Consider the following 144179-nt stretch of genomic DNA (forward strand, 5'->3'; position numbering starts at 1 on the left):
CGTGCAAAGGAAGTAGAGACAGTCACACGAGTACCAGGAAATACACTCCCACGTGCAAAGGAAGTAGAGACAGTCACACGAGTACCAGGAAATACACTCCCCCGTGCAAAGGAAGTAGAGACAGTCACACGAGTACCAGGAAATACACTCCCCCGTGCAAAGGAAGTAGAGACAGTCACACGAGTACCAGGAAATACACTCCCACGTGCAAAGGAAGTAGAGACAGTCACACAAGTACCAGGAAATACACTCCCCCGTGCAAAGGAAGTAGAGACAGTCACACGAGTACCAGGAAATACACTCCCCTGTGCAAAGGAAGTAGAGACAGTCACACGAGTACCAAGAAAAACACTCCCCCGTGCAAAGGAAGTAGAGACAGTCACACGAGTACCAGGAAATACACTCCCCCGTGCAAAGGAAGTAGAGACAGTCACACGAGTACCAGGAAATACACTCCCCGTGCAAAGGAAGTAGAGACAGTCACACGAGTACCAGGAAATACACTCCCCTGTGCAAAGAAGTAGAGACAGTCACACGAGTACCAGGAAATACACTCCCCGTGCAAAGGAAGTAGAGACAGTCACACGAGTACCAGGAAATACACTCCCCTGTGCAAAGGAAGTAGAGACAGTCACAGAGTACCAGAAATACACTCCCCTGCAAAGGAAGTAGAGACAGTCACACGAGTACCAGGAAATACACTCCCCCGTGCAAAGAAGTAGAGACAGTCACAAGAGTACCAGAAATACACTCCCCCGTGCAAAGGAAGTAGAGACAGTCACAGAGTACCAGGAAATACACTCCCGTGCAAAGTCAAGTACAGAAATCACCCCCGGCAATAAAGTGAACATCACATCCCGTGCAAAGAATCCTGAAAGTAGAGACAGAAATACCACAAATACACCCGTGCAAGGAAGTAGAGACAGTCACACAGAGTACAGGAATACACTCCCCGTCAAAGAGTAAGGAAGTCAAGAGACAGAACATACCAGTCATCCCCGTGCAAAGAAGTAGAGAAGTCACACAGACAAAATACACTCCCCGTGCAAAGAAGTAGAGACAGTCACAGAGTACCAGGAAATACACTCCCCCTGCAAAGGAAGTAGAGACAGTCACGAGTACCAGGAAATACACTCCCCCGTGCAAAGGAAGTAGAGACTACAACAGATACTCGGAAATAATCGGCGCAAACGAAGTACCAGGAAATAGTCCCCGCAAAGAATAGAGAAATACATCCAGGAAAAATGTAAGAAAAGCACAAAGTACCAGGAAATACACTCCCCCGTGCAAAGAAGTAAGACAGTCACACGAGTCCCAGGAAATACACTCCCCTGCTGAAAAGAGAGACAGTCACACGAGTACCAGGAAATACACTCCCCGTGCAAAGAATTAGAGACAGTCACACAAGTATCAGGAAATACACTCCCCCGTGCAAAGGAAGTAGAGACAGTAACATGAGTACTAGGAAATACACTCCACCGTGCAAAGGAATTAGAGACAGTCACACAAGTACCAGGAAATACACTCCCCCGTGCAAAGGAAGTAGAGACAGTCACACAAGTACCAGGAAATACACTCCCCCGTGCAAAGGAAGTAGAGACAGTCACACGAGTACCAGGAAATACACTCCCCCGTGCAAAGGAAGTAGAGACAGTCACACGAGTACCAGGAAATACACTCCCCGTGCAAAGGAAATAGAGACAGTCACACGAGTACCAGGAAATACACTCCCCCGTGCAAAGGAAGTAGAGACAGTCACACGAGTACCTGGAAATACACTCCCCCGTGCAAAGGAAGTAGAGACAGTCACACGAGTACCAGGAAATACACTCCCCGTGCAAAGGAAGTAGAGACAGTCACACGAGTACCAGGATATACACTCCCCCATGCAAAGGAAGTAGAGACAGTCACACGAGTACCATGAAATACACTCCCCCGTGCAAAGAAAGTAGAGACAGTCACACGAGTACCAGGAAATACACTCCCCGTGCAAAGGAAGTAGAGACAGTCACACGAGTACCAGGATATACACTCCCCTGTGCAAAGGAATTAGAGACAGTCACACAAGTATCAGGAAATACACTCCCCCGTGCAAAGGAAGTAGAGACAGTAACATGAGTACTAGGAAATACACTCCACCGTGCAAAGGAATTAGAGACAGTCACACAAGTACCAGGAAATACACTCCCCCGTGCAAAGGAAGTAGAGACAGTCACACAAGTACCAGGAAATACACTCCCCCGTGCAAAGGAAGTAGAGACAGTCACACAAGTACCAGGAAATATACTCCTCCATGCAAAGGAAGTAGAGACAGTCATACGAGGGGAGTGTATTTCCTGGTACTCGTGTGACTGTCTCTACTTCCTTTGCACGGGGGGAGTGTATTTCCTGGTAGTCATGGGACTGTCTCTACTTCCTTTTCACGGGGGAGTGTATTTTCTGGTAGTCATGGGACTGTCTCTACTTCCTTTGCACGGGGGAGTGTATTTTCTGGTACTTTTGTGACTGTCTCTACTTCCTTTGCACGGGGAGTGTATTTCCTGGTACTCGTTTGACTGTCTCTACTTTCTTTGCACAGGGGATTACTTTACGGCAGAAGTTTTAAAGAGGGGTTTGCTGCTGCACGCCATCACACAGTCCATGACCCGCTCAGAGTAGCTCATACGCCCGAACCAGAATCTCCAGCTTGTTCCACGTGATGCTCGTCCCTGGGAGACAAACCACATTAACAGATCATTAAATGGAAAGCCAGCACTCTCGAATAGAAAGTTCATATGCCAGGGTGCAGTATCCATAATTTTATCCACAAGAAATCCAAGAAGTTCCACACTCACAGGTCTTACTTAAATAAAAATGTTTTTATTGCAGAGCTTACAGCCTAATGTTTCGGCCTCATTCCGAGGTGCATTAATCACAAACATGGATGCATTATTTACATACACTGGCAGGACATTGTGATGACGATGCTTGCTGGTAATTAAGATAATCAGGTAATTATATATTACAAAAGAACCCCCCTGCATATATTTAAATCACTTGTATGTTATCACGGCCCTTTCTGTGATTCATTTAACCCCAGCCTCCCCGATAAGAAACAACTCACATAGTTACCCATATCCACTTTTTCTTTTTAAAAACTACTTATGTATCATTTTCTAAAGTGAATGTGGGGCATAATAGGGGCACCTTTTGGCGTTGGTGATGCAGATAACACGGCCTCTGTTTGCCACCAGATTTGGGTTTCCCATCAGAGTAGTCCTGGACTCGTGCTGACAATCCGTGGTCTCCACTAGACCATGCAGAATACTGCAGCACTCCGGATCTGCGCGGGGATTGGGGGGTCCGATCACACCTAAAGCCAACATTAACTACAGTGGGAATATGAACCCAATATGACTTGCATTCCCTGGCACAAAACTGGCACTTGCTGGGCAAGATCTGCCCCAGAGAAGTAACACTACTTGTCTCAGTAGCACAGAATTCTGTATAAAATCACTCACTTCCTGCACATTCTGGTCTTCCTGATTCCAAGAATTCAATGAGCGAGACCCAGAGTCACTGACCTGTGGGAGAAACAAATCCATTACCATCAGATCTAATGAACACTGACCCTACTAGGGGCAACTAAGGACATAATTGGCCATCTGTGCAGGTGGGGGAGGGTGGGATACACAGTCCCAGTACAGTAGGTACAGTAGGTATGTGGGTAGGTAGTTTGTGTGCAGGTGGGGGAGGGGAGGGATACACAGTCCCAGTACAGTAGGTACAGTAGGTATGTGGGTAGGTAGTTTGTTTGCAGGTGGGAGAGGGGGGGATACACAGTCCCAGTACAGTAGGTACAGTAGGTATGTGGGTAGGTAGTTTCTGTGCAGGTGGGAGAGGGGAGGGATACACAGTCCCAGTACAGTAGGTACAGTAGGTATGTGGGCAGGTGGGAGAGGGGAGGGATACACAGTCCCAGTACAGTAGGTATGTGGGTAGGTAGTTTGTGTACAGGTGGGGGAGGGGAGGGATACACAGTCCCAGTACAGTAGGTACAGTAGGTATGTGGGTAGGTAGTTTTGTGTGCAGGTGGGGAGGGGAGGATACACAGTCCCAGTACAGTAGGTACAGTAGGTATGTGGGTAGGTAGTTTGTGTGCAGGTGGGAGAGGGGAGGGATACACAGTCCCAGTACAGTAGGTACAGTAGGTATGTGGGTAGGTAGTTTGTGTGCAGGTGGGGGAGGGAGGGATACACAGTCCCAGTACAGTAGGTACAGTAGGTATTGGGTAGGTAGTTTGTGTGCAGGTGGGAGAGGGGAGGGATACACAGTCCCAGTACAGTAGGTACAGTAGGTATGTGGGTAGGTAGTTTGTGTGCAGGTGGGAGAGGGGAGGGATACACAGTCCCAGTACAGTAGGTACAGTAGGTATGTGGGTAGGTAGTTTGTGTGCAGGTGGGGGAGGGGAGGGATACACAGTCCCAGTACAGTAGGTACAGTAGGTATGTGGGTAGGAAGTTTGTGTGCAGGTGGGAGAGGGGAGGGATACACAGTCCCAGTACAGTAGGTACAGTAGGTATGTGGGTAGGTAGTTTGTGTGCAAGTGGGGAAGGGAGGGATACACAGTCCCAGTACAGTAGGTACAGTAGGTATGTGGGTAGGTAGTTTATGTGCAGGTGGGAGAGGGATGGATACACAGTCCCAGTACAGTAAGGTATTTGGGCAGGTAGTTTGTGTGCAGGTGGGAGAGGGGAGGGATACACAGTCCCAGTACAGTAGTACAGTAGGTATGTGGTAGGTCGTTTGTGTGCAGGTGGGGAGGGGAGGGATACACAGTCCCAGTACAGTAGGTACAGTAGGTGTATGGGGTAGGTAGTTTGTGTGCAGGTGGGAGAGGGGAGGATACACAGTCCCAGTACAGTAGGTACAGTAGGTATGTGGGTAGGTAGTTTGTGTGGCAGGTGGGGAGGGGAGGGATACACAGTCCCAGTACAGTAGGTACAGTAGGTATGTGGGTAGGTAGTTTGTGTGCAGGTGGGAGAGGGGAGGGATACACAGTCCCAGTACAGTAGGTACAGTAGGTATGTGGGTAGGTCGTTTCTGGGAGAGGATGTAGAAACACATCGTTTATGTCTATTGGTTAAAGGAGAAATAAAGCAACGTACCAGTTTTCTGAAGGGAAATATATTGTACATGATCCTAGAATATTCCAATGAAGCTTCTATCGCACACGTATACAGGGATTTGGATATTGGGGCCAGAGGGATGATCCTGAGTGCGGTTCTTAGTGAACATATCAAACTCCACGTGCTGCCGACCGACTCTGACATATAGGGGCAGTGATCCACCACAAACACCGTCTTGTGCGACTCAGAGAAAGTCGTCATCTTGTCTAAAGGGCGAGATTTCCTTATTGATACAGTGACACCCCCCACGAGACTGTCTCAGTCTGGTCTCACACAATTCATTACACATTATTAAAGGGTAACTAAATAGATCTTTGTTAGCTCCCACAACTGACTTTACAGACAATCTAAGGTCCCTATCAGATACGGATCAGCCCCTGCCCCAGTGAGCTTGCAATCTAAGGTCCCTATCACACACTAGTTGTAGGTTGGACTTGCAGGGTACGGAGCACATTTCATTTCCATCGTACCTGCCCTTTTCTCACCTGGGCACAGAAGTGCCTCTCACAGTCGAGAGGCAAGAGAGACACAGAGAGAGAGATATAGATACAGAGAGAGTAAAAGAGAGAGAGGGACAGAGAGATATAGATACAGAGAGAGTGAAAGAGAGAGATATAGATACAGAGAGAGTGAAAGAGAGAGAGAGATATAGAGAGATATAGATAGAGAGAGAGTGACACAGAGAGAGAGACACAGAGAGATATAGATACAGAGAGAGTGACACAGAGAGATATAGATACAGAGAGAGTGAAAGAGAGAGAGACACACAGAGAGATATAGATACAGAGAGAGTGACAGAGAGAGAGAGATAGATACAGAGAGAGTGAAAGAGAGAGAGAGACACACAGAGAGATATAGATACAGAGAGAGTGACACAGAGAGAGACACACAGAGAGATATAGATACAGAGAGAGTGACACAGAGAGAGACAGAGAGAGAGAGAGAGAGAGAGAGAGAGAGAGAGAGAGAGAGAGAGAGAGAGAGAAAGAGAGAGAGAGAGAGAGAGAGAGAGAGATAGATAGATACAGAGAGAGTGAAAGAGAGAGAGAGAGAGAGAGAGAGAGAGAGAGAGAGAGAGAGAGAGAGAGAGAGAGAGAGAGATAGATAGATAGATAGATAGATAGATAGATAGATAGATAGATAGATAGATAGATACAGAGAGAGTGAAAGAGAGAGAGACCCACAGAGAGATATAGATACAGAGAGAGTGACACAGAGAGAGAGAGAGAGAGAGATACAGAGAGAGTGAAAGAGAGAGAGACAGACACAGAGAGATATAGATACAGAGAGAGTGACAGAGAGAGAGAGAGATAGATAGATATAGAGAGAGTGAAAGAGAGAGACACACAGAGAGAGAGAGAGAGAGATAGATACAGAGAGAGTGAAAGAGAGAGAGACACAGAGAGAGAGAGAGAGAGAGATAGATACAGAGAGAGTGAGAGAGAGACACACAGAGAGATATAGATACAGAGAGAGTGACACAGAGAGAGAGAGATAGATAGATACAGAGAGAGTGAAAGAGAGAGAGACAGACACAGAGAGATATAGATACAGAGAGAGTGAAAGAGAGAGAGACACAGAGAGAGAGAGAGAGAGATAGAGATAGATACAGAGAGAGTGAAAGAGAGAGATATATATGAGTTGTGTCAGAGTCAGACAAGCAGTAGGACAGCTCCCTCCTTCACCTCTGAGGCCAATTCAGACTCTGCACCTCCTGAGATTCCATTTCTTACATTGGGTCCCAGTCCTGTCACCCCAGATCTAATGAGCCCAGAGATTTTTGTACAGACCAGGCACTTCCTCTGTTCCCCCAAAGCCCAAACCCCAACTTCAACTGCCCTGGGACATCCCCTCCCCCACTTCCCTCACACCCACCACCACATCTGCCCCTGAAATCCCTTCTGAAACTCCCTTACACTTCCCTCTGAGCCCCATTCCTTCCCCTGCTCCCCATTGTCAGTGCCACAGGGAGTTCCTGCTGAACTCACTTCCTGTCAGAGGTCCAGCAGCTCCTCTCTCCCCCATGAACTGTACATTTCGCCCTTTCATGCTGTTTGGTCTCTGTCGCTTTCTGTATTTCCCCCCTCGGGGCGGACTCTGAGCGGCGCAAGACACACTGATTGGCTAATTTCATAGATTAGCAGGAAGAGCCGGTGAGCGAATTTCCGCGTTATTTCCGCTGTATACTGAGCCGGAACTCTGGCCTGGGAACGTCTATGGAGTGTTGTTCTTCCAGTCGGAATTTTACTCCGGGAGACTCTCTGAAGCGGAAATGACGCGCGCTTGACAGTCTCACCTGCGGCTGCTCCAGATGAGTGACACTTCCCTGACAGGACTGAGGAGACAAACGGAACCGGAAGAGCTGGTGGGACCTGGAACTTTATTTTGCTTCTGGAGAGAGGGAGGGTGAGTCTGAGCAAAAAATCCAAACGTACAGTCACTCACTCACTCCTTCACTCACTCAGACACACTCCCTCACCGGCGCCTTCACTCACTGGCACACTCATTAGTCCTAACTAAGTCACTCACTCACTGACAGACTGACTCCCTCACTCATACATTTACTTACTGGCACCTTCACTCACTCACTGACACACACACACTCCCACACACACTCACTGACAGACTGTCTCTCTCACTCACTAACTGGCTCCCTCCCTCCTTCACTCACTCACTCACAAGCACCTTCACTCACTGGCTCACTGACTCACTGACAGACTGTCTCTCTCACTCACTAACTGGCTCCCTCCTTCACTCACTGACAGACTGTCTCCCTCACTCATACATTTACTTACTGGCACCTTCACTCACTCACTCACTGACACACACACTCCCACACACACTCACTGACAGACTGTCTCCCTCACTCACTAACTGGCTCCCTCCTTCACTCACTCACAGGCACCTTCACTCACTGGCTCACTCACTCACTGTCCACAAAAATAGAAACAAATGGCACACTCACTTCAATGCTTCTGCATCAATTCAAACTGTTAACATTTTTATTTCGGTGAGATCCCATCTCACTCACTCACTGACAGACTGTCTCCCTCACTCACTAACTAGCTCCCTCCTTCACTCACTGACAGACTGACTCCCTCACTCATACATTTACTTACTGGCACCTTCACTCACTCACTGACACACACACTCCCACACACACTCACTGACAGACTGTCTCCCTCACTCACTAACTGGCTCCCTCCTTCACTCACTCACTCACTCACTCACAGGCAACTTCACTCACTGGCTCACTCACTCACTAACAGACTGGCACCTTCACTCATACACTCACTCACTGACACACACACACTCCCACATACACTCACTGACAGACTGTCTCCCTTACTCACTAACTAGCTCCCTCCTTCACTCACTCACTCATACACTCACTCCCTCACAAGTGCCTTCAGTCACTGGCTCACTCACCCACTCACTAACAGACTGACACCTTCACTCATACACTCACTCATTCACTGAGCCCCCACTCCCTCTATCACTGGCACTCTGGCACACCCACTCACTGGCTCCCTCCTTCACTCATTCACTCACTCACTCATACACGCTCCCTCCCCGGCGCCTTCACTCACTAGCACACTCACTCACTGACAGACTGGCTCCCTCACTCATTCACTCACTTGTTCCATCCCTCACTGGCACCCTTCCTCATTATAAGCCCCCTCATCACTCATCCAGTTACTGACAGACTCGCACCCTCACTGACTGGCACCTTCATGTACTCTCTCTTATATACACGGTACTGTACACTCACTAACAGGCCCTTAGAGTGAATGTAGCGCATCAGTTTGGCAGTTGTAGTTTATTTATATAATTCTACTGTACATACAGCCTTGTGCTGGAGGGCCGCTGTTAGTCTCAGCTGGAGGGCTCAGGCTTTGTAATGCTGGGCACCAGTGGAGCTGCTCTGTCTTTCTGCTGTTGTGGGGGTCCTGCTGCTCCCACATGGGGAACCATGTAGGCTGTTTTGGGATTAGACAATATCAGTTTCCGGTGCTTATTTGTTTCCCCAGAAGCATGAGCTGCACCATAGAGAAAGTTCTGGCTGATGCCAAAGAATTAGTGGAGCGGCTGCGGGAACACGACGGTGCGGCGGAATCTCTTATCGAGCAGACGACCACCCTGAATAAACGAGTGGAAGCCATGAAACAGGTATTACTAGCCACATTATCTACTGATGCCCACAGCACTGTCCCTTCAAACTACAACTCTCTGCATCTCCTGGGCTGTCCGGGAGTTGTCAGCAGAGGGGTCGATGCTCAGAACAGAGGCAGCAGTTCTAACGTAAGCCATAGAGTGTGGTTGTGACCCGTCATGTTACTGCATTTACAGTACCAAGAGGAGGTGCAGGAGCTGAATGAAATAGCCAGGCACCGGCCACGCTCTACTCTGGTCCTTGGGATTCAGCAAGAGAACCGGCAAATTCGGCAACTTCAGCAGGAAAACAAAGGTTGGATTATGTGATCTCCTCCTTCTCACTATTTCTGACTATAGGGAGCTGCAGTACAACACATGGGGGCCTAGGTCTCCCTCCATTCCGAAATCTCTCACCCTGCAGTTTGGCAGCTTAGATGTGGGGGGCAGGGCTGATATTTCGAGTGTCACTGATACGCGTGTCCTATTTTGTCACAGAATTACATGGTTCCCTTAAAGAGCACCAGTCTGCCCTGGAACTGATCATGACCAAATACAGGGAGCAAATGTTTCGCCTGCTCATGGCCAGCAAAAAGGATGATCCTGGGATTATTATGAAGCTGAAAGAGCAACACTCCAAGGTAAGTCTCTCTCTCTTTGTGTAGGGGAAATGTATGGGGTAGGGCAGGTAACTCCCAGGCTTGAGTCTGTGAAGCTGGAGTCTGTGAAGCTGGAGTCTGTGAAGCTGGAGTGAGTGTATAAGGCTAGAGTGTCTGTGAGGCTAGAGTGTCTGTGAGGCTAGAGTGTCTGTGAGGCTAGAGTGTCTGTGAGGCTAGAGTGTCTGTGAGGCTAGAGTGTCTGTGAGGCTAGAGTGTCTGTGAGGCTAGAGTGTCTGTGAGGCTAGAGTGTCTGTGAGGCTAGAGTGTCTGTGAGGCTAGAGTGTCTGTGAGGCTAGAGAGTCTGTGAGGCTAGAGAGTCTTGCAATTATAGGGCTGCCCCTTATGTAAGGGATTATGTCATAATTACTAAATTTCAACCAATAACCTGCTGAGGCAGAATTTATACTCACAAATTGCTTCTCTTGTCCCCCAATGTTCCTCATGAAGGAGTTAGAGGCTCACATAGAGAAAATCAGTGAAATGACAGCAGTGATGAGACGGGCCATTGAAATGGATGAGCAGCAGGATAACCAAGAACATGATCGGATCATTAAACTGGAGGTGGGTGCCTGCAACTGTCTTGGGGAATGCTGGGAAAGGGTGCTACATTAAATGGGTGCAGTTAAAGTGGGTTTTCACCTTCCAAACACTTTTTCAGTTGATTTGTTTGCAGATAGTTCTCCAGAAATAAAGACTTTTTTTTTTCAATTGCTTAGAATTTTTTATTTTTTAACCGTTTTTCCAAAATGTCATTTTAAAGTTAAATGTTCCTGTCTCAGTCTGACAGCTCAGAAATGCAGGGGCAAACTTTGAACTGTTACAATTTACTACATTTAGTTGCTACAATTAGTTGATACATTTAGTTGCTACAATTAATTGATACAATCAGTTGCTACATTTCTGTGGAATATTAGCAACTATTGTATCAATTCTAACAGCTGGATGTAATGAAACTCAGGGATTCTGCTCAACAGGGACAAAGATAAGAAATTTATGGTCTAAATGTATCAATTTAGAACAGTTTAGAGGGTCGGCGACCCCCTCCCAGAGCAGCTTTGTAAAGATGAAAAATTAGACGTACACTTCAATATTAGAAAAACGGGCACACATAGGAAATATAAAGTAATAGGGAAAAGTCTTTATTTCTGGTGAAGTGTCTGAAACCAACTGAACTGGAAGAAGTGTTGGAAGGTGAACAACCCCTTTAAAGGAACAGTAACACCAAAAAATTAAAGTGTTTTAAAGTAATGAATATATCATGTAGTGTTGCCCCACACTGGTAAAACTGGTGTGTTTGCTTTAGAAACACTACTATTGTTCCTATAAACAAGCTGCTGAATAGCAAAGGCGGAAATTAAAAAAGGATATATGGCACAGGTTAAATAGTGGATAACCGATAACATTATGTTCTACAGAGCTTATCTGCTGCGTAACTTGAGCCTTTTCTCCTTTAAATAGCTGCCCCCATGGCTACACAGCAGCTTGTTTATATAAACTATAGTAGTACTTATCTGTGATCAACTGTGTGTCCTGTGCTTGAATGGCTGTCCCCATGGCTACACAGCAGCTTGTTTACATAAACTATAGTAGTACTTATCTGTTATCTACTGTGTATCCTGTGCTTGAATGGCTGCCCCCATGGCTACACAGCAGCTTGTTTATATAAACTATAGTAGTACTTATCTGTTATCTACTGTGTATCCTGTGCTTGAATGGCTGCCCCCATGGCTACACAGCAGCTTGTTTATATAAACTATAGTAGTACTTATCTGTTAACTACTGTGTATCCTGTGCTTGAATGGCTGTCCCCATGGCTACACAGCAGCTTGTTTATATAAACTATAGTAGTACTTATCTGTTATCTACTGTGTATCCTGTGCTTGAATGGCTGCCCTCATGGCTACCCAGCAGCTTGTTTATATAAACTATAGTAGTACTTATCTGTTATCTACTGTGTATCCTGTGCTTGAATGGCTGACCCCATGGCTACACAGCAGCTTGTTTATATAAACTATAGTAGTTTATTTTTATTACTTTAAAACAATTTCATTTTTTGATGTTACTGGTCCTTTAATATAGGGAAGGGATAAGGCAGTAGAAGTGAGGTGTATGATAGAAGAGCTGGGGCTAAGGTAGGAAGGGGAGGGCTGGCTTGCAAACGAGGGAAGGGCAAGTGAAAAAAAAAACGCTCCTTTTTGGGCTATGGAAGGACAGGTGATGCTTTTTGGCTGAGATGATATTTTATTTCCCCACAGCAAGAAAACAAGCGCCTGAGGGAAATCCTACAGATCACCAAACTATCTTTCCTTAATCTCCATAAAGATGATGCGCCCGAAAACCCCTCCCACTCTGCGCCGGTCCCCAACACCGACCTGAGTTTAAGGAAAAGCTGAAGAAATGTTCAGATTGTACATTGCTAAACTCCTGTACAGACGGGAAGAGCCGGTGCCGTTTAATCACCGCCGGGTGTTTGGGAAGGCAGCACCTGCATTGTAAATAGCGCCTACGTTTTATGTGCGTCTGTGCCTGATTCATATCAGAGAGATATGGGCCTGCGGAGTCTCATTGTAACGCTCACAAGGTGAGACAGATTATTTTTTTTAACTCAGACTATACTGACTGGGCCATGCTGGGCTGAGGGGAACATTTTATTAAAAACTTGAAGTGCTATTTTATAGAAGATATAATATATATATATATATATATACATAGACGTGATGTGGATATTTTGTATCACATGTACGAAAAGGTAAATCATGACATTCCAACAATCCTTATATTACTGTGCCAGGGGGTTCTGTGTCTGCATTTACCTCTGCCTAAACCAACAATAAAATATTCACGGCTTCTTCTACATGTTGTGCTCAAATGATTCTCATTATTCTCCTGCCCGTTACACATTCCATCTCGCTGACTTTTCCAATCTTATGAGCAGACTTTCAACCCCAGTCTGCTGAGCGGCAAATAACCGGGGGGGGGGGGCTCCATCTGAACTGACCTTTTGCTCTGAATTATCACACTGCTGATTTTGCCTTGTGAAATATCTCTGCTACTTAAGGAGCTGTTCCTGCTGAATTGTGCTTAGTACAGGGAATACCTATGTGCCATAGTTTTATGGGATCTCTATGTACAGACTATGAGCAAACTTAGGGGGCTGTTCCTGCTGAATTGTGCTTAGTACAGGGAATACCTATGCTGCCATAGTTTTATGGGATCTCTCTGTACAGACTATGAACAAACTTAGGGGACTGTTCCTGCTGAATTGTGCTTAGTACAGGGAATACCTATGTGCCATAGTTTTATGGGATCTCTCTGTACAGACTATGAGCAAACTTAGGGGCTGTTCCTGCTGAATTGTGCTTAGTACAGGGAATACCTATGTACCATAGTTTTATGGGATCTCTCTGTACAGACTATGAGCAAACTTAGGGACTGTTCCTGCTGAATTGTGCTTAGTACAGGGAATACCTATGCTGCCATAGTTTTATGGGATCTCTCTGTACAGACTATGAGTAAATTTAGGGGGCTGTTGCTGCTGAATTGTGCTTAGTACAGGGAATACCTATGTACCATAGTTTTATGGGATCTCTCTGTACAGACTATGAGCAAACCTAGGGGACTGTTCCTGCTGAATTGTGCTTAGTACAGGGAATACCTATGTACCATAGTTTTATGGGATCTCTCTGTACAGACTATGAGCAAACTTAGGGGGCTGTTCCTGCTGAATTGTGCTTAGTACAGGGAATACCTATGTACCATAGTTTTATGGGATCTCTCTGTACAGACTATGAGCAAACTTAGGGGCTGTTCCTGCTGAATTGTGCTTAGTACAGGGAATACCTATGTACCATAGTTTTATGGGGTCTCACTGTACAGACTATGAGCAAACTTAGGGACTGTTCCTGCTGAATTGTGCTTAGTACAGGGAATACTATAAGCAAGGCTGTTCCTGCCATATTCTGTGTAGATAAACAGTCCCATGTTCTATGCAACACATCACAAGACACAAGAAAGTGATTCTCATCGGACACAGAAATGTCATGGACTTTTAATGGTTAAAGGCAAACCAAAAAAAAAAGTGAAATTGTCTGGAGGAAGAAACCAAGTAAACTCTATACAATACAGAAGTTTCACAGTAGAGAAGCCCCGGCTGCGCTCTCTCATAACAAGGCACTGGCTTGATGTCCCTTGTGGGGTTAAATAATGGGTCTGGTGCAGTGAGTGGCAGTTATAGGGTTAATGTGAGAGGCCAGCTTGGATTCTGGGATTTGAAGTCCCTCCGCTTTCCAAAAATATCTGCCCCACACACACACTAGGGAAAGCAGAGGGATATGAACCTGTCCCCATCATCTGGTTGCATTGTTGTTGCATTGGTGCAAATGTGCAGTTTTGTTAGTAAATGCACCCAAACCGTGGGAACCGGCTGTGATCTCTAGCCCCGCCCCCTCAGTACAGATCCGGGTTATTGGTGCTCAGGAGGACGGGGTAGGCGGTCCCTATATAACGGCCGTGGCGATTGACGACGATCTGCAGTTCGTATTCTTCCAGCCGAACGACTTCTCGGCTCATCTTCTCCTGAGACGCGAGGAAGACGATGGTGTAAAGGGCGAATTCGAATTCCGGGCTGACGCCAATGAAGCTGCTGCCGACGGGTTTCACCATCTCCTTCCAACTGAACTGCAGGTTCAACACCTGATCATCTTCATCCGGCTGCGGGGAAAATAGAGAGGAAAACCCGATTTTATATTATATATATACTGCAATGAGTCTCGTGAGTGTATATATAGAATTCCTGCCATAAAGCAAGGCAGTGCTGCTGAAAAAGCAGTAAACAGAGTATGAAGAAATACATCCCCAGGGAACGCAACTGTTACAAGGGTCGAATTTCGAATTCATGCGAGTTTTATTAAAATCGTTGACTTTTAGTATGTTATAAAGTTGCTAATTCTAAGCAACTTTTCAATTGGTCTTCATTATTTATACTTTTTAAAATAATTGTTTGCTTCTTCTGATTCTTTACAGCTTTTAAATGGGGGGTCACTGACCCCATCTAAAAAGAAATGCTCTGTAAGGCATTTGGGGGCATATTTATCAAGGGTCGAATTTGAAAAACTTCCGAAATTCGAATTCAAAAAGACCCAACCGAAATGAAGTTGAAGTTTTTTTTTTTTTGGCCGAATAGGTCTGTATTCGGCCCAATTCGATTTGTAAGAATCGAAGTAATAGTGCATTCAATCGAATTCGAATCAAAGTTTTTCCCCCCAAAAAACTTTGATTTTTCAAAGTCCACCAATAGACTCTGAATAGGTTCTAGGAGGTCCGTCATAGGCTAAAACAGCAATTTTTAGATGGTGAATGGTCGGAGTCGAATTTTTAAAGAGACAGTACACAATAAATTTAGATATTAGAATTTTTTTCAAATTCAAATCGAATTTGGACTATTCCCTAGTCGAGGTACACAAAAAATAGCTTGAAATTCGAATTTTTTTAATTCGAAAATTCACCTCGACCTTTGATAAATCTTCCCCTTATAGTTATTGCTACTTTTTATTCCTCACCTTTCTATTCAGGCCTCTCCTATTCATATTCCAGTCTCTTATACAAATCAGTGCATGGTTGCTAGGGGAATTTGGACCGTAGCAACCAGATTACTGAAATTGCAAACTGGAGAGCTGCTGAATAAAAAGCTAAATAAGTCAAAAACCACAAATAATAAAAAATGAAGACCAATTGCAAATTGTCTCAGAATATCCCTTTCTTCATCATACCAACAGTTAATTTAAAGGTTTACAACCCCTTTAAATTCGATTGAATTCAAAATTCGATTGGGGGATAATTTAAAAAAAAATATCACATTTGAATTGAATCGAATTTAATTGAATTTGATTCAAATTATACAAAACTCGAATATCAGGAAGGCTACAAACATCACCAAATCATCTCCCATTGACTTCTACAGTAATTTGGCAGCAAATAGTTAAATTCTTAAAGGGCCAGAGTATGAAATCAAGAAAATAGAATTAGAATTTAAAAAAAAAAAAAAAACTCGAATCGCGTTTGGATAAGTCCCTAGTCGAATTTAACCATAAAATAAAAAATGTAATTTTCAATTCAACCCTTAATAAATCTGTAGTGTCTATAGAGAAGTGGGGATTTTGGGGGGCCACTTACCCGACTCTTGTTCTGCCGAGCCACGTATCCTTTATAGTCGATGTTCTTCCTCTTCTCCTGAAGGTAAAACTGGACCCAGTTGTGAAGCCCCATCATCTCCTGCCCTCGCTTCGATTCTCCCACAAACACGTGCTCAAAGCCGCACGAATCGGGTCTGGAAGGCAACGAACGGGTCACAGAACCGGCCAGAACTTTATATCCAGCTGTGATTTTCAGCAATTTCATGGGAAGAGTGATACTCAACAATCCTCTGACAACTCAACTGAGCTGAGAGTTGTAGTTTTGTACAAGTATTGCCAGTTCTTGTCCTAGATTGCCTGGCTATGACTGTGCTACTGACTATGCCGCAGATTTGGGCCCGGGCCCCCGAAAAAGACACTGTCCAGCCTGTGGCTTCAGCTGTGGTAGAGTTACAACTCCCAGCAACCTACATAGTGAGTGCAGTAATCAGATGAATGGGGGTACCTACTTATTCAATGGGGTTCGGGAGTACAGCCGGAACCATATGAAATGGGGGTACCTACTTATTCAATGGGGTTCGGGAGTACAGCTGGAACCAAATGAATGGAGGTACCTACTTATCCAATGGGGCAGGAACCAAATGAATGGGGGTACCTACTTATCCAATGGAGCTGGAACCAAATGAATGGGGGTACCTACTTATCCAATGGGGCTGGAACCAAATGAATGGGGGTACCTACTTATCCAATGGGGCTGGAACCAAATGAATGGGGGTACCTACTTATCCAATGGGGCTGGAACCAAATGAATGGGGGTACCTACTTATCCAATGGGGCTGGAACCAAATTAATGGGGGTACCTACTTATTCAATGGGGTTCGGGAATACAGCTGGAACCAAATGAAATGGGGGTACCTACTTATTCAATGGGGTTCGGGAGTACAGCCGGAACCATATGAAATGGGGGTACCTACTAATTCAATGGGGCTGGAACCAAATGAATGGGGGTACCTACTTATTCAATGGGGTTCGGGAGTACAACCATAACCAAATGAAATGGGGGTACCTATTTATTCAATGGGGTTCGGGAGTACAGCTGTAACCAAATGAAATGGGGGTACCTACTTATTCAATGGGGCTGGAACCAAATGAATGGGGGTACCTACTTATTCAATGGGGTTCGGGAGTACAGCTGGAACCAAATGAAATGGGGGTACCTACTTATTCAATGGGGCTGGAACCAAATGAATGGGGGTACCTACTTATTCAATGGGGTTCGGGAGTACAGCTGGAACCAAATGAAATGGGGGTACCTACTTATTCAATGGGGTTCGGAAGTACAGCTGGAACCAAATGAATAATGGGGGTACCTACTTATTCAATGGGGCTGGAACCAAATGAATGGGGGTACCTACTTATTCAATGGGGTTCGGGAGTACAGCCATAACCAAATGAATGGGGTACCTACTTATCCAATGGGGCTGGAACCAAATGAATGGGGGTACCTACTTATTCAATGGGGTTCGGGAGTACAGCTGGAACCAAATGAATGGGGGTACCTACTTATTCAATGGGGTTCGGGAGTACAGCTGGAACCAAATGAAATGGGGGTACCTACTTATTCAATGGGGTTCGGGAGTACAGCCGTAACCAAATGAAATGGGGGTACCTACTTATTCAATGGGGCTGGAACCAAATGAAATGGGGGTACCTACTTATTCAATGGGGTTCGGGAGTACAGCCATAACCAAATGAATGGGGGTACCTACTTATCCAATGGGGCTGGAACCAAATGAATGGGGGTACCTACTTATTCAATGGGGCTGGAACCAAATGAATGGGGGTACCTACTTATTCAATTGGGTTCGGGAGTACAGCCATAACCAAATGAATGGGGGTACCTACTTATCCAATGGGGCTGGAACCAAATGAATGGGGGTACCTACTTATTCAATGGGGCTGGAACCAAATGAATGGGGGTACCTACTTATTCAATGGGGTTCGGGAGTACAGCCGTAACCAAATGAAATGGGGGTACCTACTTATTCAATGGGGTTCGGGAGTACAGCCGTAACCAAATGAAATGGGGGTACCTACTTATTCAATGGGGTTCGGGAGTACAGCTGGAACCAAATGAAATGGGGGTACCTACTTATTCAATGGGGTTCGGGAGTACAGCCGTAACCAAATGAAATGGGGGTACCTACTTATTCAATGGGGCTGGAACCAAATGAAATGGGGGTACCTACTTATTCAATGGGGTTCGGGAGTACAGCCGTAACCAAATGAAATGGGGGTACCTACTTATTCAATGGGGCTGGAACCAAATGAAATGGGGGTACCTACTTATTCAATGGGGTTCGGGAGTACAGCCATAACCAAATGAATGGGGTACCTACTTATCCAATGGGGCTGGAACCAAATGAATGGGGGTACCTACTTATTCAATTGGGTTCGGGAGTACAGCCATAACCAAATGAATGGGGGTACCTACTTATCCAATGGGGCTGGAACCAAATGAATGGGGGTACCTACTTATTCAATGGGGCTGGAACCAAATGAATGGGGGTACCTACTTATTCAATGGGGTTCGGGAGTACAGCCGTAACCAAATGAAATGGGGGTACCTACTTATTCAATGGGGTTCGGGAGTACAGCTGGAACCAAATGAAATGGGGGTACCTACTTATTCAATGGGGTTCGGGAGTACAGCCGTAACCAAATGAAATGGGGGTACCTACTTATTCAATGGGGCTGGAACCAAATGAAATGGGGGTACCTACTTATTCAATGGGGTTCGGGAACAGCCGTAACCAAATGAAATGGGGTACCTACTTATTCAATGGGGCTGGAACCAAATAAATGGGGTACCTACTTATTCAATGGGGTTCGGGAGTACACCATAACCAAATGAATGGTACCTACTTATCAATGGGCTGGAACCAAATACTACTTATTCAATGGGGTTCGGGAGTACAGCGAACCAAATGAATGGGGGTACCTACTTATTCAATGGGGTTCGGGAGTACAGCTGGAACCAAATGAAATGGGTACCTACTTATTCAATGGGGTTCGGGGAGTACAGCCGTAACCAAATGAAATGGGGGTACCTACTTTATTCAATGGGGCTGGAACCAAATGAAATGGGGGGTACCTACTTATTCAATGGGGTTCGGGAGTACAGCCGTAACCAAATGAAATGGGGGTACCTACTTATCAATGGGGCTGGAACCAAATGAAATGGGGTACCTACTTATCTATGGGGTTCGGAGTACAGCTGGAACCAAATGAAATGGGGTACCTACTTATTCAATGGGGCTGGAACAAATGAAATGGGGTACCTACTTTATTCAATGGGTTCGGAGTACAGCCGTAACCAAATGAAATGGGGTACCTACTTATTCAATGGGCTGAACCAAATAAAGGGGTACCTACTTATTCAATGGGTCGGGAGTACAGCCATAACCAAATGAATGGGGTACCTACTTATCCAATGGCTGGAACCAATGAATGGGGGTACCTACTTATCAATGGGTCGGGTACAGCTGGAACCAAATGAAATGGGGGTACCTACTTATTCAATGGGGTTCGGGGTACAGCCGTAACCAAATGAAATGGGGGTACCTATTATTCAATGGGGGCTGAACCAAATGAAATGGGGTACCTACTTATTCAATGGGGTCGGGAGTACAGCCGTTAACCAAATGAAAATGGGGGTACCTACTTATTCAATGGGGCTGAAACCAAATGAAATTTGGGGGTAACCTACTTATTCTATGGGTTCGGGAGTACAGCTGGAACCAAATGAATGGTGGTACCTACTTATTCCATGGGGCGTGGAACCAAATGAAATCGGGGTACCTACTTATTCAATGGGGTTCGGGAGTACAGCTGTAACCAAATGAAATGGGGTTACCTACTTATTTCAATGGGGCTGGAACCAAATGAAATGGGGGTACCTACTTATCAATGGGGTTCGGGAGTACAGCCATAACCAAATGGAATGGGGGTACCTACTTATCCAATGGGGCTGGAACCAAATGACATGGGGGTACCTACTTATTCAATGGGGTTCGGGAGTACAGCTGGAACCAATGAAATGGGGGTACCCTACTTATTTCAATGGGGTCGGGGAACCAAATGAAATCGGGGTACCTAGCTTCATTCCAATGGGGTTTCGGGTGGTACAGCCATAACCAAATGAAATGGGGTACCTACTTATTCAATGGGGTTCGGGAGTACAGCCGTAACCAAATGAAATGGGGGTACCTACTTATTCAATGGGGTTCGGGAGTACAGCCATAACCAAATAAATGGGGTACCTACTTATCCAATGGTGCTGGAACCAAATGAATGGGGGTACCTACTTATTCAATGGGGTTCGGGAGTACAGCTGGAACCAAATGAAATGGGGGTACCTACTTATTCAATGGGGTTCGGGAGTACAGCCAGAACCAAATGAAATGGGGGTACCTACTTATTCAATGGGGTTCGGGAGTACAGCCATAACCAAATAAATGGGGTACCTACTTATCCAATGGGGCTGGAACCAAATGAATGGGGGTATCTACTTATTCAATGGGGTTCGGGAGTACAGCCATAACCAAATGAATGGGGGTACCTACTTATCCAATGGGGCTGGAACCAAATGAATGGGGGTACCTACTTATTCAATGGGGCTGGAACCAAATGAATGGGGGTACCTACTTATTCAATGGGGTTCGGGAGTACAGCTGGAACCAAATGAAATGGGGGTACCTACTTATTCAATGGGGTTCGGGAGTATAGCTGGAACCAAATGAAATGGGGGTACCTACTTATTCAATGGGGTTCGGGAGTACAGCCGTAACCAAATAAAATGGGGGTACCTATTTATTCAATGGGGCTGGAACCAAATAAAATGGGGGTACCTACTTATTCAATGGGGTTCGGGAGTACAGCCATAACCAAATGAATGGGGTACCTACTTATCCAATGGGGCTGGAACCAAATGAATGGGGGTACCTACTTATTCAATGGGGTTCGGGACGACAGCCGTAACCAAATGAATGGGGGTACCTACTTATCCAATGGGGGGGCTGGAACCAAATGAATGGGGGTACCTACTTATTCAATGGGGCTGGAACCAAATGAATGGGGGTACCTACTTATTCAATGGGGTTTGGGAGTACAGCTGGAACCAAATGAAATGGGGGTACCTACTTATTCAATGGGGTTCGGGAGTACAGCCGTTACCAAATAAAATGGGGGTACCTATTTATTCAATGGGGCTGGAACCAAATAAAATGGGGGTACCTACTTATTCAATGGGGTTCGGGAGTACAGCCGTAACCAAATAAATAATGGGGGTACCTACTTATTCAATGGGGTTCGGGAGTACAGCCGTAACCAAATGAATAATGGGGGTACCTACCTGCTCCCTGGGGCCCGTGAGTACAGCTGGAACCAGATGTTGTACAGTTGGACCTTGAAGTCATTCCGGGTGGGTTTGGCTTGGTTCTTCCTCACCAGGTAGTCATGTGCCATCTGTGTGGGGGGGGGGGCACAGAGAGAGACACCGGGAGTGATTGGGGCTTTGCCCAAGGACTAATGGGGGGCTGTACCCCTATCCTCTCACCTTCATCACTTTGGTTTCCAGAATGGCGTCCAGGAAGTTGTTGTTTTCAGCGATTTCCTCCGGAGTCACAACCTCGGCCACCCCCGTGTCCATCTCATAATTGTCCAGCAGGGAAATGAAGGCTGCGGGGAGCGAGGAACATGATTGGTTACAGTGTGTATGGCACCCGCCCCCTGCACAACACTGGCACTGCCCATCAGTCAGGGGCAATAGGAGACCAATGGGCAGCTGTGAAGGGGAACTAAAACTAAGATTTACTTGCAAACGTCTTCCTGCTCTTCAGCTTCTCCTCATCGACGAACTGGAAGAGCGGGAACGAGGCGCTGTCCTTGGCCTGGTTGGAACCGGCGGGTACGTACCCTGCTTTACCCTAAATGGAATTATATTTATATATATTATATATAGAGAGACTAGAACTACTACTGAGGGACTTTACAGCACAGTTAATACAATACTGACCTACAGTCACCAATGATACTGACCAAGAAACCAGCAGAACTGGCCACTTACCTGCAAGGAGATCCGATAATCCTTCCCGGACTTCATCCGGTTCTGATCTGCGTCCCACAGCTCATTAAACAGCTTGGAGAGTTCATGGTTCAGCTGCCCCCTGAAATACAGAGACCCCCAGAGGCATCAAGGTTTGAAGGGGAAGAGAAATTCAAGGGGAACTTAACTACTAAAAATCAGTGTTTTGCATAAGCAACTTCCTAATAGCCATTCATTCCTCATTGTGTCTGTCCCTTTCTCTTCTCTGCACTGCTGCTTCTGACTCCTGATACAACTTCCCAATATCCATTCATTCCTCATTCTCACTGGGTTTATAGTTCTGTGTAACTGTCATTGTGTCTGTCCCTTTCTCTTCTCTGCACTGCTGCTTCTGACTCCTGATACAACTTCCCAATATCCATTCATTCCTCATTCTCACTGGGTTTATAGTTCTGTGTAACTGTCATTGTGTCTGTCCCTTTCTCTGCACTGCTGCTTCTGACTCCTGATACAACTTCCCAATATCCATTCATTCCTCATTCTCACTGGGTTTATAGTTCTGTGTAACTGTCATTGTGTCTGTCCCTTTCTCTTCTCTGCACTGCTGCCCCTGACTCCTGATACAACTTCCCAATATCCATTCATTCCTCATTCTCACTGGGTTTATAGTTCTGTGTAACTGTCATTGTGTCTGTCCCTTTCTCTGCACTGCTGCTTCTGACTCCTGATACAACTTCCCAATATCCATTCATTCCTCATTCTCACTGGGTTTATAGTTCTGTGTAACTGTCATTGTGTCTGTCCCTTTCTCTTCTCTGCACTGCTGCTTCTGACTCCTGATACAACTTCCCAATATCCATTCATTCCTCATTCTCACTGGGTTTATAGTTCTGTGTAACTGTCATTGTGTCTGTCCCTTTCTCTGCACTGCTGCTTCTGACTCCTGATACAACTTCCCAATATCCATTCATTCCTCATTCTCACTGGGTTTATAGTTCTGTGTAACTGTCATTGTGTCTGTCCCTTTCTCTTCTCTGCACTGCTGCTTCTGACTCCTGATACAACTTCCCAATATCCATTCATTCCTCATTCTCACTGGGTTTATAGTTCTGTGTAACTGTCATTGTGTCTGTCCCTTTCTCTTCTCTGCACTGCTGCTTCTGACTCCTGATACAACTTCCCAATATCCATTCATTCCTCATTCTCACTGGGTTTATAGTTCTGTGTAACTGTCATTGTGTCTGTCCCTTTCTCTGCACTGCTGCTTCTGACTCCTGATACAACTTCCCAATATCCATTCATTCCTCATTCTCACTGGGTTTATAGTTCTGTGTAACTGTCATTGTGTCTGTCCCTTTCTCTTCTCTGCACTGCTGCTTCTGACTCCTGATACAACTTCCCAATATCCATTCATTCCTCATTCTCACTGGGTTTATAGTTCTGTGTAACTGTCATTGTGTCTGTCCCTTTCTCTGCACTGCTGCTTCTGACTCCTGATACAACTTCCCAATATCCATTCATTCCTCATTCTCACTGGGTTTATAGTTCTGTGTAACTGTCATTGTGTCTGTCCCTTTCTCTTCTCTGCACTGCTGCTTCTGACTCCTGATACAACTTCCCAATATCCATTCATTCCTCATTCTCACTGGGTTTATAGTTCTGTGTAACTGTCATTGTGTCTGTCCCTTTCTCTGCACTGCTGCTTCTGACTCCTGATACAACTTCCCAATATCCATTCATTCCTCATTCTCACTGGGTTTATAGTTCTGTGTAACTGTCATTGTGTCTGTCCCTTTCTCTGCACTGCTGCCTCTGACTCCTGATACAACTTCCCAATATCCATTCATTCCTCATTCTCACTGGGTTTATAGTTCTGTGTAACTGTCATTGTGTCTGTCCCTTTCTCTTCTCTGCACTGCTGCCTCTGACTCCTGATACAACTTCCCAATATCCATTCATTCCTCATTCTCACTGGGTTTATAGTTCTGTGTAACTGTCATTGTGTCTGTCCCTTTCTCTTCTCTGCACTGCTGCTTCTGACTCCTGATACAACTTCCCAATATCCATTCATTCCTCATTCTCACTGGCTTTATAGTTCTGTGTAACTGTCATTGTGTCTGTCCCTTTCTCTTCTCTGCACTGCTGCTTCTGACTCCTGATACAACTTCCCAATATCCATTCATTCCTCATTCTCACTGGGTTTATAGTTCTGTGTAACTGTCATTGTGTCTGTCCCTTTCTCTGCACTGCTGCTTCTGACTCCTGATACAACTTCCCAATATCCATTCATTCCTCATTCTCACTGGGTTTATAGTTCTGTGTAACTGTCATTGTGTCTGTCCCTTTCTCTGCACTGCTGCTTCTGACTCCTGATACAACTTCCCAATATCCATTCATTCCTCATTCTCACTGGGTTTATAGTTCTGTGTAACTGTCATTGTGTCTGTCCCTTTCTCTGCACTGCTGCCTCTGACTCCTTATTAGACGGGTCCGTCAGTGCCGCAGCAGAACACAAATAGTCGACAGAGTCGGATCACGTGAGTAGACAGAACAAGGAGGGAACTGATAACAACAGTCTGTAACAAGTGAAAGCCACAAAGTGTCGCAGTCAGTGCCAGCAGTGCATTGGGCGTGGGGGGTAGAGACAAAAGCTTCACACAAACTGCTGTTTTCTCACCAGGCCGGATCTACTGTAAACACAGGTTCTGTCTGAGCCAGAATGTTCCGACCCGGTACAGACAAACCGGTTTGTTCTTCCTGCACCAGAACCTTCCCGTCTCCTACAGATTAGAGGCTGGGAGACCCCAATAATCACCCAGAGTCCCACCCAAGCAGCTGTTCTTCCACTTATTTCACCAGAGGAGGGAGATGTTTCATTGAAGTAGTATGGCAGCTCCCACAATGAATATCTACCAATGTCTATCCACCCCATTTGTTACTGAACAGAATAAAGGGGAACTCGGCTCATTATTCCAGACTTCTCATTTACAAGGAGCTCATTTATAAACACTGTGCAAATTTGCACCTGGGCAGTAACCCATAGCAACCAATCAGTAATTAGCTTTTTTCAGCCAGCTGCAGACTGAGCTCTGAAAGCAATCGCCTGATTGGTTGCCATGGGTTACTGCCCAGGTGCAAATTTGCCCAGTGTTTATAAATGAGCCCCAGTCCTTTATAGAATCCCGTTGTTTCAATCGGGACATAAAACAGTTAGTTGCAGATTTCTGTACAAATATATGAAAAGACGGGGTATTTGGAATGGCCGTATTTTCTAAAGAAGGGACCCCACAATTGGGCGGGGCACATGCAGTCGGTTAAATACCCCGGGGCCCAGATTTGCTAAATCAATTTTATGTATTTAGGGAAAACTTTTAATGACAGTTTAGTCCAAGCCACTGAATTAAGGGAAGGTCTAGGACATCAGTCATTGGATCCTGATCCCCCCCCCCGCACCCATTAAATAGTTGTCAAACCAGTTTTTAAAAGGCAAGAAAATAGCTCCGGGCTGAGAGTTGTATATGGGATAGAGAGTGTGGAATGTTCCTCCCACGGGGGGAGACGGGACCCTGATCATCTTACAATTAACCCCAATGGAAGGTGCCGCCTATTGAATATACAGGGGGTGCAACTGCCAGTTGGGCCAGAGTCTGAGCTGCACCAACTACACCTGATATGGAGGGGGGTCTGGAAAGCCAGAAATACAAGGGGGGCTCTAGGGCACCCTAATTGTAATGATAGTGAGTAAGACATGCCCCCGACACCCCAATCCAGAATGAAGAACCTGCAGGACCCCCACGTTGGCCCCAAGGTCCAACTGATTATTAACAGAATGATCATCACCTTGTGCCTCCTGCGCTGATCTCTTTCTGATCCCTGCAGCTCAATATACAACTAGAATACACAGGAGCATCCTGTACATTAGATCCTTATAAACGGCGACTAGTGATGTCATCAGTTATAAACGGTGACTGTTGAGGTCTTTCTGTCACATGACTCACTTGTAATAAATAATATTATAATAAATAAAGTTCCCCCAGTTGCAAAATATGAGGATATTAGAAGTCACCTTGGCTAATCCTTTTATATGGTCATGTAACTCCTCTGTGACTTATAATATCCTTATAATTTACAATAGGGGGTACTTTATTCACTATAAACTGCCAACTGCCACCCACTCCCTGACCCCTTCATTAAAGCGGAAATGCACCTGCACATAACAAGGTGGGACTCCTCCGTTCACTTATTCCAAATGGGATCCCGATAACCTTGTACCAAGCCAAAGAGGTCTCTTCCATCAATGGGGGGAAGTTCCCCTTTAAATTAACTGTTAGTATGATGTAGAGAGGGATATTCTGAGACAATTTGCAATTGGTTTTCATTTTTTATTATTTGTGGTTTTTGAGTTATTTAGCTTTTTATTCAGCAGCTCTGCAGTTTGCAATTTCAGACGTCTGGTTGCTAGGGTCCAAATTCCCCTAGCAACCACACATTGATTTGAATAAGAGACTGGAATATGAATAGGAGAGGCAATAAAATAAAATAGCAATATATTTGTAGCCTCACAGAGCATTTGTTTTTTTAGATGGGGTCAGTGACCCCCATTTGAAAGTCAGAAGAAAAAGTAAAATATATAAATAATGAAGACCAATTGCAATATTACTAAGAATTGGACATTAAATAACCTACTAAACGTTATGGCAAAGGTGAAGCAGCTGTAAATTCAGGTATGTCTCTCACTCACACTCACACTCACACCGATCACGTGCCCAGTCCCACCTGTTACTCGCCATGGCTCCTGCCCGTCACTCTCTGCTCCCAGTTCCCCAATCACCTGCTCTAATAGCGCTAGACAGCTAAATGTCCCACGTCACCGCGGAGCAGCCAATCAGAGCCAGCGGGAAGGGAGGAGTCCTGCCACACCCCCGCCTCTTAATTTGCGCTACTGAAACACTTCGTGCGCGTTTGTTTGTGTCTTACGCCGAGTCACAGCAGGAGGATTGGGAGGGGCCGGTGAGAACTGAACAGTGATTGGCAGCACAGGAATTGGGAGGGGTCGTCTGTCGGTTGCAGCTATAATGCGATTGGCCGAACTGGAGAAGGGGGCGGGCAGAAGATTTTAGATTACGCGGGATTGGTCCATGGGCGGGCATATAAAGAGTACGACGCCGCGATTGGGCGCGTTAGAAAAGAGGGAGGATCCTGTGGAAAGGGGGGTGGTGCGTCGATTTGACGGCAAGGGTGGGCGTGGCTGTGCTGTAGAGAGTCTGCTCGGAGACCTTCTGTGAGTTCCTGTCCGTCTGACTGACCTGTAATATGGGGGCCCAGCTAAGTACGGTAAGTAGCTCTCCACCCTAGCAACCCTCGGACCCGCCTCCTTATTGTACTTACTGCACCCCTCCCCCTGCCTGGCACTTGGAACTGACCCAACTCTCTCCTGAATACTGGGCCTGGCACCGACATATCCCTCACTTCCTGTCACTGGGCGGAACTGGCACGTACCATTCAACCATGAGGGGGGGTTCAGCTGCCCCAGAAACCCCACTGTCCCCCCCTATACTCCTCCTGCACCCCCAAACCTTGGGATAATGATCTGTATCTCACACATATATTGATATTGTACATCAGTCAGGAACCCCACTGTCCCTCTATACTCCTGCACCCCCAAACCTTGGTATAATGATCTGTATCTCTCACATATATTGATATTGTACATCAGTCAGGAACCCCACTGTCCCTCTATACTCCTGCACCCCCAAACCTTGGGATAATGATCTGTATCTCACACATATATTGATATTGTACATCAGTCAGGAACCCCACTGTCCCTCTATACTCCTGCACCCCCAAACCTTGGGATAATGATCTGTATCTCACACATATATTGATATTGTACATCAGTCAGGAACCCCACTGTCCCCTCTATACTCCTGCACCCCCAAACCTTGGGATAATGATCTGTATCTCACACATATATTGATATTGTACATCAGTCAGGAACCCCACTGTCCCTCTATACTCCTGCACCCCCAAACCTTGGGATAATGATCTGTATCTCACACATATATTGATATTGTACATCAGTCAGGAACCCCACTGTCCCTCTATACTCCTGCACCCCCAAACCTTGGGATAATGATCTGTATCTCACACATATATTGATATTGTACATCAGTCAGGAACCCCACTGAGCCAAAGATCACCGGTCACATGGGGGGGAACAAAGAACGGGGATCAAATGTCAAAGTGGGTTTGTTTAGGGTTAAAAATAAAAATAGTCCTTCATACTGATGCCCTTTTTCAGCCTGACCTTCCTTTCCTATAACTCTCCAGTTTGCCGCTTCCTATCTTGTCGCTAGACTTATTTCCCCTAGCAACCGGACAAACGGAATAGAATGATGCCGGATCAAATATTAACATTTAAAAATCTGATCCCAACTGCAGGTTGGGCATCGACAGAAGCGGAATATTAAAAAAAAATAAATAAATAAATAAATAAAAAAAAAGATACTAAAGGGTTAATTTAAAGGAAAACCCATATTTGTACAGTATTAAATAATCCAGTGATTGTGTAGGTAAGTGCTTTGTGTTTCTTTGCAGGTGTCCAGGATCCTCACCTCCCCGTTTTGGTTTATCTTCAGCATTTTCCAGAGATTCTTCGGGAAGCCGCGTCCTGCCATCACCTTAGAGAGCCCCGATATCAAATATGCGCTGAGGCTGATCGATAGAGAGGTAAGTGGCCGATCCCTTTCAGGAGCTTCCTGTCCGTACGAGCACAATCCAAACAAACCTACTCTGTATAAGGAGCTTCTTATCTGAAAGCCTAACAGAAGCTGCAGCTCGGAGAAGGGAGGGGTTTGTTTATACAGAGGCTTCTATTATTCCCACCCTGGAACAATGAAAAAATAAAAAATATTTTTTTCCCCCAACACTGCTGTAGTAAACATTACTACTAGTATTCAGGCAGAAATCCCACTATTATGGAGACCCTATAAAGAAACTGCACGCTGAGTACTGCTGATTGGCTAAAAGTACCGTTGCTCACTTCCTGATTAACTTCCCCTTTTATAGTGTGACATCTTGATTGTAGGTACATGGTTTTATCAGCAACACGGACTCTTTGCTTGTGGGAGGCTCCTCAAATATCAATTTTGTGGCAACATTTAGTCACATTCACATCACAAGGCAAATTTCATCAGCTGGAACAATGCCGAGATTTAATGCAGGAACTTTTATTGGAGGAAATATAGGGGAGTACAGCCAAGATTTCCCTCTGGGTTGTGCTAAATTAGAGGCATAGGTTAGTGATATTTCTTTCTGTTTAGGCTACTTAGGGGCTGTTCCTGCTGAATTGTGCTTAGTACAGGGAATACCTATGTACCATAGTTTTATGGGATCTCTCTGTACAGACTATGAGCAAACTTAGGACTGTTCCTGCTGAATTGTGCTTAGTACAGGGAATTCCTATGCTGCCATAGTTTTATGGGATCTCTCTGTACAGACTATGAGCAAACTTAGGGACTGTTCCTGCTGAATTGTGCTTAGTACAGGGAATACCTATGTACCATAGTTTTATGGGATCTCTCTGTACAGACTATGAGCAAACTTAGGGGCTGTTCCTGCTGAATTGTGCTTAGTACAGGGAATACCTATGCTGCCATAGTTTTATGGGATCTCTCTGTACAGACTATGAGCAAACTTAGGGACTGTTCCTGCTGAATTGTGCTTAGTACAGGGGAATACCTATGCTGCCATAGTTTTATGGGATCTCTCTGTACAGACTATGAGCAAACTTAGGGGACTGTTCCTGCTGAATTGTGCTTAGTACAGGGGAATACAATATAATATAAAATGAAACAGTCTCTTTACAGTGGAACTATTACTGTGAATAAAGTTCTTTCTCTGCGGGTTGGTTAGTTCTACACTGTCACTAATGCAGAACAGACAAACAGTCAGTTTCACAAGTGACTCCCTAGGGATCTCACACTCCCCTTACCCAGCATTCCTCTGGTATTTATAGCCCATTGCAAAGACCTAATTAAATATCTGCTTTAAAGCCATACTGCCATAAATTACTCAGTGGTTTAATTCTAACGTGAGCAATGGGAAAAGCCACGAGTAGCCTGATACTCTACATCCCCCATAGTGACCCACCTCTCCCCTGTCCCCACGTACTCGTTGTGTAGGAACCAGTAGTAGATCTCTGTATAACGTCTCTGCCCACTCTTGTATTTCAGGAGATCAGCCATGACACCAGGAGGTTCCGGTTTGCTCTCCCCTCCCCCGAGCATGTCCTCGGCCTCCCCATTGGTGAGTAAGAATTAACTGTGTTATTCCCTGGAGTCTTTTCTCGTCTATCAGAAGCCTCGCCAGGCTGCAGTGTTGTAATTGTAAACGTGAGTCTTTTATATAAAAATCCTTCTGATTTTAGTTCATATTGTCTCGTTTTATCTCCAGGGCAGCATATTTACCTCTCGGCGAGAGTGGACGGCAATCTGGTGGTCAGACCCTACACCCCAGTTTCCAGCGATGATAATAAAGGTTATGTTGACCTTGTTGTGAAGGTGAGGTTGGGCTTTCTAACTTCCCTGTAAGTAGAGGGATATCAGACTTGGTGCTGAGGATGCTGGGAGCTGTAGTTGAGGAGCCTATGGGTTGGCATCCCTGGATTAAGTGCCCATATTGGTGCTAATGCTGCACATATTACCCTTTTTGTTGCCATAGTTACAATTAATAACAGTCTGTGTTTTATGTATTATAGAGAGTATGTATTTGCTCAACTTACCCAGCAGCCTCTCTGTGACCTTCCCATGTTTCCCAGAGTTACAGATCACTTTCATATATGTGTTGCTTTCCCTTTCCATACTCTCTTCAGATCTACTTTAAAAACGTCCACCCCAAATTCCCAGAAGGTGGAAAAATGTCCCAGTATCTGGACTCCCTGAGGAAAGACGAAACCATTGATTTCCGAGGACCAAGCGGCCTTCTCGTGTACAGTGGCAAAGGTTTGTTCTACAGATAGCTAGAATCTCAGCTGCCATAAAGCAGGACAGGACTGCTGCTTACAATGGGGATCAGATAGGATCTGTGCAGCCACTGGGACAGAATGTTCTGTTATACAGATAGCTAGAATCTCAGCTGCCATAAAGCAGGACAGGACTGCTGCTTACAATGGGGATCAGATAGGATCTGTGCAGCCACTGGGACAGAATGTTCTGTTATACAGATAGCTAGAATCTCAGCTGCCATAAAGCAGGACAGGACTGCTGCTTACAATGGGGATCAGATAGGATCTGTGCAGCCACTGGGACAGAATGTTCTGTTATACAGATAGCTAGAATCTCAGCTGCCATAAAGCAGGACAGGACTGCTGCTTACAATGGGGATCAGATAGGATCTGTGCAGCCACTGGGACAGAATGTTCTGTTATACAGATAGCTAGAATCTCAGCTGCCATAAAGCAGGACAGGACTGCTGCTTACAATGGGGATCAGATAGGATCTGTGCAGCCACTGGGACAGAATGTTCTGTTATACAGATAGCTAGAATCTCAGCTGCCATAAAGCACGACAGGACTGCTGCTTACAATGGGGATCAGATAGGATCTGTGCAGCCACTGGGACAGAATGTTCTGTTATACAGATAGCTAGAATCTCAGCTGCCATAAAGCACGACAGGACTGCTGCTTACAATGGGGATCAGATAGGATCTGTGCAGCCACTGGGACAGAATGTTCTGTTATACAGATAGCTAGAATCTCAGCTGCCATAAAGCACGACAGGACTGCTGCTTACAATGGGGATCAGATAGGATCTGTGCAGCCACTGGGACAGAATGTTCTGTTATACAGATAGCTAGAATCTCAGCTGCCATAAAGCAGGACAGGACTGCTGCTTACAATGGGGATCAGATAGGATAACACTGGATGTGCAGTAAAACAGAGCTGGTTCTGTAGAGGCAATTAATGCCGCTGCCTGTACTGGTATTCACATCTGGTGCCAAGCTCAATACTGGGGGAGGAGTGAGTCACATGTTGGAGTTTTTGGCTCTAAATGAACTAGTCGTGAGTTGGATTCATAGTCCCAGATTAGCAGCACAAGGATGAGTGAGTCAGCGGTCAGACTCGCGGTGATGCTGTCTTGCTCCTACTCCTGTACTGTATAAAGCTGGGGGTGACACTTGTACCCCATGTATTTATTGAGTGTCTGTGGGTTCCAGGGACCTTCCAGATCCGCCCAGACAAGAAGTCCCCCCCGGTCCCCAAAAAAGCAAATCACCTGGGAATGATCGCTGGTGGGACAGGTGAGTGCAGAATATTAACCCTTTCCTCTCTCTGTATAATGTGCATCTCTGGTGCTCACTGTCTCCCCCTGCTGCTTCCCCCAGGGATCACCCCAATGCTGCAGCTCATTCGAGCCATCCTAAAGGACAAGGAGGATAAAACCATCTGCTACTTGCTCTTTGCCAACCAGGTGTGTTCCATTTATTTGGTCCGGGACTTATGGGATCCGGAAATATAAAACCATTCATGTGGGATCTATTTACCATAGAATACTTAGGGTGGGCCCTTGTTACCATTTAATCCAATTGAGTGTATAGGGATCTGGGAATCCAGTGCCTGAAACTTTATCCTGGATTTGTAAAAGGGGTTGTTCACCTTTAAATTAACTGTTAGAATGATGTAGAGAGGGATATTCTGAGACCACTTGCAATTAGTTTTCATTTTTTATTATTTGTGGTTTTTGAGTTATTTAGCTTTTTATTCAGCAGTTTGCAATTGCACTCTGGTTGCTAGGATCCAAATTCCCCTAGCAACCATGCATTGATTTGAACAAGAGACTGGAATATGAATAGGAGAGGTCTGAATAGAGAGAGGAGTAATAAAAAGTAACAATAACAATACATTTGTAGCCTTACAGAGCATTTGTTTTATAGATGGGGTCAGTGACCCCCATTTGAAAGCTGGAAAGAGTCAGAAGAAGAAGACAAATAATGAAAAACATTATACAGATAAATAAATAATGAAGACCAATTGAAAAGTTGCTTGAATTTGCCATTCTATAACATACTAAAAGTTTTAAGTTAAAAGTGAACCTCCCCTTTAAAGGGGTGGTTCACCTTTAAATTAACTGTTAGTATGATGTAGAGAGGGATATTCTGAGACCATTTGCAATTGGTTTTTATTTGTGGTTTTTGACTTATTTAGCTTTTTATCCAGCAGCTTAATTTCAGCCATCTGGTTGCTAGGATCCAAATTCCCCTAGCAACCATGCACTGATTTAAATAAGAGACTGGAATATGAATAGGAGAGGCCTGAATAGAAAGGTGAGGAATAAAAAGTAACAATACATTTGTAGCCTTACAGAGCATTTGTTTTATAGATGGGGTCAGTGACCCCCAATGGAAATCTGGAAAGTGTCAGCAGGACACTATAAAAAAAATATAAAAAATAAATACATAGACTTGACCATTGTAGAACATACTAAAATTTCAGTTAAAGGTGCAGCACCTCTTTAAGGGATCTGGGCATCAGATAACAGGGGGTTGTTTATGTTACTGTGATGTTATATCTGAATGTGACCAATAGGGGGAGCTGGAGGAGTAGGAAAGAAATGAAACTGTGGATAGAAGTCAGACCTTGGTTCTCCAATGTGAGGTGCCCATGAGGCTGCTGTTGCTAAACTACAATTCCCAGAATCCCCTCTGTGTATCTGTTAACAATGGTTCTGGTTTAATTTTACTCACATCCCATAATGCCCTCCTGCAGACGGAGAAAGACATCCTGCTCCGCTCAGAACTGGAGGAGATCCGCGCCAACCACCCGTCCCGCTTCAAACTGTGGTACACGCTAGACAGAGCCCCTGAAGGTAAGTCTTGGGCCCCGGGGCCCGTTTCACCTCGCTGGGTGGTTATTGTTGTGGTGTGTAATCTTGGGTTGTTCACCTTTAAATTAACTCTTAGTATGACGTAGAGAGGGATATTCTGAGACCATTTGCAATTGGTTTTCATTTTTTATTATTTCTGGTTTTTGACTTCTTTAACTTTTTTATTCAGCAGTTCTGGTTGCTAGGGTCCTAGTTACCTTAGCAACCTTGAGTAAGAGACTGGAATATGAATAGGAGAGGCCTGATGAGCAATAAAAAAGTAGCAATAACAATACATTTGTAGCCTTACAGATCTTTTTTTTTTTTTTTTTTTTTTACATGGGGTCAGTGACCCCCATTGGAAAGTGTCAGAAGAAGGGAAATAATTAAAATAATTATTAAAAAAAAAATACTAATAATGAAGACCAATTGAAAAGTTCTAGAACACACTAAAAGTTAATGTGAAGGTTCAGTCCAACACATCGGGGTGCCGGATTTAGAGTTTTGGGGGGCAACTGTTGATGTGAAATATTCCTTTGTGCCCCCCCTGCAGATTGGGACTACAGCCAGGGCTTTGTCAATGAAGACATGATCAGCTCCTTTATGCCTCCCCCCGGGGACGATGTCCTGATCCTGATGTGCGGCCCCCCTCCCATGGTCCAATATGCAATCAACCCCAGCCTGGACAAGCTGTCGTACCCCCAGGACAGGAGATTCGCCTACTAGAGGCCCGCCCCCTCCCGCAAGTCCCGCCCTTCGCTTTTATCGGCACTTCATAGGAAAGGGGCGACGGTGGAGCGGCCGGGAGTCTTTTTTTTTTTTTTTTTTTTTTTTGTTCAATGATTTGGTTTAACTTGCCCTTAGCTGGGATGGGAATTCGTCGTCACACAAAATAACTTCTACAGATGGAGCCAACCTTGTTGAGGCACCTTATACACCTGCCTATAAATATCCTATGGGGTGTGTGTGAAAGATGCATCAACAAGGTTACCTCCACCTGTAAGCCCCGCCCCCTGCAGCAGACAAGTGCTACGTTCCCTAATATAGAGTAATGTCAGCCTTTCTAACTGTCAGACGGACGTTACTCTTTTATAATCGTCATCGCGAGGAGCTGAGCACATGCAGCATCCTGATTGGCAGATCCTTCATCGTAGATCGCAATAGAATCGGCCAATGCATTTGTGACCACTAGGGGGTGCTCTTACACGAGAGGCATCTTTTCACTGAGCTGACATTTATTGCCTGAAACTGACAGTTGTGCTGCGATTATGGGAAGAGTTGTTTGGCTTGTACGACACTAAAGCTGCCAGGTAATGCTTGAGAGTTATTATTATTATTATTTTTATTATTATTAATAATAAGGCTTTCCCTAGCCATATAAAGGCTGTAAACTCTATCCCTGAAGTTGGTCAGACTCACTTTCTGTTTTAAGCTGCACTTATTGCTCATATTCCTTGTTGCTTCGAACTGCCTAGCGTCCGGGGGTACTGGCAGGGGTCCCCTTAACTTCTATTGTAGGGAAATACGTTTGTAAGTCACCGGGGAATACAGTCTGGGCTGCTGCTGCCCCTTTAAGGTCTAAGTGAGCCTGCCCAGCTTGGTAGATAGAACTCAATGCTATTTGTGTGTTTTGCAGTTTGCTTTAAAAACATGAATATTTTTGTTGAGATTTAAGGGTTTTTTTTGGCGGCTGTACCGTAACCCATGCCGTTGGCAAATGTAAAGCGCTAGCTCTGCTGCCGAGTTTGTATATAAGGCGAGTTGGTCACTTTAAGTGCAGAGATTTGTGTGTTAAAGAGACTCTTGTACTCTCTGTAGTGCAGTCATTGTATTGGTTGAACGCATGCTCCGCCCACAGGAGAAGACTGTACCTTGTGCACCCCCTAGTATTGATTGGGGAAGTAATGTGGGTCTGTCCATATGTATGAAAAGAAAACGTCAGAGAGGGGGCGGTGCAGGCAGGTCATGGATTCTGTATGATATATATGTCAGTTTAGCTACTCATAACCTGCTTATTTGTGTGTACAGCATGCCCCGCCCCTGAGGAGCTGACTTGCAGTCCCTGCCCCTGAGGGATCACCCAGTAATTCAGTTCATTGGTTTTTCCCCTAGAAATCCTGGAGAGGATCTTCTAAAGCCACTATTTCCAGCCAGTTACCCTAGGCCAGGGGTGAACATTTCTGCCCCCCAACAGTGTGTTTTAGGGAGATCCCTTTACTGGTAATTGGGGTACGGTCATTCAGACAGATGCACCTGTGCCCCAAAAATGAACCCACCAGTGATAGGAAGGAAGACCTCTATAACCCACACACCCTGCTTTTGGGGGTCCTGTGGCCCTAAGATTTGTTTTGGGGGGAGTCACCAACACTGAAGTATATTTGCACTAAATTTAAATGATTTAAGGACGGACTTTAAATTGAAACGTTGGATTGTAAGCTCCTCTGGGGCAGGGACTGAGGGGAAGGAGTAACACGTAGGTGCTGTGTGAGTGAAGGAGAATCAGTTTGGGTGCAATTAATAACAGGCGCCATCGTAGAAGAAGTTTAAACCTCCATTTGGGGCCACTGATTCTTTGTTAGGGCCCCCTGACACTTATCCGAATGTGGGTGCAAGAGACTCCCCCCCCCCGTCCGATGTATGTGCAACGTGTATTTGACCACGCCGGGCCCTAGGGAGAGTGAGTTCTGTATTTGCCTTCCGGGGGATGCCAAGTGCCTTTTGTATATCAGCCGAAATCTTATCTTGTATTGTGCTTGTGCCCTGCGCCCCACCCACCCGACACAGAGGGGCGTGTCATATTTACCAAAGAGTAACCTGAGTGTAACCATTACATATTAAATATGAATTTGCTTTTGGCTTTCTGGTCTCTATTTGGGGGGGAGATCTCTCACAACTGTCAGCGGTCTGTCTCTCTACAGGCAGCTTTGTGTCGGAGCCGGACATTAGATCCGATACATTGTCTAAGCAAAGGGGCCAACGTATAAGACTGTCAATCATATTCTGACTCCTGCATGTAGAAAGATTGCAGAGGGGGGTAGTTACCCTTTAATCCTAGCCTGGCATGATTTATTGGCCACACACATCTGACTGTCAGCTGGAACTGCCATCTAAACAGAGTTAATCCAAAATGGGCAAATTATCTGGGTCAGTGCAGCACATCTCACCTGTATAAACTTTATTTACACTTCTGATCAGCACTAAACATTCCACAACCCAGCGGGACTTGAACAAACACCTGTATTGCGGGTCACCGACCCATAACCACCTATGTATGTAAATACAGCAGGAAACCAAGGACATGTTCCTCAGGGCTGATGCTGGGTTTGGTACCAACTGCAGTCCTACGGTGGTACCTGCCTACAGTCTTTGGGAGGGGTTGGAGGTGGGCCCCAAGACTTGGGTGCAAGTCCAGTGAAATGGAAGAAACCATCTATAAATAAGAATATACCTTTATATGGTACTGATCCGACCCACCATAAGAAGTAACACAGATGCTCAGCTTTCTAGGAGACCCTACGTTACTCCTTGATCATGAGTCGGAACAGTTGCTTTAGGAAACAAACACGACATGATCCCTTGCCAAGTCTTTTGTACCCAGAAAGTAGAGCAGAGAAGGGGACGGCTATGGGGGACCAGTTCCAAGTCTTCCACTCACCTGTCCAATCACAATGGGCCGTATAATGTCATGAAATAAAGTGATCTCCCAGAGGGAGCTCAATGAAGAGGACTCCGTGGTACATATTATTGGTGGTTCCTCAGCTGATGGTCTGACCTTGCTGCTTGGGGGTGGGATGGGTTCCTCTCAGTTTGAAGTCCCATGATCCTAATGGAAAGCCCCAGTTCATAGAAAGTTGATGTAGACCTTCCCGATGCTGAGCTGCCCGTTCTTCCTCGTCATACAGGTGTCCAGCAGGTCCCGGGTCGGGAGGAACGTGTCTGTGCTCTGAATGAACTGGTAGAGTGCTTGCTCCCCTAAAGTTGAGTTTTTCTTAATGTCCCGTTTCACACTGTCCAGAAGGACCCCTCTGATATCCTTGGGCTTCCCCGGGAGTCCATACACCATGAATAACCCCAGACAGTCGGACCCCACCAGGCGGCAGAATTCCTCCAGCTTCTCAAACCTACTTTTGTCCTTGGAGGAACCAACGGGTGGTGGGATCTCCATGGTGGTGACATTGTTGGCCTTGCCTTGGACATTGGACTCCTTGATGTCCAGCTCCAATATCTGGAAGGCTTGCACAGCGATCTGAAGTTTCACCACCTTATCAGGACCGGACAGGGTCCAGATCCAGTCAATGCCGAACAAGGCGGACTGCTGCTTTGTCATTTTGTTGGTGGCGATTCTCTCCTCGACGCCCTTCTCCAAACAGAAGTTGAAGAAGTTCACCAGGAAGAGTTCGTTCAAGGTGTCGGTGCTGGGATGGAACGACCCGAACGGGTCTTCAAAACCGAGATATTCCTTTAGTTTTTGGGAGGCGTGAACGACCGCCTGGCTGAATATCTCACAGACAATGTCCGACTTGTCCAGCGGTTGGCCGCTCTTCTCCGGAACCGCAATGTTCTGGCCCATTTTCCCAGTGGTATCAATGGGGATGAGTCTCTTCAGTGCATAGAGAATCACAGGAGACGGAGTTCTTATAGAGAAGCTGAACAATGAGCTGTCCCTTGGCTCCGCTCCAGTCTGCCCAGTAGGTGTGTCTGCTCATAAACTGGAAGGGCGGCTTTCACTCTCTCGGCTAATGCAAATGTCCTGGTTTCTCACTCAAAAGTGCAACCATGTTGCTAGGGTCATGGTCCCTAGCAACCTTATTCTAAAGCTTTAGAACTATATAAAAAGACGTATAAAATAATAATGCAGGGCCAGTCCACCAGGATGAGAAGGTTAATTGGATCAGCCCTGCTACACAGGGTGTGTGTATATAATGCAACATGTGTTGCACTGTGCCCTTTAATCTCTACAATAAAATGGGTCTGTCCCACAAAATAAACAGCGGGGCGTTGTATCCTGCCCACAGCACTGAGACTGATTGAGCAGCCGGAGGAGAAGAGGGGGCTCAGTCCTGGGGATCGGGAGTCGCTTCCACTGCTGCACAACTACAGTTCCCAGAATCCTTAGCTAAGCAGCAGAGGGGTGGATACCTGGGGAATAAGTAGTGTATTGGTGAGTTAAAAAAAGTCCCGAAATGTCGTCATGATCTGGGAGTTAAAGCTTCCCCTCCCCTACTTATGTCTCTAGAACTCCAGAGTAAAGGGGAAGTACAATGTGGTCACACTGCTCACACTCACATTAGTGGATGTCACTGGGGGATTAAGGACTTTACTTGCAGTAGTAGGATTTAGTGCACCAATAGGTCTCACATAGGGCTTTATCCAAAGTATCTTACACCTCATTGTAACGTTTTGTATATAATTCACAAGAGCTATGAATATCCTTATAATCTCAGTATTTAGTGATGTCATTCCTGTCACATTACTCATTTATCCCTTATAATACATGAGTGATACTCAGAGTTCCCTGTATAACTCAGCCTGCAGCCTTGTGCCTTTATATGGTCACAGAACAACCCCTCAGTGACTTCTAATATCCTTATCATTTACAGTAGGGGGTACATTATCCCTTATAATACATGAGTGATACTCAGAGTTCCCTGTATAACTCAGCCTGCAGCCTTGTGCCTTTATATGGTCACAGAACAACCCCTCAGTGACTTCTAATATCCTTATCATTTACAGTAGGGGGTACATTATCCCTTATAATACATGAGTGATACTCAGAGTTCCCTGTATAACTCAGCCTGCAGCCTTGTGCCTTTATATGGTCACAGAACAACCCCTCAGTGACTTCTAATATCCTTATCATTTACAGTAGGGGGTACATTATCCCTTATAATACATGAGTGATACTCAGAGTTCCCTGTATAACTCAGCCTGCAGCCTTGTGTCTTTATATGGTCACAGAACAACCCCTCAGTGACTTCTAATATCCTTATCATTTACAGTAGGGGGTACATTATCCCTTATAATACATGAGTGATACTCAGAGTTCCCTGTATAACTCAGCCTGCAGCCTTGTGCCTTTATATGGTCACAGAACAACCCTCAGTGACTTCTAATATCCTTATCATTTACAGTAGGGGGTACATTATCCCTTATAATACATGAGTGATACTCAGAGTTCCCTGTATAACTCAGCCTGCAGCCTTGTGCCTTTATATGGTCACAGAACAACCCCTCAGTGACTTCTAATATCCTTATCATTTACAGTAGGGGGTACATTATCCCTTATAATACATGAGTGATACTCAGAGTTCCCTGTATAACTCAGCCTGCAGCCTTGTGCCTTTATATGGTCACAGAACAACCCCTCAGTGACTTCTAATATCCTTATCATTTACAGTAGGGGGTACATTATCCCTTATAATACATGAGTGATACTCAGAGTTCCCTGTATAACTCAGCCTGACGCCTTGTGCCTTTATATGGTCACAGAACAACCCCTCAGTGACTTCTTATATCCTTATCATTTACAGTAGGGGGTACATTATCCCTTATAATACATGAGTGATACTCAGAGTTCCCTGTATAACTCAGCCTGCAGCCTTGTGTCTTTATATGGTCACAGAACAACCCCTCAGTGACTTCTAATATCCTTATCATTTACAGTAGGGGGTACAGACAAAAAAAACTGCTGGTTGTGACACGTGAGAAGTGAATTTATTACAAGAAATATAATATATACTGACTCATGAATATTGTGGCACAGGGGAGGGTCACTTTGTACAATACATGACAATGACAACTGTTAGTAATAATTGCACCCCAATATCCCACAAGCAGCCCCCCCTCCCCCAAAACAGAGGACCCAATACATTTTTTTTAAAAAAGATAAAAAGCTGCGTCACTTTCACTCTGGGAATTGTAACAAAATCCCTGGCGACAGCCAATAGAAAAGCTGCTTTATAAATAGGCAGAGGTACAAAAGTAACAACAAGCCGGGGGTTCCTGGGGGTCACCGGGAAGCCGAAAGTTTAATCTTAAAAAGGAAAGTTACAATAGGATTCTGATTGTGCTGCACCCTGTCCCTGGTTGCTAAGGCAGCAGCACCCTAGCAACAGATACAGAACCATAATGACTTGTCCCAGATTCCTACACTCAGTATCACATGACAAGGAAACATTAACCCTTTGTATGGCTTCCGCGTAAAATACCTTTTATGTTTTAATTCGAAAGGATTATTAGGGGGGTACCCGGCCCGTTCCAGTAACCAGCTGGTCGCGTCATGTTAAAATTTTTTTAAAAAAAGCAAAAACCACCAATTCTGTAGCGCCGTGACCTTAAAATATATTTCTATACACAGATTTATTAAATAGAAAAAAAAAAAAACTCTATAAAAAATAAAAGCACAGTCCATAGGAAAACATCGGGGGGCAATAGATCATATATATATATATATATATATATATATATATATATATATATATATATTTATATAAAAAAAAGGGGCAACTTGACCTTAAAACACGTCAGCAGCTCCCCATTGGCTGGGGGGGAGTCAGATGCTGGCAGTGTCGAGTTATAGTTCAGCAACAACAATACACATTAGTAAGGTTTTGATTTCAAGGGGAAGTAGGTTTTTTTTTTAAAGCTTTTAATGACCTATATTTTGGGGTGGATACGGGTTTCTGAGCCGCCTGCAATTTAAGCTGTCTGGTTGCTATAGTTACCGACCATGTCATTAGGTTTTGAGAACATTTCACCTACTTTCCCTGCTCTGCCTCCTCTCTCTGAAAGTGAAGCCCTGTAACCACTACTAGAAAAGTGAGACACAGGGTTTCTATTGTTTATTCCGCTGTAGCCTAGAGATCTCCCCTCCCTCCAGATTCTGGATTCCTGCCTTTGCCTGACTCACTGTCTCTTACTATAAGAGGCAGAATCCCTGCCATAAAGTGAGACTGGACTGCTGTGCATTAGCCAGACAGGAAGTTGATACGTGAGTAGCAGGAAATACCTCCCCAGAAACGACTGCCACTAAATAAGACTTCTTTTCTAGCTCCATGACTGAAAAATTTGGGGGGCAATTTGGACAGCCCAGTGACAGAGGTCTGACAATAAGGGGAGCACAGTCTGGGGGCCCGGGTGCTCTTTCCAGCTTTCTAATAGGGGTCACTGACCCCATTTATAAAAACAAATGCTCTGTAAAGCTACAAATGTATTATTATCATCTGTGTATTCAGGCCTCTCCTATTCATATTCCAGTCTCCAGTAATAGAATGTCCAATTCTAGGCAACTTTGCAATTGGTCCTCGTTATTTTTGATACTTTTCAATGATTTGCCTTTTTGTCTGACTCCTTCCAGCTTTCAAAATGGGGTCACTGACCCCATCTAGAAACAAATGCTCTGTAAGGCGACATAGGTAGTGTTACTTTTTATTTCCAATCAGGCCTCTCCAGTCTCTTATTCAAATCAGTGTATGGTTGCTAGGGGAATTTGGACCCTAGCAACCAGACTACTGAAATAAACTGGAGAGCTGCTGAATAAAAAGCTAAATAAGTCAAAAATAAAAAAATAATAACAAAGGAAAACCAATTGCAAACTGTCTCAGAATATCACTCTCTACATCATACTAACAGTTAATTTAAAGGTGAACACCCCCTTTAACCCTCTAATTACCCCACCGTTATTGACAGAGCAGCCCAGGAGAGAGCAGTCTATAATAAACAGAGCAGTATAGCTTAATGGTATCGAGTATCTCAGCAGTAGCAGACAATAGGGGGCGCCCTGCAGCTCTCTCCCATTAACCCTATGCAGCTCTCTGACATTAACCCTATGCAGCTCTCTCACATTAACCCTATGCAGCTCTCTCACATTAACCCTATGCAGCTCTCTCACATTAACCCTATGCAGCTCTCTCACATTAACCCTATGCAGCTCTCTCGCATTAACCCTATGCAGCTCTCTCACATTAACCCTATGCAGCTCTCTCGCATTAACCCTATGCAGCTCTCTCACATTAACCCTATACAGCTCTCTCACATTAACCCTATGCAGCTCTCTCACATTAACCCTATACAGCTCTCTCACATATTAACCCTATGACGACGCTGAGATTCTCAATTATTGCAGCTGAACCAATAGGCACATTCTCTCCTCTCTCTCCGACTCGAACCGTTAAAATACAGAAGAGTAAAATCCTGGACCAGGGAAGTTACAAAAGACGCAGGAGGCGGGACTCGACGGATGGATTGTCACACGTTGGAGTCCTCGTCTGTGATGCTGGCGCTGGGCGACCGGGCGGAGTAATCCTTAAACATGTCGTCCTCCTTCAGCATGTGCTGCGGGCACAAACAACATGAATCAGCCTCGCAGTTAATACAGGGGGTTGCTAGGGGGGCTGACCCTAGCAACCAGAGAGCATGGGAATGCAAGAGAGACAGAATAGAAAAGCTATGTTATGGCTGGGAGAAGGGCAAGTACGATGCAGAAATGCTCATTGTGATTGGCCGATAATAAAGACAATGGCAAATAGGAAAGAAATCAACCAATGAGCAGCCAGTGCCCTGCCAGAACCAATGAGAGTAGAGCAATACAGACACATAGATTATATATATATATATATATATATATATATATATATATATATATATATATATATATATATATAAATAATTCATGAGACAGGGCCCTGCTGCTGGAATAGTTTCTCACTAAGTGTCACTTCAGAGACACTTACTGTCAGATTGTTTATTCCTTCAGAGAACGCCCCGATTTGCCTCACCGTCCCCTCCGAATCCTCCATCTGGGGGCAGGAAAGAAACAACATTAATAACATTCTCCTCCTTTATATCCCCCCCCCCGACTCATTCTGTTCTATTTAATGTACGGAGTCCTGCCGCCCCTGCTGGAAGGCAGTTCCCTGCATCTACTGTCTAACTGTCACCCACTCACTGTCACCAACTGCCGTTTCCCTCACCTGCTCCAGTCGGTCCAAATCGTCATCGTTCAACATGCGCAGGTCCAGACTGGGCCTCAGGGGCTTTATTATCCCGTCGCCAGAATTCTGATCCAAATCCATCGGACACACGTATTCCTCCACCTCCTCCTGCTTCTTCTTCCGCAACGTTCCAAAGTTACTGAATGCCAGTTTCTTTGGCTTCATAGGGAGAGAGATCATAATATTTACTTATAGTCTCAGTGTCTGTCAGTCTGGGAATAAGCTCCGCCCCCTACTGTACTGTCTAACGGAATCAATATGGCACCTCCTCCTCCCATATGTATAAATACAAATATACAGAGAAGGAATGTTCTGGGCACACAATAAGCTGTACCCTCATACTGTACTGTCTAAGGGAATCAATATGGCACCTCCTCCCATATGTATAAATACAAATATACAGAGAAGGAATGTTCTGGGCACACAATAAGCTATACCCTCATACTGTACTGTCTAAGGGAATCAATATGGCACCTCCTCCTCCCATATGTATAAATACAAATATACAGAGAAGGAATGTTCTGGGCACACAATAAGCTATACCCTCATACTGTACTGTCTAAGGGAATCAATATGGCACCTCCTCCTCCCATATGTATAAATACAAATATACAGAGAAGGAATGTTCTGGGCACACAATAAGCTATACCCTCATACTGTACTGTCTAAGGGAATCAATATGGCACCTCCTCCTCCCATATGTATAAATACAAATATACAGAGAAGGGAATGTTCTGGGCACACAATAAGCTATACCCTCATACTGTACTGTCTAAGGGAATCAATATGGCACCTCCTCCTCCCATATGTATAAATACAAATATACAGAGAAGGAATGTTCAGGGCACACAATAAGCTATACCCTCATACTGTACTGTCTAAGGGAATCAATATGGCACCTCCCTCCTCCCATATGTATAAATACAAATATACAGAGAAGGAATGTTCTGGGCACACAATAAGCTGTACCCTCATACTGTACTGGTCTAAGGGAATCAATATGGCACCTCCTCCCATATGTATAAATACAAATATACAGAGAAGGAATGTTCTGGGCACACAATAAGCTATACCCTCATACTGTACTGTCTAAGGGAATCAATATGGCACCTCCTCCTCCCATATGTATAAATACAAATATACAGAGAAGGAATGTTCTGGGCACACAATAAGCTATACCCTCATACTGTACTGTCTAAGGGAATCAATATGGCACCTCCCTCCTCCCATATGTATAAATACAAATATACAGAGAAGGAATGTTCTGGGCACACAATAAGCTATACCCTCATACTGTACTGTCTAAGGGAATCAATATGGCACCTCCTCCTCCCATATGTATAAATACAAATATACAGAGAAGGAATGTTCTGGGCACATAATAAGCTATACCCTCATACTGTACTGTCTAAGGGAATCAATATGGCACCTCCCTCCTCCCATATGTATAAATACAAATATACAGAGAAGGAATGTTCTGGGCACACAATAAGCTATACCCTCATACTGTACTGTCTAAGGGAATCAATATGGCACCTCCTCCTCCCATATGTATAAATACAAATATACAGAGAAGGAATGTTCTGGGCACACAATAAGCTATACCCTCATACTGTACTGTCTAAGGGAATCAATATGGCACCTCCTCCCCCCCATATGTATAAATACAAATATACAGAGAAGGAATGTTCTGGGCACACAATAAGCTATACCCTCATACTGTACTGTCTAAGGGAATCAATATGGCACCTCCTCCTCCCATATGTATAAATACAAATATACAGAGAAGGAATGTTCTGGGCACACAATAAGCTATACCCTCATACTGTACTGTCTAAGGGAATCAATATGGCACCTCCTCCTCCCATATGTATAAATACAAATATACAGAGAAGGAATGTTCTGGGCACACAATAAGCTATACCCTCATACTGTACTGTCTAAGGGAATCAATATGGCACCTCCTCCCCCCCATATGTATAAATACAAATATACAGAGAAGGAATGTTCTGGGCACACAATAAGCTATACCCTCATACTGTACTGTCTAAGGGAATCAATATGGCACCTCCTCCTCCCATATGTATAAATACAAATATACAGAGAAGGAATGTTCTGGGCACACAATAAGCTATACCCTCATACTGTACTGTCTAAGGGAATCAATATGGCACCTCCCTCCTCCCATATGTATAAATACAAATATACAGAGAAGGACTCACCTTTACTTTAGCGGTGGCAGTCAGGAGCACATATTCTGGGGACGCCAGGGCTTCCTGTTTCTGTATCTGGGCCTGTTGGCCAATGAGGAGGTTGAAGTGGGTGGCTAAGTGCCGGCGCAGGAGGGTCTTGTTGGGTGGGATATTCAGTAACTGGGCCATTGTCTCCACATTAAAACGAGGCTCAAGAACCTGCAGAAGAAAATGAAATGAATATATAAAATGCAACAGGCGGAGGGCGGGGCCTCTGCAATCTGATTGGACGGTTGCCACAAGCTTTCCATGATTGACAGATTTATTTGAGTACTTATGGGCAGCCCAGGAGCTGCTGAGTGTTCTCCGTAGAATCAGTAGAAGAGATGGTGAGGGCACAGGGAGCTGTAACGGGATCACAAGGGACAAGGGAAAGTTATGAATAATTAGTGAACTCTAATGGCCGACAAAACTGCTGACAAGAACGGGTCTGGTTACTCCACTCAGCGGCTCCAGGGTTTATGGCAGTTACTGGGACTGGCATTTAGCAGAACTGCAGGGATTCAATACGATTGTCTCTCTCAGTGGCAGTGGGTCATGAGGAGCTGGAAGTGGAATCTAAGGGGTTAATCATGAAGAGGTTAACGAGGATGTGACATGGGGCCGACTGTGAGCAGAGGAAGGAGAATATTTGGGAAAAGGACATTATTCCTGGTTATTGGGTACAGAGAAGTCCGTGCAGGAAAGGATCAGGGCTGCATTGAGTATAGTTGAGTATATACTGTATACAGACAGACAGACAGACAGACAGACAGACAATAGCAACTCCATAAACACATTACTAGGTTGATTCTAAATGAGGGGCTGATATATATATATATATACTGTATTTCTTGTATTAATGACTCCCTCCTATACACAGAGCTGCACCTTATACACAGGGAATCCACAAACCTACTCACCATTAACCCCCCGTGCACCCCGCTCCCCCGCAAATTCGGGGCGTATTCTGCCAGATCCACCGAACGCAACCACTCCATGACCCTGTGATTGGTCCACTGAGCCACCTCCGAGGGGCTGATGTTACTCTGCAGAGAAATGGGGGGTCACACCTGCACAAAACGTACACCCCAATATCTTCCCCACACCCCACACATTCATTCATTCATTCTAACAGCTTGAAACTTTCATAGACGTGGGAAACCCCGACAGCTATTGGAGTATATATGAAATATCTATATATCACTATAGGAGTATTTATTAAATATCTATATATCACTATAGGAGTATTTATTAAATATAATTATCACTATAGAATATATATTAAATATATTTATATCACTATAGGAGTATTTATTAAATATCTATATATCACTATAGGAGTATATATTAAATATCTATATATCACTATAGGAGTATATATGAAATATCTATACATCACTATAGGAGTATTTATTAAATATAATTATCACTATAGGAGTATTTATTAAATATCTATATATCACTATAGGAGTATATATTAAATATAAATATCACTATAGGAGTATTTATTAAATATAATTATCACTATAGGAGTATATATTAAATATCTATATATCACTATAGGAGTATATATTAAATATCTATATATCACTATAGGAGTATATATTAAATATCTATATATCACTATAGGAGTATTTATTAAATATAATTATCGGGTATAGGAGTATATATGAAATATCTATATATCACTATAGGAGTATATATGAAATATCTATATATCACTATAGGAGTATATATGAAATATCTATATATCACTATAGGAGTATATATGAAATATCTATATATGACTATAGGAGTATATATGAGATATATATATATACAGGGGCGGTTGTTACCTCATCAGACGGGCGCCGGCGCAGACAGTTGGGCTCGAAGCTGTTGATGCGCAGAAGCTGAATGGCTCTCTTTATACTGAGATGGTGGAGGACACTGACCACTTTCAGGGAGAGCAGATCCTCCTAATAATCACAATCAATGATCAGACAGGAGGGTCGGGGTCGGGAGGGTCTCGTTCCTGCACATCCAGGAATACGTTCGGCTGCTGCCCAGGAAATCTCTGCTCATCACTTCATACAACTGACCCCTCTCCAGACTCTATCAGCCCTGCCTGCAGCTCTTGTGCAACTACACTTCCCAGCGTCCCCCGAGAGATCCGGCAATTCTAACCATATTCCCACCGCACTAACGTCACAGGACCATATGGTTCCTATTGGGCTCCGTCCCACCCAAATTCATTCAGTTGGACTTTTGACAGATTCCAGGGAGCCTGGCGCTCGGCCCAATCCCACAGACTTGGCTGCAGAACTTACACAACTAGTTTATTGTTCTGGCCCCAGTGGACTGAGCTGCAGAATCAGCACCATGTGTAACTTTCCTGGGCCCCCCTTCAAATCATGGGATCATGTTCCCCTCCCACTGAACGGATCAGTCAATATGGAGCAAATAGGGGGGTTATGGGTCCTCTCTTGGCCCCCCAGATTCTACAGTATTCTGTGTCACCCTGATCAACAGTGACAAACACATTTATTCAACAGCCATTGATTCGTGGTGAAATCCCGAATTTCGCCATGTACAAATTCTTGCGAAAATTCGCCGTGAAAAAACGCCCATAAGAAAAAAACGCCCGTTGACTTTAATGCATTTGGAGAAATAAATCACCATAAGAAAAAAAACACCCATTGAATTTTTAGAGAAAAAAAGTCGCCATAAGGAAAAACACCCATTGAGTTTAAAGGGATACTGTCATGTGAAAAATGTTTTTTTCAAAATGAATCAGTTAATAGTGCTGCTCCAGCAGAATTCTGCACTGAAATCTATTTCTCAAAAGAGCAAACAGGTTTTTTTATATTTAATTTTGAAATCTGACATAGGGCTAGACATATTGTCAATTTCCCAGCTGCCCCCAGTCATGTGACTTGTGCTCTGATAAACTTCAATCACTCTTTACTGCTGTACTGCAAGTTGGACTGATATCACCCCCCTCCCTTTCCCCCCCCCAGCAGCCTAACAACAGAACAATGGGAAGGTAACCAGATAACAGCTCCCTAACACAAGATAACAGCTGCCTGGTAGATCTAAGAACAGCACTCAATAGTAAAATCCATGTCCCACTGAGACACATTCAGTTACATTGAGAAGGAAAAACAGCAGCCTGCCAGAAAGCATTTCTCTCCTAAAGTGCAGGCACAAGTCACATGACTTGGGGCAGCTGGGAAATTGACAATATGTCTAACCCCATGTCAGATTTCAAAATTGAATATAAAAAAATCTGTTTGCTCTTTTGAGAAATGGATTTCAGTGCAGAATTCTGCTGGAGCAGCACTATTAACTGATTTATTTTGGAAAAATGTTTTTTCCCATGACAGTATCCCTTTAAGGGTAAGGGCACACGGTAAGATTCAGGGAGACTCCCCAAAAAGCGACTTTTTTTTACGGCGACTTTTTTCATGGAGATTTAATCGCCTGGCGACTAATCGGCTCTTCTTCAAGCGACTAATCTTCCCAAAAAACCTTTCCACCGGCTAGAATCGAAATCGCGGGCGGGATGTCACTCTGAGGACTTTGTTTTCCGAAGTCGCCTTACAGGGGCAACTCTGGAAAACAAAACCCTCAGAGTGACATCCCGCCCGCGATTTCGATTCTAGCCGGTGGGAAGGCTTTATGGGGAGATTAGTCGCCCGCAAAAGAGGCGATTAGTCGCTTGAGGAAGAGCCGATTAGTCGCCAGGCAATTAAATCTCCACGAATTTTCCCGTGTGTTGCTGCCCTAATGCATTTGGAGAAAAAAGTCGCCGTAAGAAAAAATGCCCAAGATTTGTCGCGCGTGAAATGCCCATTGACTTCGTGAAATTTCGCAAATTTTTTCGCAGATTCGCAGATTTTTTTTGCCAAACCAAAGCAGGCCAGATTGGCTCATCAGGACAGATCACCAGTTACTGCTATTGATTTCTATCCGTGGCACTTACAGACGTGGCATCACTTACCACGGCCAAATAGTGGAGCATCCGCCCATCAAGCTTGGCGTCATCAAACTGGGTCTTGTACTGGGGGAGCCCGATATCGTCCAGCCACCCTGGGGCAGAGAAAACACAATTAGCGAGGGCCACGGCAATCCCAGAATCCTTTGGGAGTGGTGGCCCAGGAGCATCTGGGGTCACGTGGGTCAGAGAGGTCGCAGGGCACTTACGGGTCACCCATCTGTAGTCTAATCTCCCATAATTGCTCTCGTCCTCCGACCCCAGCGACTGCAGAGCCAACTGGAGCTTCTTCCTGTGCAACGGCTGTTTGATCCCCAGTTCCTGCGGGAAACAAGGGGGGACATGTGAGTGATGGACCGGGGCACAAGCCGAGGGAATTAGGGGAGACTGAGGGGGAATCAGCGGTGCAGCTGAAAAGGCTTTTTTTATTTCTCATTAATACAATGTGTCCATTCACATTCCCTGAGCCTGACTTGATACAAAGTAGCAGGAGTCAGTTCTCATGCAGGGCTGCCTAGATAGTTTCAGGAGTCAGAACCAGCAGTGCAGAGAATATAAAAAAAAAAAAAGAAGAGGCGCTTACATTTACACAGAAAATAATCAACGGGCACTGAAAAGTTAATAAGAAAATCTGCACCCATCCAACTCCCTGCTCAGTTTGGCACAGCGTCTACTCCCCGCACCTTCTCCAGATCCTGCTGAGAGGCGTGAAGTAAAGTCTGTCCTGAGACGATCCACTGCTTGCAACTATTTACGTAACCGCCCAATCCTTGATCCCGAAGCCACGAGCAGACTTGATCCTTCGTCCACTTAGCAAACGGCGTGTCCAGCTCACTGCAACGAAAATTATTTATCATAGGTATTCCCTGTACTAAGCACAATTCAGCAGGAACAGTCCCCTGAGTTTGCTCATAGTCTGTACAGAGAGATCCCATAAAACTATGGCAGCATAGGTATTCCTCTGTACTAAGCACAATTCAGCAGGAACAGTCCCCTAAGTTTACTCATAGTCTGTACAGAGAGATCCCATAAAACTATGGTACATAGGTATTCCCTGTACTAAGCACAATTCAGCAGGAACAGTCCCTAAGTTTGCTCATAGTCTGTACAGAGAGATCCCATAAAACTATGGTACATAGGTATTCCCTGTACTAAGCACAATTCAGCAGGAACAGTCCCCTGAGTTTGCTCATAGTCTGTACAGAGAGATCCCATAAAACTATGGCAGCATAGGTATTCCTCTGTACTAAGCACAATTCAGCAGGAACAGCCCCTAAGTTTGCTCATAGTCTGTACAGAGAGATCCCATAAAACTATGGTACATAGGTATTCCCCTGTACTAAGCACAATTCAGCAGGAACAGTCCCTAAATTTGCTCATAGTCTGTACAGAGAGATCCCATAAAACTATGGTACATAGGTATTCCCTGTACTAAGCACAATTCAGCAGGAACAGTCCCCTAAGTTTTAAGTTTACTGAGACTTTCAGACCTATAGATTATGTTTAAATATCTGCATGAGAAGCAACACTATCGGGACACATTTATCTGCTATAAAACCTCTGGCTACAAACACAAACCTGTTCACTTGACCCAGATCACGGGACCAGCCAAGTCTAGGCCCAGCCGTCGATCTTGTTCCGCCCCTCTTAAATTCTTCCTCCAGCAGATCATCTTCCTGGTTCAATGTCGTGGACTGACTTCTCTTCAGCCTGGGGCATGCAAAGAAAAAATGGGAAATTGTGCCATTGAAGGGGGAAGTGTATTTCCTGGTACTCGTGTGACTGTCTCTACTTCCTTTGCACAGGGGAGTGTATTTCCTGGTACTCGTGTGACTGTCTCTACTTCCTTTGCACAGGGGAGTGTATTTCCTGGTACTCGTGTGACTGTCTCTACTTCCTTTGCACGGGGGAGTGTATTTCCTGGTACCCGTGTGACTGTCTCTACTTCCTTTGCACGGGGGAGTGTATTTCCTGGTACTCATGTGACTGTCTCTACTTCCTTTGCACGGGGGAGTGTATTTCCTGGTACTTGTGTGACTTTCTCTACTTCCTTTGCACAGGGGAGTGTATTTCCTGGTACTCATGTGACTGTCTCTACTTCCTTTGCACGGGGGAGTGTATTTCCTGGTACTCATGTGACTGTCTCTACTTCCTTTGCACGGGGGAGTGTATTTCCTGGTACTCGTGTGACTCTCTACTTCCTTTGCACGGGGGAGTGTATTTCCTGGTAGTCATGTGACTGTCTCTACTTCCTTTGCACGGGGGAGTGTATTTCCTGGTACTCATGTGACTGTCTCTACTTCCTTTGTACGGGGGAGTGTATTTCCTGGTACTCGTGTGACTGTCTCTACTTCCTTTGCACGGGGGAGTGTATTTCCTGGTAGTCATGTGACTGTCTCTACTTCCTTTGCACGGGGGAGTGTATTTCCTGGTACTCATGTGACTGTCTCTACTTCCTTTGCACGGGGGAGTGTATTTCCTGGTACTCGTGTGACTGTCTCTACTTCCTTTGCACGGGGGAGTGTATTTCCTGGTACTCGTGTGACTGTCTCTACTTCCTTTGCACGGGGGAGTGTATTTCCTGGTACTAGTGTGACTGTCTCTACTTCCTTTGCACAGGGGAGTGTATTTCCTGGTACTCGTGTGACTGTCTCTACTTCCTTTGCACGGGGAGTGTATTTCCTGGTACTCGTGTGACTGTCTCTACTTCCTTTGCACAGGGGAGTGTATTTCCTGGTACCTCGTGTGACTGTCTCTACTTCCTTTGCACAGGGAATGTATTTCCTGGTACTCGTGTGACTGTCTCTACTTCCTTTGCACGGGGAGTGTATTTCCTGGTAGTCATGTGACTGTCTCTACTTCCTTTGCACGGGGAGTGTATTTCCTGGTACTCATGTGACTGTCTCTACTTCCTTTGCACGGGGGAGTGTATTTCCTGGTACTCGTGTGACTGTCTCTACTTTCCTTTGCACGGGGGAGTGTATTTCCTGGTACTAGTGTGACTGTCTCTACTTCCTTGCACGGGGGAGTGTATTTCCTGGTACTCGTGTGACTGTCTCTACTTCCTTTGCACGGGGGAGTGTATTTCCTGGTACTAGTGTGACTGTCTCTACTTCCTTTGCACGGGGGAGTGTATTTCCTGATACTTGTGTGACTGTCTCTACTTCCTTTGCACGGGGGAGTGTATTTCCTGGTACTCGTGTGACTGTCTCTACTTCCTTTGCACAGGGGAGTGTATTTCCTGGTACTCATGTGACTGTCTCTACTTCCTTTGCACGGGGGAGTGTATTTCCTGGTACTGTGACTGTCTCTACTTCCTTTGCACGGGGGAGTGTATTTCCTGGTACTCATGTGACTGTCTCTACTTCCTTTGCACGGGGGAGTGTATTTCCTGGTACTCGTGTGACTGTCTCTACTTCCTTTGCACAGGGAGTGTATTTCCTGTACTGTGTGACTGTCTCTACTTCCTTTGCACGGGGGAGTGTATTTCCTGGTAGTGTGACTGTCTCTACTTCCTTTGCACGGGGAGTGTATTTCCTGGTACTCGTGTGACTGTCTCTACTTCCTTTGCACGGGGGAGTGTATTTCCTGGTACTCGTGTGACTGTTTACTTCCTTTGCACGGGGGAGTGTATTTCCTGGTACTCGTGTGACTGTCTCTACTTCCTTTGCACGGGGGGAGTGTATTTCCTGTACTTGTGTGACTGTCTCTACTTCCTTTGCACGGGGGAGTGTATTTCCTGGTACTCGTGTGACTGTCTCTACTTCCTTTGCACGGGGAGTGTATTTCCTGGTACTAGTGGTGACTGTCTCTACTTCCTTTGCACGGGGGAGTGTATTTCCTGATACTTGTGTGGACTGTCTCTACTTCCTTTGCACGGGGAGTGTATTCCTGGTACTCGTGTGACTGTCTCTACTTCCTTTGCACAGGGGGAGTGTATTCCTGGTACTCATGTGACTGTCTCTACTTCCTTTGCACAGGGGAGTGTATAGTTCCTGGTACTCATGTGACTGTCTCTACTTCCTTTGCACGGGGGGAGGTTTTCCTGGTAGTCATGTGACTGTCTCTACTTCCTTTGCACGGGGGAGTGTATTTCCTGGTACTCATGTGACTGTCTCTACTTCCTTTGCACGGGGGAGTGTATTTCCTGGTACTCGTGTGACTGTCTCTACTTCCTTTGCACAGGGAATGTATTTCCTGGTACTCGTGTGACTGTCTCTACTTCCTTTGCACGGGGGAGTGTATTTCCTGGTAGTCATGTGACTGTCTCTACTTCCTTTGCACGGGGGAGTGTATTTCCTGGTACTCATGTGACTGTCTCTACTTCCTTTGCACGGGGGAGTGTATTTCCTGGTACTCGTGTGACTGTCTCTACTTCCTTTGCACGGGGGAGTGTATTTCCTGGTACTAGTGTGACTGTCTCTACTTCCTTTGCACGGGGGAGTGTATTTCCTGATACTTGTGTGACTGTCTCTACTTCCTTTGCACGGGGGAGTGTATTTCCTGGTACTCGTGTGACTGTCTCTACTTCCTTTGCACAGGGAGTGTATTTCCTGCTACTTGTGTGACTGTCTCTACTTCCTTTGCACGGGGGAGTGTATTTCCTGGTACTCGTGTGACTCTCTACTTCCTTTGCACGGGGGAGTGTATTTCCTGCTACTTGTGTGACTGTCTCTACTTCCTTTGCACGGGGGAGTGTATTTCCTGGTACTCGTGTGACTGTCTCTACTTCCTTTGCACGGGGGAGTGTATTTCCTGGTACTCATGTGACTGTCTCTACTTCCTTTGCACGGGGGAGTGTATTTCCTGGTACTCGTGTGACTGTCTCTACTTCCTTTGCACGGGGGAGTGTATTTCCTGGTACTCGTGTGACTGTCTCTACTTCCTTTGCACGGGGGAGTGTATTTCCTGGTACTCGTGTGACTGTCTCTACTTCCTTTGCACGGGGGAGTGTATTTCCTGGTACTCGTGTGACTGTCTCTACTTCCTTTTTGTCAGAAACGCAGCAGCCGTGACTTGCTTTATGGCAGGGACTATAGATAGAAGCTGCAGGACAGACATATTATCAGACAAGTGAATGGCAATTGCTGATAAAACTACTCACTTCCCAAACAGTTTCCTTATTCCGCTCGTTTTCTTCTTGTAGTCGGGAGAAGACGGGGAGCTGCGGGGGCTTCCTCCTTCCACAGAATTCGGGGAAGACACTGCCAGATCCAGGTGGTCTGTGGAGCCCTTCTCCGTGTCTGATTTTCAGTGTAAGAAAGAGCAGTTTTGTTACGGCACCAAAGTTCATTTATTCCACAATTAAAGGGGAACTCCACCCAAGAACAATTTATTTTACCCAACGAGAGAAACTTATTCTCCCCCAACTTCCCAATATCCATTCATTCCTCTTTCTGTTCTGTGGGTCTGACTGTGACTCCTGCAGGTCTGTTGACTTGTGCTACACAGGAGTCAGAACCAGCAGTGCAGAGGCAATTAGTGAGAATGACCGGATATTGGGAAGTTTCTCTCATTAGGGAAATATCAGTTATTGGTGGAAGTGGGGGAGACAATGTAACACAATAAACACAATTCGGATCCAGGACACACACAGGACTGATCCATTTTTGGGATGCGCTGGGTTTGTTGGACTTTAGCCTGAATCCCGGGATTTTTCCCTGTAGGAGATCTAATTCCGTTGGGATCAATACTGGATATAAAGCACAGATTTGGGGGTGAAATGGGGTTCAGGTGAAGAATTTACTCAGCGTATCCCTAAAACAAATAATTACGGCACGAGGTGGCCCCCGGGCCGGATCCCCGGGGGTCCGGGATAATGGACCTACTTGTTTCTTCTACCCCGTTCCCCCGAAATCTAAAAAGGAACGAAGCTGCCCCCGTGCCGCTAATGAGACTTAGTACTAATTACGGTTATTAATGAATTAATTAATGACGGCAAGATGTGCCAATACGGAGAGCTTTGGAAAATCGAATTCTGGTTCCGGCAGGGAGGAGGGGATTAGAATTTGGTTTATACTGGGAATCTGTTTTTGGAATTTTTGGAATACTGAATCCTAATTTGCATATGCAAATAAGGGGTGGGAAGGGGGAAAACATTTTTTACTTCCTTGTTTTGTGACAAAAAGTCACGTGACTTCCCTCCCCACATGCAAATTATGATTCGGTTTGGCCGAATTCGAATCCTGCTAAAAAAGACCGAATCCAGAACCAAATCCCGGATTCGGTGCATCCCCAGTTTATACTGGTTAATGATGGGACAGGGACGGAAAGGGAAACTCGATTGTCCAAATGTCTCTTCGAGGCAGAACATTGCTCTGAAGCTCAGAGGAAAAAGCTCAGTATTGGCTTCTAAGACTAAAGGGTAACTCGTTATTAATTGCACGGCAATCAGCGGAAACAATGCGACTGTTACACGTGACACTGTCCCTTTAAGCCGCCAGCACTGAAGCACTAAGGGTTAATACACTCTAATTTAACTCCATTGTTACCCCACAATCAGCAGCACCCTCCTGCCATACTGTGTTTTAACCCTTTAACCCGCCGGGCAGCTCCGGGGCCAGAGTCGACAGCAATGGCAGCTAAAGGGTTAAACAGGCACATACTTTCCCTTTAAAACAAGGCTCCAGTTTCCCTCTCACCCCTTTCCTATGGGAATAAATAGGAGTCCCGGGGCCCTTGTTACTCGGGGTTACGGCAGGGATTATTATTATTATTATCACACCAATTAGTCATGGATCCTATGGATGATTTAGTGGGGGGATGGTTGGTACATGTGAAGCGGATTTACTATACCTAGAGCGGGTGCACTTGCACTTCGGCTGCGATCTTCACATTTCCAATAAAGTGCACAATAATCACACGCAGCCCGGGGAGAGAATGTGCAGAGAGATATTTATTAAAACAGTGTAACACCCTGGACACGGGGGGCGCCAGAGAGACCCCCATAACAGACACAAGTGCTCTTTAATCTGGTTGCTATGGTCAGTGATCCTAACAACCTGATGAATAAATACATTAAGGGCTGAGTTCACTTCAAATACAGTTACATAAACCATTGAGGAAGCTGTGGGTCACTGACCCCAGTAACCAGAGAGCATTTTAATAACAGATAACTTCCCCTTTAATTCCTCATTGCATCACATGATCTGTTTCCCAGCACCGCTATTAATTGCCCCTGTTACCATGGTAACAGGTACGAAGTTAACAAGCTGGGGGGGCTGTGTGGGTTCCTCTGGGTACCCCGTTTCCTCCCAAACTCTAAATACATACAGGCAGGGTGATTAGATTCTGATTAGACTGACCATAGTGTGTGTGAATGTGTGATAGGGACCTTAGATTGTAAGCTCACTGGGACTGATGGGAATGTGATAGGTTCCTTAGATTGTAAGCTCACTGGGACTGATGGGGATCTAATAGGGGCCTTAGATTGTAAGCTCACAGGGACAGGAACTGATGGGAATGTGAAAGGGACCTTAGATTGTAAGCTCACTGGGACTGATGGGGATCTGATAGGTTCCTTAGATTGTAAGCTCACTGGGACTGATGGGGATCTGATAGGTTCCTTAGATTGTAAGCTCACTGGGGCAGGGACTGATGGGGATCTGATAGGTTCCTTAGATTGTAAGCTCACTGGGACAGGAACTGATGGGAATGTGAAAGGGATCTTAAGATTGTAAACTCACTGTGGCAGGGACTGATAGGAATGTGATAGGGACCTTAGATTGTAAGCTCACTGGGGCAGGGACTGATGGGAATGTGATAGGGACCTTAGATTGTAAGCTCACTGGGACAGGGACTGATGGGAATGTGATAGGGACCTTAGATTGTAAACTCACTGGGGCAGGGACTGATGGGAATGTGATAGGGACCTTAGATTGTAAACTCACTGGGGCAGGGACTGACGGGAATGTGATAGGGGCCTTAGATTGTAAGCTCACTGGGGCAGGGGCTGTTGGCAATGATGTATAATCTCTGTACATCGCTGTAGAGTAGGTCAGCACTATACAGATAAAGGCACTTCCAAGTTTAGAAGAAACTCCTACCAGGGGGGGTGAAGACCTTATATCAGGCACCAGCAGCCCATATGGACTTTGTTACCCCAACAGATGGGGCAGGTTCATGTATTTGGGGTGTGGGAGGAAACTGGGGTACCCAAAGAAAACCCCAAAAGATAAACACCCCTTGCACACCGGCCTGTCTGGAATCAACACAGGAGCCTCTTCCTATACCAACCCCCGTGCCACCCTGTGCCCTCCAAGTCTTCTCTTCACCTCCTGAGTCTCCTACTACTACTGATACTACTGCTTCTATTATTACTACTACTACTATTACTACTGTTACTACTGCTATTACTACTACTTCTGCTGCTATTATTACAACTGCTATTACTACTACTACTGTTACTACTACTATTGCTGCTGCTATTATTACTACTGCTGTTACTACTACTGCTGATTCTATTATTACTACTACTATTGTCACTACTACTGCTATTGCTTCTATTATTACTACTGCTATGACTACTACTACAACTACTGCTGCTATTACTACTACTTCTGTTACTACTGCTTCTATTATTACTACTGCTATTACTGCTATTACTACTACTACTGTTACTACTACTACTGCTGCTGCTATTATTACTATTGCTATTACTACTACCACTGCTGCTATTATTACTACTGCTATTACTACTACTACTGTTTCTACTACTATTGCTGCTATTATTACTACTGCTGCTTCTATTATTACCACTACTACTGTTACTACTACTACTATTGCTTCTATTATTACTACTGCTATTACTACTACTACAACAACAACAACTACTGCTGCTGCTATTACTACTACTACTGTTACTACTGCTTCTATTATTACTACTGCTATTACTACTACTGCTGCTATTACTACTACTGCCGCTACTACTGCTGCTATTACTACTACTACTGCTATCAGTACTACTACTGCTTTTACTACTACTGTCAACTACTACTACTACTACTACTACTTAGGGATGCATCGAATCCAGGATTCTGGCTTTTTTAGCAGGATTCAGATTCGGCCGAATCATTCTGCCCGGCCGAACGGAATCCTAATTTGTATATGCAAATTAGGGGCGGAGAGAGAAATCATGTGACTTTTTGTCACAAGGAAGTAAAAATTTTTTTCCCCTTTCCACTCCTAATTTTCATAGGCAAATTAGGATTTGGTTCGGTATTCGGTCGAATCTTTCGCGAAGAATTTGGGGGTTCGGTTGAATCCAAAATAGTGGATTCGGTGCATCCCTACTACTACTACTGCTGCTACTACTACTACCACCTCCACTACTACTACTGCTGCTACTACTACTACCTCCACTACTACTAATACTACTACTATATATAACCGCAGGCTCGGTAGCAGAAATGTATCAGCTGATGTATCTGTCTGTAACTGAAACAAAGAGGTCGGAGGATGAGTTAACTTCCCCTTTAACTGGTCTGTAATTTAGTGGCCCCTAAACAGACGAGGGGGCCATTCTGTCGCCTCCGGTTCCATAATCCAGAAACAGAACACAGAGGGTTAATAAGCCCCTGATGAAAGTGACGTGAGCGATACAATGTCTCAATAATGTATCAATTAATGTATCAGTAATGAATCGATAATGTATCAATTAATGTATCAATTACGGATCAATAATGTCTCAATTAATGAATCAATTAATGTAATGTATCAATAAGAAAGAGAAGCTTTTCTATTCTCTCTGCTCTGAACCTGCCTGACCACTAGGGGGCAGAAGCTGATTTATAATTAAGCCTCGGATTCTGCAGGGGGGGGAGGGGATGGAAAAAGTGGGATAAACAGGGAGATTTTGGTCGGAGCAGTTTGTTGGGAAAGGGAACGTTTCTCTTATTCCCACACGACAATCAGGAGCAAATTAACCTCGGGAGCAATAACTGCTTATTAACCCCTCGCTGGACTGGATAGGGACACGTGTTCATACATCAAGGGGCAGATCATGCTCCAATTAACCATTAGTCTCCTGTAGGATCCCGAGTCACTCGTTTAAACTTCCCCTTTAATTCCTAGAGGCAACACACTCAGGCGAGGCTCCATGGATTGAGAAGTCAAGTAGACGGGCAGCGCTGTCACTTTAAATCTGCCCAATATAAGCAACATGGCAGCTCCACTGACTCCTCTCTGAGACTTAACTCCGATATTCCCAGGGAAGAGAAAGGATGGAGGGTCTATAGCACACGGTAGCACCCCACTACTACATACCTAGATTGGGGGTACTCGACGTCTTCTTGCTGTTTTTCATCTTAAAGAAACCTCGGCCGAAGGAAGACCTGGACTTACGACTTCCAAAACTCTCATCGTCGGTGGCGGGGGGCCGCGGGGGGAGGGTTTGGAACTTGCCCAATTCTGGAGAAGCCGTTCCCTGAAAAAAATGAAGCCAAAAAGGGGGTCGCGGCAGCTCAAAATTCACCTTGGTGGCTTTACAACTGGAAGCCAGGAGCAGCAGCAGAAGAAGAAGAAGGGCCCCTATACTGTGGCCCCTGGATTTGTGGGGCCCTTTGCACTCACCAGCTCTGCAGGTTCCTTCTCCAGGTTCCCCAAACTGCTGCATTTCTTTACAGGAGATCTGAACAAAGGGAAACTATTATTATTATTATTAAAGGGAAAGTAAATATAATGCAAATTATAAGACATATTGCTCCCCAATAAAACACTGCCCCCCGGTGGCCACACTAGGAAAGACGGAAGAATTTGGCTTTACCAACTGTTCTGCTCACAAGGGGGTGCACCCCTATTACTGGCCATTGAAACAGGGCGGGGCCAACTTTCAGGAGGCGGGGCCCATTATCAGACTTACCCCGGGGGCTCTGGGGTTGTGACATCTGCAGACAGACTGGAGGTCTGAGCATCCCTAGAAAATAAAACAGAAATGGAATTAATTTATCCTGCAAAACGATTGGTTGTTACTGGCCGTGAAGAACATCGCCCCCTAGTGCCGAAAAGTGGAACCAAACTTTAAAGGGGTTGTTCCCCTTTAAATTAAATGATAGTATGATGTAGAGAGGGTTCTTCCGAGACAATTTGCTATTGGTTTTCATTTTTTATTATTTACCGTTTTTGACTTATTTCGCTTTTTATTCAGTTTCTGGTTACTAGGGTCCAAATTCCCCTAGCAACCAGGCACTGATTTGAATAAGAGACTGGAATATGAATAGGAGAGGGACTGAATAGAAAGAGGAGGAATAAAAAGTAACAATAACAATACATTTGTAGCCTCACAGAGAGTTGATTTTAGATGGGGTCAGTGACCCCCCATTTGAACTCAGAAGCTGCAAATCTTTCAAAAACGATAGAAAATAAATAATGAAGACCAATGGAAAAGTTGCTTAGAAACCTATAACATACTAAAAGTTAACCAGCCCTTTAAGCTCAGTGACCCTGGAATGACAGAGGGGGGGTCAGTCCCTATGAACCCACCCAAAGTTTCCATTGAAAGACTCTACTCAGCTGTAGCTGAACTACAACTCCCAGCAGCCCCTATCACTTCTAAAGGAAACACTGGCAGACCTGGTGATCCTTCCCAAAGCTCATCCTTGCTTTGTAGCTGCTGTAAAAGCCATAGAATTCCCCCAGAACTACAACTCCCAGCATCCCTTGTGGCAACACTGAGTTTCAGCAGAACCAAAGCCCTCGGGTTTCCATAGTAATTGAGGCTCACTCTTAGAATAACCCTATTGAAAATGAGTAAAAGGAACCCCCCAACTATTTAGTCTAAAGGGGGGATATTCTCTTGACCCCCGATTTCTCCCTGGATCAGTAATGAGACTCGTCCCTTCTAATAACTGTGCCCCCCAGATAAGCCCCATTAGTGAGAGATGATCTAGTGCCGAGGGGCAGAGAAACACGGGACTGGGGCATTTACCCAACGTCAGGGGGAGGGGCCTCCTCACTGGGAGCAGGAGCTGACACTTCATTCTGCTGCTGGAAGGGTCTGATTGAGGGGAGGGAGACTTGCAGGATACTCGTGTGCATCTCCACCTTGGGCTGCGGGAACAGAACAAAGAGCCCATTGAGCGCGGGACATAAACAAAACAAGCAGAACAAAGGGCGTCTGTGCCAGTCCCATGGGCACGAGACACACAAAACCCACCTGCTGTTTATTTATATATTATTCATATCAGGGAAACGGCTATTATTCTCCACCACCCCCAGGTTAACTTCACATGCACCACAGCTACTCCCCGCGCCCACAGTTTATCCCTGCGCCCACAGCTACTCCCTGCACCTACAGCTACTCCCGCGCCCACAGCTACTCCCGCGCCCACAGCTACTCCCCGCACCCACAGCTACTCCCCGAGCCCACAGTTTATCCCTGCGCCCACAGCTTCTCCCAAGCCCACAGCTACTCCCTCGCCCACAGCTACTCCCCGCGCCCACAGTTTATCCCTGCGCCCACAGCTTCTCCCTCGCCCACAGCTACTCCCTCGCCCACAGCTTCTCCCTCGCCCACAGCTACTCCCTCGCCCACAGCTACTCCCCGCACCCACAGCTTCTCCCTCGCCCACAGCTACTCCCGTGCCCACAGCTAATCCCCGCACCCACAGCTAATCCCAGCACCGAGCTACTCCCTGCACCCACAGCTACTCCCTCGCCCACAGCTACTCCCTCGCCCACAGCTACTCCCGCACCCACAGCTACTCCCGCACCCACAGCTACTCCCGCACCCACAGCTACTCCCGCACCCACAGCTTCTCCCTCGCCCACAGCTACTCCCGTGCCCACAACTAATCCCCGTGCCCACAGCTAATCCCAGCACCGAGCTACTCCCTGCACCCACAGCTACTCCCTCGCCCACAGCTACTCCCTCGCCCACAGCTACTTCCACGCCCACAGCTACTCCCACACCCACAGCTAATCCCAGCACCCACAGCTACTCCCCGCACCCACAGCTAATTCCCGCACCCACAGCTACTCCCCGCACCCACAGCTACTCCCCGCACCCACAGCTCCTCCCCGCACCCACAGCTCCTCCCCGCACCCACAGCTGCTCCCCGCACCCACAGCTGCTCCCCGCACCCACAGCTGCTCCCCGCACCCACAGCTGCTCCCCGCACCCACAGCTACTCCCCGCACCCACAGCTACTCCCCGCACCCACAGCTACTCCCCGCACCCACAGCTACTCCCTGCACCCAAATGCGGAGAATAGAGTATCAGCCTGATACAATGTATCAGTAACTTCAGTTATTCTGCTTAAAGGATAAGTAAACCTTTAAAATAAGTGAATGTAAAATTGATGAGGGGGCTATTCTAAGCACTTTTGTCATAAAATTAGAAACCTTTCTCACATCTTTCCTAAGCAGAAGAACATCAGCCTCTTTCTTTCTCCTGACAACTTCCTTGACTACTTGCTGGTCAGACTGGTGGGAAACTGACCAGCAGGTGGCGCTGTTGTAACACAATTCATTCATATTAACAGCACATGTATCCCTTAATATCTTGGAATCAAAACAAAATAAATAATGAGTGTAAATGACAAAAGTGCTTAGAATAGCCCCCTCATCAATTTTACATTCATTTATTTTAAAGGTTTACTTATCCTTTAAAGGGGTTGTTCCCTTTAAATTAACTGTTAGTATGATGTTGAAAGGGATATTCTGAGACAATTTGCAATTGGTTTTCATTTTTTTATCATTTGTGGTTTTTGACTTATTTCGTTTTTTATTCAGCAGCTCTCCAGTGTAATTTCAGCCATCTGGTTGCTAAGGTCCAAATTCCCCTAGCAACCATGCACTGATTTGAATAAGAGACTGGAATATAAATAGGAGAGGCCTGAATAGAAAGAGGAGGAATAAAAAGTAACAATACATTTGTAGCCTTACAGAGCATGTGTTTTTTAGATGGGGTCATCGACCCCCCATTTGAAAGCTGGAAAGAGTCAGAAGAAGAAGACAAATAATTAAAAAACTATAAAAAATAAATAATGAAGACCAATTGAAAAGTTGCTTAGAATTGACTAAAATTAAGTTGAAAGTGAACCCCACACTCCCCTACTGACCGGCCCCTGTCGCAGTCACTTACCTGCGGATCCGCAGGGAGTTCCTCTGGGCTGGGGGTGGTGGATATTGGGAGAGGGGAGGGGCTTTTGTCAGCGTCGCTGAGCGCGTTGCCATCGAATACGAGAGAATTGGAGCCGGAAATCACGGAGTCGTCACTTTCCACTTCTTTGCCTGAAAATAAACCCAAGTGTTAACGGTGGGATTAAAGGGGAAATTGACTTGTATATAGTGAGAATGGGAACCATGACTTATTTCAACTGAATCAGCCGGCGCAGGAGTTGCAGCACACGCGCATTACACTGCAGTTTCACGCGTTGCAATAAAAGAAGAAATTACCTTTTTTACCCTGCGCCAAAACCACCATGTCCTGCACCTTCTTGTACCTGCTGAGACACTGTCTGAGCTCCTCCATCTTCTGCTCCTGTAGGGGGGAAGCAGACAGGGAATGTGATTGGCCAGGAAAGTGGGGCGCCAGTAACTCGCGTCTCCCCCTTTATATGTGGCTCCTTACACCCACGAGTAAAGTGCAGATGTAGAAAAAACAGAGTTTGTATGTCTTAAACCCACTAGATAAGTGTTACTGGCTGCTAAAGGGTGCTGGGAGTTGTAGTCCAACAGCGGGTTAGTGGGTTTATGCAGCAGGGGGCGCTATAGACGTGATGAGAGAATTACGCACCTTCTCTTCATTCACAGCCATTAACGATTCTATCGCCTTCTTCATCTTCTGCATCTCCAAATCTGCAGGGAGATAACAAACAAGGAGGCTCGTGGGTCGGGGGGATCCAATCGGCAGGAAGTCATGACGTACCCCACCCCGAGAGCAATAATTTCTACCCACAAATACCCCAAAATAGAAGCAAATGATTGGGAGATCGGCTGCTTCTCACCAGCTCAGGTTGTCTATAGAAATGGCACAAACCCACTGGGTACTAAAAAGAGTTGATGCATCTGCCTCTGTGTTAAAGGGTAAGTCCACATATAAAAGCTGCTCAATATGTATTACACTGCCAGGTACTGATTCTCTGTACTTCCTGCTCCTGGGCTGTTCTCTTTCCCATGGTCAGACAGGAACCTCCCCCTGGGTAAGTGAATCCAATCTCCCCCAGTACTTACCCAGGTACAGAGCTCTGATTCTCTGTACTTCCTGCTCCTGGGCTGTTCTCTTTCCCATGGTTAGACAGGAACCTCCCCCTGGGTAAGTGAATCTCCCCCAGTACTTACCCAGGTACAGAGCTCTGATTCTCTGTACTTCCTGCTCCTGGGCTGTTCTCTTTCCCATGGTCAGACAGGAACCTCCCCCTGGGTAAGTGAATCTCCCCCAGTACTTACCCAGGTACAGAGCTCTGATTCTCTGTACTTCCTGCTCCTGGGCTGTTCTCTTTCCCATGGTCAGACAGGAACCTCCCCCTGGGTAAGTGAATCTCCCCCAGTACTTACCCAGGTACAGAGCTCTGATTCTCTGTACTTCCTGCTCCTGGGCTGTTCTCTTTCCCATGGTCAGACAGGAACCTCCCCCATGGTAAGTGAATCCAATCTCCCCCAGTACTTACCCAGGTACAGAGCTCTGATTCTCTGTACTTCCTGCTCCTGGGCTGTTCTCTTTCCCATGGTCAGACAGGAACCTCCCCCTGGGTAAGTGAATCCAATCTCCCCCAGTACTTACCCAGGTACAGAGCTCTGATTCTCTGTACTTCCTGCTCCTGGGCTGTTCTCTTTCCCATGGTCAGACAGGAACCTCCCCCTGGGTAAGTGAATCTCCCCCAGTACTTACCCAGGTACAGAGCTCTGATTCTCTGTACTTCCTGCTCCTGGGCTGTTCTCTTTCCCATGGTCAGACAGGAACCTCCCCCTGGGTAAGTGAATCTCCCCCAGTACTTACCCAGGTACAGAGCTGTGATCTCTGTACTTCCTGCTCCTGGGCTGTTCTCTTTCCCATGGTCAGACAGGAACCTCCCCCTGGGTAAGTGAATCCAATCTCCCCAGTACTTACCCAGGTACAGAGCTCTGATTCTCTTTACTTCCTGCTCCTGGGCTGTTCTCTTTCCCATGGTCAGACAGGAACCTCCCCCTGGGTAAGTGAATCTCCCCCAGTACTTACCCAGGTACAGAGCTCTGATTCTCTGTACTTCCTGCTCCTGGGCTGTTCTCTTTCCCATGGTCAGACAGGAACCTCCCCCTGGGTAAGTGAATCTCCCCCAGTACTTACCCAGTACAGAGCTCTGATTCTCTGTACTTCCTGCTCCTGGGCTGTTCTCTTTCCCATGGTCAGACAGGAACCTCCCCCTGGGTAAGTGAATCCAATCTCCCCCAGTACTTACCCAGGTACAGAGCTCTGATTCTCTGTACTTCCTGCTCCTGGGCTGTTCTCTTTCCCATGGTCAGACAGTAAACCCAGGCTCCACCCAGTTCTAAGATATTTTTGTGGAAACAGGGAAGAATGTCTCACCTTTTGCATTGCCTGCGCTCATGTCAGTCACCTCCGGGGGTCGCTCTACGTTCTCTTTCATTGTCTTTAAATCGGCCTCTTTCTGTTCCAGCTCCTCCTTCAGCAGCGACAGTTCATCCTGCACAAAACAGGGGCAGATTAATTGGGGCAATGGGGGAGGAGAGGGGTAAAACACTCACACGGCCAAATCCAATGAAACGTCACACGGAACAAACCACACGGGAAGGTCAGCGTGACACACACATGTTTAACCCACTAACCCCCGTATAACTGGGAGTGATGACATCATAAAACTGGAGCTGATGTCATCTGAGGTCCCTTTTGATTGGGTGCCACCCATTCCATGGAACCATGTGATCTGGGGGCATTTAAAAATAAAAACAAAAAAAACAATCATTCTTAAAGGGACAGTATCACCAAATGGATGAGTTGCAGTTCCACTTCCCACCAGCTTCAGCGTTTCCTATAGGGCAGCTATAGAACAGCGCCACCACTGGATCAGCGAAGTGGAATCACTTTGGAAGGAACTAGAACAGTATAAAGTATTGTGGCCTGAAATTGTTCGATTTGCTGTAACTGGGGAACAGAAACAATGTTACACGTCTGGCCCCAAATCAACGCACTCTTTCAGGACACTGTCCCTTTAAATCTGGATGAATGGCGACGAAGGTAAAGAAATGCTATTTGTTGCGCGCTGCATGCGGTTTCAGACGGAAACATTCCGGCAAACCGTAACAATGCGGAAGATTCAGGATATAGTGGAGGCAAATTAAAGGGGAAACAAACCTTAAAATAAAACAAGGGGTTTATATCCCCTTTAATACATGTAAATGACCACAAGGGGGCAGCAGGCGGGGACCACAGCAACGGGCGGATGCACAAAGCGTTACCGACACTCAGACAAGGGGTCGCCGACGCCTCGGCAACTACTGCACCTTCAGGGCCTGGCACTTGTGCTCCGTGCGCTGCTTCTCATACTGAATCTGCCCCACCTTGATTTTCATGCTCGAGAGCTTGGCCATTAAAGGCTGGGGACAGAGAGACAGCGCTCAGGCAAAGGGAAACAGAGATTAAAGGGGAAGTATAAGCCTGTATCCAACTAAAACTCATATGCTGTTTTCTGCCTATTCTTTTGGTTAAAGGGGGTGTACACCTTTAAATTAACTGTTAGTATGATGTAGAGAGTGATCTTCTGAGACAAATTGCAATTGTTTTTTTATTTTTTATCATTTAAGGTTTTTGACTTATTTAGCTTTTTATTCAGCAGCTCTCCAGTTTGTAATTTCAGCCATCTGGTTGCTAGGGTCTGAATTCCCCTAGCAACCATGCATTGATTTGAATAAGAGACTGAAATATGAATAGGAGAGGCCTGAATAGAAAGATGAGAAATAAAAAGTAACAATGACAATATATTTGTAGCCTTACAGAGCATTTGATTTTAGATGGGGTCAGTGACCCCCATTTGAAAGCTGGGAAGAGTCAGAAGAAAACTGCAAATAATTCAAAAACTATAGAAAATAAATAAGGAAGACCAATGGAAACAAAATGCCTTCCCCTTTATGCCTGAAAGCACAAGCAGCACAGAATGGGAGGAGTTTAGCGGCACTTACTTCTAGAAGCCGACAGGTTTAATCAAATGCAGCAATATTGCACTTTAATTCAGAGGCGGGTCGCAGAATTAGCACGACCCCCAGCACTGTCTGACCCTCTCATAATGAATAAGGAAAACTTTCACTTTAATTAACAGTCATTATATTTATATATTTATATAAATGGCAGGTCCTGATTCATAAGGGAAATCAATTGGGATCAGCAGGTGGAACCGCATTTACCTTTGTTGATTTCAGCTTCTTCTCAAACTGAGACCTCTCATTCTCCATCTCAGAGACTCGGAGTCGCAACTCGTTCATCTCCTGCATCAGTCCCTGGGGGGCAACACCAAATATCAGTCCCCTACTCACTACAGACTGTTCATTATTTATATATATATATATAGTAGTGATCAATGAAACATTCCTCCCTCTTCATGCACTCAACATGGCAGCTCCCTCCTCCCATATGTATAAATACAAATATACAGAGAAGGAATGTTCTGGGCACACAATAAGCTATACCCTCATACTGTACTGTCTAAGGGAATCAATATGGCACCTCCTCCTCCCATATGTATAATACAAATATACAGAGAAGGAATGTTCTGGGCACACAATAAGCTATACCCTCATACTGTACTGTCTAAGGGAATCAATATGGCACCTCCTCCTCCCATATGTATAAATACAAATATACAGAGAAGGAATGTTCTGGGCACACAATAAGCTATACCCTCATACTGTACTGTCTAAGGGAATCAATATGGCACCTCCCATATGTATAAATACAAATATACAGAGAAGGAATGTTCTGGGCACACAATAAGCTATACCCTCATACTGTACTGTCTAAGGGAATCAATATGGCACCTCCTCCTCCCATATGTATAAATACAAATATACAGAGAAGGAATGTTCTGGGCACACAATAAGCTATACCCTCATACTGTACTGTCTAAGGGAATCAATATGGCACCTCCTCCTCCCATATGTATAAATACAAATATACAGAGAAGGAATGTTCTGGGCACACAATAAGCTATACCCTCATACTGTACTGTCTAAGGGAATCAATATGGCAGCTCTAATGTATCTTCCATGAGCCAAACCCATAAATTTATCCCAAATCCAGTTGGCAGAATATAATTCACATGACACGTGGCCGTGGATAGAGTCTCCTAGTATCACAATTTCATGCACAAACACAATGTATTCCCAAAGGCAAACACTCAGCATGCGACAGGCTGCAGCATTAAGCGCAGAGGAAGATGCATGCATTGTTGCGCAGCAGAGAGCACTGAATGCAGCAGGATAAATGAAATTCCAACACATGTGAAACGGAGGATTAATCAAACAAATATTCTCTGTATATATCCACTGGCCCAGTTATTAAACATTATATATAAATATATATTAACAACCAGTGGAGGAGATATAATTGGCTCCAGGCAGCTCCATAGCCTAATGCCACTTATTGGGGTATCGCACCCCCTCCTGTCTGTATTAGGGGGGTCAGAAATGAATTCCTTAGTTCCCCACACTGGACAATCTCACAATGGCCCAGGACTGGATTAAGGAGAGCTGCGCCCCTGGAGTCCTGTTGTCGGAGGAGTGAGAGCAAATCCATGCGGCCACTCCCATGCACAGTATTAAAGGGGGGTCACCTCCTGATCTCCGTACTGTGACCTTTTCTCCTGGAACAGAGCAAGTTCCACCTCAACCTTCTCCATCTGTTGCCTGAGATCTGCTATGACCTTGTGCAGGGACTGAGTCAAGAGACGGGGGGGGGGGGGAGAGAAGTGGCAGTGAGAATGTGGCACAGAGCTGACACTCAGGGTCCGGCGGAGAAAAATTCCACTTTTAATTTCATAATCCAAGTATTGAACCCCAGTCAGAGAAAGTGATTTGCTCAAGGGCCCGGCTACAGGGAGCAGAGGAGTAACTGAACCCCTATTAGAAATGACGATGTTCCATGATAAACCCCACAACGGCTCAGGCTCCTGATTTATTGAGAATTTATTCATTTTATTCTACATAATAGCAGCCACCTCCTCAGCCTGGCTATAAGAACACAGTGCTGGGGACTAGTTCCTCTTACAGGGTTAATAAATATTTGTCCCTCCCTATAGAGGTCACAATCACTACCAGCTTATAGAGGTCACAATCTTTATCTGCCTATAGAGGTCACAATCTCTAGCTGCCTATAGAGGTCACAATTGCTTCCTGCCTATAGAGGTCACAGTTTATCCCTGTCTATAGAGGTCACAATCTATAGCTGCCTATAGAGGTCACAATCGCTTCCTGCCTATAGAGGTCACATTTTCTCCCTGTCTATAGAGGTCACAATCACTTCCTGCCTAAAGGTGTTACAATATCTACCTGCCTATAGAGGTCACAATCGCTACCTGCTAATAGAGGTCACAATCTCTAACTGCTTATAGAGGTCACAGTCACTTCCTGCCTATAGAGGTCACAATCACTACCTGCTTATAGAGGTCACAATCTCTAGCTGCCTATAGAGATCACAATCGCTTCCTGCCTATAGAGGTCACAATCTCTTATCTGCTTATAGAGGTCAACATCACTTTCTGCCTATAGAAGTCACAATATCTAACTGCCTATAGAGGTCACAATATTTAGCTTCATATAGAGGTCATAATTGCTACCTGCTTAAAAGTCACAATCTCTAGCTGCCTATAGAGGTCACAATCTCTACCTGCTAATAGAGGTCACAATCTCTTCCTGCCTATAGAAGTCACACTCTCTAGCTGCCTATAGAGGTCACAATCGTTACCTGCTTATAGAGGTCACAATATCTAGCTTCATATAGAGGTCATATTCGCTACCTGCTTAAAGGTCACAATCGCTACCTGCTAATGGAGGTCACAATCTCTAGCTGCTTATAGAAGTCAGAATCGCTACCTGCCTGTAGAGGTCACAATCGGTACCATCTTATAGCGGTCACAATCTGCACCTGTCAGTTTTTGGGCAAGACATATATCAGGGTCGCCCCACTCACCTCTGTGTCTTTGTACCTCTCCTCAAACTCTTTGTGGTCCTTCTCCACGGTGGCCAACTTCAGCTTCAGGTTAGAGATCTCGGCCATCAGGTCCAGTTTTTGGCTTTCCAGAGACGTTCGACTCAAAAGTTCCTGCAGGAGGAGAAAGGGTTAAAGTGGTTATGGAGTCGCTGACCCCTGAGCTACCATTCTCCTGCTGGTGTCTGTCCAATCAGATCTCTGGCACCGACTGGCCAAAGCCCATGCGCTGGGTTCTCCTACATCCTGATTGGCTCATTATTAACCCTGTGTGTGCCATGTACCTGCTGGAGCATTTCCTCCGTGTCGTTCAGCTTCTCTCTGTGCTCCTCCAGACAGAACTCCAGATCCCGGATCTTCTCCCCTTGCGCTTCCACCTGGTCGGTCAGGACGCTCACCTGAGTAACCAATAGAAATGGAGCAGGTGAGTGAGGAAGGATACGAAGGTTTATACAGAGTGCTCTGCCTACAGGGTATGTGGGTGCCCTGGTGGTTATGGGCATCTTTTTTTTTTTTTTATACTTTCACCCAATTCCTGTACCTGCAGGACGAGTGACTCCTTATCGTTCTCCAGCCGGGTCAACCTCTCCTGGTAAACGTCGGTGTTGCCGGATATGTGTCCATTTACCTGGCAGAGAAGGGGTGCAAGTGTTAGAGTGTGTGCTGCCGAGTCAATGAAGCGTGTGGGTACCCCCTATATCAAGCAGGGCTCTGGTATAATTGCTCCTGACAAATGTGAACATCACCCCCCTGTGTCCATTCACAGCACAAACATTTCCTTTTTTGCTACTTTGCAGATGTAAAGTGCACTACTTTCATTTCGGGGGTCTCTACAGGCCACATACTGCGCTAAACCTATGCATATTTGGTGTCAAACTGTTCGGAAGACCGCCGGCAAACATTTTTCATCAGTTTTACCTTTGTGACAGATGACACGCAGGAGACAAGAGGCTGTAAATGGCAAGCTACAAAACTTTAGCAAAGCCTTGCAGCCTGGAGTAGAAATACATATTTATCCATGTTAGATATAGATCTATATTGTATTCCTATGAAAAATAAAAGCTCCCCCTCCACTTGAAAATACCCAAAAGGTGAAATGATCTGACGGTAAACATCAATGAAGTAGGGAATTCAGCTGGCAATGAAAGGGTTAAAGCACTTGGCTGGTTCATAATGCAAACCTTTTTGTCTCACCAATCAAACAGCGACAATTTCAAGGCCAAGTAAAATTCTTTCCCTTTTCAAATACTTACCCTCTTTAGAAGAAGTTGACCCCTTTGGCTTCTCCAGACTCTTTCCATCTTTATTTCTTGCGTTTTGGCCGAGGGCTCCCGATTCATGTTGGTTATTGGTGACCCCCCAACCAGCAGAGCCTAAACCCTGAGCAGGAAGTTCCCCGGAGACGACAGCAGGTGAAATGGAGACTCTGCACTGTCACAACCCGACTCCCCACCCCGGCTCTGCTCATCAGTCACGCCAGCCACCCCGGCCTTTCCCTTTTTGTTTCCACCAAATTTTATGCGCTCACATCTGTCAGCTCCACCGTTCAGTCTTTCCATGAGCCAAACCCGACCAGACGCTCCGACCTGCCCACGGCCAGAACTCTCCCTCCACAGTGAAATCACTGATACATTGTATCCAGAATAAAGGCCAAGTAAACTCTCTGCCAAAGGCAACGTTTGTGCCAGACGAGGAGTTATGCACTTAACCCCCCTCCACCCCGGAGACGCAATTAGAAAGCATTTTCCAAAGGAATATTTGACTTTTCATCTGGATAAACAGCAACAAAGGAGCTTCAAGAACTAATTTTTTTTAAAGCTCAGATTATGAAGCTTCCACCCCCCCCCCCCACCTCGACAGTCTCTCAGCATTGCCGGCACTCTCGCAGGCTGTCTCTTGCAAAACTGCCACATCAATGAGAGCTCAATCCAATCGGAACCCTTTGCCTCTGGTTGTCTGCCCTCGACCCCGAAATCGAAGAGCTGACACAACACTGTTAGAGGTGACTGAACTATGTTCCCTCCTCTCAATTAAACTGCAAGCTCTTTGGGATCAGAGTACTTTCCTTTATTAGGAAACAGACTAATCACTCATTTGAAGGGAAGATAATCAGAACCAGTGAGGAACCCCTCAAATGTACTGATCCAATGTCCCTATGTTACCAGTGCTGTGTAATTTGGAGCTTTCTGGATAATGGGTTTTCAGGATAATGGATCTCATACCTGTATAAAGCAGAGCCTCAATCTCAACAAATGTTCCTGCACCCAAAATACTAATTCATGTTACAAGGGGAAAGCTCAGGGTCATTAGTAACTTGTTATTAAAGGGATACTGTCATGGGGGAAAATTTTTTTTTCAAAATGAATCAGTTAATAGTGCTGCTCCAGCAGAATTCTGCACTGAAATCCATTTCTCAAAAGTGGAAACAGATTTTTTTATATTCAATTTTGAAATCTGACATGGGGCTAGACATATTGTCAGTTTCCCAGCTGCCCCTGGTCATGTGACTTGTGCTGTGATAAACTTCAGTCACTCTTTACTGCTGTACTGCAAGTTGGAGTGATATCACCCCCACCATTTCCCCCCCAGCAGCCTAACAACAGAACAATGGGAAGGTAACCAGATAGCAGCTCCCTAACACAAGATAACAGCTGCCTGGTAGATCTAAGAACAACACTCAATAGTAAAATCCAGGTCCCACTGAGACACATTCAGTTACATTGAGAAGGAAAAACAGCAGCCTGCCAGAAAGCAGTTCTCTCCTAAAGTGCAGGCACAAGTCACATGACTGGGGGCAGCTGGGAAATTGACAATATGTCTAGCCCCATGTCAGATTTCAAAATTGAATATAAAAAAATCTGTTTGCTCTTTTGAGAAATGGATTTCAGTGCAGAATTCTGCTGGAGCAGCGCTATTAACTGATTCATTTTGAAAAAAACATGTTTTCCGATGACAGATCCATTTAAAGTCAACTGCGGTTCCAAGTCTATTTTGTTTCTATTAGTACCTAGTAGTGATGGGGGAATTTCTCTCATTTCACTTCGCAGAAAAAATCTCAAATTTCAGGAAACGGCGAAAAAATTCACGGAAAAATCGTGAAATATGAAAATTCACGAAAAAATCATGAATTTCGAACGTTTAAAGTTTTCACAAAAAAAATCGGAAATATACGCCTACTAATTTTCAACGGCACATTTTCGCAGGAGATTCGTGAATTTATTCGCCAACGGCAAAATGTGGAAATTCGCCGTGAATTTGTTGCAGCCAATTTTATTCGCCCATCACTAGTCCCTAGACCTCGACTTATAACAATGGAGACGTCTCTGAGCCGCGGACCAATCCTCAGAGGAAGAATTTTGGGCTTTATAGTTGTGGGAGGAGAGGAATTCGAGGCATGAAAATCCTGCGCTGCTCGGCTGCCCAATCTCGCCCCAGAGCTGGGTCACAGGAGCTAACAGTCATCATGACCTGAGATTATAGAGCGATGCCACTAATATTCTACTGGGGACAATGGTTCTGTTGGATTCCTCTCTTTGGTTCTGATGACACTCAATACAGAACAATCCGCTCAGACACTGCTGAGTGCGACTCCTGATAACTGAATTTCCCTGACCCACTTTATAACCACGTGACAAACACCGAGCAATATTTATCATTTACACGTCTGCATTCCTGTGTCTGACCCAGCGCTCTGTCACATCCAGGTTTAATTTTGGAAATGAACTGCAAAGCAATTATCAAGTCAGTAAATAATAAATATATAAATATACAGCTCTGCCCACACCTCATCCTGCAACTGTGAGAAGCTATAAACAGCCCATTCATTAAACAGGAAAATAAAATATATTGTGTCAGATTTCCTGGTACTCATGTGACTGTCTCTACTTCCTTTGCACGGGGGAGTGTATTTCCTGGTACTCGTGTGACTGTCTCTACTTCCTTTGCACTGGGGAGTGTATTTCCTGGTACTCGTGTGACTGTCTCTACTTCCTTTGCATGGGGGAGTGTATTTCCTGGTACTCGTGTGACTGTCTCTACTTCCTTTGCACGGGGGAGTGTATTTCCTGGTACTCATGTGACTGTCTCTACTTTCCTTTGCACGGGGAATGTATTTCCTGGTACTCGTGTGACTGTCTCTACTTCCTTTGCACGGGGGAGTGTATTTCCTGGTACTCATGTGACTGTCTCTACTTCCTTTGCACGGGGGAATGTATTTCCTGGTACTCGTGTGACTGTCTCTACTTCCTTTGCACGGGGGAGTGTATTTCCTGGTACTCGGGTGGCTGTGTCTACTTCCTTTGCACGGGGGGAGTGTATTTCCTGGTACTCGTGTGACTGTCTCTACTTCCTTTGCACGGGGGAGTGTATTTCCTTGTACTCGTGTGACTGTCTCTACTTCCTTTGCACAGGGGAATGTATTTCCTGGTACTCGTGTGACTCTCTCTACTTCCTTTGCACGGGGGAGTGTATTTCCTGGTACTCGTGTGACTGTCTCTACTTCCTTTGCACGGGGGAGTGTATTTCCTGGTTCTCGTGTGACTGTCTCTACTTCCTTTGCACGGGGGAGTGTATTTCCTTGTACTCGTGTGACTGTCTCTACTTCCTTTGCACGGGGGAGTGTATTTCCTTGTACTCGTGTGACTCTCTCTACTTCCTTTGCACGGGGAAGTGTATTTCCTGGTACTCGTGTGACTGTCTCTACTTCCTTTGCACGGGGGAGTGTATTTCCTGGTACTCGTGTGACTGTCTCTACTTCCTTTGCACGGGGGAGTGTATTTCCTTGTACTCGTGTGACTCTCTCTACTTCCTTTGCACGGGGAAGTGTATTTCCTGGTACTCGTGTGACTGTCTCTACTTCCTTTGCACGGGGGAGTGTATTTCCTGGTACTCGTGTGACTGTCTCTAGTTCCTTTGTACGGGGGAGTGTATTTCCTGGTACTCGTGTGACTGTCTCTACTTCCTTTGCACGGGGGAGTGTATTTCCTGGTACTTGTGTGACTGTATCTACTTCCTTTGCATGGGGGAGTGTATTTCCTGGTACTCGTGTGACTGTCTCTACTTCCTTTGCACGGGGGAGTGTATTTCCTTGTACTCGTGTGACTGTCTCTACTTCCTTTGCACAGGGGAATGTATTTCCTGGTACTCGTGTGACTCTCTCTACTTCCTTTGCACGGGGGAGTGTATTTCCTGGTACTCGTGTGACTGTCTCTACTTCCTTTGCACGGGGGAGTGTATTTCCTTGTACTCATGTGACTGTCTCTACTTCCTTTGTACGGGGGAATGTATTTCCTGGTACTCGTGTGACTCTCTCTACTTCCTTTGCACGGGGGAGTGTATTTCCTGGTACTCATGTGACTGTCTCTACTTCCTTTGCACGGGGAAGTGTATTTCCTGGTACTCGTGTGACTGTCTCTACTTCCTTTGCACGGGGGAGTGTATTTCCTGGTACTTGTGTGACTGTCTCTACTTCCTTTGCACAGGGGAGTGTATTTCCTGGTACTCGTGTGACTGTCTCTACTTCCTTTTCACGGGGGAGTGTATTTCCTGGTACTCGTGTGACACAGGTTGGGGCGGGTTTATAGGGGGAGGGGCACACCAATAAAACGTCTCAGTACCATGTGACACTGCAGCCACTCCACCAGGACGTCGGCAGTAGAATCTGGCAGTTGGCCGCGCAGTCCGTCTCGCTCATCCGTCTCCATCATCTCCAACATCCCCCGAAGATCCTCGATGAGCTGCAGCGCCCGGAGGTTTCCCATGAAGGGGGAGGTGGGAGACTGACAGTCGAATATCCCATTGGTGAATTCCAGGGCCTTGGAGCCTGTGGGGGAACAAACGAAAGTGTCAGTTTAGGAGCAACAGGGGGTGTGGCCTGAAGTCTGTGGGCGTGGTCTGACTCATAATGGGGTCATACATAGGAGTGAGTATTTGGAAGGAATAACCCCCCAGTAGCAGAGAATGGGGTCGTATGTCTCCCCCAGGATGAAAGTGATGTGGGGGGGTCGTACTCACCGGCAATAATTCCGTCCATTTGCTCCAAGGCCGCGGCCAACATTTCACTTGCGTCCGACATCATGTTCCTGCCGCTCAGCGACCCCTGAAATATCAAACGTTGGTCACTCTTTTGCCCCCTGTCCATCAGAAATGGGGGGCAGTCACTTACATAAGGGGAACTACAAGAAAGTGCACGTGAGTTGTTTATAGGGACAGTAGAGCAAATACAGTAACAATCTCTGGCAGTGAAACAGTTAAACACCGAGATCCTTCCTTCAACTTCCCGACACCTTCCCAAACTCCCTTACACCCCACACTGACAGACCCAGCCCCGGGTCACCGACCCATCACACACAACTGCTTCCAACATCTGACACTTTAATGTGACACTTAGTGATCTGCAGTTATTATACTGCAACTGCCTCTACGTTTAATATTCAGCTTATTGTGAAATAAACAAAATAAATGATCCCCCTATGATTCGGCAGAACAGGGTCCAGTAGAACTATAACCAGATTGCTTTACTGCAATGAAGTAAAAGCCAGAGAGAGGCACTGGATACACATAATACAATCATTTCTCCTATAAATACATTATAATTAGGAACTAACGACCCAAGAGCTGAAACAATGGGCTCATCCTCTGGCTCCACCCCATTCTCCCCTCGTGGTGGCTCCGCCCCATTCTCTCTTATTACATATTAGGAAAAAAAGGAAAAGCTAAATTGCCTCGTCGCTCGATTCCCTTTAATTGAGACTTTGTGTTCTCCCTCCCCGAGGCCAGAAATCCGCACAGACCCATTGGCCTCATTACCCAGAGTGCACAGCGGCCCCGCTCCTCAGACAGTCAGTGCCTGTGAGACTCCATTAGACAGTCAGTGCGAGACTCCATCAGACAGTCAGTGCCTGTGAGACTCCATTAGACAGTCAGTGCGAGACTCCATTAGACAGTGAGGAATCGCCGCGGGACAAACTCTGCATGAAAATAAAGTTCAAACTGGGAACTCACAGAACTGGTCTGATGAGAAATAACATTAATGGGATGAACAGACGTTGGGTTTATTGTTCTGCTCAGCACCCGAGGGGCCCCTAATGGATCCGACCAATCAGTAATAATCCTGCAACATATTATATCTAATGTCTATCTACCTACCCCTCCCCCTCCTATACCCACCTACCCACATACCTACTGTACTGGGACTGTGTATCCCTCCCCTCTCCCACCTGCACACAAACTACCTACCCACATACCTACTGTACCTACTGTACTGGGACTGTGTATCCCACCCCTCTCCCACCTGCACACAAACTACCTACCCACATACCTACTGTACCTACTGTACTGGGATTTGTGTATCCCCCCCCTCTCCCACCTGTACACAAACTACCTACCCAATACCTACTGTACCTACTGTACTGGGACTGTGTATCCTCCCCTCTCCCACCTGCACACAAACTACCTACCCACATACCTACTGTACCTACTGTATTTGGGACTGTGTATCCCTCCCCTCTCCCACCTGCACACAAACTACCTACCCACATACCTCTGTACCTACTTTTACTGGGACTGTGTATCCCTCCCCTCTCCACCTGTACACAAACTACCTCCAATATTGTACCTTGTACTGGGACTGTGTATCCCTCCCCTCTCCACCTGCACACAAACTTACCCATACCTACTGTCTACTTACTGGGACTGTGTGGTTTCCCCCTTCCACCTGTACAAACTCCTACCCACATCCCTACTGTACCTACTGTACTGGAACTGTGTATCCCTCCCCTCTCCCACCTGTACACAAACTACCTACCAAAACCTACTGTACCTACTGTACTGGGACTGTGTATCCCCCCCTTCTCACCTACACAAAAATACCTACCCATACTACTGTACCTACTGTACTGGGACTGTGTATCCTCCCCTCCACCTGCACACAACTACCTACCCAAACCTCCCTGTACCTACTGTACTGGGAACTGTGTATCCCTCCCTCTCCCATTTCCCACAAAAATACCTACCACATACTACTGTACTACTACTGGTCTGTGTAATCTCCCCTCTCCCACGCTGTACACAAATACCTACCCAATTCCCTTATTTGAAACTGGGACTGTGTTATCCCTCCCCTCTCCACCTGACAAAAAACTACCTCCCCCAACATACCTTACTAGTACCTACTGTACGGGGGACTGTTATCCCCCCCCTTTCTCCCACCTGTCCCACAATACCTACCCCCCAAAACCTACTGTACGGGGACTGTGTACCCCTTTCCCCTCTCCACCTGTCCCCCAAACACTAACCCACTAACCTACTGTACCTAACTGTACTGGGAAAATGTGTATCCCCCCCCTCTTCCACCCTTGCACACAAATTACTCCAAAATACCTACTGTAACCTACTGTACGGGGGATGTGTATCCCCCCCTTTCCCCCACCTGCACCCCCAAACTACCTACAACATACCTCCCTGTACCTTACTGTATTTGGGAAACTGTGTATCCCTTTCCCCTCTCCCCCCCTTACACAAATTTACCTACCCACATACCTACTGTCCCTATTTGTACTGGGACTGTGTATCCTCCCCCTCCCCCACGCTGCACACAAACTACCTACCCCAATACTTATGTCCTACTTGTCTGGGACTGGGGTATCCCCCCCTCTCCCCCTGCACACAAATACACCCACATACCTACTGTACCTACTGTACGGGGACTGTGTATACCTTCCCCCCCTGTCACACAAACTACCTACCCACATCCCCTACCTGAAACCTACTGTACTGGGCGGGTGTATCCCTCCCCTCTCCCACCTGTACACAACACCCTTACCCACATACCTACTGTACCTTACCTGTACTGGGACTGTTGTATCCCTCCCCTCTCCACCTGTACACAAACTACCTACCCACATCCCTACTGTTCCCTTTACTGTCTGGGATGTGTACCCCTCCCTCTCCCACCTGCACACAAACTACTACCCACATCCCTTTTTTTGTACCTACTGTACTGGGCTGTGTACCCCTTCCCCTCTCCCACCTGCACAAAAACTACCTACCCACATACTACTTTTACCTACTTTTTCTGGGACTGTGTATTCCCTCCCCTCTCCACCTGCACACAACTCCCTCCCCACATACCTAACTGTACCTACTGATTTGGGACTGGTGTACCCCTCCCCTCCCCCCTGACACAAAAACTCCCTACCCAACCCACATACCTACTGTACCTACTGTATTGCGGACTGTGTATCCCTCCCCTTCTCCCACCTGAAAACCACAAATACCTACCCACAGTACCTACTGTACTAACTGTACTGGACTGTGATATCCCTCCCCTCTCCCACCTGCACACAAACTACCTACCATCCACATACCTACTGTACCTACTGTACTGGACTGTGTATCCCTCCCCTCTCCACCTGCCACACAAACTACCTACCCACATACCTACTGTACCTACTGTTACTGGGACTGTGTATACCCTCCCTCTCCCACCTGACACAAACTACCTACCACATACCTACTGTGTACTGGGACTGTGTATCCCTCCCTCTCCTACCTGTACACAAACTACCTACCACATACCTACTGTACCTACTGTACTGGGACTGTGTATCCCACCCCTCCCCACCTGCACAAACTACCTACCCACATACCTACTGTACCTACTGTACTGGACTGTGTATCCCTCCCCTCTCCCACCTGCTACACAAACTACCTACCCACATACCTACTGTAACCTTACTGTACTGGGACTGTGGTATCCCTCCCTCTCCCACCTGCACACAACTACCTACCCACATACCTACTTGTACCTACTGTACTGGGACTGTGTATCCCTCCCCTCTCCCACCTGACACAAACAAACTAACCTAACTGACCACTTACCTGACTGATACCTACATGTAACTGGGACTGTGTATTCCACCCCCTCTCCCACCTGCACAACAAACTACCTACCCACATACCTACTGTACCTACTGTACTGGGACTGTGTACCCCTCCCCCCCTCCCACCTTTTACAAAAAACCTTACCTACCCACAAAACCTCCCTGTACCTACTGTTACGGGGGACTGTTTTATCCCTCTCCTCTCCCACCCCTGCACCCCAAACTACCTCCCCACTTTACCTCCCTGTACCTACTGTACGGGGACTGTGTACCCCCCCTCCCCCACCTGCACAAAAACTACCTACCCCAACCAAAAACCTACGTACCTCCCCTGTACTGGGACTGTTTTCCCCTCTCCTCTCCCACCTATACACAAAACTCCCCTCCCCAAAACATACCTACTGTATGGGACTGTGTATCCCTCCCCCACCTGCACACAAACTACCTACCCACACCCCTGGGCACAGTAGGCACTAGGCAGCATTGTGCCAATGTAATGGATAAATGGGGCACATGTCCCTTTAAGGAGCAGAGCTGGCAGTTTGGCCCCAGCAATAACAATGATGTAAGTGAGAACAAGACTCGACTTGATGGAAGAGAATCTGCTCCACACCGCCCCCCCCCCTCGTCTTCTCTTTCTCTCCTGCACCGACGGCCCTTTAACACCCCACATTATGCCCAGAGCCCAGATGTGATGTCAGAACATTAGTCCCCCCCCAATCTAAACCCCCCCCCCAAGGGAAACGTATACGTCGGCACTGACACCCAGACCTGCCACATAATCAGCTTTTATTAACGTAGAGACTTTCCAGGCTTGGGCTACACATTAAAGGGGAAGTAAAACCAACAATATTAATGGAGGCAAAAGTGCAGTTTGTTTATTTGCTCTCAGGTCTGGAGCCCACGGCCGACTCATCTCTCGTCTGAATAAAGCCCCACCCTGCAAAATGACCCGTATTGTTACTTAAATACACGTCTCACTGTCTGACTGCAACACAAGCAGAAATTACTTTATAGGGGGAGGGACCGGCTTTAATTTGCATTGTCTTTCATTTATACAAAGAACAGTTTCGAGGTGATGTTTCCCTTTAAAAGGTATTTAGGGTTAGGGTTCTTTTACTTCTGCAGCGACCTGTTACCCCAATGTTTCTATATATCTGTAACCTTGTTATGAGCTAAGGGGGCCCAGTCTGAAGGTCAGTTAGGGGGAGATTTGGGGTGAGTGTTTATTTGTACCCTGGGTACCCCTGGAACATAAGCAGGGTGACCCCCAAGTTTTAATATCTGTAACCTTAAAGTAGGGGGCCCATCTGAAGGTCAGTTGGGGAGATTTGGGGTGAGTGCTTATTTGTGCCTGGGTACCCCTGGAATATAGGCAGGGTGACACCCAATGTTTCTATATATCGTAACCTTGTTATGAGCTAAGGGGGCCCAGTCTGAAGGTCAGTTAGGGGGAGATTTGGGGTGGAGTGTTTATTTTTACCCTGGGGTACCTGGAACTATAAAACAGGGAACTGTTACCCCAATGTTTCTATTATCTGTAAAACCTTGTTATGAGAAGGGGGCCCAGTCTGAAGGTCATTTAGGGGGAGATTTGGGGTGAGTGATTATTTGTACCCTGGGTACCCCTGGAACTTAGGCAGGGTCACCCCCAATGTTTCTATATATCTGTAACCTTGTTATGAGCTAAGGGGGCCCAGTCTGAAGGTCAGTTAGGGGGAGATCTGGGGTGAGTGTTTATTTGTACCCTGGGTACCCCTGGAACTATAGCAGAGTGACTGTTATTGGGGGGGATGAGCCCCAATAATGAGAATCGCCTCTGTAAATGGAATTATAACTGTAAACCACATTCCCAGAAGTGGCGAAAGTGTCATTAAATGAATATTTCATGTTACTCCTGTCCCCCAGTTTATCATGAATAGTAAAGGCAAGTAGACCAGTAGATTAACCCTATGGATACACAGCGTAGTAACTATGTGACACTTGTTTCCTCCCGGGGGACCAATAATCCATAATGACCCAGATACCGGTGCTGATTCCACTGTGACCCATCGGGGAATCTCTACTCCAGGCTCAGCGTTTCTCGTGGCAAATATCAATGTTTCAGGCACTGATTAACATTCACTACAATAGAAAAGCCACAGTTTAAAGGGAAACTAAAACCTGTTTAATTCCAGAAACATTGCTGAGTGGGATTAAGACAGACAAGAATATTCCTTATTGGGAGACCTGCTCTCTCCTACCAGTACCTACCTTGGGACCCCCATACCCACGCCGAAAACCCACCCTGTCCCTTCCCCATGAAGCAGGGATATAAAAGCATTGGGTGCCATGGGCTTGTCCCCAGTAGTCCAGAATGGGGATCAGTATTGTAGGGGGTACAGAGGAATTCAGGGTCCTTACTGAGGCCCCTCTGTCTTGCTAAATGGCTAGCAGTTGCCACATTAAAAGAAAATCAGCCAACCTCTGTCTGGAGTTCAGGTTTAAAGGAGAAGTTCACCTTTAAATCTCTTTCAGCATTCTACAGATCAGTAGCTCCGAAACGGTCACCCCTCTCCTTCCTTTACTGTTCCTAGGCACCAACTACTGCTGCCGGGTTGCTAGGGTAACTCAGCCCTAGCAACCAAATAGCAGTTACAATTCCCAAGCCAGCTGCTGCACATAGTGAAAAGGCTACATCATATTCAAAGTGAATTTAAAGTGAATGGCCCCTTTAAGACTCGGGATTCACATGGAAAAATGCAGCTTTTGTCTCTAGAGGAAAACAAGGCTGCGATTATAGTGCGACCAGGCTTAGAGGCCAATGGGGGGGCTTGTGCGAAATTTGGCAATCGGGAAGGGCGAGTTTGTTTATGGGAATCATAAAAGAAAACAACTTTAATATTCTTGTAAAATGACCCCAAAAGTCAACTTGCTAGCGCACAGCATTCTGGGTTATGCGTGTCATTCTGGTGAAGAATGCTGGGATTTGTAGTCTGGGGGAGCAGAGATTAAAGGGGAACTCCACCTCTGCACTGGATTATTGCACAGTGAAAAGAAACGCAATTCTAAACCAATTTCCCGCGGCTTGTGAAACAATGTCCAGAATGAAGGAGACGCGACTCCTGCTACATTGTATCGAGTGCACTGCTGTCATACAGAAATAGAAAGACACTGGGGTGAGCGACTCAAACGCTTTGGGCGGCTTATAAATGGGTTTGGGATCACGGGAAATAAAGTGATGATCGGATCGTTTTAACCCGGGATCATTTGGGATGATCCAATAAAAGCACCCGGCTGAGTTTAGCCCATAGAGGAGAGGCGCAAGGATTTATTATGAGCAGCGCTTGTCCCGTTTCAGCAGGAACAGTCGGAATATTTATAGAGCAGCCGGGATCAGTACAGACCCCTCCGAAAAATACCCCAAGTGCAGATTATATTAAGGGGGACAGTGAGTACCCCCTGCTGCTCCCTTTACTGCGACTCTGACTCCCCCCACACGTGCAATTTCCCTCTTCTGCAACTGAATGAAATAAGAACAATGGGATCCTATGGAGCAGTGCACACGGGGGTTACCTGCACTTTGCACCACTGCAGTCCTTACGTCTCAGTTCCTTCCCAGGCTGGGTGTCTATTTTATTATATATAAAATTTCCTGGTACTCATGTGACTGTCTCTACTTCCTTTGCACGGGGGAGTGTATTTCCTGGTACTCGTGTGACTGTCTCTACTTCCTTTGCACGGGGGAGTGTATTTCCTGGTACTCATGTGACTGTCTCTACTTCCTTTGCAAGGGGGAGTGTATTTCCTGGTACTCATGTGACTGTCTCTACTTCCTTTGCAAGGGGAGTGTATTTCCTGGTACTCATGTGACAGTCTCTACTTCCTTTGCACAGGGGAGTGTATTTCCTGGTACTCATGTGACTCTCTCTACTTCCTTTGCACGGGGGAGTGTATTTCCTGGTACTCATGTGACTGTCTCTACTTCCTTTGCACGGGAGAGTGTATTTCCTGGTACTCGTGTGACTGTCTCTACTTCCTTTGCACGGGAGAGTGTATTTCCTGGTACTCGTGTGACTGTCTCTACTTCCTTTGCAAGGGGGAGTGGTATTCCTGGTACTCATGTGACAGTCTCTACTTCCTTGCACGGGAGAGTGTATTTTCCTCGAGCTCGTGTGACTGTCTCTACTTCCTTTGCAAGGGGGGGGAGTGTATTTCCTGGTACTCATGTGACAGTCTCTACTTCCTTTGCACGGGGGAGTGTATTTCCTGGTACTCATGGACTGTCTCTACTTCCTTTGCACGGGGGGAGTGTACTTTCCTGGTACTCATGTGACTGTCTCTACTTCCTTGCACAGGGGAGTGTATTTCCGGTACTCATGTGACAGTCTCTACTTCCTTTGCCACAGGGGAGTGTATTTCCTGGTACTCGTGTGACTGTCTCTACTTCCTTTGCACGGGGGAGTGTATTTCCTGGTACTCTGTGTGACTGTCTCTACTTCCTTTGCACGGGGGAGTGTATTTCCTGGTACTTGTGTGACTGTCTCTACTTCCTTTGCACGGGGGAATGTATTTCCTGGTACTCGTGTGACTGTCTCATGGGGGGAGAGCTTACAATCTAAAGGGTTGGATCTCCTCTCCCAGAACTGGTGACATATAAGTAGGTGAGAGATCACGTAGGAGGGTTAGAAAAGACAAATCAAATCTAAACACTGAATGTGATAGAAATTGTAAGAAATAAAGATTTGAAAAGCTGATCTTATTTCCGGGTCTTTTACTATTTCCTTTCACTTCCCCCTAATCTTCGTTCTTTTCAGCATTGGCCCAGATAAACGTTCCCTGTATTAATATTCCGTATTTCTGTTAATTTCCCCCCGGCCTCAGTGAGTGAGAATTATCCCTTATAATGTGATTTCTCCTGACACGGGAGCTGACGTTCACCATTTATAGTAAAAGCTCAGCCAGCGAGGCCCCAGGACAAGGAAACATTTACACTGAGACTTAAACACAAGTGGAGTTTGGAAAATCTCAGCAAAATCCAAATGTGACTCCTGTAGCCTCATAAAACTATGGCAGCATAGGTATTCCCTGTACTAAGCACAATTCAGCAGGAACAGTCCCCTAAGTTTGCTCATAGTCTGTACAGAGAGATCCCATAAAACTATGGTACATAGGTATTTCCCTGTTACTAAGCACAATTCAGCAAGGAACAGTCCCCTAAATTTGCTCATAGTCTGTACAGAGAGATCCATAAAACTATGGCAGCATAGGTATTCCCTGTTACTAAGCACAATTCAGCAGGAACAGTCCCCCTAAGTTTGCTCATAATCTGTACAGAGAGATCCCATAAAACTATGGCAGCATAGGTATTCCCTGTTACTAAGCACAATTCAGCAGGAACAGTCCCTAAGTTTGCTCATAGTCTGTACAGAGAGATCCCATAAAACTATGGTACATAGGTATTCCCTGTACTAAGCACAATTCAGCAGGAACAGTCCCCTAAGTTTGCTCATAGTCTGTACAGAGAGATCCCATAAAAACTATGGTACATAGGTATTCCCTGTACTAAGCACAATTTCAGCAGGAACAGTCCCCTAATTTGCTCATAGTCTGTACAGAGAGATCCCATAAAACTATGGCAGCATAGGTATTCCCTGTACTAAGCACAATTCAGCAGGAACAGTCCCCTAAGTTTGCTCATAATCTGTACAGAGAGATCCCATAAAACTATGGCAGCATAGGTATTCCCTGTACTAAGCACAATTCAGCAGGAACAGTCCCTAAGTTTGCTCATAGTCTGTACAGAGAGATCCCATAAAACTATGGCACATAGGTATCCCCTGTACTAAGCACAATTCAGCAGGAACAGTCCCTAAGTTTGCTCATAGTCTGTACAGAGAGATCCCATAAAAACTATGGTACATAGGTATTCCCTGTACTAAGCACAATTCAGCCAGGAACAGTCCCTAAGTTTGCTCATAGTCTGTACAGAGAGATCCCATAAAACTATGGTACATAGGTATTCCCTGTACTAAGCACAATTCAGCAGGAACAGTCCCTAAGTTTGCTCATAGTCTGTACAGAGAGATCCCATAAAACTATGGTACATAGGTATTCCCTGTACTAAGCACAATTCAGCAGGAACAGTCCCTAAGTTTGCTCATAGTCTGTACAGAGAGATCCCATAAAACTATGGTACATAGGTATTCCTGTACTAAGCACAATTCAGCAGGAACAGTCCCTAAGTTTGCTCATAGTCTGTACAGAGAGATCCCATAAAACTATGGCAGCATAGGTATTCCCTGTACTAAGCACAATTCAGCAGGAACAGTCCCTAAGTTTGCTCATAGTCTGTACAGAGAGATCCCATAAAACTGTGGTACATAGGTATCCCCTGTACTAAGCACAATTCAGCAGGAACAGTCCCCTAAATTTGCTCAAAGTCTGTAGTGAGAGATAAAATTATAGCAGCATAGGTTAGTGGTAGCGGGTATAATTTGGAAAAATCCTCTACCTTTAGTCTTTAGAAAGGGAATAAGCCCCTCTGAATATGCAAAATTGACAAAAAACAATCATAAGAAGAGGCAAGAACGGGTGCCACCAGGTGCTGAGGATCTCGTGGGAAAGAATGTAACAGCGACAGCTGTAATGGAGAGTTCAGGAGTCGGTTACTGCAGTGCATCCTGCTCATTCCCACAAAGCTTTTCCTTACACAGTTGGCTTCTGCGACATTGTTTCAGGAGTCAGAAGCAGCAGTGCAGAGAAAGTAGTAGAGGAAGTGACTGTGTAAGACAATTAATACTGCCTCTCTACAGGACTAGTAATAAATACTTGGTGGGATTCTGTTTATGTTTCAGGCTCCCACTGCCCCCATAGAACCCACTGGATTTGTGACATAAAGGGAAAGAAGGGCCGGGGGGGGGCAGGAGAAGAAAGAGACTCTTTATACTTTATGATATGACTCTTCCCATCCGGGACTGGAGGTATCAGCCCCCCAATCTGACCCCCCCCCCCCCGAATATCACAAGCTCCTCCCCCACACACAAGATCAAAGAAGCAGCTAAAGACAAATAAGGTTATGGGGGGGGTTGTTAATGTCATGTGACTCGTCATGGGCTCAGAATCACTAATTACAGAGATTTATAGGGGGCACCGCTGTACCTCAATTCCACTGTCTCCCCCTAATACAAACATAACACTGAGACATTCCCATAGAATAAAGTCACATTGTGATTGGCTCCCACTGCCCCTGTACTTGCACCTCCTCTTTATGGCCTATCACCCAACTGTCACACACTGATAATTACACACTGGTAATTACACACTGGTAATTACACACCAACCCAGCGTGTTTGCACAAGTCTCACCCAGCACAACAGCTGCACCAACAACATCCCCCACTTTCCCATGTCTTTAATAATAAATACTGCCTGGGGTAGATATAAATGGGTTTGTTCCCCTTTAAATTAACTCTTAGTATGATGTAGAGAGGGATATGCTGAGACAATTTGCAATTGGTTTTCATTTTTTATTATTTGTGGTTTTTGACTTATTTAGCTTTTTATTCAGCAGCTCTCCAGTTTGTCATTTCAGTAGTCTCGTTGCTAGGGTCTAAATTCCCCTAGCAACCATGCATTGATTTGAATAAGAGACTGGAATATGAATAGGAGAGGCCTGAATAGAAAGAGGAGGAATAGAAAATAGCAATAATAGGCTGGAAAGAGACAGAAGAAGAAGAAGGCTAATAATGAAAAAACTATAACAAAAATAAAATAATGAAGGCAAATTGAAAAGTTGCTTAGAATTAGCCATTCTATAATATACTAAACGTTAACTCAAAGGTGAACCACCCCTTTAAAGGGGAAGATAATGTCATTCTAAACGCCTTCCCAATATCCATTCATTCCTCATTCTCTGCACTGCTGCTTCTGACTCCTGATACAACTTCCCAATATCCATTCATTCCTCATTCTCACTGGGTTTATAGTTCTGTGTAACTGTCATTGTGTCTGTCCCTTTCTCTGCACTGCTGCTTCTGACTCCTGATACAACTTCCCAATATCCATTCATTCCTCATTCTCACTGGGTTTATAGTTCTGTTGTAACTGTCATTGTGTCTGTCCCTTTCTCTTCTCTGCACTGCTGCTTCTGACTCCTGATACAACTTCCCAATATCCATTCATTCCTCATTCTCACTGGGTTTATAGTTCTGTGTAACTGTCATTGTGTCTGTCCCTTTCTCTGCACTGCTGCTTCTGACTCCTGATACAACTTCCCAATATCCATTCATTCCTCATTCTCACTGGGTTTATAGTTCTGTGTAACTGTCATTGTGTCTGTCCCTTTCTCTTCTCTGCACTGCTGCTTCTGACTCCTGATACAACTTCCCAATATCCATTCATTCCTCATTCTCACTGGGTTTATAGTTCTGTGTAACTGTCATTGTGTCTGTCCCTTTCTCTTCTCTGCACTGCTGCTTCTGACTCCTGATACAACTTCCCAATATCCATTCATTCCTCATTCTCACTGGGTTTATAGTTCTGTGTAACTGTCATTGTGTCTGTCCCTTTCTCTTCTCTGCACTGCTGCTTCTGACTCCTGATACAACTCCCCAATATCCATTCATTCCTTATTCTCACTGGGTTTATAGTTCTGTGTAACTGTCATTGTGTCTGTCCCTTTCTCTGCACTGCTGCCTCTGACTCCTGATACAACTTCCCAATATCCATTCATTCCTCATTCTCACTGGGTTTATAGTTCTGTGTAACTGTCATTGTGTCTGTCCCTTTCTCTTCTCTGCACTGCTGCTTCTGACTCCTGATACAACTTCCCAATATCCATTCATTCCTCATTCTCACTGGGTTTATAGTTCTGTGTAACTGTCATTGTGTCTGTCCCTTTCTCTGCACTGCTGCCTCTGACTCCTGATACAACTTCCCAATATCCATTCATTCCTCATTCTCACTGGGTTTATAGTTCTGTGTAACTGTCACTGTGTCTGTCCCTTTCTCTTCTCTGCACTGCTGGTTCTGACTCCTGATACAACTTCCCAATATCCATTCATTCCTCATTCTCACTGGGTTTATAGTTCTGTGTAACTGTCATTGTGTCTGTCCCTTTCTCTTCTCTGCACTGCTGGTTCTGACTCCTGATACAACTTCCCAATATCCATTCATTCCTCATTCTCACTGGGTTTATAGTTCTGTGTAACTGTCATTGTGTCTGTCCCTTTCTCTGCACTGCTGCCTCTGACTCCTGATACAACTTCCCAATATCCATTCATTCCTCATTCTCACTGGGTTTATAGTTCTGTGTAACTGTCATTGTGTCTGTCCCTTTCTCTGCACTGCTGCTTCTGACTCCTGATACAACTTCCCAATATCCATTCATTCCTCATTCTCACTGGGTTTATAGTTCTGTGTAACTGTCATTGTGTCTGTCCCTTTCTCTTCTCTGCACTGCTGCTTCTGACTCCTGATACAACTTCCCAATATCCATTCATTCCTCATTCTCACTGGGTTTATAGTTCTGTGTAACTGTCATTGTGTCTGTCCCTTTCTCTGCACTGCTGCTTCTGACTCCTGATACAACTTCCCAATATCCATTCATTCCTCATTCTCACTGGGTTTATAGTTCTGTGTAACTGTCATTGTGTCTGTCCCTCTCTCTTCTCTGCACTGCTGCTTCTGACTCTTGATACAACTTCCCAATATCCATTCATTGGAATAAATTACCCCCCAATCAAGAATAAGATTTATTCCCTGGAACCACATTGGCACCAACCCAAGGAACTTTCAGGAAACATTAGTGAGGGAATCGGCCAATCAGAATCTGCTGTGACCCCTGACCACGAGAAGGAAGGATTCTATTGGCTGAAGTGATGGCTCCAAACTGTCTCTATATAGATATATATATATATAGTAAATAGTATATGGACATGTTGAATTGGGGGGAGGGTTAACCCCTAAATCCCTGTACAATACTAATGATTTACTTTTAGAGATGAAGAAGAAAGTTTCCTGGTTAATGTTCCACTACAATAAACAAAGTCCCTCCTCCCACAAATGTTCTGTAAGCGACTGATTATGGTAATTAGACCCACCAGGCTGACGCTCTATTTATTTATCTGAACTTGAGTTGGGGGTCTGCTCCCCCCGTGTAGAGAGTCACGTTCAGTCGCTGTCCCAGGGCCACAGGGAGGCCGATTATGCCCACAACAAACAGGTTCAGACCATGTGACTGGGGATTAAAGGGGAAGTTCACCCAAAACACATATATATTCACTGCTCATTCTCACTGGGTTTCTGGTTATTTGCACCAATATTTGGGCCCACGGGGGGGGGAGGGGATGTAACAGAGTCGGGATCCCCTGCGCAGTCTGTAAATAAAACAAAAAATAAGACCCCCCCCAGGGAGCAAATAGTGAGACAGATTTTTCAGGCCGTTGAGTCAATGAGGAATGAGGAGAATTTGGGAGGAATGTGGAGAGAAACCTCGGCCTGGGGGGGGCACACGTTGTTACTCACGGGAGAGAACTGGGAATTCTTTGCTTTGACGGATCCACATCCCAATTCTGGAGCAACAGGAAAACACTCACACCCCTAATATAAACAGCCAGCGCCTCTGCTGTGGATTTAAAGGGGACACTCACCCCAAAATAATGAAAGAAAATGACATTCAAAGCAACTCCCCGATACCAACGTGTAACTGTCATTGAGTCTGTCTGTTTATAGTCTCTGCACTGCCGGTTCTGACTCCTGGGAAACAGACCTACAGGAGACCTGACCTCTGTTTGTTTATATTCTCTGCACTGCCGGTTCTGACTCCTGTGAAACAAAAGCCAGACTTGATGGAGACCAAACCTCTGCTTCACTGTTTCAGGAGTCAGAATAACAACACAAATAGTGACAAAGTGTTTATATATTATATAGACCAGAAAGCAAATGTTTGTCTGTTTATATTCTCTGCACTGCTGGTTAAGACTCATGTGAAGCAAATGTCAAAACAGAGGTCTGACCTCTGCTTCACTAGTTCAGGAGTCACAACCAGAGACCAGAAAGCAACCAATTGTCTGTTTATATTCTCTACACTGCTGGTTCTGACTCCTGTTAAGCAAAAGCCAGAACTGACCTCTGCTTCACTGTTTCAGGAGTCGGAACCAGAGACCAGAAAGTGAATGTTTGTTTTTTATATTCTCTGCACTGCTGGTTCTGACTCCTGTGAAGCAGAGATCAGGTCTGGCTTTTGCTTCACTGTTTCAGGAGTCAGAACCAGAGACCAGAAAGTGAATGTTTGTGTTTTTATATTATCTGCACTGCTGGTTCTGACTCCTTTGAAGCAAAAGCCAGACCTGACCTCTGCTTCACTGTTTCAGGAGTCAGAACCAGAGACCAGAAAGTGAATGTTTGTGTTTTTATATTATCTGCACTGCTGGTTCTGACTCCTTTGAAGCAAAAGCCAGACCTGACCTCTGCTTCACTGTTTCAGGAGTCAGAACCAGAGACCAGAAAGTGAATGTTTGTGTTTTTATATTATCTGCACTGCTGGTTCTGACTCCTTTGAAGCAAAAGCCAGACCTGACCTCTGCTTCACTGTTTCAGGAGTCAGAACCAGTGACCAGAAAGTGAATGTTTGTGTTTTTATATTATCTGCACCGCTGGTTCTGACTCCTGTGAAGCAAAAGCCAGACCTGACCTCTGCTTCACGTTTCAGGAGTCAGAACCAGAGACCAGAATGTGACAGTTTGTCTCTTATATTCTCTGCACTGTTGATTCTGACTCCTGTGAAGCAAAAGCTAAACCTGACCTCTGCTTCACTGTTTTGGGAGTCAGAACCAGAGACCAGAAAGCAGTTTGTTTATATTCTCTGCACTGCTGGTTCTGACTCCTGTGAAGCAAAAGCTAAACCTGCCCTCCGCTTCACTATTTCAGGAGTCAGAACCAGAGACCAGAAAGCAGTTTGTTTTTGTTCTCTGCACTGCTGGTTCTGACTCCTGTGAAGGAAAAGCCAGAGTGGACCTCTGCTTCACTGTTTCAAAAGTCAGAACCAGAGACAACAAAGCAACTGTTTGTCTCTTTATATTCTCTGCACTGCTGGTTCTGACTCATTTGAAGGATAAGCTAGAATGGACCTCTGTCTGCTTCACTGTTTCAGGAGTCAGAACCAGAGACCAGAAAGCGCATGTTTGTCTCTTTATATTCTCTGCACTGCTGGTTCTGACTCCTGTGAAGCAAAAGCCAGCCCTGTCCTCTGCTTTACCATTTCAGGAGTCAGAAGCAGAGACCAGAATGTGACAGTTTTCTTTATATTCTCTGCACTGCTGGTTGTGACTCCTGTGCTTCACTGTTTCAGGAGTCAGAAGCAGAGCAGAGAGAGCAGCAGAGAGTTGATATTGTACGAGATGGAGGAATTATGGAAGACGAGTGTTACGTTGTATCAAGAAAAGGAACTTTATAACGAAGAAGAGAATTAAAGGGGCGTGCGGGGGAGAAGTCTGTGGGCCTGAGCCAACATGGGGAATTGGACAGAGGGAAGCAATTAGGCGCCGGCGGCCCTTTAGATTAGTCGTTAGCAGGAAACCTCAGCTGATCATTCGCAGAAAAGTAATTAAGATTCTCTGTAAATCTGCCGAGAATTCCTGGATGAGGTCACAACACTCATGGCAGCTCCCGCTCACTGGAAGGATTAAAGGGACAATCAACCCTACGTGACCAACCAAATCCAATGCAAATTCAGGTTCATGCTACAAAATAGTCAGAAGTGGATCTGGATCCAACCTGCAGTGATTTGGGGTTTACTTCTCCTTTAAGTGAGGCCTTAAAGGGATACCACCTGATAGAAGGGAAGCGTCAGTTGTGACTCATTAGACTGGTGCCAGGAGGGTTAACAAGGTGTAAATAACCCGGCGGGTGTCGGTATCACTGTAAATTGCGACTGCCCAATGGGAATCACTTGTAACAATGGAGGGGCTGCAGCTTCAGCCTGGCACCAATCACATGACTGATACAATAAAAGTCCCGCGAGGGCGGGACCTTGGACCCTATAAAAAGCTAAAAGCAGATTTCATTGGTACCCGGGAGTCGGGCGGAGCAGACCACACAGTGAAGCAGACGGGGGGGACCTGGTTAAGGAACACGGGGGGCAAATAAAAATGCCCATTAAAAGTTTCCCGTTAATGTTAAATTTAGAAGGCGGAGGATTTTTGGGACAAATTAGGAACAGCTGCTCCCCCACCGGCCAATCGTCTTCCCTCAAGGACCCAAATAACTCAGTTCCACACAAAATCCCTATAATTAGAGTGCAACGGAATCCGCACTCGCTGCAAACATCTCCATGTAAAGGGGAACTTCACCCAAACATTCTTACTCATGTCTGTTCTCTCACTCTAGAAACAAGATCTCCACCAGTAAATCACGTGGCTACATTGTTGCAGTACTCAGAACCAGCAGTGCAGAGAATATAAAGAGATACTGATTGCAACAAGTGACCCCTCACATGACCTGACAGATACCAAAATGTCATAAAACCCTGAAGGAGGGGAAGCCAAGTGGCAGCTCCTACCAACAAAGCTACTTCTGCTGTTTATAATGTCGCCCCAACCAGGATCCTTATACTTTGGGCCCATTGATTCCACTCCTGGGGCAGAAGGGGATCAGGTAATGGGGTGATTGGGGCAGAAGATAATGGGGTGAGTGGGGCAGAAGATAATGGGGTGAGTGGGGCAGAAGATAATCAGTAATGGGGTGAGTGGGACAGAAGATAATCAGGTAATGGGGTGAGTGGGGCAGAAGGGGATCAGGTAATGGGGTGAGTGGGGCAGAAGATAATGGGGTGAGTGGGGCAGAAGATAATCAGTAATGGGGTGAGTGGGACAGAAGATAATCAGGTAATGGGGTGAGTGGGACAGAAGGGGATCAGGTAAGGGGTGAGTGGGGCAGAATATAATGGGGTGAGTGGGGCAGAAGATAATGGGGTGAGTGGGGCAGAAGATAATGGGGTGAGTGGGGCAGAAGATAATGGGGTGAGTGGGGCAGAATATAATGGGGTGAGTGGGGCAGAATATAATGGGGTGAGTGGGGCAGAAGATAATGGGGTGAGTGGGGCAGAATATAATGGGGTGAGTGGGGCAGAAGATAATGGGGTGAGTGGGGCAGAAGATAATGGGGTGAGTGGGGCAGAAGATAATCAGTAATGGGGTGAGTGGGGCAGAAGATAATCAGGTAATGGGGTGAGTGGGGCAGAAGGGGATCAGGTAATGGGGTGAGTGGGGCAGAAGATAATGGGGTGAGTGGGGCAGAAGATAATCAGGTAATGGGGTGAGTGGGACAGAAGGGGATCAGGTAAGGGGTGAGTGGGGCAGAATATAATGGGGTGAGTGGGGCAGAAGATAATGGGGTGAGTGGGGCAGAAGATAATCAGTAATGGGGTGAGTGGGGCAGAAGATAATCAGTAATGGGGTGAGTGGGGCAGAAGATAATCAGGTAATGGGGTGAGTGGGGCAGAAGATAATCAGGTAATGGGGTGAGTGGGGCAGAAGATAATCAGGTAATGGGGTGAGTGGGGCAGAAGGGGATCAGGTAATGGGGTGAGTGAGGCAGAAGATAATGGGGTGAGTGGGGCAGAAGATAATCAGGTAATGGGGTGAGTGGGACAGAAGATAATGGGGTGAGTGGGGCAGAAGATAATCAGGTAATGGGGTGAGTGGGACAGAAGGGGATCAGGTAAGGGGTGAGTGGGGCAGAATATAATGGGGTGAGTGGGGCAGAAGATAATCAGGTAATGGGGTGAGTGGGGCAGAAGATAATCAGGTAATGGGGTGAGTGGGGCAGAAGGGGATCAGGTAATGGGGTGAGTGAGGCAGAAGATAATGGGGTGAGTGGGGCAGAAGATAATCAGGTAATGGGGTGAGTGGGACAGAAGATAATGGGGTGAGTGGGGCAGAAGATAATCAGGTAATGGGGTGAGTGGGACAGAAGGGGATCAGGTAAGGGGTGAGTGGGGCAGAATATAATGGGGTGAGTGGGGCAGAAGATAATGGGGTGAGTGGGGCAGAAGATAATGGGGTGAGTGGGGCAGAATATAATGGGGTGAGTGGGGCAGAATATAATGGGGTGAGTGGGGCAGAAGATAATGGGGTGAGTGGGGCAGAAGGGGATCAGGACAATCAGGTACCCCAGAGATAAAGGACAAGTCTCAGACAATGAGAGAAAAGCCCTGACAGCCCCAAATACCCCCTGATGATGAGTCACGAGGGGCAATAAAACCCCCAGTGGGACATTGTTGGAATTTCACAGACAGACCAGGAAAATCCTGATACCCACAGACTGGGGGTGATTTAACCATCTCACTGCCACAGACTGACACTCAGGTCTCACACTCTGGACTTTACCTGGAATTACCCAGAATCCCCAGTGGCACAAGTTCCACAAACCCACCAGGGAGCCAATTACCCACAATCCCCAGTGGGACAGAGACTCCCCAGTGACTGCAACTTCCCCAAACTCCCCAGAGAGACAACAGTCCAGTTCCCCAGACTCCCCAGTGGGACAGAAGTTAATGTTGAGGTTCCCCATCAGTGGGAGGAGCCTGAGACTCATTCCTGCCCCGACTACTCACCCCGGTGTCTCCCCGTGTCCGGCAGCTCCTCTCTCTCTCTCTCTCTCTCTCCTCCAGACTCCGCTCCTACTGACGTCACACCCAGCCTCCGCCCCGCCCATGCGCGCTGCTCATTGGTTGTAAGGCGGGGAATCCTCGAACTCCGGCGCTGGTTGGCTCAATTTCACGTCCGTCAAGGAGCGCTGATTCCAAACTTCCCAGCCGCAGAGTGAGGGTGGGGGATCAGGAACAGGAAGGGCCGGGGAGATACTGGGGGTCGGGGTCGGTGGGACTGAGATCGCGCACGTGAGAAAGGGGGTCCAGTAGGAGGCTGATGACGTGAGTGATGATGTCACTGGGCATGTAGTGAGGTCACTAGTGTGAGATGTTACTGGGGCCCCACAGCAAATTCAGTCTCAGGGCCCCGAAACCTTCTCTAGTAGCAGAATAGATTCAAATTGTCTTTCTGGCCCCCTCTACTCTCTCCCCGACCCCCTCTACTCTCTCCCCGACCCCCTGCTTCCCATGGCAGGGGGATAATGACGTCATCAGTCAAGTAGTGAGGTCATAAGTGAGAGACAGAGGGTGAGGTTTAATGAGAGTCCCCCCCAGCCTTGTGTTATATGATTACAGACCTGGGGAATAGACTGTGTATAGAATAAACCGCTGGAGGGGGACAGCTGCACCCCCATAACAGCAAAACTCCTGCACCCCCACAGTAAAGATCCGAGGAGTTAAAGGGACGCTGTTTCCTCTGTCTCCGACTCTCCCAGTAAAATCATTAATATTCCCGGCCATTAGTATTTCTGCCGTTTCACTTCCCTGAAAAATTATTGAATTTCCCACGAAATTCACGAAACGGCAAATTTGCAAAACGCATTGAAGTCAATGGGCATCAGAATTATTTTGTCGCCTATTTTGGCCAAATGCGTTAAAGTCATTGGGCGTCCGAATAATTGTGACGCACAACAATGTTAACACGCGCGACTATTTTGACTCGCGCCCACATTTTTCAACCGCCAGATTTTGACATTTTTGTCAGTTTCGCAAATTTATTCACTGCGGGAATTTGGCACCTGCAGAATTTATTGGCCCATCACTACCAGCCAGCCCTGTGTTTGTAAAGAATCCCTGCCATAAAGCAAGACTGGGCTGCTGTTCTTATCAGAAGGGTCACATGAGCTGGGGCGTGTCCATATGTGCTTACATTCTAACTGCCGTCCAATCAGCTGCTCCCGTTACAATCACAAAAAACAAATACAAATCACAGAGTAGGGAAAAAGGAGAATAGATTTGGGATTTGTTAGAAATAGAAAGAAATTCCATCATTGACCCAAGACTGGGGCGGGAGTAGAAAGGAGATTTCAACATCAACATAACAAGGGGTTCTTTACTGTAAGGGAAGTCACGTTACTTCATTTGCATAGGGGGTGGGGTGTAAATCTAGTCTTTACTTCCTATCTGTCAGAAACACAACAGCCCTGTATTGCTTTACGGCACGAAGTCTGGATTAAAGTAAATGATGGGAGTTGAAGTCGCACAAGACACAGGACGAAATCACTTACCTGTTATTATCCAGTTGTTCATTCAACGGCCAATGATCGACCAGTTTGGTCCAACACAGGGGAGGCCAAATCAAACCCAAATCTGCTCATCTGCAGACCTTGTTCTGGGACAGAACATTCCAAAATGTTTCTGAGATAATAAAGTTCTGGTCTCAGAGTTGTTTTAGTTCATTTATTTCATCCAAAACACTGTGCTTGGCCCCCTGGTACCATTGTAAGGAGTTTTCATTACTAGTATGGGGGTGCCATCTGCTGGTCAGAGTTGGTACTGTATTGTTACTATAGCGATTTATGTACTGCAAATTATAAGGGATATTGTACCCCCTACTGTAAATGATAAGGATATTAGAAGTCACTGAGGGGTTGTTCTGTGACCATATAAAGGCACAAGGCTGCAGGCTGAGTTATACAGGGAACTCTGAGTATCACTCATGTATTAGAAGGGATAATGTACCCCCTACTGTAAATGATAAGGATATTAGAAGTCACTGAGGGGTTGTTCTGTGACCATATAAAGACACAAGGCTGCAGGCTGAGTTATACAGGGAACTCTGAGTATCACTTATGTATTATAAGGGATAATGTACCCCCTACTGTAAATGATAAGGATATTAGAAGTCAATGAGGGGTTGTTCTGTGACCATATAAAGGCACAAGGCTGCAGGCTGAGTTATACAGGGAACTCTGAGTATCACTCATGTATTATAAGGGACAATGTACCCCCTACTGTAAATGATAAGGATATTAGAAGTCACTGAGGGGTTGTTCTGTGACCATATAAAGGCACAAGGCTGCAGGCTGAGTTATACAGGGAACTCTGAGTATCACTCATGTATTATAAGGGATAATGTACCCCCTACTGTAAATGATAAGGATATTAGAAGTCACCGAGGGGTTGTTCTGTGACCATATAAAGACACAAGGCTGCAGGCTGAGTTATACAGGGAACTCTGAGTATCACTCATGTATTATAAGGGATAATGTACCCCCTACTGTAAATGATAAGGATATTAGAAGTCTCTGAGGGGTTGTTCTGTGACCATATAAAGGCACAAGGCTGCAGGCTGAGTTATACAGGGAACTCTGAGTATCACTCATGTATTATAAGGGATAATGTACCCCCTACTGTAAATGATAAGGATATTAGAAGTCACTGAGGGGTTGTTCTGTGACCATATAAAGGCACAAGGCTGCAGGCTGAGTTATACAGGGAACTCTGAGTATCACTCATGTATTATAAGGGATAATGTACCCCCTACTGTAAATGATAAGGATATTAGAAGTCAATGAGGGGTTGTTCTGTGACCATATAAAGGACCCTTGATGTGATACAATTATTACTATAGAAGTCTATGAAGACAATCTGCTACTGGGAGGGTGAGTTTCAGTGATGTGAGGAGACTTTGCAGCAATGCCACATTTCAAGGAATTTTCCTGAATTAAAACACAAACAATGTAACTGCTCAGATGAATAAACAATAATTTAACAGTTAACACAGAGGGCATTTTGCTGCTTGTACAGTAGGTGGCGCTGTTTGTAGAGTAATGAGGGTCACACAGCAATGCAGTATCTGTATTTGGATCTCTGTAATGTGATTGGTTCAGGTTGTGTGAATATTTAATAGGGAACATTATTTGCACCTGTGACCATGTTAAAGTGACAGGCCCTTTATATCACAGTTTATTTCTCAGGTGTGTAAGAGAAGAAGCAGAGGAGACAGAGAACAGGACACCCCTGTGATATCTGATACCCATCATGCTGCGCTACACTCCATTAGCCAGGTACAGAATAAATGGAGCCTGAAATGGGCAGGAAAGGGGCGGGGCATAGGAGGGTGGGAGGGATTTTAGTAGCTCATGGGTGGGGGTTTAGTCTAATGGATATAACTGGGCTGGGTCAGAGGTGGGGTCATGTATTTGCATTTTTTTATTGGGGCCCCATTCTACTTGCTGCCAGGGCCCATGTGACTGGAGGGGCTAATGTACTATTATGGGGCCCAACTTCAAATCGACTCATCATCGAATCATGTTGGGTCAGTGTGTAGCCTGGAAATACAATAAATATAATTACTGCCTGATGTTTCCTACTAAATCATTAACGTGGCCTTTAATCCCTGGAGCAGAAACAATGGCAAGTCACTGAGTTCTACTGCCCCCGTCACCCTGATCTGGTAATTGTCTCACTGAGGCTGAACTACAACTCCCAGCATGCACTGGGTGGTAGAGGAGCTGTAGTGCATATACATATCCCTGTACAATATACTTATTTATTATGTCCTTGCTAACCCTGCAGCCTACAGGACTGGCCTATTGAGTAAAGCAAATGGGTGCAATCTCACGAATGAGTGATTCATTGGTGGGGAGGAAAGGAGATCTCACCATCAGCATAGGAAGGGGTTCTTTACTGTAAGGGCAGTCAGGTTATGGGATTCCCTACCAAGAGAGGGGGAATGAGTGATTCATTGGTGGGGAGGAAAGGATATCTCACCATCAGCATAGGAAGGGGTTCTTTACTGTAAGGACAGTCAGTTATGGGATTCCCTACCAAGAGAGGGGAATGAGTGATTCATTGGTGGGGAGGAAAGGAGATCTCACCATCAGCATAGGAAGGGGTTCTTTACTGTAAGGGCAGTCAGGTTATGGGATTCCCTACCAAGAGAGGGGGAATGAGTGATTCATTGGTGGGGAGGAAAGGAGATCTCACCATCAGCATAGGAAGGGGTTCTTTACTGTAAGGGCAGTCAGGTTATGGGATTCCCTACCAAGAGAGTGGAATGAGTGATTCATTGGTGGGGAGGAAAGGAGATCTCACCATCAGCATAGGAAGGGGTTCTTTACTGTAAGGACAGTCAGGTTATGGGATTCCCTACCAAGAGAGGGGGAATGAGTGATTCATTGGTGGGGAGGAAAGGAGATCTCACCATCAGCATAGGAAGGGGTTATGGGATTCCATCTGCACAGTGAATAGGCAGCTGTGATTTATGTTTGTGTATCTGTGGATACAGGGGAAGAGCTGAACTGACGGGGGGGGAGTTGCCCCTTTAGGTGCTGATGGGGTAATATGTCAGGGATATGAAGGGTTTACATGTTCCTGAGGACGTGTATGGCTGGGGGAGGGGCAGCAGGGAGTTGGGGCAGCTGGGGGAGGGGCAGCAGGGAGTTGGGGCAGCTGGGAGTTGGGGCAGCAGGGAGTTGGGGCGCAGATGGACTGATATAAATGTCTATGAGTTGCATTTTCTCTCCTCGCTGAGCCCAATGGAGCAGAGAAGCAGAAAATGGACCAGACTGTGAAATATTGACATTAAATGAGCACCTGCCCCCCCCCCACATGACCAGACGTAAGTCTGAGGGGTCTAAATGGCTCTTGTTGGACTACAACTCCCAGCAACCTGCAGAAAAACGGTCACATTTGCCGACACAGAAAGTCGCACAGGGCCCATAACCCCCCTTATTAACCCCCTCTCTGCCCCCCTCCACATATTTATCTGGTTGGTGTTTATCTTCTGAAGAGTCAATTATTTTCGGGGTCACAGAGGGGGGCATGATGTTGACGTGAGATGTTTTGACCTTTTGTGCAACAAAGAAGCGAGTGAGAGCGACAGAGTCTGGAACGAGAGAAACACCAGTCGGGAAAATGATCTGTTTTAACAACGTCGTGCGACTCCCATGAAGAAAAGCCAATTAGATCCGAAAGGAAAAGCACGACCCCCCCATGGGTTCATTTTGTACCCACTATATATAGAGACTGGCAACACCCCCATAATTACACCCACGACCCCCCAACTTGTTCTGATGTGAAACACAAACTCCTCTCTTTTATATCACAACCAGCACATTGTCCAATCCATTATTATCTGATCCATTATTATCTGATCCATTATTATCCGATCCATTATTATCTGATCCATTATCATCTGATCCATTATTATCTGATCCATTATTATCCGATCCATTATTATCTGATCCATTATCATCTGATCCATTATTATCTGATCCATTATTATCTGATCCATTATCCGATCCATTATTATCTGATCCATTATCATCTGATCCATTATTATCCGATCCATTATTATCTGATCCATTATTATCTGATCCATTATCATCTGATCCATTATTATCTGATCCATTATTATCTGATCCATTATCCGATCCATTATTATCTGATCCATTATCATCTGATCCATTATTATCCGATCCATTATTATCTGATCGATTATTATCTGATCCATTATCATCTGATCCATTATTATCCGATCCATTATTATCTGATCGATTATTATCTGATCCATTATCATCCGATCCATTATTATCCGATCCATTATTATCTGATCGATTATTATCTGATCCATTATCATCCGATCCATTATCATCCGATCCATTATTATCTGATCCATTATTATCTGATCCATTATCATCTGATCCATTATTATCTGATCCATTATTATCTGATCCATTATTATCTGATCCATTATTATCTGATTTATTATTATCTGATCCATTATTATCTGATCCATTATTATCCGATCCATTATTATCCGATCCATTATTATCTGATCCATTATTATCTGATCCATTATTATCTGATCCATTATTATCTGATTTATTATTATCTGATCCATTATTATCTGATCCATTATCTTCTGATTTATTATTATCTGATCCATTATTATCAGATTCATTATTATCTGATCCATTATTATCTGGTCCATTATCACCTGATCCATTATTATCTGGTCCATTATCACCTGATCCATTATCTTCTGATTTATTATTATCTGGCTCTCAAGGTGTCCCCCCCATTCTATATCAATGTATTTATATATATATATATATATATATCACACAAAGAAGGTCCGCACTCTCAGGACTTAAATTGAAATAAAAATGTTTTATTAGCAAAACGACTAACGTTTCGGCCTCTCCGAGGCCTTTCTCAAAGTGACATAGGCAATACAAAAATGCATTATATACCTATATTGGCGGGAGAAAGAACTTAATTGGCTAACGTCATCATAAGCATCATCACTATGCGTCAAATTGTTAAATGACAAAACATTTCTATGTATTTATTAAAACAAATCAAACAAAAATACATTTATATTAAAACCCCTTACTAGGCGAACCACACAGTTAAAATTAAAATCATGTATATTGTAACTCTCTGTGATGCACAGTCTAAAATGTTACTAATGTTACAAATACCTACATTTGAGTAAAGATCAAAGGTCTGTTTCAGTAACCCCACAATAACGATAACTAAATAGCAATCCATCTTTGCTGAGATGCAGGTGCAGTGGATAAGATATTCATAAGCGGTCTAATTTTCAATATAAAGAAATAAGCGATATATTATCTGATGTAACCTGCCTATTGATTTTGTCGTTAACCCGTCAGTGTAAAGCTAAGAATAGTTTGTAAACCCTCATTGTTAAAATCCCAAAAAGCCTGAAAGAAATTGTGCTACTAAAGAAAAAAGAATATTATATTATATTATTTACAGATAAAAGTGTTGCCCTGTTGGTGTCAATTAATGCCAGTTAATACATAAAGTGATGAAGTAAGTGAAATCAGTGAGTGAAATATGCAAATAAAGAGTATCAAGCCTGTCTTGAAAAACTCCCTGAACCATCTAAGTGCTAAACAAGTCCCAATATAAAACATATAATAGTAAAAATAATATATATAATTAAAGTGCATCTCAAAAAAAGCAAGAAGCTGAAAAGTTGAAGCATTTTAAAGAATAAAAAATAAAAAGTTAAAAAAGTTAAAAAATCGAGTGATATATAGAAAGTCAATGTTCCAAGAAGAGTATATTACGTGTAAGCGAAAAATATAAGTCAGTATAAACAAGTAATCTGTTCATCTGGGCATCAGAGGTAGAAGGCTTGCAATCTTCATCGCAAAGGTTAATATGCTTAACTTACTCGGGAAAAAAACGGCAGTACATGTATCGCATCTTTCCAGCTTGAACCATATACACCAGTCTCTAACTATCTGAAGATGTATAATATGGGTGCCTCGTACGGCAAAGCAGGCCGTGATCAGATCTCATCATCCTCTGGAAGACTTGTTAGGACTGGAGATGTAATGTATGGAGAACCCGTAATGGAAGGGCGAAATATATATATATATATATATATATATATATATATATGATATGGAGGTTAAGCTTCTGAGACAATTTGCAATTGTTTTTCATTTTTTATTACTTGAGGTTTTTGAGTTATTTAGCTTTTTATTCAGCAGCTCTCCAGTTTGTAATTTCAGCCATCTGGTTGCTAGGGTCCAAATTCCCCTAGCAACCATGCACTGATTTGAATAAGAGACTGGAATATGAATAGGAGAGGCCTGAATAGAAAGAGGAGTAATAAAAAGTAACAATAACAATACATTTGTAGCCTTACAGAATTGTTAAAAAAAAAGTTGCTTAGAATTGGCCATTCTATAACTAAACTTGAACGTGACCCCCCCCCCCCTTTAAGGCTACAGGGTACAATTCTGTGCTTCCTACTTTGTGGAACAGTTTTGGGGGGCCCTTTCCTGATGGTGACTCCGCCCACATGAGAGACAGCGGTGATTTGCTGAGCAGTCACAGAACAGGGGGTCTCTTCTCCTTTAAATAAAGATGATTAATCAGCAGTAATTCTCATTAAAAGCAGATTCTGCACTTGGGAAACATGAATATGAAATTCCCACATTCCGGGTTGGGGGGGGGCCTGAAGTCGGCAGCGCGGGGAAAGCAAGAGGATTGCACATAAAATATTAAAGCGCTTTTATCGACCCCCCACAAATGGAGGATTAAATGGAGAAATGTCGCTCTCGGGGGGCCGTTCCATTCGGCGGTGGATTTGCAGAGTCTCCGGAATTTCATTTGTCTGCACTTCAGGGAAACATAAAACCAATCAGCGGACAAAATCCCCCCACATTGTGCCGTGAGCCCCAGTAACACCCATTGGAACTCCATTTAACCCTTCCCTAAACTCATTCCTGCCCAGATCCTTTCCCCTGTCTCTAAATCGAAATACCTCTAAAGGGGTTGTGTGCCTTTAAATTAACTGTTAGTATGCTGTAGAGAGGGATATTCTGAGACAATTTGCAATTGGTTTTCATTTTTTATTATTTGCGGCTTTTGAGTTATTTAGCTTTTTATTCAGCAGCTCTCCAGTTTGCAATTTCAGCCATCTGGTTGCTAGGGTCCAAATTCCCCTATCAACCATGCACTGATTTGAATAAGTGACTGGAATATGAATAGGAGAGGAGGAATAAAAAGTAGCAATAACAATATGGCGTTTATTTATCAAGGTCCGAATTTATCTCAGTATTTCTAATATTAAACTTCGAGCAACTCTGAATTCCCGAATGGACCTTATTTATGAAGAAAAAAAGCCGGAAAAAATAGGGTCGGGCAAACTTCGGAGCTTTCCCCGAAAATTACGAATTGTTCAGTGTTTTTCGCAAAAACGCCATTTTTTGCACAGAAACCCCAAAATCAACGGATACCGGTACAGACATCAGCGCAGACAATGGGACCTTTTAGATGCCGGGGTTTCAGATTCGGAGAAAAATTCGCAGTCGTTTTTATTTTTTGCTCCGAAAACTACAAACTATTCAAGGTTCGGATATTCGGACCTTGATAAATAACCACCTAAATGTGCAGCCTTACAGAACTTTTTTTTTTTTTTTTAAATGGGGTCAGTGACCCCCATTTGAAAGCTGAGAAATAATTCAAAAACTCTAAAAAGACCAATTGAAAAGATGCTTATAATTAGCCCATTTATAAGATACTAAGGGGCCGATTCACAAAGGGTCGAATATCGAGGGTTAATTAACCCTCGATATTCGACTGGGAATTTAAATACTTCGAATATCGCAGTCGAAGTATTTTAGCGCAAATCGTGCGATCGAACGATTCGAAGGATTTTAATCCAACGAAGGGGACCTTCCCCATAGGCTAACATTGAGTTCGGTAGCTTTTAGATTTCGATTTTTCTTAAAGAGACAGTATTTCGACTATCGAATGGTTGAATAGTTGAACGATTTTTAGTTCAAATCCTTCGATTCAAAGTCGTAGTCGAAGGTCATAGTAGCCCATTCGACGGTCGAAGTAGCCCAAAAACCACTTTGAAATTCGAAGTTTTTTTTACTTCGAATCCTTCACTCGAAGTTAGTGAATCGGCCCCAAAAAGTAGCAATAACAATATGGCGTTTATTTATCAAGGTCCGAATTTATCTCAGTATTTCTAATATTAAACTTCGAGCAACTCTGAATTCCCGAATGGACCTTATTTATGAAGAAAAAAGCCTGAAAAAATAGGGTCGGGCAAACTTCGGAGCTTTCCCTGAAAATTACGAATTGTTCATTGTTTTTCGCAAAAACTACGTTTTTTTCGCAGAAACCCCAAAATCATCGGATACCGGTACGGACATCAGCGCAGACACTGGGACCTTCCCCATTGACTTATACAGGACCTGCGGAGCTTTTAGATACCGGGTTTCGGATTCAGAGTTTTTAGACCATCGGACTTAAATAAATCTCGGAAAATGCAGTCGTTTTTATTTTTTGCTCCGAAAACTACAAATTATTCGAGGTTCGGATATTCGGACCTTGATGAATAACCACCTCAATGTGAAGCCTTACCGAACATTTGTTTTTTTCTGTTTTTTAGATGGGGTCAGTGACCCCCATTTGAAAGCTCAGAAATAATTCAAAAACTCTAAAAAGACCAATTGAAAAGATGCTTATAATTAGCTCATTTATAAGATACTAAAAGTTAACTTCAAGGTTAAAGCCAAATACATATAATACAGAGAATATGAAACAATGTATCACTTTGCTTCCCCTTGACATTTCTGGGGTCCCTGCCTCTATAATGTCGGGGCTCCTGCTCATTCCTCTTTAATCCTCGGCATTTAATTCCTCTCTGAAGTGTGGCCCCTGGGGGCCCGGGAATCAATGCTTTTTATATGAGGGAGAGAAGTGGAAGCTGAATCCCAATAGTATTAAACCTTATTCCTTTCCTTTCGGGAAAACACGGAGAGCTCATCCAAATGCCGGCGCACACGCGTGTAACCGGAATTCTCCTGACATTCTGGGGTCGGAGCCGGGGGTTAAACTGCCCAGTAACATACTGGAGACGAGCAGAATCCCAGTGTAATGCTATAGTTAAAGCATATTCTTCCCAGTGCTCTGTAGATATCATTTAAAGGGTATATTTACCTTTAAATTCACTCTCAATTTCATCTTCCAGTCTGGCTTCCTAGCAGCCACCTGGTTGCCAGGGTAATTAAATCCTAGCAACCAGATAACTGGAGATAAATAAACCCCCCAAAAAATTCACAATTAATCTCCATGATATATATATTATATATATAAATATTTGTTCTCACGTCTCCTGTTTGGAATTAAAAATGCTTTCAGGTTGCTAGGATCCCTTCACCTTAGCAACCACTGATGACATAAATGGAAGAGGAATTGTCTGAACAGGACACAAAGTTGTATCTGAACTGAATCTTTCTCCCCCGCATTAATAAAAATATATTTTCTGTTGAGTGGGACTTGGGGGGCGTAGGAGGCGGGGCCAAGAAAATGTTATTCTATTCGGATTAGGAGATAATGAATTGTTTGTCTTAATATTTGGCTTCAGTGTAATTAATCAGCGGGGCGGCCCCCCAGTGCCACGGATTAATCTCATTAACGGGAGAAGGATCACGGCGCTCGCCCAACGGAAAAGCGAAATGGAATTAGCAGTGACGTGACGCGGGGGCCCGAGTGTCATCTCCCGAGGGGCCGATGTGATGGAGGAGATTACGGAAAGTGCTAATTCCCAGGGAAAATCATGTTGTTCAACTGCTGCTTGGGGATTTACTAACGATAATAATAATCAGGCGTAGAAAGCTGATTAACAGACAATTAATATGTTTTGTGTGATTGTGTGAGTGTACAAGGGTATGAGAAACGACTCTGTGGGACATTCACTAAGATTCATAGTTGCGCCAGCGTCCGCTTCGCCGCGATTCGCCGCACTTCGCCAGGCGTATTTTCGCCAGCGCTACGCAAATTCACTAAAATCCGAAGTTGGGCTCAGGGGAAGCGTAAGGTTGCGAAGTTGCGCTAGCGTTAATTCGGCAAGCAAAGCGAAGTTACGCTAGTGATGTTAATTTGCATATAGCGCGAAATTGAAGTTACAATGGAGGAATACGTACAATCACTACACAAGCCTGGGAAACCTTCAAAACAGCAAATAAAATGTTTATTTTGCCCTACACATGTGCCCACTGTATAGTTAAGGTGCCATGAGTTAGTAAATGTAGGGGGGAAGGAGGGGAGCCCCAAAAATTTTTTCGATCTTTTTCAGCCTATCACCCATAAAAAAAGAAAAAACGCCAGCGTTTTTTGGGACTTAGAAAAATTTTTTTGACTTTTTTTGAAGCAATCCCTATCTACTCTATTGCACTTCGCCTGGTCTGAGGTGGCGAGGGAAGTCTGGCGTAAAAGGTAGCGTTCAGAATAATTCGCGCGTCAGTGAATTTGCGTAGTTACGTCCGTTGCGCAAATTTGCCAGGCGTAAGGGTGTGAAGTAACACTAGCGAATTTACGCCAGCGTCCGTTAGTGAATCGGCGAATTAACAAAAATGCGCTACGCTAGCGTTAGGTGCTTCGGCGTTTAGTGAATTTGCCCCTCTGATGGAAACTTATACGGGAGGGACAAAGGGTCTGTGACTCAAGCAGTGGGTGGGACTAGAACACTGATGGAAGGTTAAAGGGGGAAGGGTTGGGAGTCTTTGACTCGGGCAGTGGGCAGGACTAGAACTCTCTGATAGGAGCTTATGGGAAGGGCAGGAAGCCTGTGACTCAGGCAGTGGGTGGGACTAGAAAACTGATGAAAGGTTATAGGGGGAGGGGCAGGGAGTCTGTGACTTGGACAATGGGCAGGACTAGAACACTCTGATAGGAGCTTATAGGGGAGGGGCAGGAAGCCTGAGACTCAGGCAGTGGGTGGGACTAGAACATTGATGGAAGCTTAAAGGGGGAGGGGTAGGGAGTCTGTGACTCAGGCAGTGGGCAGGACTAGAACATTCTGATAGAAGCTTATGGGGATGGCACAAATCTTGTGACTCAGGCAGTGGGTGGGAGAAGAACTGATGGAAGGTTATAGGGGGGAGGGAGTCTGTGACTCTGGCAGTGGGTGGGACTAGAACACTTATGGCATCTTACAGGAGAGGGGCAGGGAGTCTGTGACTCAGGCAGTGGGTGGGACTAAAACACTCTTATGCAGGGTCGGACTGGCCCGGTGGGCCCCGATCTTCATCGGCCCCGCTGGGCCAGACCTCCCAATCCCAATAATTTTTAAAATAAAAAGTTTCTGACACGCGGCGCGGGGCGCACATGCGCAGTGCTGGGTAGCGACTTCATCGCGTGTGCTCTTGGCGGCGCTGCAATAGGAGGTGGTGAGTAGGGGAGGCCAACCTTGCTCTGATGGAGGCTTACAGGGGAGGGGCATGGAGTCTGTGACTCTGACAGTGGGTGGGACTAGAACATTCTGATGGAAGCTTACAGGGGAGGGGCATGGAGTCTGTGACTCGGACAGTGGGTGGGACTAGAACATTCTGATGGAAGCTTACAGGGGAGGGGCATGGAGTCTGTGACTCGGACAGTGGGTGGGACTAGAACACTCTGATGGAAGCTTACATGGGAGGGGCATGGAGTCTGTGACTCGGACAGTGGGTGGGACTAGAACACTCTGATGGAAGCTTACAGGGGAGGGGCATGGAGTCTGTGACTCGGACAGTGGGTGGGACTAGAACACTCTGATGGAAGCTTACAGGGGAGGGGCATGGAGTCTGTGACTCGGACAGTGGGTGGGACTAGAACACTCTGATGGAAGCTTACAGGGGAGGGGCAAGGAAATCTAATGATGTCACCAATGTATTTATCCTTTGCTAAATGACATAATGAGAATAAAACTGATAAAGAGGAGGGTTAAAGTTAAATGCTGATTTCTATACATTTCTATATAATTAGTGATATAATGATATGCGGCCGAAGGAACATGATGAGTTGAAGCTCAGTCAGTGACTCCTGTATAAATGGGGCAAATTGTAGGGTCAAATGCAGACGCAATTCTAACAGCCCATAATGCATCAGTATTGCACTTGCACCTGGATATAGGGGGGGGGGGAATAAAGTTTATTATCATACAGGGAAGAAATAATAACTCCATAGATGAGACATTAGGGATAATAAAGATTCCGAGGAAAACTCTGCGACGCTCCATCAATTTCCAGTGGCCGCTCGTATTATTGGTCTCGTTAGGCTCCCGAAGCTTCGGCTCCTCAATTAATCTTCCCTTTGCCTTTGTGCTCTCAGGCTCCCAGTACAAAACACATGAATACGTGCCAATTACCGGTACAGGCTGCGGCTAATTAGGCCTTTGTGTAGGTGAGTCTGACACACGGGAGATAAAATGCTCCACAGAGAGACACAAAGAGAGAGAGAGACACTGAAATATTAGGGCTAAAGGCAAATTATACCCACGTTAATATCTTCTATGTACTGTGTAATCATTTGCTTTGGCTAACATGGCATGCTGGGAGTTATAGTCCAACAACATGTTCAATATCAATATTTAATGGAGGAGCTTTGTAATGGACAAACCTATGAGTATTTACATCATTTTAATTGTTGCAAGCGTCTGTGCAGTTGCCCTTTATATTTATTTCTTATACTGTGGATTCTGTATGATTATTGTTAGCAGCAATACCTGTGTCAGTCAGTAGGTGGCGATATACTACAGCCCTCTTATTACTCTTATAGTATTACTCTTATATCTCTAATTTCCTGTACTTCCTCCTCCTGGGCCTATGGTCAGAGAAGAGTCCACACCCCACACACTTTAATTTAATCCAATCTCCCCCAGTACTTACCCAGGTACAGAGCTCTGATTCTCTGTACTTCCTGCTCCTGGGCTGTTCTCTTTCCCATGGTCAGACAGGAACCTCCCCCTGGGTAAGTGAATCCAATCTCCCCCAGTACTTACCCAGGTACAGACTTTGATTCTCTGTACTTCCTGCTCCTGGGCTGTTCTCTTTCCCATGGTCAGACAGGAACCTCCCCCTGGGTAAGTGAATCCAATCTCCCCCAGTACTTACCCAGGTACAGAGCTCTGATTCTCTGTACTTCCTGCTCCTGTGCTGTTCTCTTTCCCATGGTCAGACAAGAACCTCCCCCTGGGTAAGTGAATCCAATCTCCCCTAGTACTTACCCAGGTACAGAGCTCTGATTCTCTGTACTTCCTGCTCCTGGGCTGTTCTCTTTCCCATGGTCAGACAGGAACCTCCCCCTGGGTAAGTGAATCCAATCTCCCCCAGTACTTACCCAGGTACAGAGCTCTGATTCTCTGTACTTCCTGCTCCTGGGCTGTTCTCTTTCCCATGGTCAGACAGGAACCTCCCCCTGGGTAAGTGAATCCAATCTCCCCCAGTACTTACCCAGGTACAGAGCTCTGATTCTCTGTACTTCCTGCTCCTGGGCTGTTCTCTTTCCCATGGTCAGACAGGAACCTCCCCCTGGGTAAGTGAATCTCCCCCAGTACTTACCCAGGTACAGAGCTCTGATTCTCTGTACATTCTGCTCCTGGGCTGTTCTCTTTCCCATGGTCAGACAGGAACCTCCCCCTGGGTAAGTGAATCCAATCTCCCCCAGTACTTACCCAGGTACAGAGCTCTGATTCTCTGTACTTTCTGCTCCTGGGCTGCTCTCTTTCCCATGGTCAGACAGGAACTTCCCCCTGGGTAAGTGAATCCAATCTCCCCCAGTACTTACCCAGGTACAGAGCTCTGATTCTCTGTACTTCCTGCTCCTGGGCTGTTCTCTTCCCATGGTCAGACAGGAACCTCCCCCTGGGTAAGTGAATCTCCCCCAGTACTTACCCAGGTACAGAGCTCTGATTCTCTGTACATTCTGCTCCTGGGCTGCTCTCTTTCCCATGGTCAGACAGGAACTTCCCCCTAGGTAAGTGAATCCAATCTCCCCCAGTACTTACCCAGGTACAGAGCTCTGATTCTCTGTACTTCCTTCTCCTGGGCTGTTCTCTTTCCCATGGTCAGACAGGAACCTCCCCCTGGGTAAGTGAATCCAATCTCCCCCAGTACTTACCCAGGTACAGAGCTCTGATTCTCTGTACTTCCTGCTCCTGGGCTGTTCTCTTTCCCATGGTCAGACAGGAACCTCCCCCTGGGTAAGTGAATCCAATCTCCCCCAGTACTTACCCAGGTACAGAGCTCTGATTCTCTGTACTTCCTGCTCCTGGGCTGTTCTCTTTCCCATGGTCAGACAGGAACCTCCCCCTGGGTAAGTGAATCTCCCCCAGTACTTACCCAGGTACAGAGCTCTGATTCTCTGTACATTCTGCTCCTGGGCTGTTCTCTTTCCCATGGTCAGACAGGAACCTCCCCCTGGGTAAGTGAATCCAATCTCCCCCAGTACTTACCCAGGTACAGAGCTCTGATTCTCTGTACTTCCTGCTCCTGGGCTGTTCTCTTTCCCATGGTCAGACAGGAACCTCCCCCTGGGTAAGTGAATCCAATCTCCCCCAGTACTTACCCAGGTACAGAGCTCTGATTCTCTGTACATTCTGCTCCTGGGCTGTTCTCTTTCCCATGGTCAGACAGGAACCTCCCCCTGGGTAAGTGAATCCAATCTCCCCCAGTACTTACCCAGGTACAGAGCTCTGATTCTCTGTACTTCCTGCTCCTGGGCTGTTCTCTTTCCCATGGTCAGACAGGAACCTCCCCCTGGGTAAGTGAATCTCCCCCAGTACTTACCCAGGTACAGAGCTCTGATTCTCTGTACATTCTGCTCCTGGGCTGTTCTCTTTCCCATGGTCAGACAGGAACCTCCCCCTGGGTAAGTGAATCCAATCTCCCCCAGTACTTACCCAGGTACAGAGCTCTGATTCTCTGTACTTCCTGCTCCTGGGCTGTTCTCTTTCCCATGGTCAGACAGGAACCTCCCCCTGGGTAAGTGAATCTCCCCCAGTACTTACCCAGGTACAGAGCTCTGATTCTCTGTACTTCCTGCTCCTGGGCTGTTCTCTTTCCCATGGTCAGACAGGAACCTCCCCCTGGGTAAGTGAATCTCCCCCAGTACTTACCCAGGTACAGAGCTCTGATTCTCTGTACATTCTGCTCCTGGGCTGTTCTCTTTCCCATGGTCAGACAGGAACCTCCCCCTGGGTAAGTGAATCCAATCTCCCCCAGTACTTACCCAGGTACAGAGCTCTGATTCTCTGTACTTCCTGCTCCTGGGCTGTTCTCTTTCCCATGGTCAGACAGGAACCTCCCCCTGGGTAAGTGAATCTCCCCCAGTACTTACCCAGGTACAGAGCTCTGATTCTCTGTACATTCTGCTCCTGGGCTGTTCTCTTTCCCATGGTCAGACAGGAACCTCCCCCTGGGTAAGTGAATCCAATCTCCCCCAGTACTTACCCAGGTACAGAGCTCTGATTCTCTGTACTTCCTGCTCCTGGGCTGTTCTCTTTCCCATGGTCAGACAGGAACCTCCCCCTGGGTAAGTGAATCTCCCCCAGTACTTACCCAGGTACAGAGCTCTGATTCTCTGTACTTTCTGCTCCTGGGCTGTTCTCTTTCCCATGGTCAGACAGGAACCTCCCCCTGGGTAAGTGAATCCAATCTCCCCCAGTACTTACCCAGGTACAGAGCTCTGATTCTCTGTACTTCCTGCTCCTGGGCTGTTCTCTTTCCCATGGTCAGACAGGAACCTCCCCCTGGGTAAGTGAATCCAATCTCCCCCAGTACTTACCCAGATACAGAGCTCTGATTCTCTGTACTTCCTGCTCCTGGGCTGTTCTCTTTCCCATGGTCAGACAGGAACCTCCCCCTGGGTAAGTGAATCCAATCTCCCCCAGTACTTACCCAGGTACAGAGCTCTGATTCTCTGTACTTCCTGCTCCTGGGCTGTTCTCTTTCCCATGGTCAGACAGGAACCTCCCCCTGGGTAAGTGAATCTCCCCCAGTACTTACCCAGGTACAGAGCTCTGATTCTCTGTACATTCTGCTCCTGGGCTGTTCTCTTTCCCATGGTCAGACAGGAACCTCCCCCTGGGTAAGTGAATCCAATCTCCCCCAGTACTTACCCAGGTACAGAGCTCTGATTCTCTGTACTTCCTGCTCCTGGGCTGTTCTCTTTCCCATGGTCAGACAGGAACCTCCCCCTGGGTAAGTGAATCCAATCTCCCCCAGTACTTACCCAGATACAGAGCTCTGATTCTCTGTACTTCCTGCTCCTGGGCTGTTCTCTTTCCCATGGTCAGACAGGAACCTCCCCCTGGGTAAGTGAATCCAATCTCCCCCAGTACTTACCCAGGTACAGAGCTCTGATTCTCTGTACTTCCTGCTCCTGGGCTGTTCTCTTTCCCATGGTCAGACAGGAACCTCCCCCTGGGTAAGTGAATCTCCCCCAGTACTTACCCAGGTACAGAGCTCTGATTCTCTGTACATTCTGCTCCTGGGCTGTTCTCTTTCCCATGGTCAGACAGGAACCTCCCCCTGGGTAAGTGAATCCAATCTCCCCCAGTACTTACCCAGGTACAGAGCTCTGATTCTCTGTACTTCCTGCTCCTGGGCTGTTCTCTTTCCCATGGTCAGACAGGAACCTCCCCCTGGGTAAGTGAATCCAATCTCCCCCAGTACTTACCCAGATACAGAGCTCTGATTCTCTGTACTTCCTGCTCCTGGGCTGTTCTCTTTCCCATGGTCAGACAGGAACCTCCCCCTGGGTAAGTGAATCCAATCTCCCCCAGTACTTACCCAGGTACAGAGCTCTGATTCTCTGTACTTCCTGCTCCTGGGCTGTTCTCTTTCCCATGGTCAGACAGGAACCTCCCCCTGGGTAAGTGAATCTCCCCCAGTACTTACCCAGGTACAGAGCTCTGATTCTCTGTACATTCTGCTCCTGGGCTGTTCTCTTTCCCATGGTCAGACAGGAACCTCCCCCTGGGTAAGTGAATCCAATCTCCCCCAGTACTTACCCAGGTACAGAGCTCTGATTCTCTGTACTTCCTGCTCCTGGGCTGTTCTCTTTCCCATGGTCAGACAGGAACCTCCCCCTGGGTAAGTGAATCCAATCTCCCCCAGTACTTACCCAGATACAGAGCTCTGATTCTCTGTACTTCCTGCTCCTGGGCTGTTCTCTTTCCCATGGTCAGACAGGAACCTCCCCCTGGGTAAGTGAATCCAATCTCCCCCAGTACTTACCCAGGTACAGAGCTCTGATTCTCTGTACTTCCTGCTCCTGGGCTGTTCTCTTTCCCATGGTCAGACAGGAATCTCCCCCTGGGTAACTGGGCAAATTTAATACAGAAGAAATTATGCGCCACAAAGAATTTAAATATGAATTAACCACAAAGAGGCTGCAGTTGGAAGGAATTTATAGCAGCTTCAATATTTATAATGTTAAAGTGATAAAGTCTGATGTGGGGGCGGGAAATGAAAAACTAATTTGTAACATGAATCCAAATATTTAATTTGTAACAAAGAAAAAGCTGCTGGTGTCACTGTATTAATTATAATTAAATTACATTGTGTCTATATATTATACACTTACATTATGTGCATATATGAACTGGGGGTGACAGGGGAAAGATGGGGGGCTGTGCCTATATATTATACACTTACATTATGTGCATATATGATATGGGGGTGACAGAGGAAAGATGGGGGGCTGTGCCTATATATTATACACTTACATTATGTGCATATATGATATGGGGGTGACAGGGGAAAGATGGGGGGCTGTGCCTATATATTATACACTTACATTATGTGCATATATGATATGAGGGTGACAGAGGAAAGATGGGGGGCTGTGCCTATATATTATACACTTACATTATGTGCAGATTAATCAGTTACATGAAGCCATTCTCCTGCCTTTCTAGTGAATCAGACAGTTGTGTATGTGGCAGTTGGGTCTGTATCACATTTAGAAGGAAATAAGTGACAGTTAATTGGCGGCACTTAATGCAAATGTCCCACTGATAATACATGGGGGGGGGTGACCTTTAACCTGTTTAGTCTTTTTGTGAAATATCCTCTAATAATGGGAAACAGGAGAAATCTAATAATAGTGATTTGTGCAGTTCAGTAACAGCTGCAGGTTAACTGGGGTCACAGAGAGAACTTGGGGGGGGGTAGGAACGAGTGCAGTTTATTGGCCGAGTCTTTACAGTAAATAAGAGACACAGATAAAGGAGCAGAAGTCACATGGGCCTTTCAAAATATTTTGAGCCTTGAATCCATGTACCAAAGATCTGTCTGTAAGCTTCCATTAGAGTGTTCTAGTCCCTCCCACTGCTTGAGTCACAGACTCCCTGCCCCTCCCCTTTAGGTTCAAACTAGGGACAGTTTTAAGGTAAAATCTCTACAGTAGAAATATGAGGGTTCACTGCACCCCCAGTCCCTACTATATCTGCTAAATCCCAACTTTCCTCCCAACAGATACAACTAGGTGTGGCCCCTGGGCCGTCCCACTAAGTGAACCCCACACAAAGCTCAATATTGGGGATGGGGGTCGTTCTCCCCAACACGTCCCTGTGGGTTTGATCTTCTCTTTAGTTTTCAGCCCAGTCCCACTCGTTACTATGGTTACAGGTAGTCTCCCTCTGAGAAACAAACACAAGAAATTCATCAAATAAATGGGGCACAGGCCTAAATTATTATTTTTAGAACAGAGAAAAGTTAAAAAAAAAAAAACGGCATCAATTGTGATTAGAAAAAGGTCATGTGACTGTAACGTTTTTGCTCCAGTTTGGCCGAATAATAACAATTTCAGCAAAATCCCAAACAGAATCTTGAATTTGTCTTATTCCTCCCTGGGACTGAGGAAATAGGACACGATGGAGAGAGAGTGGGGCGAGACTGGGACAGTGGGGCGAGACAGAGAGAGTGGGGCGAGACCGGGACAGTGGGGCGAGACAGAGAGAGTGGGGCGAGACTGGGACAGTGGGGCGAGAAGGAGAGAGTGGGGCGAGACAGAGAGAGTGAGGCGAGACTGGGACAGTGGGGTGAGACAGAGAGAGTGGGGCGAGACTGGGACAGTGGGGCGAGAAGGAGAGAGTGGGGCGAGAAGGAGAGAGTGGGGCGAGACAGAGAGAGTGAGGCGAGACTGGGACAGTGGGGTGAGACAGAGAGAGTGGGGTGAGACTGAGACAGTGGGGCGAGAAGGAGAGAGTGGGGCGAGACCGGGACAGTGAGGCGAGACAGAGAGAGTGGGGCGAGACCGGGACAGTGGGGCGAGACAGAGAGAGTGGGGCGAGACCGGGACAGTGGGGCAAGAAGGAGAGAGTGGGGCGAGACTGGGACACTGGGGCGAGAAGGAGAGAGTGGGGCGAGACCGGGACAGTGGGGCGAGACAGAGAGAGTGGGGCGAGACCGGGACAGTGGGGCGAGACAGAGAGAGTGGGGTGAGACTGAGACAGTGGGGCGAGCAGGAGAGAGTGGGGCGAGACCGGGACAGTGAGGCGAGAAGGAGAGAGTGGGGCGAGACTGGGACAGTGAGGTGAGACTGGGACAGTGGGGTGAGACAGAGAGAGTGGGGCGAGACTGGGACAGTGGGGCGAGAAGGAGAGAGTGGGGCGAGACTGGGACAGTGAGGCGAGAAGGAGAGAGTGGGGCGAGACTGGGACAGTGGGGTGAGACTGGGACAGTGGGGTGAGACAGAGAGAGTGGGGCGAGACTGGGACAGTGGGGCGAGAAGGAGAGAGTGGGGCGAGACTGGGACAGTGGGGTGAGACAGAGAGAGTGGGGCGAGACTGGGACAGTGGGGTGAGACCGGGACAGTGGGGTGAGACAGAGAGAGTGGGGTGAGACTGGGACAGTGGGGTGAGACAGAGAGAGTGGGGTGAGACAGAGAGAGTGGGGCGAGACCGGGACAGTGGGGTGAGACAGAGAGAGTGGGGTGAGACTGGGACATTGGGGTGAGACAGAGAGAGTGGGGTGAGACAGAGAGAGTGGGGTGAGACTGAGACAGTGGGGTGAGACAGTGAGAGAGGGGCGAGACAGAGAGAGTGGGTTGAGACTGGGACAAAAGAACAAGATGGAGAGAGTGGGGTGAAACTAAGAGACTGGGGCGAGACCAGGACAGTGGGGCAAGAAGGAGAGAGAGTGGGGCGAGAATGAGAGAGTAGGGTGAGATGAGGACAGTGGGGCAACAAGAAGAGAGTGGGGCGAGATCAGGACAAAAGGGTAAGATGGAGAGAGAGTGGGGCAAGACCAGGACAATAGAACAAGAAAGAGAGAGTGGGGTGAGACTAAGAGACTGGGGCAAGACTGGGACAGTGAGTCAAGAAGGAGAGAGTGGGGTGAGATGAGGACAGTGGGGTGAGATGGAGAGCAGTAACCCATAGCAACCAATCGGCTGGAATGGGAGCAGCAGGCTGTAACAAGGTATTGCGTTTAAAGGGGAACTTAAACCTGAGTAATAACTGGTCCCCCCATCCCTGGGGACCCCCTAAATTTGGTCATTAGCTCTGCCTTGTTGTGAAGACCAGATCAGAGCAGAAGTTGATGTCGATTTGGATTTGGCTTCAAGATGGTACCCACCAACCCCACTGTGCTGCTCCACTATTCACAATAAGGTACAGTAAATGCACATGTTTAGGGGTCCCTGGTGGTGCAGTTTGGGAGGGTTTAGTTGTCCTTTAACACAGTGCGTTAGTACATATAGACTGTGCCATTGTATGCAATGATGCCAAAAACCCCACCCTGTTCTCTTTCCCATGGTCAGACAGGAACCTCCCCCTGGGTAAGTGAATCCAATCTCCCCCAGTACTTACCCAGGTACAGAGCTCTGATTCTCTGTACTTCCTGCTCCTGGGCTGTTCTCTTTCCCATGGTCAGACAGGAACCTCCCCCTGGGTAAGTGAATCCAATCTCCCCCAGTACTTACCCAGGTACAGAGCTCTGATTCTCTGTACTTCCTGCTCCTGGGCTGTTCTCTTTCCCATGGTCAGACAGGAACCTCCCCCTGGGTAAGTGAATCCAATCTCCCCCAGTACTTACCCAGGTACAGAGCTCTGATTCTCTGTACTTCCTGCTCCTGGGCTGTTCTCTTTCCCATGGTCAGACAGGAACCTCCCCCTGGGTAAGTGAATCCAATCTCCCCCAGTACTTACCCAGGTACAGAGTTCTGATTCTCTGTACTTCCTGCTCCTGGGCTGTTCTCTTTCCCATGGTCAGATCCAGGGATGTGGCCAGACAAAAGCAATACCTATAAGGTTACTTTACCTTTCGGGATTCCCAGATGTAAATTTCACCTGCTAGAAATAACTTCAAGTTCAAAGGGGAAATGAAAGTGATATTTTGTGATGATGACTTTTCTCATTGTGATTCTGATTCAGGGAAAAGACCAACAGAGTAATTAAATGGCAGGATTCCCACTGATGTGTGTGACATTTTATTAAATGAGCCTCCTCCTGTCATTCCTGTGATACGGACACACGGACACTGTCAGACCTTTAGACAGAAGGAATATTTCAGTATTTGGGATGAGTGACAGCTCAGGCCATTTTGGGAAGGTGAAATGTGAGACCCAGTGTGGGGACTGTTCCTGCTGAATTGTGCTTAGTACAGGGGAATACCTATGTACCATAGATTTATGGGATCTCTCTGTACAGACTATGAGCAAACTTAGGGGACTGTTCCTGCTGAATTGTGCTTAGTACAGGGAATACCTATGCTGCCATAGTTTTATGGGATCTCTCTGTACAGACTATGACAAACTTAGGGACTGTTCCTGCTGAATTGTGCTTAGTACAGGGAATACCTATGTACCATAGTTTTATGGGATCTCTCTGTACAGACTATGAGCAAACTTAGGGACTGTTCCTGCTGAATTGTGCTTAGTACAGGGAATACCTATGTACCATAGTTTTATGGGATCTCTCTGTACAGACTATGAACAAACTTAGGGACTGTTCCTGCTGAATTGTGCTTAGTACAAGGGAATCCAATTAACTTAATCTGATATGACAGTCACAGGCCGGTGCATCTCTGGGATATGAAAGTCGTATCTTGTTACTTATTCATGTTCCTTCTACTTCTAAATGAAGAATTGAATCACCTCCACTAAAAACACACACAGTGTCATTTTGATCTTTAGTATTTATCATCGCTGGCGCAGAGCAACAGTAACTGCCCGAAAGGCCAAGATCTGAGAAATAATCATCCGTCTGTTTTATGTCCGACGCACACGCAAATGTTACGGGAATAACTAACGGCGATAAAATCTACGGAATACAGTTTTATAGCGGGAACTAAATACCCAGATCTACAGAATTTCTGCCTTTAACCCCTTCTGTTCTACATATTGCTCAGATATACCCCTATCTTTCCCCTGTCACCCCCATATCATATATGCACATAATGTAAGTGTATAATATATAGGCACAGCCCCCCATCTTTCCTCTGTCACCCCCATATCATATATGCACATAATGTAAGTGTATAATATATAGGCACAGCCCCCCATCTTTCCCCTGTCACCCCCATATCATATATGCACATAATGTAAGTGTATAATATATAGGCACAGCCCCCCATCTTTCCTCTGTCACCCCCATATCATATATGCACATAATGTAAGTGTATAATATATAGGCACAGCCCCCCATCTTTCCTCTGTCACCCCCATATCATATATGCACATAATGTAAGTGTATAATATATAGGCACAGCCCCCCATCTTTCCCCTGTCACCCCTATATCATATATGCACATAATGTAAGTGTATAATATATAGGCACAGATATACCCCCATCTTTCCCCTGTCACCCCCATATCATATATGCACATAATGTAAGTGTATAATATATAGGTACAGCCCCCCATCTTTCCTCTGTCACCCCCATATCATATATGCACATAATGTAAGTGTATAATATATAGGCACAGCCCCCCATCTTTCCTCTGTCACCCCCATATCATATATGCACATAATGTAAGTATATAATATATAGGCACAGCCCCCCATCTTTCCCCTGTCACCCCCATATCATATATGCACATAATGTAAGTGTATAATATATAGGTACAGCCCCCCATCTTTCCTCTGTCACCCCCATATCATATATGCACATAATGTATAAGTGTATAATATATAGGCACAGCCCCCCATCTTTCCCCTGTCACCCCCATATCATATATGCACATAATGTAAGTGTATAATATATAGGCACAGCCCCCCATCTTTCCCCTGTCACCCCCATATCATATATGCACATAATGTATAAGTGTATAATATATAGGCACAGCCCCCATCTTTCTCTGTCACCCCCATATCATATATGCACATAATGTAAGTGTATAATATATAGGCACAGCCCCCCATCTTCCTCTGTCACCCCCATATCATATATGCACATAATGTAAGTGTATAATATATAGGCACAGCCCCCCATCTTTCCCCTGTCACCCCCATATCATATATGCACATAATGTAAGTGTATAATATATAGGCACAGCCCCCCATCTTTCCTCTGTCACCCCCATATCATATATGCACATAATGTAAGTGTATAATATAATATGTTCCTGCCATAAAGTAAGACTGTATTGCTGTGAGTTTGCCAGAAAGGAATTATTAGTGAATTATATGTATATATAAGTGAATGTAATGAGTAGATTTATGTGGGTGAATAAGGGGGGGCAGTAGAAAGAGTCTGGAGTCACATTATCAGTCGGGGCCACAAGCGACAGAAGGATTTTCGAGTCAGAGCTGAATCTCAGTGAGAAATTTGAATTGTTAATGGGGTCAGATCTCATTTTCCTCCTGAGACCCATCAGCGCCCCCCCAGTCCGACTGGGCCCCCCACTTTGTATCCGGCACATTGTCAGTGTTTTATCGTCTCACAAGGAATCGGCCGCCGCTGTTTGAGCGTTTTCCCCGCTGAGTCCGACCTCAGCGACTTCATCCATCTCTGGACGATATTGCCGACCCCTGCGGCGCTAACGGGAGTGATTGATTGGCATCAAGCCGTTTAATCGCGTCTTTACGGATCAGGATTTTACTGTCGTCCTCGAACGTTTCTGCTTAATGTTCCAGATGCTTCAGTAATGTGTATAATACATACATGGGGCAAAGCGTCAGCTCACGGGGTCTAAACGCACCTCCAAGTGTCGCACTTCGACTGATGGGCCAATAAATCCGTCAAATTCACTGAGAATTTCCGCGTTTCACCTCCAGTGAATACATTCGTGAAAGTGCGTCAAAAATTCGCCAAAAAAATCCACAGCGGCGAAAAAAATTTGGGCACGCGTCAGAATAGTCGCGCACATAAAAACCGTACAAATTATTCAGACGCCCATTGACTCTAATAGGCGCACGTATAAAAATTGTTGCGGGCGTTGAAATTGACGCGCGTCAAATTATTTTGACGCCCAATGCGTTTCGCGAATTTTTCTAATCGCTACTGATGAGAAATATATTCTCAATTTATCAGCAGGATTTAACTTCACAGTACGGGAGCTGCCATATCAAATGTTATTATTATTATTATTATTAATTAATGGATGTATCGAATCCATGATTCGGTTCCGAATTCTGCCAGGATTCAGTAGGATTCAGATTCGGCCGAATCCAAATATTAATTTGCATATGTAAATTAGGGGCGGGGAGGAAAGTAAAAGAAAGTAGAAACAATTTGCATATGCAAATTAGGATTCAGCTTCGGTTCGGTATTCGGCCGAATCTTTCGCGAAGGATTTGGCCAAATCCAAAATAGTGGATTTGGTGCATCTCTATTATTAATAATAATAATAATAAAGAAAACAAATGAGAGAATCCAGAGAAAACACAATGACATAGCGAAATAACTTATTATAACACTTTTCTGGTGATACAAATTGTGTTATTTCCTTATGCAAATAAAGCAGATTTTTCCCAGAATGCAAGAGGTGCCACACTGTGTATTACAGATTATATATAAATACATTTGAATTGTATATAAAGGTCTGAATATGTGACCAAAACGTTGATTTTGCGCAATGGAAAAGATTTTTCATTTTTTAAGCAAGTTCTGTGAGTGCGGAGTCATTGCTGTGGATGCGCTTGCTGAACTACCACTTTTGCAGTTGGTGGATTTTATGTGCGTGCCCTTCATTAGAATGGTAAATATTTATATATTATCTGGAGTTGAAGACGTTATTGGTGCTGTTGGGCCCAGGGATGGATAGGAAATAAAGGAGAGATCTCTGGCCAATCAGGTGGCGGGTTCCAGGCCCGGGGCCAATCACACGAGTGAGTAAATGGGGAGACAAATGAGTGCGAGTGTGAGATCCGACGCTGCTGTAGTTCTGCTAATGTCACACATTTATCTTCATTAAATCCCTTTCCCTCGGCCCAAAACAGTCTCTGCTGAAAAGTCCCCCTTCCTGGAAACAATTGGTTTAACCCATGAGATGCCGTATTGCTGAACTGGAAGTCGAGGGTTGGCTCACAATAAAGCAGCTTGCCCCCCCCCTCAACAATTGGGGTCTGATATTCCAGTTTTTTAGCCCAAATTCTCTGAAGAAACTGTACCCAGCTGAAGTGGCCCCAAAATCAGATGGTCATTGTGTCAGGGCCCCTCAGTCCTACAAACATCCCACAACAATATTGTAGTCATTCATTCCTATTATTTTATAGCTGCATAGAGTATATATCTCCCTAATCCCACCACCATGTAAGCTGCCATGAGACCAATATAGCTCCACCCACTGTCTGAGTCACAGACTAAAAGTGACCAGTTACAATGTATCTACAGCAGAGACACTTACAGTATGCAGAGTACAGGGAGTTATAGTATTTAGGACATAGGACTTTACAGTATCTAGGGACTAGGGCACAGGGAGTTCCAGTATGTAGGGCACAGGGAGTTACAGTATGTAGAGTACAGGGAGTTATAGTATTTAGGACATAGGACTTTACAGTATCTAGGGACTAGGGCACAGGGAGTCACAGTATGTAGGGCACAGGGAGTTATAGTATTTAGGTCATAGGAAGTTACAGTATCTAGGGCACAGGGAGTTACAGTATGTAGGGCACAGGGAGTTACAGTATGTAGGGCACAGGGAGTTACAGTATATAGGGCACAGGGAGTTACAGTATATAGGGCACAGGGAGTTATAGTATTTAGGACATAGGCAGTCACAGTATCTAGGGACTAGGGCACAGGGAGTTACAGTATGTAGGGCACAGGGAGTTATAGTATTTAGGTCAAAGGAAGTTACAATATCTAGGGCACAGGGAGTTACAGTATGTAGGGCACAGGGAGTTATAGTATTAAGGACATAGGAAGTTACAGTATCTAGGGTGCAGGGAGTTACAGTATGTAGAGTACATGGAGTTATAGTATTTAGGACATAGGAAGTTACAGTATCTAGGGCGCAGGGAGTTACAGTAAACAGAGTACAAAGAGTTACAGAATCTAGGGCACCATGAATTACAGTATGTACAATACTGGGAGTTATAGTATCTACGGCACAAGGAATTGCAGAAAGCTGAGCACAGGCAGTTACACTAGGTAGAGTGCACAAGTAACATTAACAGGGAGTTAGAGTATCTAGGACACTGACTGTTACAGTACATAGAGTACGGGAAGTTATAGGAACTAGGGCACAGGGAGTTACAGTATGTAGAGTGCACAGTTGCTTATATTATTGAGCTTGTTCCAATATAAGTAGAGCAGGAGAGATACTCAGTAGCTGATTAGCTGCAGCTGAACTACAGGTCCCAACATTCTGAGCCTGGGATTGGCTAAGGGTGAGTGTTTCTCTCAGGCTCGTGTATATAAATATGTCTGTCCTCCCCCCAGTGTCTCTGCGCCAACCCCGTGCCAGCCCCCCATTGTGCCCCCTCCGTAGACATTTCCTCGAAATTGTGACTGAAATATCGACCGTCTCATTAACCAGGGTCAATATTTATTTGTGCTGAATGTGACGGGTGTTGCTAAGAACTCTCCTCTCTCATGGGCACATTGTGTGGCACCCACAGCCCGAAACCATTGTCCCCCCGTAACCCCCATCCAATAATGATGAGCTCTGTATAAACAAACCACTGACCCAGCCTGTCACAGTCTTACTGTTATCCAGTGGGTTTAACTTGTAACGAGTATTTGTCAATGAGAATAACTTCTCTCCTCTACAATATTTGAAGAGCCGGTACTTTCAATGTCATTGCTCTGCACTGCTCCTTGTAAGAAACACAGAGATCCCAGAGAATGCTGGGAGATGTAGTTCAGCTGCAGCTGGTGGTTGCTAGGCACTGTGACCCGAGCAACCAGACTAAAATATTATCATAACTTTGCCTTGAAAGTGTTATTTCTAATGGCAACGGGGCAGCAATGAAAGTGAAGCGCCTGCTGCTCTCAGCCCCGGGGCATTTAATTAACCCATTTCTGGCTCAGCGGGGCAACTTCACATGTAACTGGCGTTCCAGAAGCTTCAGAGATCACGTACAGTAAATATCCATAACCCGGGGGATGAGCGGCTAATGGGGGGACACGTGAGCGTCTGTCGAATATTAGAAGTTAATTAAGAGGCCGGGGGGCTCGGAGGTGAGGAGGGTCCGGGGAGATGGTGCTCTATAAATATACACAGGTCATTACTGGGAGCACAAGGGGAACATTGAATGTTCCTCTGCTGCCAATCAATAACCCCGTGTGATTCTCTCAATCTTCTTCTTTCCTTTCTGCCTCCTAATTGGCTGAGCCGACACCTGACGAGGAGGAACGGGGGTGATTAATGACGTTTAATTAGAGGGTGATAGAGAACGGCCCGCACAGGCAATATCTCAGTTACAGGAGATTAAAGCGTTTGTAGAGACCGGGGGTCCATCCATTACGTGATCGGACTTTAGTGGGACTGATGGGAGGCTGAATCATTTGTCACTGTTGGGACCAGAGAGACTCCACTAATGTTCCCATTCAACATGGAAGTCTTTCCATTATCTGAGGATTAACCTCCTGCAACTGACAGTTGCTCCAGCCCTTCCGCCACTTTCTTATTGTACAGAGAACTAGAAACATTGGGGTAACAGTCACCCTGCTATAGTTCCAGGGGTACCCAGGGTACAAATAAGCACTCACCCCAAATCTCCCCCTAACTGACCTTCAGACTGGGCCCCCTTAGCTCATAACAAGGTTACAGATATATAGAAACATTGGGGTGTCACCCTGCTATAGTTCCAGGGGTACCCAGGGTACAAATAATCACTCACCCCAAATCTCCCCCTAACTGACCTTCAGACTGGGCCCCCTTAGCTCATAACAAGGTTATAGATATATAGAAACATTGGGGTAACAGTCACCCTGCTATAGTTCCAGGGGTACCCAGGGTACAAATAATCACTCACCCCAAATCTCCCCCTAACTGACCTTCAGACTGGGCCCCCTTAGCTCATAACAAGGTTATAGATATATAGAAACATTGGGGTAACAGTCCACCCTGCTATAGTTCCAGGGGTACCCAGGGTACAAATAATCACTCACCCCAAATCTCCCCCTAACTGACCTTCAGACTGGGCCCCCTTAGCTCATAACAAGGTTACAGATAAATAGAAACATTGGGGTGTCACCCTGCTATAGTTCCAGGGGTACCCAGGGTACAAATAAACACTCACCCCAAATCTCCCCCTAACTGACCTTCAGACTGGGCCCCCTTAGCTCATAACAAGGTTACAGATATATAGAAACATTGGGGTGTCATAGTTCCAGGGGTACCCAGGGTACAAATAAACACCCACCTCCCCTTCTCATATTCAATTTCTGACCCCAATTATTGTAAAAAACCCATCTCTGTTTCTGTATCCAGAGCGCAGGCGGCAGTGAGACCCCTCAGTGGGTGCAGGGGGTCCGGCGTCAGATGTAGTTTACGTGCGGCGTTTTCGGAGCTGGTTTATTATGGGAGCTCTCAGCTCAGTGACTGATGGAAGAGGAGCGTGCGGGGAATTAAAGAGCAGCGGCTACAGAATTAGAAAATCTATAAAACTAATCTATTCTGCCGAAAGCTTTTTCTTTCCAATAAACAAAGGGCAAGTCACTTGTAGGTGTTACTGACCCTTTAATCAGGCTGCACGAGATAACGAGTTAGGAAGGGGCGACTGTCCAGTCTTGTGCAACAGCTCAATTCATTTTAGGTTTAATTAGTATAAAAATATACACAGGATCCTTCCCTAATTGGTTTCATTACACAGCCCATCTATAAAGAGGCATTCAGTTTCATTATACAGTATTGATTAATATATTAATATGGTGTCTAATAGCCGGGGGAGGGGGCTCTGAAATCCATAAACTTTCTCTCTAATTCCCTTCTGAGAAAATGAAGGAGATTTGATTAAACTCAGTGACTTTGCCCCATTCATATAAAGTTTGCAGGAAACAACCAATCAGAGATGTTCTGCTGGTTAATTAGCGTTACTGTAACAAACGAGTTATAGTCTGACATGCAGCACCATCCGGGGTCACTGAGGAAGTTTAGGGGAGCAACTAGAGGAAACACATTTTGATAGAAAAAAACGGGGTACAACAAAGAGGGAGGAATAAAATATGGGGACTGTTGAACAAGACAAGCACAGGAGGGCAAGATGGAGAGAAGAAGGAAACAATCAAAATACAGAAAGTAGTATACGAAAGACAGTTGACCAATATGGAGACGGAAGAGCAAGATGGAGACAGTAGGACAAGATGGAGACAGTAGGACAAGATGGAGACAGTAGGGCAAGATGAAGACAGTAGGACAAGATGGAGACAGTAGGGCAAGATGGAGACAGTAGGGCAAGATGAAGACAGTAGGACAAGAGGGAGACAGTAGGGCAAGATGGAGACAATAGGACAAAAGGAGACAATACGACAAGATGGAGACAGTAGAGCAAGACGGAGACAGTAGAGCAAGACGGAGACAGTAGGACAAGATGGAGACAGTAGGACAAGACGGAGACAATAGGACAAGATGGAGACAGTAGGACAAGAAGGAGAAAGTAGGACAAGATGGAGACAGTAGGACAAGATGGAGAAAGAAGGACAAGATGGAGACAGTGGGACAAGATGCAGACAGTAAGGCAAGATGGAGACAGTACAATAAGATGAGGATGGTATGATTGACTGGAGAGCAAGATGGAGAAAGTAGGAGAGGATTAAGACAGTAGAAGAAGGAGACAGTGGGAGAAGATGGAGACAGTAGAAGAACGAGACAGTGGAAGAAGATGGAGACAGTAGGAGAAGATGGAGACAGTAGGAGAAGGAGACAGTAGGAGAAGATGGAGACAGTAGGAGAAGGAGACAGTAGGAGAAGATGGAGACAGTAGGAGAAGATGGAGACAGTAGGAGAAGGAGACAGTAGGAGAAGATGGAGACAGTAGGAGAAGGAGACAGTAGGAGAAGATGGAGACAGTAGGAGAAGATGGAGACAGTAGGAGAAGGAGACAGTAGGAGAAGATGGAGACAACAAGAGAAAAAGACAGTGGGAGAAGATGGAGAAAGTAGAAGAAGATGGAGACAGTAGAAGAAGATGGAGACAGTAGGACAAGATGGAGACAGTAGGAGAAGATGGAGACAGTAGGAGAAGAAGACAGTAGGAGAAGATGGAGACAGTAGGAGAAGATGGAGACAGTAGGAGAAGATGGAGACAGTAGGAGAAGGAGACAGTAGGAGAAGATGGAGACAGTAGAAGAAGGAGATAGTAGGAGAAGATGGAGACAACAAGAGAAAAAGACAGTGGGAGAAGATGGAGAAAGTAGAAGAAGATGGAGACAGTAGAAGAAGATGGAGACAGTAGGACAAGATGGAGACAGTAGGAGAAGATGGAGACAGTAGGAGAAGGAGACAGTAGGAGAAGATGGAGACAGTAGGAGAAGATGGAGACAGTAGGAGAAGATGGAGACAGTAGGAGAAGGAGACAGTAGGAGAAGATGGAGACAGTAGGGCAAGATGGAGACAGTAGGACAAGATGGAGACAGTAGGGCAAGATGGAGACAGTAGGGCAAGATGAAGACAGTAGGACAAGATGGAGACAGTAGGGCAAGATGGAGACAATAGGACAAAAGGAGACAATACGACAAGATGGAGACAGTAGAGCAAGACGGAGACAGTAGAGCAAGACGGAGACAGTAGGACAAGATGGAGACAGTAGGACAAGACGGAGACAATAGGACAAGATGGAGACAGTAGGACAAGAAGGAGAAAGTAGGACAAGATGGAGACAGTAGGACAAGATGGAGAAAGAAGGACAAGATGGAGACAGTGGGACAAGATGCAGACAGTAAGGCAAGATGGAGACAGTACAATAAGATGAGGATGGTATGATTGACTGGAGAGCAAGATGGAGAAAGTAGGAGAGGATTAAGACAGTAGAAGAAGGAGACAGTGGGAGAAGATGGAGACAGTAGAAGAACGAGACAGTGGAAGAAGATGGAGACAGTAGGAGAAGATGGAGACAGTAGGAGAAGGAGACAGTAGGAGAAGATGGAGACAGTAGGAGAAGGAGACAGTAGGAGAAGATGGAGACAGTAGGAGAAGATGGAGACAGTAGGAGAAGGAGACAGTAGGAGAAGATGGAGACAGTAGGAGAAGGAGACAGTAGGAGAAGGAGACAGTAGGAGAAGATGGAGACAGTAGGAGAAGGAGACAGTAGGAGAAGATGGAGACAACAAGAGAAAAAGACAGTGGGAGAAGATGGAGAAAGTAGAAGAAGATGGAGACAGTAGAAGAAGATGGAGACAGTAGGACAAGATGGAGACAGTAGGAGAAGATGGAGACAGTAGGAGAAGAAGACAGTAGGAGAAGATGGAGACAGTAGGAGAAGGAGACAGTAGGAGAAGATGGAGACAGTAGGAGAAGATGGAGACAGTAGGAGAAGGAGACAGTAGGAGAAGATGGAGACAGTAGAAGAAGGAGATAGTAGGAGAAGATGGAGACAACAAGAGAAAAAGAAAGTGGGAGAAGATGGAGAAAGTAGAAGAAGATGGAGACAGTAGAAGAAGATGGAGACAGTAGGACAAGATGGAGACAGTAGGAGAAGATGGAGACAGTAGGAGAAGGAGACAGTAGGAGAAGATGGAGACAGTAGGAGAAGATGGAGACAGTAGGAGAAGGAGACAGTAGGAGAAGATGGAGACAGTAGAAGAAGGAGATAGTAGGAGAAGGTGGAGACAACAAGAGAAAAAGACAGTGGGAGAAGATGGAGAAAGTAGAAGAAGATGGAGACAGTTGAAGTGTAGGAGAGGTTATGGCTGAAGATGTAGAAGATAAAAACATGGCAGCAGTGTATAATATAAGTAATAATATAAATCTTTTACCAGATACTTCTGGTTGTGGAACCAGTATGTGAGTAGACACAATATACAACATTCTCTGGTTTTGCTTGACGGACATTTTTAGAATAATCCGTTTCACCATATAATAAGCTTTGATGACTGGGCTGGGTTCCTATAGACAATAGTGGGGCTCATTCATAAACACTGGGAACATTTGCACCTGGGCAGTAACCCATAGCAACCAATCAGTAATAAGCTTTTATCAGCCAGCTGTAAGTTGAACACTGGAAGCAAGAATCTGATTGGTTGCCATGGGTTACTGCCCAGGAGCAATTTGTCCAGTGTTAATAAATAACCCTCTCAGTGTTGGAATATTTCTGTTCCGACTGCCGTCAGTTCCCCCACATTCCCCTTGTCCCCTGTGTGTCTGGCACCTCCAGTTCATTTCTAGTAAATCTCACAGTCATCTCAGTGCGGGGGCCTCACCTTCCATACGTTTTATTTATAACCTCCCCTCATCTATATATTTATTTATCTCTTTATACAACTCCTGTCTCTTATTCTCCTTTCTTTTCCTCTTTTATATAATGTTTCTATTAACCAGAAATGTGATGAATTGTCTTATCTGTGCCTTTATATTATACACTTACATTATGTGCATATATGATATGGGGGTGACAGAGGAAAGATGGGGGGCTGTGCCTATATATTATACACTTACATTATGTGCATATATGATATGGGGGTGAAGAGGAAAGATGGGGGCTGTTGCTATATATTATACACTTACATTATGTGCAATATATGATATGGGGGTGACAGAGGAAGATGGGGGCTGTGGCCTATTATATTATACACTTACTTATGTGCATATATGATAATGGGGGTGACAGGGGAAAGATGGGGGGCTGTGCTATATATTATACACTTACATTATGTGCATATATGATAATGGGGGTGACAGAGGAAAGATGGGGGGCTGGCCTATATATTATACACTTACATTATTGTGCAATATATGATATGGGGGTGGACAGAGAAGATGGGGGGCTGTGCTATATTATTATAACACTTACATATGTGCATATATGCTATGGGGGTGACAGAGGAAGATGGGGGGCTGTGGCCTATTATTATACATCTTACATTATGACATATATGATATGGGGGTGACAGAGGAAAGATGGGGGGCTGTGCTATATATTATACATTTTACATTATGTACATATATGATATGGGGGTGACAGAGGAAAGATGGGGGCTGTGCTATATATTTATACCACTTACATTATGTGCATATATGAATATGGGGGGTGACAGAGGAAAGATGGGGGGGACTTGCCTATATATTATACACTTAGCATTATGTGCATATATGATATGGGGGTGACAGAGGAAGATGGGGGCTGTGCCTTATATTATCACTTACATTATGTGCATATATGATATGGGGTGACAGAGGAAAGATGGGGCTGTGCCTATATATTTACACTTACATTATGTGCATATATGATAATGGGGGTGACAGAGGAAAGATGGGGATGTGCTATATAATTATAACACTTACATTATGTGCATATATGATATGGGGGTGACATAGGAAAGATGGGGGGCTGTGCCTATATATTATAACACTTACATTATGTGCATATATGATATGGGGGGTGACAGAGGAAAGATGGGGGGCTGTGCTATATATTATACACTTACATTATGTGCATTATTATGATATGGGGGTGACCGGAGGAAGATGGGGGGCTGTGCCTTTAATATTTATACACTTACATTATGTGCATATATGATATGGGGGTGACAGAGGAAGATGGGGGGCTGTGGCTATATATTATACACTACATTATGTGCATATATGATATGGGGGTGACAGAGGAAAGATGGGGGATTGTGCTTATATATTATACACTTACATTATGTTGCATATATGATATGGGGGTGACAGAGGAAAGATGGGGGCTGTGCCTATATATTATAACATTACATTATGTGCATATATGAATATGGGGGTGACAGAGAAGATGGGGGTTATATCTGTCCTTATATTTTATACACTTACATTATGTGCATATATGATATGGGGGTGACAGAGGAAAGATGGGGGGCTGTGCCTATATATTATACACTTACATTATGTGCATATATGATATGGGGGTGACAGGAGGAAAGATGGGGGGCTGTGCCTATATATTATACACTTACATTATGTGCATATATGATATGGGGGTGACAGAGGAAAGATGGGGGGCTGTGCCTATATAATTTACACTTACATTATGTGCATATATGATCATGGGGTGACAGAGGAAAGATGGGGGGGCTGTGCCTATATAATTATAACACTTAGCATTCTGTCATATATGTATGGGGGTGACAGGGGAAAGATGGGGGGCTGTGGCCTATATATTATATACACTTCATTATGTGCATATATGATATGGGGGTGACAGAGGAAAGATGGGGGCTGTGCCTATATATATATCACTTACATTATGTGCATATATGATATGGGGGTGACAGGGAAAGATGGGGGGCTGTGCCTATATATTATAACACTTACATTATGTGCATATATGAATATGGGGGTGACAGAGAAAGATGGGGGCTGTGCTATATATTATACACTTTACATTATGTGCATATATGATATGGGGTGACAGAGGAAAGATGGGGGGCTGTGCCTATATTTTATACACTTACATTATGTGCATATATGATATGGGGGTGACAGTGAAAGATGGGGGGCTGTGCCTATATATTATACAATTACATTATGTGCATATAATGATATGGGGTGACAGGGGAAGATGGGGGGCTGTGCCTATATATTATACACTTACATTATGTGCATATATGATATGGGGGTGACAGAGGAAAGATGGGGGGCTGTGCCTATATATTATACACTTACATTATGTGCATATATGATATGGGGGTGACAGGGGAAAGATGGGGGGGCTGTGCCTATATATTAACACTTACATTATGTGCATATTGATATGGGGGTGACAGGGGAAAATGGGGGGCTGTGGCCTATATTTATACACTTACTTATGTGCATATATGATGGGGGGCTGTGCGGTGACAGGGGAAAGATGGGGGGTGGCCTATATATTTATACACTTACATTATGTGCATATATGATATGGGGGGTGACAGGGGAAAGATGAGGGGCTGTGCCTATATATTATACACTTACATTATGTGCATATATGATATGGGGTGACAGAGGAAAGATGGGGGGCTGTGCCTATATATTATACACTTACATTATGTGCATATATGATATGGGGGTGACAGGGGAAAGATGGGGGGCTGTGCCTATATATTATACACTTACATTATGTGCATATATGATATGGGGGTGACAGGGGAAAGATGGGGGTATATCTGTGCCTATATATTATACACTTACATTATGTGCATATATGATATGGGGGTGACAGAGGAAAGATGGGGGTATATCTGTGCCTATATATTATACACTTACATTATGTGCATATATGATATGAGGGTGACAGAGGAAAGATGGGGGGCTGTGCCTATATATTATACACTTACATTATGTGCATATATGATATGGGGGTGACAGAGGAAAGATGGGGGGCTGTGCCCACTTACATTATGTGCATATATGATATGGGGGTGACAGGGGAAAGATGGGGGGCTGTGCCTATATAAATATAATATTATATGAAGGGGAGTAGGTTGCTGTACATTTATCACAATTTAATATGAATCCCATTTAACACACGAGTTGATGTTCCTCGGCTTTTTATAACAAACAGAAATAGGGGAAGAAGAGAGGAATACACGTTACTATAGCAACACCTGTTCCCATAAGTCCCAGAGATATATATATATATATTTATACCTATAAAAAGCAGATGTTCTCACTGTGTTAATTCAGCAACACGAGACCTTCCAGTTTTATTAATGAAAAGAGCAGGTACCGGGCCTAGAACTTTCTATTTATACCGGAGTCTCCCTGTTTACGCAATGGAAATGCCCGAGAGCCGCACAGTAAAGGGCAAATTCAACCGTTGCATATTTTTTATTGGTTTCTACGTTTATAGTAGATGTAATTTGCCATGGAAAAGCTTTTTCTGCCTGGCTGTTTATATTCACTGCACTGCTGGTTCTGACTGCTGATACAATGTAGCACGAGTCAGCTGATCCATAAAGAAGGGACTTCTGCTTCATTGTTTTTTAAAGAAATTTGGAGACAGTGAAATGAAACAGATGGGACTCGCCCCGACCCCCCGGAATGTTTTTACAGAACAAACGTCTCATATAAACGACTCGACGAGGTCCCCGTGCCCTGAGCTGCCGAATGAAATTCAAGGCAAAGTTCGCCTCGCTCCAGAGCAAGAGAGGGTTCTGGATTATTCATTAGAATGAACATATTTGCATTGAATTCGCATTTTCGAATTATCTTCAGTGGATCCGTCCTCTCGGGCAGGATTGTATTATTATTTACTGAGCCCCGGTACGCGACTCCTGATACAATGTAGCAGCTCAGTTGTCACAAACATCATCTTCTGTTACATTGTATCACTGCTCCTCCAATAAATAGCTACGTCTCATTTGTTACCCAATCAAAACCACGTCCAATAAAAAGTTTTTTACATAAAGTCCTAATGACACAATTCAGCAGGAACAGCCCCTAAGTTTGCTCATAGTCTGTACAGAGAGATCCCATAAATCTATGGCAGCATAGGTATTCCCCTGTACTAAGCACAATTCAGCAGGAACAGCCCCTAAGTTTGCTCATAGTCTGTACAGAGAGATCCCATAAATCTATGGCAGCATAGGTATTCCCCTGTACTAAGCACAATTCAGCAGGAACAGTCCCCTAAGTTTGCTCATAGTCTGTACAGAGAGATCCCATAAATCTATGGCAGCATAGGTATTCCCTGTACTAAGCACAATTCAGCAGGAACAGCCCTAAGTTTGCTCATAGTCTGTACAGAGAGATCCCATAAAACTATGGTACATAGGTATTCCCTGTACTAAGCACAATTCAGCAGGAACAGTCCTTAAGTTTGCTCATAGTCTGTACAGAGAGATCCCATAAAACTATGGTACATAGGTATTCCCTGTACTAAGCACAATTCAGCAGGAACAGTCCTTAAGTTTGCTCATAGTCTGTACAGAGAGATCCCATAAAACTATGGTACATAGGTATTCCCTGTACTAAGCACAATTCAGCAGGAACAGTCCCTAAGTTTGCTCATAGTCTGTACAGAGAGATCCCATAAAACTATGGCAGCATAGGTATTCCCTGTACTAAGCACAATTCAGCAGGAACAGTCCTTAAGTTTGCTCATAGTCTGTACAGAGAGATCCCATAAAACTATGGTACATAGGTATTCCCTGTACTAAGCACAATTCAGCAGGAACAGTCCCTAAGTTTGCTCATAGTCTGTACAGAGAGATCCCATAAAACTATGGCAGCATAGGTATTCCCTGTACTAAGCACAATTCAGCAGGAACAGCCCCCTAAGTTTGTTCATAGTCTGTACAGAGAGATCCCATAAAACTATGGCAGCATAGGTATTCCCTGTACTAAGCACAATTCAGCAGGAACAGTCCTTAAGTTTGCTCATAGTCTGTACAGAGAGATCCCATAAAACTATGGTACATAGGTATTCCCTGTACTAAGCACAATTCAGCAGGAACAGTCCCTAAGTTTGCTCATAGTCTGTACAGAGAGATCCCATAAAACTATGGCAGCATAGGTATTCCCTGTACTAAGCACAATTCAGCAGGAACAGCCCCCTAAGTTTGTTCATAGTCTGTACAGAGAGATCCCATAAAACTATGGCAGCATAGGTATTCCCTGTATTAAGCACAATTCAGCAGGAACAGTCCCTAAGTTTGCTCATAGTCTGTACAGAGAGATCCCATAAAACTATGGCACATAGGTATTCCCTGTACTAAGCACAATTCAGCAGGAACAGTCCCTAAGTTTGCTCATAGTCTGTACAGAGAGATCCCATAAAACTATGGCACATAGGTATTCCCTGTACTAAGCACAATTCAGAAGGAACAGGCCCTAAGTTTGCTCATAGTCTGTACAGAGAGATCCCATAAAACTATGGCACATAGGTATTCCCTGTACTAAGCACAATTCAGCAGGAACAGTCCCCTAAATTTGCTCATAGTCTGTACAGAGATCCCATTAAACTATGGCAGCATAGGTATTCCCTGTACTAAGCACAATTCAGCAGGAACAGTCCCTAAGTTTGCTCATAGTCTGTACAGAGAGATCCCATAAAACTATGTCAGCATAGGTATTCCCTGTACTAAGCACAATTCAGCAGGAACAGTCCCCTAAGTTTGCTCATAGTCTGTACAGAGAGATCCCATAAAACTATGGCAGCATAGGTATTCCCTGTACTAAGCACAATTCAGCAGGAACAGTCCCTAAGTTTGCTCATATAGTGCATATATTGACTGAGTGCAGGTAGAAGCAGTTAAAGTCAGGCAGTTGCAGTACAACTGAGAGGATTAGTTGTGCAGGAGCGGTGCAGGGAATATATAAATATGGGACATTATTATGTGAGTGACAGTTCCTTTTAAGAAAGTCAATGTGTTGGGGGGTCGGCAAGAGAGTGACTTTGTGCAGTTTGGAAGTCAGACGCTGTGATTCCGGCGGGAAGGAGAGCAAAGTGGATGTAAAGCAAACACATTATCCTGCGCCGCCTGCTGATATAAATGTCGCCTCGACGCCGTGCAGAAAGCGCTAAACGTCTTTACTGGCGGATTTACTGGAACTGAATATCCACAATATGGGCCAGAGATTATCATAGGCTGAGATTAAAGGGGAAACTGCTGTGTCATATTCTGTACATTCTGTATATACTGCTGCACGTCTGGAATGTACAATAATATGTATTTAAAGGGGATGTAAACCCTAAAAATAATATAATAATAATATAATAATAATAAATAAAGAAATGTTCCTGTATCCATTTATTTCTAGTCCTGTGTAACTGTCATTGTGTCTGTCCCTTTCTCTGCACTGCTGCTTCTGACTCCTGATACAACTTCCCAATATCCATTCATTCCTCATTCTCACTGGGTCTATAGTTCTGTGTAACTGTCATTGTGTCTGTCCCTTTCTCTGCACTGCTGCTTCTGACTCCTGATACAACTTCCCAATATCCATTCATTCCTCATTCTCACTGGGTTTATAGTTCTGTGTAACTGTCATTGTGTCTGTCCCTTTCTCTTCTCTGCACTGCTGCTTCTGACTCCTGATACAACTTCCCAATATCCATTCATTCCTCATTCTCACTGGGTTTATAGTTCTGTGTAACTGTCATTGTGTCTGTCCCTTTCTCTTCTCTGCACTGCTGCTTCTGACTCCTGATACAACTTCCCAATATCCATTCATTCCTCATTCTCACTGGGTTTATAGTTCTGTGTAACTGTCATTGTGTCTGTCCCTTTCTCTTCTCTGCACTGCTGCTTCTGACTCCTGATACAACTTCCCAATATCCATTCATTCCTCATTCTCACTGGGTTTATAGTTCTGTGTAACTGTCATTGTGTCTGTCCCTTTCTCTTCTCTGCACTGCTGCTTCTGACTCCTGATACAACTTCCCAATATCCATTCATTCCTCATTCTCACTGGGTTTATAGTTCTGTGTAACTGTCATTGTGTCTGTCCCTTTCTCTTCTCTGCACTGCTGCTTCGGACTCCTGATACAACTTCCCAATATCCATTCATTCCTCATTCTCACTGGGTTTATAGTTCTGTGTAACTGTCATTGTGTCTGTCCCTTTCTCTGCACTGCTGCCTCTGACTCCTGATACAACTTCCCAATATCCATTCATTCCTCATTCTCACTGGGTTTATAGTTCTGTGTAACTGTCATTGTGTCTGTCCCTTTCTCTTCTCTGCACTGCTGCTTCTGACTCCTGATACAACTTCCCAATATCCATTCATTCCTCATTCTCACTGGGTTTATAGTTCTGTGTAACTGTCATTGTGTCTGTCCCTTTCTCTTCTCTGCACTGCTGCTTCTGACTCCTGATACAACTTCCCAATATCCATTCATTCCTCATTCTCACTGGGTTTATAGTTCTGTGTAACTGTCATTGTGTCTGTCCCTTTCTCTTCTCTGCACTGCTGCTTCTGACTCCTGATACAACTTCCCAATATCCATTCATTCCTCATTCTTAGTGGAATTGTATTTCTGAGTAACTATCATTGCTATTGTCTGTCACTGTCCTTATATTCTTTGGGTCTGACTCTTGAAACAATGTAGCAGAAGTCATTTCCCCTCTATGCCTTGTAATGTCCAGTAACACAGCCCTGTGCTCTCTGTAGACTCACAAATGCCATTCTATAACCATAGGAACCCAGTCACCTTTCTGCTTTCCCCTCCTCCCCCTGGTATCCATCTATCACCCTAGCAACCATTTTTGTCTCATGGTTGCACAGACACAGTAGATACATACTCCTTTACTTGGGCTTTAGATGGGCTTTGGGTGAGCTTTGGGTGAGCCTTTTTTGAATTGTGGGTGGACTTTTGTTGAATTTTAGGTGGTCTTTGCTGAGCTTTGGGTGGACTTAGGTTGAGCTTTTGGTGGGCTTTGGGTAAGCTTTGGGTGGGTTTAGCCAAGTTTCGGGTGACCCTTGGGTGAGTTTTGGTTGACCTTTAGGTGGAATTTGGTTGAGCTATAGATAGGCCTTGGTTGAGCTGTGGGTGGTCTTTAGATTTGGTTTTGGGTGAGCCTTGAGTGGACTTTGGTTGAGCTTTGGGTGGGTTTTAGGTGGGCTTTGAGACAATTTTGGTGGGTTTCGGTTGAGCTTTGGGTGGGCTTTGGTTGAGAGTTTTGGGTGGGTTTGGGCTTTGGTGGGCTTTAGGTGGGTTTTGTCTGAGCTTTGAGTGGGCTTTGGTTGATCTTTGGGTAGGTTATAGGTGAGCTTTGGGACAGCTTTGGGTGGGTTTTGGTGAGCTTTGGTGGGTTTTGGTAGAGTTTTGGTGGGTTTTGGTTGAGCTTTGGATGGGCTCTGGGACAGCTTTGGTGAGTATTGGGTGACCTTTGGATGGGCCTTGGCTGAGCTCTGGGTGGGCTTTAGATTTGGTTTTGGGTGAGCCTTGAGTGGAGATTGGTTGGGCTTTGGGTTTGTTTTAGGTGAACTTTAGGTGGAGTTTGGGACAGTTTTGGGTGGGTTTGGTTGAGCTTTGTGTGGGCTTTAGATGGGTTTTGGGTGAGCTTTTTAGTGGGCTTTGGTTGATCTTTGGATGGGTTTTAAGTGAGCTTTGGGTGGGTTTTGGATGAGCTTTGGGTGGGGTTTGGTTGAGTTTTGGGTGGGTTTTGGTTGAGCTTTGGGTGGGCTTTGGGACAGCTTTGGGTGGGCTTTGGGTGAGCTTTGGGTGGGCTTTCTTGAGCTTTGGGTGGATTTTGGGAGAGCTTTGAATGGAATTTGGTTGGGGTTTGGGGGGCTAGCTGTAACATCAGTCTACAAACAATGACTCTCAGTAGAGCTATGAATTGACCAAGTGTAAGTTATTTATCTCTGTTTTTTCTGTGTTCTGCTCTTTACATTGTCTCTATATATAATATAATTCTCCTGTCACGGTGCCAACCTTTATGGGCAATGAGATGTGGCAGCTCATCCCTCTGGTCAATTCCACACGGACAGAGACCTGAACCCATGGGCTCCCACCCCCAGCGGCCTGTTGCTCCATCATTGGGGGGGGTGACATTGCCGGGGTGCACGAGACTATAAATAACCACAATGTAAAGATCATGTGACTTCCCTATAGATTTCCTGCCATATAAACGGCACCGGGGCAGATTTGCAGCTTCTTCTTCCCACAAATAATTCCCTGGTGAGAATTTCATTCGTTTCTTCTCCTGCTGCAGATTCATCATTAGCGACAATTAGGCACCGTTGTGTCCTGGGATTAATGTCCCACTGGGGAGGGGGGGGGTTAATATTTTAGGGTTGACATTCCTATGTCACAAGCTGTTACTATGGGGAACATTTGTTCTTCCTCTCATTCACGAAACGTTAATTGGGGTTAAATTTCCGTTTTCATCGATTTCGATTTTCGATTTTTTTACCCCCAAATTTTTCCAAAATAAATATATTTTTAGGACAGATTTTTTATTCTTAAATGTTAATACAAACGACCAACTATAGGCGGCCAACAATGTTTCCCATTATAAGAACAGAAGTTGTTTTCGTGGGGAAAATTCACAATGTTGTGGAAATGTAAAAAAACAGAATTTAAATCAAGAAAAATTTAAAGAATCCCCACCCCCTCACTGTTAATAAATTGATCCCAAATGTAATGGTTATTTTAAAACAGACCAATCCTGAATAGAACAGTTGACCCTTGTGGAACCCAATTGGTTCATACGCGGATTCTCCTGATTGGCTTATACATTACTAGGTCTATTGCTATTGGTTAGTCGGAATGTTATTATTGATTGACATTTTTCATTTACTTTAATACATTGTTCCTGCTTGTTTAAAGGGCCAGTACGACCTCAAATGTGCCTGGCCAAGTATTTTTCATTATGTACAACTAAATGATCATTGTTTTCTTTTTATTATTTACTCCCTCAGGAAAGATTAAGCTCAGCATGAGCCAGTCCTGTCCAATTCCCTGTGTCTCAGGTTTACAGACAAGGATAAGTTCATTATACTGGGGCTATTTATTTTATTTATTATTATTATTAATTATTATTTACTTTATTTAATTATTTATTTAATGATCACTTCCAGCACAAGTGGGATCATATTGAACATTGGGGCATGGCACCCTTTGAAGAACCCCTTGTGAATGAAGCAGCATCACACTAGGACCCCGCGCTACTCGCAGTACTGAAAGGTTGAAGTTAACTTTACCTTTATTTTATTTAGACTGCCAGTCTGTACGAGGGCAAAGCTTCGGAGAGATTCAATTTCTCGGGTCAAGTGCTTTTTCACTTCTGAGGAGCTTGTTCTCTAATACGAACAGAGCCTGAAAATAAATGAAATTTTACAAAATGTTCAAACACGTTCACAATTCCGGGAAATCGAATTCTACCGCATGAGATGATTTTGTACTATTAAATGAAATATTTGTTTTTCATTTGGTTAAAGGGATTGTTCAATTTTCAATTAATTTTCAATGTGATGTAGAGAGGGATACGCTGAGACAATTTGCCATTGGTCTTCATTTTTTTATTATTATTTGCTCTCTATTTAAATATTTTAATCGAAATATTTCAAAGATTTTCAGATTATTAAAGGGGTTGTTCCCCTTTCATTGAACTGTTAATATGATGTAGAGAACGATACTCTGAGACAATTTGCCATTGGTCTTTATTTATTTATTTTTATTATTATTTGCTCTCTATTTAAATATTTTAATCAAGATATTTCAAAGATTTTCAGATTATTAAAGGGATTGTTCCCCTTTAAATTAACTGTTAGTATGACGTAGAGAGGGATATTCTGAGACAATTTGCAATTGGTTTTCATTTTTTATTATTGGTGGTTATTTAGCTTTTTATTCAGCAGCTCTCCAGTTTGTAATGTCAGCCATCTGGTTGCTAGGGTCCAAATTCCCCTAGCAACCATGCACATGATTTGAATAAGAGACTGGAATATGAATAGGAGAGGCCTGAATAGAAAGAGGAGGAATAAAAAGTAGAAAAAACAATATATTTGTAGCCTTGCCTTTTAGAAGGGGTCGGTGACCCCTATTTGAAAATTGTAAAAAAGCAAATAATTCAAAACTATTAACAAATAAAAAATTGAAGACTAATTGAAAAGTTGCTTAGAATTAGCCATTCTATAACGAACTTAAAGGTGAACCACCCCCCAGGTCCAGACTAGCAGTCAGTTTGTTCTGGGAAATTGCAGAGGGACTGCTGTAAGATGGTTCACCTTTAAATTAACCGTTCGTATGATGTAGAGAGGGATATTCTGAGACAATTTGCAATTGGTTTTCATTTTTTATTATTTGTGTGGTTTTTTTTTTACTTATTTAGCTTTTTATTCAGCAGCTCTCCAGTTTGCAATTTCAACAGTCTGGTTGCTAGGGTCCAAATTCCCCTAGCAACCATACATTGATTTGAATAAGAGACAGGAATATGAATAGGAGAGGCCTGAATAGAAAGAGGAGGAATAAAAAGTAACAATAACAACACATTTGTAGCCTTACAGAGCATTTTTAGATGGGGTCAGTGACCCCCATTTGAAAGCTGGAAAAAGTCAGAAGAAGACAAAAACTATAAATAATGAAGTTGCTTAACTTAAAGGTGAACCACCCCTTTAAAGTCGAATAAAAAAAAAAAAAGGAAAAACATTAACGGTATCCGTAGCAACAGCGATAACGATCATGCGGATAATTATACAGATTTGTATATGAATTACTCGGGTGGAATTGGTTCATTTCAATGTATTGAACTGTGATAATTTACTATTATATCCCACCGACTGGAGACCTGCGGACGCGGGAAACACGATACAAATGCAGAAAGTAAATCATTTATGGGGAGAATAATTAGCGGCTCATGGAGGAAACTGAATGGGAATCCAACAGGAATATCAATTCGCTCATTGGTGATAAGGAAACTGCCATACTGCTAACTGTCATCTCCTCGCCCCTCCCTCTGTGTCATGTTCTTAAAGTCACGACATGTGCACCACTTCTAGTAACCCATAGCAACGCATCCGATGTTATCACAATTCAATGTTCACTAACGTTGCTCCCGTACAAGTGCCGTACACACGGAACTGACAGTTTGACAACAACAAAAAAAATGTATTCTTCTTATAGGGGGGCTTCACCTTTAAATTAACTTTTAATATGTTATAGAATGGCTAATTCTAAGCAACTTTATTTGTTTTATTCATTTTTAAATTATTTGCCTTTCTGAATCTTTCCAGCTTTCAAATGGGGGGTCGTTGACCCCGTCTAAGGCTGTAAGGCTACAAAGGTTTTGTTATTGCTACATTTTATTACTTGTATTTCTATTCAGGGCCTTTCCTATTCATATCCCAGTCTCTTATTCAAATCAATGTGGTTGCTAGGGGAATTAGGACCCTAGCAACCACATGGCTGACATTGCAAACTGGAGAGCCGCTGAATAAAAAGCTAAATAAGTCAACAACCACAAAGAATAAAAAATGAAAACCGATTGCAAATTGTCTCTCTGCGTCATACTAACAGTTAATTTAAAGGGGAACTACCCCTTTTATAATCGGAAGAATATTTAGATTTAAACAGAGAGCAAAAAACTGACAGTTGGAAATGTTTTGAGCCTTGAGAGGTTCATAAGATTCAGAAATGTATCAAACGTCTGAGTTTTATTCCGTCACAGATTTTAATGTCAGAACCTCCGGACGCTCAAGTACTTGGGGGGACGCCGGGACCACAGATGTTCTTTACTGTCATTCCTGGTGTCCAA

General features: G+C 45.2%; 6 protein-coding genes across 9 annotated transcripts; 2 read left to right on the top strand and 4 right to left on the bottom strand.

Annotated features, from left to right (window-relative positions):
- Positions 1-2552: 2552 nt before the first annotated feature.
- Positions 2553-7287, bottom strand: LOC108710708 (integrator complex subunit 13). Of its 4 annotated transcripts, none has more exons than XM_041585800.1 (4): positions 7157-7287; positions 5148-5374; positions 3501-3563; positions 2553-2708 (listed from the first exon to the last, which is right to left on the bottom strand). In XM_041585800.1, the coding sequence occupies exons 1-4, from the start codon at positions 7215-7217 to the stop codon at positions 2583-2585; spliced, it is 477 nt and encodes a 158-aa protein (XP_041441734.1). In that variant the 5' UTR covers positions 7218-7287; the 3' UTR covers positions 2553-2582. The 4 variants fall into 4 exon arrangements, 3 of the variants coding, with proteins under 3 accessions (XP_041441734.1, XP_018107336.1, XP_041441733.1); XM_018251847.2 differs by lacking the exon at positions 2553-2708 and adding an exon at positions 2849-3352; XM_041585799.1 differs by lacking the exon at positions 2553-2708 and having other exon boundaries at positions 2849-3563.
- Positions 7288-7434: 147 nt separating this feature from the next.
- Positions 7435-12833, top strand: fgfr1op2.L (FGFR1 oncogene partner 2 L homeolog). Its single transcript, XM_018251845.2, has 6 exons — positions 7435-7574; positions 9200-9338; positions 9519-9636; positions 9819-9961; positions 10427-10540; positions 12235-12833. Exons 1-6 carry the CDS (start codon positions 7480-7482, stop codon positions 12370-12372), a joined length of 747 nt encoding a protein of 248 aa, XP_018107334.1. The 5' UTR covers positions 7435-7479; the 3' UTR covers positions 12373-12833.
- A 1160-nt stretch (positions 12834-13993) lies between these two features.
- Positions 13994-27140, bottom strand: endoul.L (endonuclease, poly(U) specific like L homeolog). The gene is made up of 7 exons (XM_018250764.2): positions 26993-27140; positions 22238-22337; positions 21986-22097; positions 21728-21849; positions 21524-21636; positions 16151-16304; positions 13994-14689 (listed from the first exon to the last, which is right to left on the bottom strand). The coding sequence occupies exons 1-7, from the start codon at positions 27004-27006 to the stop codon at positions 14426-14428; spliced, it is 879 nt and encodes a 292-aa protein (XP_018106253.1). The 5' UTR covers positions 27007-27140; the 3' UTR covers positions 13994-14425.
- A 322-nt stretch (positions 27141-27462) lies between these two features.
- cyb5r3.L (cytochrome b5 reductase 3 L homeolog) lies at positions 27463-36934 on the top strand. Its single transcript, NM_001087008.1, is given in 9 exon segments — positions 27463-27550; positions 28814-28945; positions 30451-30523; positions 30671-30777; positions 31089-31218; positions 32432-32515; positions 32600-32685; positions 33981-34080; positions 34631-36934. Coding segments are annotated over 9 exon segments (906 nt in total). The 5' UTR covers positions 27463-27529; the 3' UTR covers positions 34804-36934.
- Positions 36935-37237: 303 nt separating this feature from the next.
- rep15.L (RAB15 effector protein L homeolog) lies at positions 37238-39550 on the bottom strand. The gene has a single exon (XM_018251848.2). It carries the CDS (start codon positions 38645-38647, stop codon positions 37919-37921), a length of 729 nt encoding a protein of 242 aa, XP_018107337.1. The 5' UTR covers positions 38648-39550; the 3' UTR covers positions 37238-37918.
- Positions 39551-41719: 2169 nt separating this feature from the next.
- On the bottom strand, positions 41720-96917 carry ppfibp2.L (PTPRF interacting protein, binding protein 2 (liprin beta 2) L homeolog). Its single transcript, NM_001093649.1, is given in 26 exon segments — positions 41720-43410; positions 43809-43874; positions 44049-44228; positions 46292-46480; positions 47224-47349; positions 48139-48261; positions 50286-50374; positions 50489-50600; positions 50963-51113; positions 51858-51989; positions 55384-55522; positions 60543-60702; positions 60849-60906; positions 61138-61191; positions 62203-62324; positions 64360-64508; positions 64674-64758; positions 65014-65075; positions 66784-66901; positions 68616-68708; positions 71395-71526; positions 71697-71810; positions 71954-72040; positions 77028-77233; positions 77425-77509; positions 96888-96917. Coding segments are annotated over 25 exon segments (2898 nt in total). The 5' UTR covers positions 77489-77509; positions 96888-96917; the 3' UTR covers positions 41720-43323.
- Positions 96918-144179: the final 47262 nt, after the last annotated feature.

This window comes from Xenopus laevis, chromosome 3L (genome assembly GCF_017654675.1).
Source record: "Xenopus laevis strain J_2021 chromosome 3L, Xenopus_laevis_v10.1, whole genome shotgun sequence".
NCBI classification, from domain to species: domain Eukaryota; kingdom Metazoa; phylum Chordata; class Amphibia; order Anura; family Pipidae; genus Xenopus; species Xenopus laevis.

Bases quoted from the DNA above. Each gene is read 5' to 3' on its own strand.
- LOC108710708 (XM_041585799.1), bottom strand. From the start codon at position 7,217: ATGAAAGGGCGAAATGTACAGTTCATGGGGGAGAGAGGAGCTGCTGGA. The intron at 5,375-7,156 runs GTGAGTTCAGCA...CTCGCCCTTTAG, and splicing joins TGCTGGACCTCTGACAGGAA to ACAAGATGACGACTTTCTCT. The intron at 3,564-5,147 runs GTACGTTGCTTT...TTTCTCCCACAG, and splicing joins TATTTCCCTTCAGAAAACTG to GTCAGTGACTCTGGGTCTCG.
- fgfr1op2.L (XM_018251845.2), top strand. From the start codon at position 7,480: ATGAGTGACACTTCCCTGACAGGACTGAGGAGACAAACGGAACCGGAA. The intron at 7,575-9,199 runs GTGAGTCTGAGC...TTGTTTCCCCAG, and splicing joins TGCTTCTGGAGAGAGGGAGG to AAGCATGAGCTGCACCATAG. The intron at 10,541-12,234 runs GTGGGTGCCTGC...ATTTCCCCACAG, and splicing joins ATCGGATCATTAAACTGGAG to CAAGAAAACAAGCGCCTGAG.
- endoul.L (XM_018250764.2), bottom strand. The intron at 22,098-22,237 runs GTAAGTGGCCAG...AATTCCATTTAG, and splicing joins ATTATCGGATCTCCTTGCAG to GGTAAAGCAGGGTACGTACC. The intron at 14,690-16,150 runs GTAAGTGGCCCC...TTTTCCCCGCAG, and splicing joins CTCGGCAGAACAAGAGTCGG to CCGGATGAAGATGATCAGGT.
- rep15.L (XM_018251848.2), bottom strand. From the start codon at position 38,647: ATGGGCCAGAACATTGCGGTTCCGGAGAAGAGCGGCCAACCGCTGGAC.